Here is a 137,515-nt window from a genome sequence, read left to right on the forward strand (position 1 = left end):
CTGAGTTCAAATCCCACATTGGGCATGGATCTTACTTAAAAAATAAAAAGTCGGCAGGAAGTTGGTAGTTTAGACTGGGAGCTTATTCACAGCCATCCTGGCCTTCATTACTGTACTCTTTCTCCTGATTCCTACTTCAACTTCAGGATTCATTTTACTAACTGAACCAAACAGAAGGATTTCTGCAGTGTCTTTAAACTGGATCTCTAATAGTCTCATTGAAGTTTCTGTCATCATCACTGGCAAATTGTTAGCCTCTGCTCTACTAACGGCATTTTCCATTCATAGACCATCACAACCACTGTTCAGACATAGCATGAACATTGTGAACCCCATTTTGCAAATGAGCAGAGGGTTCTTGGAAGGAAGGATAGCCAGAGGATACCAAGGAAGTATTCTGGGCCCATCAAACTTTCTCAACCACAAGTTTGTGGTGAGTTGGTGAATTCTCACTGTGAGCTGGGAATGGTATTTGAACTATATACCGAATTTTTCCTTTAATTCTGTCCCCAAGGTGGGGCTCAAACTCAAAACCAAAAGATCAGGAGTCACATGTTCTACCAATTGAGCCAGTCAGGTACCCCCAAAATTGAGATCTTAACCCCTTTGAGAATATCAGTGCAAGCCTTTGAATGGTTCAGATGAAAACAAACCAGGGAGGCGCCTGGGTGGTTCAGTCGGTTAAGCATCTGTCTGCCTTCGGCTCAGGTCATGATCCCAGGGTCCTGGGATCTAGGCCCTGCATTGGGCTCTCTGCTCAGCAGGGAGTCTGCTTCTCCCTCTTCCTCTGCCCCTTCTCTCTCTTGCACACACTCTCTAACAAAATCTTAAAAAACATAACCAGAATTGGGGCGGGCGCCTGGGTGGCTCTGTCGGTTGGACATCCGACTCTTGGTTTTGGCTCAGATCATGATCTCATGGGTCATGGGATCAAGTCCTGAGTTGGGCTCCACACTCAGTGAGGAATCTGCTTGAAGATTCTCTTCCTCTGCCCTTACCCCCGCGCATGCGCATTGTCTCTAATAATTAATCTTAAAAAAAAAACCAGGATTTATCAAAGATCTATTTTTAATATTACCAATGTAATCAAGTAGATTACTAAATCATAAATTCTAATCTTTTCATGATTAGCTTCTAAGTGTCTGGGTCAACTAAAGATAATGTAAACTCTACCTAGTTTGATTTTATTTTCCTCCCTCGTCATGTTCATGCCTCTTCAAAGCCTCGGGCTGATAGTTTATCTTTCAGGTTCCTTGGATGAATCATACTTTGCAGACCTGTAAAACAGCACCATCTCTTTCCTCCCAAGAGCTGTTTGCTAAGCAAGCAACAAACCCAAACCCTGCCTCCCAGTTTAGGCTACAGATCTGAAAATGTGACCAAAGAGTTTCACCCAGGGGCTATGGCAGAACAACTGTTCTCACTTCTTTGGGCCTTTGGAAAACCGACCTAAAGCAGACTTTTTTTTTTTTTCTCCAGCAGACTTTCAATGAATGAAATGGACCTAAAGATGAGTAGTCCTCTTCAGGATTCCTTCCCATGGAGGGAACTTTTCTTTTCTTAGTTTTGGTAGATACTAAAAGCATGTTTGTTGTTTTAAGTAAGCTTTACACCCAATGTGGGGCTTGAACTCAAGACCCCAGGATCAAGAATTGCAAGCTTTACCCACTGACCCAACCAGGCACCCCTTATTTGCTTTTTAATGTTCAGAATTTACCAGAGTAAAAAGGTAAATCTCACTCCCTCATTTTCCTTCCCCAAAGGTAAGAAATTACTTTTTGTGTGTCTTCTTTCAAGTATAGTGTATATATTTTCAAACATCCAAAATTTTTTACACATATTATACACCGTACTTTGGTTAATTTTAGTAAAAAATATATATATTGAGGCTTGCCAATGATAACTGCAAGGATTAAAGTAATATATGGGGGGGGCCGTGCATTCAGGATCATGGACTAGGAAGCTCTTGGACCCTGAGGTCCCACCCTTCTATACTATCTCTGGACGGGATATTTCGTCCCTTACCGACAAAGAAGCTTCCATAGGCTGCGTGGGAACCAAATATTCATAATTTGTGACTGCGTGTGAAGGTCCAGCTTCAGAAAATGTGTATATGCCTGAACATGTCTGAGTGCAGGTAGTTGTATAAATCATATCCTTCTGTGAATTTGTCTTAGTTTACTGTTTCTCTATTATGTGTGTCAGGATCTCTGGATGTCACTGGGTGCGTGTCACTGTTAGTGTGACACTGTGTATCATGTATGGTGTGTGTGTGGGTGTGTGAATGCGCTGTCCTTATCCAGACGTTCCTGTTTGGTGTTAATGTGTTTTAGATAACCGCTGCGATCTGTATTCTTCAGCCCCCAGCTCCCCCACTCACTGCATGCCAACATTCTTGAAGGAAGGGTGGGTGTCGGGGCACAAGCTTGCCCAACTCCAGTCTACCAGAGAGAACGCAACAGGACTTCCCGTATACACCGCGTCCGCCAGGCACGCAGAAGAGGCCGTTTCGCACGCACACGCGTGCAGCCTGGGACACGAAAAAAATCTTGGGGTCGAGCATTCTCTCGCGCGCTCTCTAGTGGCCTCAGAGGGCAGCGCTGACAGAATGAGGGGGCGTGGCCGGCGGCGGCGGAAGTGAAGTCACTTCCGGGCTGGGGTGTTTGTTTGGACTGGAGAAGGGAGGCGGCGGGCGAAGCGCGCGTCGAGCGGGGGAGCGGCGCTGCCTGTGGAGATCCGCGGAGGCGACCGGATTCGTTGGCTGCCGTACCCGCTGCCGTGCACTGGGTGAGGGGTTCCCTCGGGCGGAGCGGCCAGAAGGGTGCGGCGACCCCGGCGGTCGAGGGACAGCACCTCGGCAACGGTTGAGGGGCCTGGAGGGTCCCTCGGGTTGTTGGCCGCCAAGTTTCGTATGGCTTCCTTTATTCCTTGCACCTTTAGTCGCGTCCGAGGGATGAGCTGGGACCGACTTAGACTCTTTCTTCTCTGAGAAATGGCCGTCGCTTTTTTTTCTCATTGTCATTATTATTTATGATTTGGATCTCGCAGCACTCTATCCGGGTCTTCGGTGGCGCGCGAGGGTTGCCGGGATAGCACTTTCTCGTGCCCCCCCCCCCACTTTCTTCACCTCCTCCCTGGCACCCTTTTCCCCTGCCCCCCACTGCCGCTTCGGCAACAAAGCTCATTGTTTCTCCTCAGTTTACGCCTGCGCGTCGCCACGCGCAGCTCCTACTTGCTGCGCGTGCGCGCTGCTCCAGAAGCTGGGGTGGGGGAAGAGAAAGGGGCGGAGGGACTGGCGGGCTGGCGTTCGTCCTAGGGGAGCCTTCTGCGACCGTTCACGGGCCAGTACTTTTCTGATTGGCTTTCTCCCGTTTCTTCCCCTTCACTTACTCCTTATTTTTAGTTATATTGTTTCCCCTGCTCAGGATAGGAGGGCTGGACTCCTACTCCAGGAGGGTTGTGAGCCGGAAGAACTTTAAGGGCCCATCCAGTTCATATTCTTGGATTCCGGTCCTCTTAATTTCTCTTCCACTACGTGCTTACTCCCCGCTACCACAAAAATTACGTGGCTTGTGGTGAAGTTTGTTTTTCAAAACATTTGTCGAAGCAGCCAGCAGTTTGATTTTCTGGTGACTCAAAAAGGGGCCTTTTCTGTTTCTTTTTGTTGTCTTTTCCCCCTGATTTTGCAGCCCCATCACTTCACCGAAACCTCAAACTCTGGAAAGAATTTGGCTTCTGATTTGCCGTGGGAAAAATTCTTAACAGCTGACAGCTTTTGACATTCATTTCAACAGAAGACAAATTCCCGTTTCCGTGTGCTGGCTAATACTGTAGTCTCGTGGCATGATTTTTCGCGAATTGCTGTTGAGCAGGTGTCGGTCTGCATTTTCTTCAAAATAGCTTTTGAAATTTCATCCGCTGCAGGTTATGTTTGGAAATAAGAAAAGGGTCTAAGGATTTTTAATGTGATTCCAGTGTTTGCTGGTTTGTGCTTCTGATTCCAGTTTGTGAAAGGATATTTGGGGCTAATTAGCCTTTTATGCTACTTGTTAATTGTGAATTTGTACAAAACTTAATCTTTTCTCACGAATAAGTGTCTGTGACAAATAAAGATAGGTGACTTTCCAAAAATGACAGCCTATTTATCTCTTTCTTTAAGGGATGGGTGTTAGGCAGTGGAAATTCCCTGTGATGGCTAAAGTCTTGGGACCTGGGAGGGTTTTACTATAATATATTGCATGTTGCTGTTAAGGAGCTCCAATTGAGGTAGATGATCCCTACCCTCTTTGGAACAGTGTAAGTTTATAGTGGCCTTTTCCTTCAGTAAGCACTGTACACCTTATTCAGATTTACCCCTTTATGACTTTAGAGAGTGATGCTCCAGTTTCAGTAGGAAATATAAACATTTATAAATATAAACATTTATAAAATGCTGTTAGCATAGCAATTTCATCGACATTGTGAGAGGTGAAAGAAGATAGAAAATAGAAAGATAGAAAATAAGGCCTCAGCCCCCTTCCTTTTGTGCTTTTTCGTATTGTAATTTACAAATTTACTCATTATAACCTGTGAAATAGAGCAAGTTTTATCTTGCCCATTTTGAAATTGAGGAAATAGAAGTTTGAAAGATTATTTTATTAGGCACATAATTTCTATAGCCAGACATTGTTATTAGGCACATAATTTCTATGCCAGACATTGTTCTAAGTGCTTTTACATGTATTTAATCTTCACCTTCTCTAGGTGGTAAGTACTACTGTAAAATAAAGATAACAAGTAATACATATGATTTAACTTGTCCACTGTTACACAGCTCGTAAGAACTAGAATTCAGACCCAAGTAGTCCATAGATTATACGCTCTTAACCATTTTACTGTGCTGCTTGTGGTTTAGTGACATATTCAGGATCCTCTAGGTGGTTTGTGGCATATCGGACACAGTCCAAGATTAAAGTTGGCCAAGTTCTCTCTTTGTGATCTGGACCACCATGTTGCATAGGTGCATTAGTAATTTGCATTTGATACAGCCTAAATTTCGATTATAGTAACAATCTTTTTTCCTTTTTTTTCTTCTAATTTCCTTGTTGTTTAGAGCAGTGTTGTCCAGTTAGAGAACCACTAAACGCAACATGTGTCTCTTGAACACTTGGAATGTGGCAAGTGCAGCTAATTAACTAAATTTTTATTTTATTGAATTCTAATTAATTTAGATTTAAATACCCATACGTAGCTACTGGTCACCATATTGGATAGTGTGGGTTTAGAGGTTTGAATTGCTTCTGCTTATTTTTTTTGACTTTGTGTTTTTTTGGGTTTGTTTGTTGTTGGTTTTTTTTTTTTTTTGGCATGTTTACATTTATTGATTCTTTGTATGTGTTTTGAGGGGTTTGTTTTGTTTTGGGTTTTTTGGTGTTTTTTTTTGTTGTTTTGTTTCTGTGTTTTTTTTTTTTTTTAAAGATTTTATTTATTTATTCGACAGAGATAGAGACAGCCAGCGAGAGAGGGAACACAAGCAGGGGGAGTGGGAGAGGAAGAAGCAGGCTCATAGCAGAGGAGCCTGATGTGGGGCTCGATCCCATAACGCTGGGATCACGCCCTGAGCCGAAGGCAGACGCTTAACCACTGTGCCACCCAGGTGCCCCTCTGTGTTTTGTTTTGTTTTGAGAGAGTGAGCCAGGGCTGGGAGGTGTGGGGGAGATGAGGGACAGAGGGAAAGGCAGAGAGAGGATCTTAAGCAGGCTCCACACCCAAGTGCAGAGCCCCACACAGGGCTGCGTCTCATGACCCTGAGATCATGACCTGAGCCAAAATTAAGAGTCAGATGCTTAGGGCACCTGGGTGGTTCATTCGGTTAGGCATATGCCTACGGCTTGGGTCATGGTCTTAGGGCCCTGGGATTGAGTCCCGCTTGAGCTCCCTATTCAGCGGGGAGTCTTCCTCCCTCTCCCACTCTCCCTCTCCCCCGCTTGTGCTCTTTCTCTGTCTAATAAATAAAATCTTTAAAAAAAACCAAAAGATGCTTAACCGACTTGAGCCACCCAGGTGCCCCATCTGCTTACTTTTTGTATCAGTTTTTATAAATAAGGATGATATTTCTGATGTGCTTTGAGCTTTTATCAGTAGTGATGATAGGCAGTGCTTGAGCCATCCTTACTCTCACCAGGTCACCTTTGTTACATCTAGTTGAGATTAGGGTTAAAGTCCTTATTCTTTGATGTTTCACTTCTACAGGTTTTTGAACATGTGATTTTTTTTTTACCTTATACCTTGCTCCAGCAACCTTTAATTGCTTTTAAGTGTTTAATAAGCACCAAAATAGTTAATAGTGTCATGTGCTAGGCTCTGTGGCTAGATACTATTATTATTATCCACTTAATAAATGGGGAATCTGAGATACAGAGGGGTTAAGACTTGCCCTTGGGTTCCAGAGCCCCTGCTTTTGATCATTAATGTATACTGCCAAACATTAAAATGAAAAATTCAGTACTGCTTTACAAACTTAAGTGGAAAACAAGCCTGAAGCAGAAATTTCTTTATGCTAACTGCTGGAGAGACAGCTAATTATGATAATAATGTGTGTATGCAAATGTTAAGGAATCACAGTAATTCAAAATAGAGTCCAATGGAATAAGAAAAGATGTCTGTTGAGTCAGCTTAAGGAAAAAGGAGAGAACTGTATTTGAATTTTTTTTTTAAGATTTTATTTGAGAGAGAATGAGCACGAGCAGGAGAAGCAGAGGGAGAAGGACAAGCAGACTCCCTGCTGAGGGTTGAGCCTGACACAGGGCTTGAACCCAGGACCCTGAGATCATGACCTGAGCTGAAACTAAGAGTAGGGCCCTTAACAGACTGAGCCACCCAGGCACCCTTCTATCTGAATTTTAATGAAAATTCTTAAGAGATGAAACTAGGGGAGAAAGTTTCTCAAACTGAGATGATATCCATATTGTAAAATTTTTTAGAAACCATTATGTGGAAGAGGCATTTTGGAAGGGAAGAAACAGCTGAATATGTGGGCTTGTGGGTTGAAAGCACCAGACAGGGGTGCCTGGGTGGCTCAGTCATTAAGCATCTGCCTTCAGCTCAGGGCGTGATCCTGGAGTCCAGGGATCAAGCCCCACATCAGGCTCCTCCGCTGGGAGCCTGCTTCTTCCTCTCCCACTCCCCCTGCCTGTGTTCCCTCTCTCTCTGGCTATCTCTCTCTCTGTCAAATAAATGAATAAAATCTTTAAAAAAAAAAAAAAAAGCAAGCAAGCACTCGACAGCATTAATAGGAAAAAAACTGCTCTCACCTAACCAAAATCTGGTGAAATTTCTGAATTTAAGTGTTAGGCTCTCATATTAGACACTCACCTGAATAGGACCTTTACCAAAGAAAGAATAAAACAGTGAAAGCTGGAATATTTACAGAAAATAGAAAGGACAAGTGTAAATTTGTCCCGTTTAATAGTATTACTCAAATACAAAAGCAAAAGATACTTTCAGACGTGCAGTGCTCAGAAATAAATATCTTTGGGTAAGCTATTGAAGAAATATTAGGCCAAAACTAAGATGTCAGGTTAGGGAAAGATGATGAATAAAAGAAACAATGATGAGCAATGACTCTTATAAAACATAAATAGACAATAATATGAATTTTAAGTGTTCGGTTCGGAAATTCTTCTAAAAGATCTATACCTGAGGGAAAACCAGATAGTATGAAACAAACACTGCTTAAATTATTTCCACAAAACTCAGGAGGTGGAGTGGGAGGAAGGAAATGGGGTAAGTGAAATCATTCTAAAGGTTCTTTTCTTGTCTGGGAGCAGGGATTGGGTTGGATACCCTGAAAAAGGAAAAGCATTCTTTTTTTTTAGATTTTATTTATCTATTTGACAGAGAGAGAGCACAAACGGGGAGCGGCAGAGGGAGAGGGAGAAGCAGGGAGCCCAATGTGGAGCTCGGTCCAGGACCCTGAGATCATGACCTGAGCTGAAGCAGATGCCTAACCGACTGAGCCACCCATGTGTCCCCAAAAATGATAAATTTCTATGAGCTGGGTCAAGTAATCTAACTCTTAGAGTAGAGAACTTGAATACACCACTTTCAGAATTTAACAGATGGAAGTAAAAAGGGATCTCGTGTGTGTGTACGCCTTAGAAATAGAAATCAGACATTTTTCTCTTTAGGTCCACGGGACATTTTGCAAAAACTATAGTTGTCTGCAAACAAAACTGTAATAAATCCCCAAAAGTGAAGGTTTTTCTGGCTGCGTTTTATAACATAATGAAATTAAACTAGAAATCAGGGTACCAAAGCATAACCAAAAGAACTTTAACCACTTGGAAATTTAAAAAATATTCTTCCACATAATATCTGGCTCGTTATAAATTAAATAGTTTGTAATTACCTCAGACTGCTAAGAACTAAATTCTGTATATATGGGAACTTTATAAACAATTTTTATTAAATGAAAGGTTGAAAATAAACATGTTTGTCAACTTGAAAAACAGTAACAAATTGACTGAAATTAAGTAGAGAGGAGGGGAGGGAAAATAAAGAAAAAACCAAAAAAAAAAGAAAAGAAAAAAATCAGTGAAATTAAAGTAGGGGTTTTGTTTATTGAAGTTGAATTTTTAGTAGGTAATCCATTCAAAACTCAAAAGATTAACAAAATATCTCTTCCCATCTAGTTATCCCTATAGGCAATGAGTGTTTTTTGTTTTTGTTTTTTAAAGATTTTATTTATTTATTTATTTGACAGAGACTTGAGCAAGAGAGGGAACACAAGCAGGGAGAGTGGGAGAGGGAGAAGCAGGCTTCCTGCTGAGCAGGGAGCCTGATGCAGGGCTCGATCCTGGGACACTGGGATCATGACCTGAGCCGAAGGCAGACACTCAATGACTGAGCCACCCAGGCGCCCCTGAATATTGTTTTTTAACAGCTCTTATTGAGCCTAGAACTCACTGGATTTAACTCATTTAAAGTACACAGCAGAGTGACTTTTAGGATAGTCAGAGTTGTATATCAATCACCACAATCAATTTTAGAAACCTTGTTACCCCTCAGCTTTCATATAATATATACTGCTTTTTGATGGGTTTCTTAGCATAATGTTTTCAGTATATACATGATATCAAGTATTTCATTTTTCATTTCATTTCTTTTTATTATCGAATAATATTCTGTTGTGTGGACATATCACATGGTATTGATGAGTTGGTGGACTACTGGGTTTTATTCACTTTCTGACTATTTTTATTTATTTATTTTATTTTATTTATTTATTTGACAGAGAGCACGGCAGGGGGAGCCGCAGGGAGAGGGAGAAGCAGGGAGCCCGAAGCGGGGCTTAATCCCCACTCAGCAAGGAGTCTGCTTCCCCTCTGCCTCTATCCATACTCAGGCTCTCTCTCTCTCTCTCTCTCTCTCTCTCTCTCTCTAATTTTTATATTAATCTAAAAAATAAAAATTAAGGTGGCTGGGTGGCTCAGTCGTTAAGCGTCTGAGTTCAGTTCCGGTCATGATTCCAGGTTCCTGGGATCAAGTCCCACATCAGGCTTCCTACTCAGCAGGAAGCCTGCTTCTCCTTGCCCTCTGCCCCTCCACCCAACTCGTGTTCTCTCTCGCTATCTTTCTCTTTCAAATAAATAAAATCTTTTTTTCTTGTTTTAAGATTTTATTTATTTGACAGAGAGAGATACAGCAAGAGAGGGAACACAAGCAGAGTGGGAGAGGAAGAAGCAGTCTTCCCACTGAGCAAGGAGCCCCATGCGGGGCTTGGTCCTAGAACGCAGAGATCACGCCCTGAGCCGAAGGCTCAACCACTGAGCCACCCAGGCACCCCAAATAAAAAAAATCTTTAAAAAATAAAAATAAAATCTTTATAAACAAAATAAAAAATTAAAATTAAAAAGAAGTGTTGGATGATATATTTTAAAAGAATCTTTTAAAAGCACTGAAGTCTTGGGGCACCTGGGTGGCTTAGTCGCTTAACCATCTGCCTTTGGCTTAGGTCAAGGTTCCAGGGTCCTGGGATTGAGTCCTGCATCAGGCCCCCTGCTCAGCGGGGAGCCTGCTTCTCCTTCTCCCTGTGTCGCTCCCCCTGCTTCTGCTCTCTTGCTCTCTGTCAAATAGATAAAATCTTTTTAAAAAATATATATTGTTTGCATGAGGGGCACCTGGCTGGCTCAGTTGGTAGAGATCTCATCTCAGGGTCCTGAGTTCAAGCCTTATGTTGGGTATGGAGCCTACTTAAAAAATAATAATAATAAAATAATTCTTTGCATGAGATTAAGGATGAAAATTTTTAAATTTTTTTGAAAATTATAATTTTGAATATTCTGATAATTTGAGGGTTTTATTGCATAATTATGCTTTGAAGCAAATAGTGAACTTTAATTGGGGAGAAATTACTGGCTTTCTCAGTTCATTTCTGCCAGTTTTGTTTTTAAGATTTTATTTATTTATTTTTTTTGAGAGAGAGTAAGAGTGCACTTGTGAGAGGAGGGTTAGAGGAGAGAATCTTCAAGCAGACTACCTGCTGAGCCTGGAGCTCCATACCACTTCTCATGAAACGATGACCTGAACTGAAACCAAGAGTCTGATGCTTAACTGACTGAGCCACCCAGGCACACCTGAGATTTTATGTTTAATCTCTGCACCCGACATGGGGCTTAAATTTATAACCCCAAGATTGAGAGTCTTGTACTCCATTGACTGAGCCAGCTGGGTGCCCCATTTCTGCCAGTTTTAAGTAGTCAGATTGAAGCGTGAACAAAGCCAGACAGCAACAGATTTCCCAGTTGTTTTTTTACTGTATTTGTCAAGTCAGTATCTACTTTGTGTCCTCAAACATCGCTTAAGCAAATTAGGTACTTCTCTTGTGTTTCCAGCATTTGTGTGTTTGGTTTGGAGAAAAGCTTTTTCTCGCTAGAAGAGCTTGGTGCTCCCTGACTTTGGAGTCTTGAAGCAGTTTGTTTATGGCTGCCTCCAGGTGGGGTGATGATATGTGACAGCTATGTACCCTTTACTGTATATTTTTTTTTTAAAGATTTTATTCATTTATTCGACAGAGATAGAGACAGCCAGCGAGAGAGGGAACACAAGCAGGGGGAGTGGGAGAGGAAGAAGCAGGCTCATAGCAGAGGAGCCTGATGTGGGGCTCGATCCCACAATGCCGGGACCATGCCCTGAGCTGAAGGCAGACGCTTAACCGCTGTGCCACCCAGGCGCCCCTACTGTATATTTTTAAAGTTATTTTCCTAGTAGTCACCTTAGTTTGTGACATCAAGCTTGAACTAATACCAACTTAGTTTCAAGAGTACACAAAAACTTTCCCTTAATAGCACTGTACTCCTCCTCCCCCTGCCTTGTTATTGTCACAAAATGCATCTTTATACATTCTGTGTCCATTAACATAGATACCTAATTATTGTTTTATGTATTTGTCTTTTAAATCACATTGAGAAAAAGGAGTTAAAAGCCAAAAGTATGTTATTACTAATTTCCGTATTTGTGTAGTTATCTTTATCTGTGTTTATTTCTTCAGATGGATTCAGGTTAATGTGTAGTGTCTTTGTTTCAGCCTGAAGGACTCATTTTAGCTTTTCTTGTAGGACAGGTCTACTGGTGATGTGCACTTGCACGCACTCTCTCTCTCTCTTTTTTTTAAGGTTATGTACTTAGAGAACAAGCATGAGCAGGTGGCAGAGGAGGGGTCAAAGGGAGAGGGAGAAGCAAATCCCTCCTGAGCAGGGAACCCACAGTACTAGATCCCAGGACCCTGACGTCATGACCTGAGCCAAAGGCAGACACTTAACCCACGGAGCCACCCCAGTGCCCCTCTCATTTTTTTATTTATCTGGGAATATCTTAATTTCTCCTTAATTTTTTTTTGAAGATTTTATTTATTTGTCAGAGAGCACAAGCAGGGGGAGTGTCAGGCAGAGGGAGAAGCAGATTCCCCACCAAGAAAAGAGCCCAAGTGGGGGCTCAATCCCAGGACCCTGGGATTGTGACCTAAGCTGAAGGCAGATGCTTAACAGACTGAGCCACCCAGGCGTCCCTCTCCTTAATTTTTGAAAAATAGTTTTGTTTTGTTTTTTTTTCTTTCAGCACTTTGAATATGTCTTCAGGCCTGTATGGTTTCTTTCTTCCTTTTTTTTTTTTTTTTTTTGGTTAAGATTTTATTTATTTGAGAGAAAGAAAGAGAGAAAGCATGAGCAGGGGGAGTGGCAGGCAAAGGGAGAAGCAGGCTCCCCAAGGAGCAAGGAGCCCTAGCAGAACTTGATCCTAGGACCCCGGGATCATGACGTAAACCGAAGGCAGACGCTTAACCAACTGAGCCACCCAGTGCCCCTGGCGTCTGGTTTCTGATGTGAAATCAACTCTTAATCTTTTTTTTTTTTAAGATTTTATTTATTTATTTGACAGAGATAGAGACAGCCAGCGAGAGAGGGAACACAAGCAGGGGGAGTGGGAGAGGAAGAAGCAGGCTCATAGCAGAGGAGCCTGATGTGGGGCTCGATCCCGTAACGCCAGGATCACGCCCTGAGCCGAAGGCAGACGCTTAACCGCTGTGCCACCCAGGCGCCCCAACTCTTAATCTTATTTTGAGGATCCCTTGTATGTAGGGTCACTTGTTTTGGAAATTCTCTCTCCTCTTTGTCTTTCAGTAATTTGATTGTAATGTGTCTTGATGTGGATCACTTTGAGTTTATCTTAGAGTTTGTTGAGCTTCTTGCATATGTAGAGTAACATATCTATTTCATCAGGTTTGAGGAGTTTGGGGCTTTTTTTTTTTTTTTTTAAGATTTTATTTATTTATTTGAGAGAGAAGAAGAGAGAATCTGAAGCTGACTCCCTGCTCATCGAGGAGCCCAATGCAGGGCTCCATCCCACAACCCTGAGGTCATGACCCAAGCTGAAACCAAGAGATGCTTAACTGATTGAGCCACCCAGGTGCCCCTAAGATTTTATTTTATTTATTTTTTTTTTAAAGATTTTATTTATTTATTTGACAGAGATAGAGACAGCCAGCGAGAGAGGGAACACAAGCAGGGGGGAGTGGGAGAGGAAGAAGCAGGCTCATAGCAGAGGAGCCTGATGTGGGGCTCGATCCCATAACGCCGGGATCACGCCCTGAGCCGAAGGCAGACGCTTGACCGCTGTGCCACCCAGGCGCCCCGCTAAGATTTTATTTTTAAGCAGTCTACACCCAGTGTGTGGCTTGAATCCACAATCCTGAGATCACCAACTGAGCCAACCAAGCGCCCCAAGGGGCCATTAATTCTTTTTTTTTTTTTTTTAAGATTTTATTTATTTATTTATTTATTTATTCGACAGAGATAGAGACAGCCAGCGAGAGAGGGAACTCAGGCAGGGGAGTGGGAGAGGAAGAAGCAGGCTCATAGCAGAGGAGCCTGATGTGGGGCTCGATCCCAGAATGCTGGGATCACGCCCTGAGCCGAAGGCAGATGTTTAACCGCTGTGCCACCCAGGCGCCCCGATTAATTCTTAAAATATTCTGTCTGGCCCCTTGTCTTCTTTTGAGATTCTCATTATGTATATGTTGGTACATTGGATGGTTTCCCAGAGGTCTCTAAGGTTCTGTTCATTTTTCTTCATTGTTTTTTTTTCTTTCCTGAGCTCAGTAATCTTAATTAACTTATCTTCAAGTTTGCTGATTTTTTTCTCCTTGATCAGATCTGTTGTAATCCATTTAGTAACTTTCCATTTCAGTTATTGTACTTTTCAACTCCACAAATTTTTTTTTTAAGATTGTATTTATTTGAGAGAGGGAGCACGAGTGGGGGGGGGCAAGGGAGAAGTAGGCTCCCCGCTGAGTAGGGAGCTCGACTTGGGTCTCAGTCCCAGGACCCTGAGATCGTGACCTGAGCCAAAGGCAGAGACACTCAACTGACTGAGCCACCCAGGTGCCCCTGATGATGAGACCTCATTCTTAAGGTTTCCTTTAGTTTTTTGTACCGATTTAAAGTCTAATAAGTCTAGTGTCTAGGTTTCCTTAGGGAAGTTTATGTATAAGTCAGATTTTCTTCTTTGCATGCCTAATATTTTTGTAAACTGGACATTTTGAGTATTATGATGTGGCATCTTTGGCAATTAGATTCTCTCCTTTCCCCAGCATTGTTTTTCTGCTTGATGTTTGGTGACTTTTCTAAACTAATTTTGTAAAAGTTTGAAGTGGGGGGGGGCATTGAAGTCTCTGTTCTATTAGCTTAGGAGTCAGGTAGTTATTTCAAAGAGATTTTCCAGGGGCACTTGGCTGGCTCAGTTGGTGGAGCGTGCAGCTCTTGATCTTGGGGTTGTGAGTTCAAGGCCCACATTGCATGTGGAGATTATTTAAAAATAAAATATTAGGGGCACCTGAGTGGCTCAGTCAGTTAAGTGTCTGCCTTCGGCTCAGGTCATGATCCTGGGATTGAGCCTGGCATCTGGCTCCCTGCTCAGCGGGGAACCTGCTTCTCCCTCTTACAACAGCCCCCTCTGCTCATGCTCTCTCTATCTATCTCTCAAATAAATAAAATCTTTAAAAAAAAAAATCTTTTTAAAAGATTTTATTTGAGAGAGCACGAGCGGGGTGAGGCGCAGAGGGAGAAGCAAACTCCCTTCTGAACTGAGCCACCCAGGCTCCCTAGAAGAGATTTTCTTTATACCTATAAGCAAAAAATAACTCTCCCGGTTTTTGCATCTGGGCTCTTGTTTATATTGAGGCATACCTTCAAAACTCAGGCAGTTTACAAGTCTTCCTTAGCCCTTACTATGTGTGAATAGCCTGAAGGTCAGTCAGAGGTGAAAAGTGTAGGGCATTCTCAGCTCTTTTCTGAGCATGCTCCTAGCACTGAACCTGCCCATGGCCTTCTAGATTCCCTAGAACATACAGGAGCTTTTCAAAGTCCTTATTCCCAAAGGATTTCCTTCACCAGTCCTTGCTCCCAGCCTTTTTTGCTTTGTCTTTTGTTTGCCACAACTGTTCTTTCTTGCCCTAGGTGGCTTTGGCTATTTCATTTGCCTTTAACTGTTTTTAACAGATGCCAGTCCAGCACTTTAAAATAATAAATTTTATGGTATTTGAACTATATACCCAATTTTTTTTTTAAAAATAAGCGTTACACCCCGCATGGGGTTTGAACTCACAACCCTGAGATTAAGAGTCACATGCTTGGGGTGCCTGGATGGTGTGGTTGGTTAAATGTCTGACTCTTGATTTTGGCTCAGGTTGTGATCTTGGGGTTGTGGGATTGAGCCCCATGTCGGACTTAGCAGGGAATTTGAGACACTCTCCTTCTCCCTCTGCCCCTCCCCACTGCACGTGTGCTGTCTTGCCCACACGCTCTTTCTTTCTCTCAAATAAATAAATCTTAAAAAAAAAAAAAAAAGTCACATGCTCCACGGACTGAGCCAACTAGGTGACCCTATACCCAATTTTTTTTAAATTTAATTTATTTATTTGACAGACAGCAAGAGAGGGAACACAAGCAGGGGGAGTGGGAGAGGGAGAATCAGGCTTCCCGCTGAGCAGGGAGCCCAATGCGGGGCCTAGATCCCAGGACCCCGGGATGGTGACCTGAGCCGAAGGCAGATGCTTAACAACTGAGCCACCCAGGGGCCCCCCATACCCAATTTTTAAAAACAGCAGAACGAACAGAGGATGAAGTATAAAGAGTGTGGTCCAAGAAGGTCAAGAACAAGTCGTAGAAGAAAATTTAAAATTTGATACATTGCCTTACATTAGGGCACCTTGTGTTCAATAATTGTAGGTCCATCGAAGTTCTGAAAATAAATGATCCTTGCCCCCCTCTGGCTTTCACTTGGCTGGCTGTAGCCGGAAATGTGGTCTGGTCAGCAGTTGTTCCTTCCCTCAGTTGTCTGAGGTATAAGATCTGTGTCCAGGTTTCAGTTCGTTCTTCTTGGTTTCAATCGTGATTTGTTTCCCAAATATTGCTTGATAAAGTAACCTTATGTACAGTCCTATATGGACTTTTTCACCGGGATCTATACCAAAGCCAGAGCTTGTTTGATGAGGTGATAATGAGCAAAAAGCTGACCCTAGAGCCTTGTCAAACACGGGGATTGGGCCCTTTTTTGCTAAACTCTGTTTAAATTTTATTTGTTACTGGTTGGCATCAAACAGAGGAAGGGGTGCCCCCTGGGATTCTCAAACTATAGAATTTGCTGAGGCAGATTTTTCATTGTTTACAGAAGCTTGTGCTTATATAGTGTATGGAAATTTTTTTTTCTTTAAAAGAAACATTGCATTTACATGTAGATGTACTTTCAGTTACTGAGGCTTATTTAAAAACAAGTTAGAAGTATTTCTAGATGGACACGTCACACACATATGGTTGCTACTTAACTACTCAATTCCATTTAAATATTGAATGTCTCATTGTGCTAAACTTTTTTTTAACTGAAGCTGTAACTCACTTGTTAATATTGTGGTCTTCTGAAAGGGACGATTTAATGGGTGTAAGTTGGGATAGGATACATGTTGGGAAAATAACAAAAGCTGTTATAAATTGCAGTGTCTTTGAACATAATGATCAGCTCATATGCAGAGTAAACAAAGTTACATCCAGTTGCAAAACAGGATTGACCGCTGCTTTTCATAATATTTGAGATTGATCTAAAATGTAATGCCTGACATATGAGAATGAGTACTTTTCTTCAGAGGAACTGATTGGTCTTTAGTCAGAAATTGTTATCCAAAAAAAGGGTTTTTTTTCCGCCCAAGATTAATAGTAAATAAAAAATGTCAAAGATATCCACCATCTGTTTTTTGTACTGTCTGCTTTTATAGTGCCTCTTTTTCCTAACCCAAATCATGTTTGGGTTACACACTCTAGCACATAAATCTCAGTCTGTCTCTGCCTCTTTCCTATGTATACAATAATAACTATGCAGAAGTTCTTAGTAATTTTTAGTTGAGGACCTCTTAACTAAAAATGTCACTACCATGATGGTATTGTAAGTAGTATTCAGTATTTCAGAATATACATATTATATGAACAGTATGAGTTTTTATTATACTTACATACTCTTGAGAATAACGCCATAAAATGAATCTAAAGGAGGGGCATCTGGCTGACTCAGTAGAGTATGCGACCCTTGATCTCAGGATCTCGGGATTGTGAGTTCGAACCCCACATTGAGCATGGAGCCTACTTTAAAAAAAAAAAAAAAAAAGAATCTAAAGGGCCAGCAGTACGCATAGAGTCAGTGCTCCCTGGCTCTTAAACCCAAGGAAAAAACTATTTGTAGTAGGAGGTTTTAGTTTTAGTGTTTTATTTGATTAAGATAACCTTGGAGTAAGAAGACCTGAAGTTTGTTTTGTTATTTGTTTTTGCTTTTGTTTTAGAGAGAGAGGGTGAGGGTGGGGGGGTGAGAGTGAGCAGAAGGGGGGAGGGAGAACCTTAAGCAGACTCCACTCCCAGCTCAGAGACTGACATGGGGCTTGATATTATGACCCTGAGATCATTCCCTGAGCCAAAATCAAGAGTCGAATGCTTAACTGACTGAGCCACACAGGTGCCCCAAACCTTAAGATTTTAAAACTCTATCGTCATATTAGGGATGCTGATTCCTCCCTTTGGCTCAAGTCACACTGCTGTTTGATTTTATGTGCAAGTGACTCTTGTTATATGTAAGCCCAATTTTAGCAATTTCATACTTAATGAATTAGAATATTGTAGAATCTGAACCTTATGCTTCAAACTTTTAGCCAGCAGTATATCCGCTGGGTTAGGTCATGTTAGTGCCTATTGAGCAATGTATAAGAAACCAGACCTACTGTATCAGATACTGCTCTGCTTTTACTCACATCAAAAGAGATTAGGTGCTTGAGCTAGTTAGAGTCTGGTAGTCTTTTGTGGCTGTGCCGGGGCGGGGGGGGCGAGGGGGTTGCTATTGCCTTGAAGACTGGTGAGCCTGTAGCCCAGGGTCGCAGAAGCTGACCCTGATCTGTAGCAGGTCGTTAGGTCTATTTGTGCAACAGATTTCAAGGCTGAGAGAGGAAGACTGCTTCTGATCCCTGGAGAAGAAGAAGCAGGAAAAAAAATCTCAACATGGAAGGTGTCCCCCAGGAAAGCAAAGTAGAAGAGCACGCTCCAGTGTAGAATGAAGAAGCAGCCCACCCTTTGGGAGGTGGTGAAGGCTGGAAGCCTGGAGGAAATACTAGAGTGGGTTGGGTCCCACCTGTCCATGATATTAGAGAGGATATGTCCAACAGGCCTATCAGTAACCTTGACATGATAGATGGAGATGCCGATGAGACGGAATGGTTCATGGAGGAGATGAGAGAGAGCTAAGGAGGAAAATTAGGGAGCTTCATTTGAGGTTTAGTTTTCACATTGTTAGAGGAGAATGCCCCTCACCACGACCATCGAAATGAGTTTTGTCTTACGCCTTGAATGCTGAGGTTAATAACTATAAACTGCTTTCCAAAGTTGCTTTTTTTTTTGACGTACCCTTTACTATGAACCTGTGATGCTCAGTCATTTTTCTTATTGGAAAATTCATTTTGACTTAGTCTGGAAGTTTTTCTGTCTGCAGGGGAGTTTCATCAACTTTCATGGAAAGATGTTTATTACATGCTATGAAGGTAATAAAACAGTTTAAAAAGTAGTCTGTGGGGAGAACCTGGATGGCTCAGTTAAGCGTCTGCCTTTGGTACAGGTCATGATCCCAGGGTCCTGGGATCGTGTCCTGCATCGGGCTCCCTGCTCAGTGGGAAGTCTGCTTCTCCCTCTACCCCTCCCCCCTGCTCAAGATCTCTCTCTCTCTCTCACTCAAAAAAAAATCTTTTTTTAAAAAAAAGCAGTCTGTAGATACTATCTCACTTAAAAGCATCCGTATTACATAGATTAGATGCTTGACACTCATTGTACAGTGGATAAATCCAGACATGGAGGAACTCAACATGGACCCAAAGATAAGGCAAATAGAAATATGCTATGAAGTCAAAAGATCCAGGATAATAAAAGGGTGGCTGAATTGGTTAAGCCTCCAACTCTTGGTTTCAGCTCAGGTCATGATCTCAGGGTTATGAGATCAAGCCCTGCATTGGATTCCACACTCAGCACAGATTCTGCTTGAGATTCATTCTCTCCCTCTACCCCCTCCCCTCACCTCTCTCCTTCTTTCTCTCTCCCTCCAATAAATAAATCTTTAAAAAAAAAAAATAAAAGATCCAGAGCACTCTGTATCTTGGAACTGAGGAACAAAGAGGTTATTAAAAGTCTGTTTCCATTTGCTGTCTCTGGGCTTTTTAATACCAGTTTTTAAGAGTAGAATTTGCTTTTCAAAGGGGCTCCTGGGTGGCACAGCGGTTAGGCATCTGCCTTCGGCTCAGGGCGTGATCCCGGCGTTATGGGATCGAGCCCCACGTCAGGCTCCTCCTGTGAGCCTGCTTCTTCCTCTCCCACTCCCCCTGCTTGTGTTCCCTCTCTCACTGGCTGTCTCTATCTCTGTCAAATAAATAAATAAAATCTTTAAAAAAAAAAAAAAAGAATTTGCTTTTCATAAAGTCACTTTATGACTGAGTCTTCCACACCATGCTTGTTTTATAAAGCAAGAGATAGCCAGTATTTCAAAAATCAGATGATTTGGGGGTTACATTCAAGCAGTTGATTACCATCATTGACTGTAAACATTAACATCATTTGTAAAAAAAAAAAAAAAAAGCGAAACTTCCCAATTGCTTGATTTATCATGTGCATTAATATATCATGTGCATCTGGTACCTAACCATTGATGCCTCATGGTAATAGATACTCATTAAGAACTGAAAGAATGACAAAATTAACTATTGTTCTTCTCTGAAGGTTAAAAACGACAACTAAGGCCAACCATGAAAGATCCAAGTCGCAGCAGTACTAGCCCAAGCATCATCAATGAAGATGTGATTATTAATGGTCATTCTCATGAAGATGACAATCCATTTGCAGAGTACATGTGGATGGAAAATGAAGAGGAATTCAACAGACAAGTTAGTTTTGTGTACAAACATGATCTTTCTCATAGCCCGTGATAGCCCTCAATATAATTTGTACTTGTCCCGGTAATGTGTTTTTTATCTGGTCCCTTATATGTGAAATATATGGGTGTATATGCCACCACTCCTATTTTATTTGGATACTGATTACTATGAGGTTTATCTGCTCGTTGAAATAACTTTGGGAGCTTTTTGCAGGGTCCCACCCCAGATACTCTCATTCAGCAGGACTAGGGTGGAGCCTGGAAAATTTGTATTTTAGAAGCTCCCAGATTGCTGGCACCTGCCTGGTTCAGTTGTATGCGACTCTTGATCTCAGGTTTGTTGAGTTCAAGTCCCATGTTGGGTGTAGAGGTTAATTAAAAATAAAACCATAAAAAAAAATCTTCCAGATGGTTCCATGTGCAGTTAGGTTTGGGAACTATTCCTTGCACCAGTCAGATTGCTCTTAAGAGAATATAAATCAGGAGCAGACAGGCATAGGTACTAGGGTACAGAATTGTGCTGTTTTTTCACCTGAGGTTCTTAATTGCTAAGCCTGAAAACCTGACACCACTGTTATCCTTAGAGAATGCTCATACATTGATGAATGTTGTCTTTTATTCCCACATTTCTGGCATCTCTTTCCATCTTGGGTCTAGTTCCTCCCTGATCATGGCTCTGGTAATCAGCAGCCAGCTTGATTTCACCATATCCAGTGATGGATATTCAAGAGTAAAACAGTGTAGTCTTAGTTCAGTGAAAATTATTTGGGCTGTTTTTGGTTTGTTTTTAATTACCCATGCCCCAACCCTACCCTCTACACAATTTTAGTCATTTTGGGATGGGTTTAGGGTTTGTGTAGTTTTAAAGTATCACAGGTAATTCTGACCAATTCCTCAGTGAAAACACTCCTTTATTTATTACTTCCCCACTACCCTCAGTGGGAAAAAGAATATTCTGCTAAGACAAATAAAGACAGCAAAACCCTAAACAAATCTTCACTAGTCTGTTTCTTTTTCTTGGCACAGGATCAGAGGAGAAGGTTACAATATTGTGGTTTTAAGTGCTTTAATTCAAGATATTTTAAGCCGTTCCTAGTGATGTCTTACCAAATGTGCTATAAATTATCCTTAATATATTATAAATCCAGATAGAAGAGGAGTTATGGGAAGAAGAATTTATTGAACGCTGCTTCCAAGAAATGCTGGAGGAAGAAGAAGAACATGAGTGGTTTATTCCAGCTCGAGATCTCCCACAAACTATGGACCAAATCCAAGACCAATTTAATGACCTTGTTATCAGTGATGGCTCTTCTCTGGAAGATCTTGTGGTAAAGTTATTTTTCATCTTTTTAAAAACTAGCTCATCTTTCCCGTAAGTGGAAAAGGCAACAGTCATCTGTTTAAGAAGGGTTCTACATTACTTGCCTTTTGGAAATTGTACTACTACTTACTGTGGAAGCAGGGGCTTCCTGGTCTCCTCATTTATGACATGGAGTGACTTCTGGCAGTACTCTGGGGCTAGTCTCAGACTACTAGCAGACTTGCCACTGCTTTTCGTTTTAATAACTGTGTTGCCCTAGGATATGTAAATGTCTTAAAGCATTAATCCAGAAGAACATACAGTCTGTATATTCTGTATAATCCAGAAGAGTATACAGTCTGTCCATGTGACTTGCCTATACAAAAGTAGCTTGATGAAGAGGTTTTGCTCTTTAATTTTGCCTTAAACTTTTGGCGAAATTTGCAAAATTTTATCTGAAAGGTGAAAATTTGGGTTTTTTTTTCTCTGACCCAAGATTTTCATTGAGTTACCCTAACTCCCGTTTGGAACTGAGATTTAATAGGAACTTTTACAAGCTCTTGGCAGAAAAGGAACACAAACCTATTTGCATTTTTAGCTATTCTCCATGTCTCATTGCTGGGGATGGTATATTTGCAGTAAAAGGTTTTTTAGGAATTATGATAAATGAGCATTAGTACTAGGGTAGAACCTGATGAGTTGTTTGCTGAAATTATGATATAATGATTTGAAGTCCTAATGTTGACCTTTCTGACCATATTGACAATCTCTAATTGCTTTTACAAGACCGTTCTCTGGAATTTACTCCTAGACTCTGAAATCAATTTTTTGCAGTTGTCTTCTTCTCACTGTGCAGTCATTTCCTACCCTGGCAATACATCATAATTACCTGTGAAGCATTAAAAAAAAAAAATAAGTCCCTCAGCTGCATCCCAGACTTGCAGAATCGGTTGTCTAGGCATGTTAATTTTTAAAAAGCACTGCTAAGGCATACTGCCAGCTTGCCCCATCAGGGGCATTCTTCTAAAGGGCTGTATGGAGAACATAGAAATTTACCTTGTAGTCTAGACTTGTTGCAGTAAATGACAGTAACCCAATTGAGATATGTGATATGAATAGTCTGTTGAGATATGCTTGCTTATGGCTACATTAGTCATTCCACAAATAATCCTGGTTGCTCTGATGAGTAAAGTCCTTTACTGGTCATAATGTATAGCTTTAATATGGACCTGGTATAATTGCCTAGAAACTGGTTTGTTTAACTCAACTTGGTCTATTTGAGATCATTGTTAATTCCCTCTCATTCTTTTGTAGCTGCCAAAAGATTGCATTCAAGAACACTGATTTTTTTTATTTAAACCTCACACTTTTAAAGTTTAGACATAATTCCCTTGAGAGAAGTGAGACTATATCCTGTCCAAGGAAATGGTTATATATAAATTATGAAACTAAAATTAAATTATTGCTCCAACATGGTATTTAATATGCTTTGGTCTTAAAGTAAGTGATATAGGAGGTTCAGATTCTATCTAAAAGCCTCTCAGCATTCCTACATTTCAGGGCCTGGAATACATCTTGATTTCTTTTCATCTTTTGTCACCTGTGGTGAAAGCAAATGTCTAGCTATTCTCAATATGCTGACATGTCTGCCTGGGAAAATAAAGATTTAGAGGTATAGAATAGTGGCTCTTAGAGACTTTGGCCCATTCTTCCCCTAACTTAGGCAGAAAAAGAGTCCCAGAGAAAGTGACTTATTCAGGCTTTCATAGGAAGTTCGTTAGGACCAGAGCCGAAATTCCATCTTAGGTCTTCTGATTCCCCATGTAGTTTTCTTTTCCTGTTACAAACCTTGCTTCCTGTGGGAATTAGAATACAGCAATTTTAGAAAGTTAACTCCATCTTTTCAGTGAGGATCATGAGCAAAATTAGTCCATAAACAATTCCCCAAACCACTTTAATCATCATTTCAACACTTGCTTAATATGTTTGCATAGTATGAAGCAGTTAAATATCATAGTCAAATGAACAGAATGGCTTATTCTGTGACACCTTTTTAGTTTGTGTGAAATTAGTGGGTTTCTGATTTTTTCACTTTAGCAAATTTAATTTCAGTTCCTACTCTCTCTTTAGAAGGTGTGATACGTTTTCATATAAATATGTAGTTTACATCTGGTTCCTCCTTTCCCTGCTATAGGTAGATTTTTGGGGCTAAGTTTCACCTTACAATCTGCGTTCTTTTGTTTTACATTTTTTGGAAGATATTTTTGCGTGTGGATCTGGGTTGAATGCTTCTGAGTACCTGAAGCCATCTGTTAATGAACTTGCTTTTTTATGTACTTATTTTCCAGGTCAAGAGCAATCTGAATCCAAATGCAAAGGAGTTTGTTCCTGGGGTGAAGTACTAAAATATTTGAGTAGACGGGGCCCTCTTTTGGTGGATGTAGCACAATTTCCACACTGTGAAGGCAGTATTAGAAGACTTAATTGTAAAAGCTCTCTTGTCACTGTGTTACACTTATGCATTGCCAAAGTTTTGTTAGTCTTGCATGCTTAATAAAAGTGCTGAGACTGTTATTAAGTAATAAGCTGTCAAACATTTACTGAAAATAGAATTGGCCCCATGGCTTGATGTGAAGACAGCGAGGAAAGAAGCACCAGTCAAGTTGTGACAAAGCACCAAATTAAAATGACCTCTAAATCTTAGTGAATTGTCTTTTTTGAGGCTAAACTAGTCCCTTAGGGTTAGCGAATGCTTGTTAATGTCTAAACTTTTTAAAAAATGAGTACATGTAAATTAAGTTCTAGTTGTTAGGCATATTTCTCAGTTCAGACTTAAATTTGCATTTATAGCTATCAAAAAGGATCTCCTTTTTCTGAAGAAGGCCTTGTTAATTTGAAATAATTCTTTATAGACAAGAATGTCTTGGTTACTGAGGTTATCAGGTAGTAATCAGATGAGAACTAGTCCTGGCTTCGATGGTATTTTATCACTTAAGAAATGGTGAATTCTTCTAATGTTACATCTGAGGAAGTATGTAATTTGAGAATTGCACTTTCTTCTAAGGAGTCACTGCATCATAGCTATGCCTATGCGAAGTGCAACATTTGACCCACCATAATCCAGCTGAACAAAGTAATGGTAACATGATTTGAGTGGTGCTTTTCCTTGCTTCGTTAACCATCACTACAATAGTCTACAGCACAACTTTTCTTTTAACAAAGCTAGAACAGTTTTGGCTTCTTAAACTTCATACTTGGGTAGGTTAAGCTGCCATACGTGTTCAGTGTGAATAGTGTTTAAGTTGAAAATATTGTAAAAAAATTATATTTTTTCAAAAATATTTAAAAAAATAAATAATAGTAGAACTGAGCTAATGGTTGTGTTTATTGGTGCTGGAATGCACTCTCCTGTGGTGATTGATACTCACTTTAGTGTGGGCTCAGTACTTCAGGACAACACTGCTGGCAAGATTTGCTAAGAGAGCAGGCTTTATTAGATTCCATAGTGTCAGGTATGTCATTATGCATGTATCTGTCCAAAATACAGCAGTAAAGTAAACCCCGTATCCCCTTCTGTAATTCACCTGTAGTTAGTGTCAGGGCAGTTGTGGATACCCATGTTAAGAAACTTGTTGGCTGACCAATATAAGGATAACCTTACTCTAGTATAATCGCCATTGGCCTCTGCCCTTCACAAGCCATTGCTGGTCTGATTGGACTCATTTGCTATTTTGATTCGCCTGGACCATCCCTCACAAGCTTATTTATAATATGTGTGTGACTAATCTTTATTTTGGGATAGGCTGTCAACCATCTAGCAGTTCTCTGGTTCTACATACAAATCTGCCTCATGGCCCTGCTCAGTTGTTGATAATGCCTCTGCGCTTTTCTTGAGTTTGTTGGGCTCAAAATTAAAAAGGCCATGTAGTCCGTTCTGCCTCACATTCTCCGGGGGCGGGGGGGAGTGTGTCCTTTGGTGTGCCCAGGTGCCCCAGTATTTCTTAATATCTCCCTTAAAAAAATGATAAACTGAACAGGTAGGTTTTTTGTTGTTTTTAGTAATCTTGGGGCGCCTGGCTGGCTCAGTCACTAGAGCATGGGACTCTTGATCCCCATGGGCTCGAACTGATGACCCTGAAATCAAGAGTCGCATGTTCTGACAGAGCCAGCTAGGCACCCCAAAATAGGTAGATTTTTAAGAAACTCTGAAGCAGACATAATCCTACTTGGCTCTCTTTCTTTTTGGAGCCATGATACAGCCAGTCCCCTCTGTCTTTAACAGCTAAGTACCACAAGTGGCACAGCAGGCTGCCAAGTGTATGAGGCTCACATATCCTCTCTCTCTCAGCTCAGATGGGGGCAAATGAGTTCATTTCTACATACTGCCAAATTACCATAGTGCAGTGTAATTGGAGATTATAAACTTGAATTAGAGAGGCATTGTAACCTAATGATTAAGAACAAAGAATAGCCAGACTTCCTGGATGTGAATCCAGTGATCATGGACAAGTCACTTAACCTTTATGTGCCTTAGTTTCCACCTGTTTAAAATGGTAGTATTGGGGCACCTGGGTGGCTCAGTCGTTAAGCGTCTGCCTTCGGCTCAGGGCGTGATTCTGGAGTTCTGGGATCGAGCCCCATGTCAGGCTCTTCCGTTGGGAGCCTGCTTCTTCCTCTCCCACTCCCCTGCGTGTGCTCCCTCTCTTGCTGGCTGTCTCTCTCTTTGCCAAATGAATAAATAAAATCTTTAAAAATAATTAAAGTAAAGTAAAAATAAAATAAAATAAAGAAATGAAATGAAATGAAATGGTAGTATTAACGGGCACCTGGCTGGCTCAGTCAGAAGACCAGGTGACTCTTGATCCTCAGGGTTATGAGTTCGAGTCCCATGTTAGGCTTAGAGATTATTAAAAATAAATAAAGTGGCACCTGGGTGGCTCAGTTGGTTAAGCGTCTGTCTTCGGCTCAGGTCTTAATCTCAGGGTCCTGGGATTGAGCCCTGCATCAGGCTCCCTGCCCAGTGGGGAGTCTGCTTCTCCCTCTGCCCCTCCCCCTGCTTGTACTCTCTCTCAAATAAAATCTTAAAAAACATTAAAAAATTATTTAAAAAAATACAAAAAAATTTTAAAAATAAAATGGCGTTTATAAGTGTCTATGTCAGGATTGTGTGATTAATTAATACACATCAAGCCCTTAAGAGAGTCCCTGGCACATAGAAAGTTTGGTTTAAGTGATTGTTTTTACTAGGAAAGGAGAGTTCTAGGCTTAGCTCTCATTTCGTTGGAACTTTTTTTTTCTTTTTTTAAAAGATTTTATTTTTTATTTATTTGACAGACAGCCAGTGAGAGAGGGAACACAAGCAGGGGGAGTGGGAGAGGCAGAAGCAGTCTCCCAGCAGAACAGGGAGGCCAATGTGGGGCTCTATCCCAGGACCCTGGGATCATGACCTGAGCCGAAGGCAGACACTTAACGACTGAGCCACCCAGGCACCGTGTTGGAACTTTTCTTGTCAGGGAAACTGCACATTAAAACTGCTTAGCTGTTTAACTGGAGAGTCAGGCATTTGCATTACAGGTAGAGATGGAAAGTTTCAGAGCATCAGCTATTCCATTTTGAAGCCCTTTGGACAGATCATCCCATCAGGCCTATGCAACATAGTTTTAGGGTATTTGAAGTCATCTGTTTTGATTTTAGGGATTTTTATGTTATTGCTACTGAAATAAGGCAGCATATATGAGAGGATTTTTCCTGTTCTTGTGCAGTGTATTTCTCAACCTATTTCATGTCATAAAGTGTTGTGGTTTTGGGGGGGAGGTTTGTTTGTTTGTTTTAGCACATTGGAGTGCAAGGATGGGGCTACCTGTGGCTAGAGTTTATGGCTCATGGGCTACAGTTGACCCATTTCCTGCCTAGATAGTGAGAAGGCTGAAGGGGTCAATATGTCAGCATACTTGTAACCCCTTAGTGACCCACACCAGTTGGGAAGTTCTCTCATTATGAAATAGCTAAGGAATTCTGCTCAGAATCCATATACTGACTTTTTACCCAGTCTACCGTTCCCTTGAAGACAGTCAAATAGGTCAACAAAAAATAGAAACTGAGTGGTTTTGTTTTTCTTCGGTTAAAGTATAAGAATATTGTTATTTTTCAACCCTCCTACAAAAGACAGTCTTAACACACATCCTACCTTTCCTAGGAGTAATTTTTCAGACTTTGGTGCATGCAGATCCAATTTGTATATTTTCTGGAGTGTCTTCTGGAACTGGAAGCTGGGTTTTTGACCTTGGTGAAAATCCTTTGAAGACGGGGCAGATAGGAATGTATTTCAGAAAGGCAGTCCTTTTTACCATGCTCATCCCTATGGGGAAGTCATAGCTCTTGAGGTTGGTAGACATCTCACTGTTGGCATGGGCCCCAGCTTTCCACTGTATCAGACCTCGTTCCTCTGGGCTCCCTGAAATAAGGTACTGAGGTTAGCAGGGTCAGCAGCCCTCCATTACCTTCCCTCCATACCTCCATAACCTAGTCCTGAAACAGATTTCTGGAATCCATTGTCTTCATTCTCAAATATTTTCTGGGACTGAAAGGTTACTGAATCCATGATTTCTCAGCTCTTAACTTGGCCAGAGCTCTAGGAAACCCTAAAAGATACTGGTTATAATTAGTATCTATAGTGTGCCAGGCTCTCTGCTAAGTGCCTTAATTTCATTATCTCATTTCTTCAAAACCTACCTCTGGAAGGTATATAGACACATTGTACACGTTTTTATGATGAAGAAACAGGCAGAAAGGTTAAGTAATTGTCAACTTACATCTTTAATATGGGGCTAGCATGTGCTAAGCTGATGAGGACCAATAGTGCCCAGTCGGCTTTGGGGGCAGGGAGGGCCATTTAGAAACACTATAATCAGTATTGATATTCAATATTAGGATTCCATATTTGGGAAATAAACTCGTTTTTATAATACAAAACTCAAAGTCAAGCCAAGTAAAATCTTTGTTGGTAGTATGTATACACAAAAGATAATTTACGTCTAGGGGAATGCTCCCTCAGGAGGTGGGGGAGGGGTGCATGATGTCTCAGGCTTTCACAAGAAGGCTGGGGTGAAAGAAGTGTGATGGAGTGTAAATATAGTGGAAAGAGGCTTCCACTAGCCCCGCTACCATTTGCTGAACTACTTTGCCCTTCTAAGTTTGGGGTGTAGATGGGGAAAGAGCAAATGCCAAGTGGCCCATCAGCAAAGTGCCCATCACACAGAAGAAAGTGTATGATTCCATGATTAAGCCCTGGCTTCTGATTTAGCCAGACCTGGGTGTGATCAGATTCCTCATCCAATGCACATTGAAGGACTACTGAAGATTATGTGGCATAACCTCTGTAATGATCCCTGGCAGAGATGGTTGCTGATAGGCAGTTGGGTTGAAGGATGGGGATGTGAGGAACTCAGGCAGTCTGAGGCTGTTCACATCTGGGTAGCTTAATCCAGCTATCCAGATCACAAAGAAGCTCCTCTGTTTACAGCTGTCCACCTGATGCCTTCCATCTCCCCAGATTCCCTGGGCATTGAGGCGGCCACTTCCTTGTGTCTGGTCCGCAGCCTGGCTTCCTCTCAATGGGGAGGGGCGCCATTAGCCCATGGGGTACCTGCTACCAGGAGTTCTCACATCATCTGGTGCTAAAATCTCTAAAAGGGCCAAGGCACCTAGGCCCTTCCTGCCCGTCCTCCAACCCTACAGCTGTGTTTAGGCTGGTAAGTGGTGGCGGATGGAGGACCGTCATCGTGGTACTCCATCCGTCTTCTTGGGCTGATGCAGTCTTTAACCTCTGCCTCCACAGAGCTTTCCCTGATCTTCTAATTCCCCTGAAACCCTCCAACAGAGGCAGTATGGTGCAGTCAGTGGCTGGGACACAAGCCATAGACTGCATCTGATGGACTTCGTTAAAATCTCAGATTTGCCGGGGCGCCAGGGTGGCACAGCGGTTAAGCGTCTGCCTTTGGCTCAGGGCGTGATCCCGGCGTTATGGGATCGAGCCCCACCAGGCTCCTCTGCTATGAGCCTGCTTCTTCCTCTCCCATTCCCCCTGCTTGTGTTCCCTCTCTCACTGGCTCTATCTCTGTCGAATAAATAAATAAAATCTTTAAAAAAAAAAATCTCAGATTTGCAGCCTTTTATTTTTTTTATTTTATTTTTTTTTAAAGATTTTATTTATTTATTCGACAGAGATAGAGACAGCAGCGAGAGAGAGAACACAAGCAGGGGGAGTAGGAGAGGAAGAAGCAGGCTCATAGCAGAGGAGCCTGATGTGGGGCTCGGATCCCATAATGCCGGGATCACGCCCTGAGCCGAAGGCAGACGCTTAACCGCTGTGCCACCCAGGCGCCCCTGCGGCCTTTTAAATCTGCAAATGTTGTGAACTTTGGTGAGTCACTTAACCTCCTTGATTCTGTTTCCTTGTAAAATGGTGTTTCCAGTCTCTGCATAACAACATAGTTTTTGAGAATGAAGCGAGACCTATAGTTTCATGCCTGACCCATAGTAAATATTTGGTAAATGTTAACTATGCTTATTACTCGTTAGAATATGGAAAACTCGTTACTCGTTATTACAACTGGAGGCATTTAGTTTTTATATTTTATAGGGCACCTAAACATGGGCCAGGAGTGTTCTCAGGGCCCACACCAAGTATCCTCCACAGTTGTTGGAAAAAGACCCAATACCAAAGAGAACATTTGGGGCTCTCCTAGTAGTCAAGCGTGACAGGCTGCTGGCAATAATTGGAGTGGGTTTTGCCACCCAAACTGATGCTTCATTTTTATTTGGCCTAATGGAAGAAGGCAAAGGCTCCCAAAGGCACCCTTCCACCTGATGGCTATCAAGAAATGGAGAGGAAATAACTCACAGGGCCTGGGAATGGCTCCCCTAGACCTACCCTCTTCAAGACCTGTAGGGCACGTCCGTGCCTCTCTCCAGCCAGGGGTCTCTCCCTCCAGCCAGTGGGCACTCCACCAGCCCAAGTGTCCCTGCTTTTCCTTTCAGGGCCTGCATTGCATGGGTCCTGGCCACACTTCAGGTTGAGGGGCCATCTGTTGGAGGGCAGATGAGCCCAGCCTAGTCCTGTGTGTCCCTCCCAGGGCTGACCCATACCTGGCACTGTGTTGTCCAGTATGAAAGCGAGGCACCCACCCACGAACATCTCTGTGGTCAGCAGCACAGTCAGAATCTGGTCCACTTCAGGAATGCCTGTGGAATAGGCCAAGGGCCAGTGGGTATGCCGGCCTCATCTGGAGACCGAGCTTAGGGACTTCGTTCCCACTTGGGCAGCTTCTTGACTTCTTTGAGCAGGCAAGGAGATGAAACGGTACAAATACCAGCTTTCACACCTATAATCCCAGTTTTGTTGTCTTGGGACAGATAATGTAACTTCTCTGAGCCTCACTTTCCTCCTCAGTCACGTGGAGAGGACAACAGTATCTGTCCTGTGGAGCTGTTGTGCATATTAAATGAGCGCGTGTAAAGCTCCATGCCTGTCCATACACAGCGTCTTAGTAAAGGACAGCTGCTGATTGGCTTCTCAGCCTCTGCTTCACATCCTGAGTTGGGCAGGAGTTGTGGCTCTGTCGTAGGGTGCCTTGGAGGGAGGGAGCTGTGCCCAGAGCCCACCACACGTCCCCCACGCCCGGACATTCTGACTAGCGTAGGTACCTGTGCTGATGGCGCCAGGGTTGGACTCCAGGTAATTGGGCAGCGTGAGCCCGAAGAACATGGAAAATCCGAGCACGAACAGGTTGCGGGAGGAGTTCATGTCCACGAACTGCAAGTTGGACAGCCCCACAGCCGTAATCATGCCTGAGGGTGCAGGATAACCGCTGGAGCTGCTGTGCGGGCAGGGTGGACTCCACCACTCCCAGACCGCGCGGAGACCCCCGGCCTGCACGCGGCACTCACCGAAAAGGGTGCAGAACATGCCCCCCAGTATGGGGTCAGGGAGCGAAGCAAAAAGGGCGGTGAATTTGCCAACCGTGCCCAGGACTAGCATGATGCCGGCACCATACTGCACCACGCGCCGGCTGCCTACCTGCGGGGGAGCCAGGGGGCGGGGTTAGGCTCTGGGGGCGGAGCCGGGCGGGCTGAGTTCCCCGAGGGAAGGCGGGCGGGGCCCGATACAAAAGCTAGCACAAAACGGCCCAGGCTCGTTGCGGGGTTGGACCGCTTGAAGACGGGGTGGGGCTTTGTGCGGCTCTGGCTTGTGGCACCTTGGTAATCCCCAGAACGCCGATGTTGGGGCTGGACGAGGTGGACCCGTTGCCTGTGCCCAACAGCCCTGCGATAATGCAGCAGATGCCCTCAGTGAAGATGCCCCTGTCAGGAAAGGGCGAGTTGAAGGCTTGGTCTAGCCTCCCCTGGCTTGTGTCCACTCCACCCCCACACCCTGGGCTGGCTGCTCGCCTTCTTGGGGACTGTGCAAGCTGCAACTATCTGTCCGTAGTACTCCCCACTCCAGGCCAGAGGTAGGTCTGGGAGCCAAGAGCCCACGTCCAAGCGCTAGTCCCAGCGCCCTGGAACTTACTCCCTTGGGTGACTCTGGGCTTCAATTTCCTCATCTGTAAAATGGGGGTAATAAGGGTACCTGTCTCACAGAGTTGTTAGTAGATTGCATAAGAGAATGCACATGGAGGGCCAGGCACGTTTAAGATTGTCAACGACCACAGTTTCCCTTAGGCTTCATTATCTCAGCTACTCGAAGCACTCAGACTGAATGATGAGAGCATCCCCATTTCATAAGTATGGAGAATGAGGTCTGGAAAGTATTAGCACTTCACCAAGTCCACACCTTTGGGACTCAGCCCTATCCCTACATTTGCTCTCTGGGTGGCCTCTGAGAGGATCAGCTACGGGAGACGGCTGGTGGCCATACCTGTTGATGGCATGTACTGGAGGGGGTGGGGCACCAGCCAGGCGGGCACAAGCATAGTAATCCCCGATGGACTCAATGATGCCCGCCAGTGTGGCACTGAACATTCCCAGAACAGCAGCTGCAGTCACTGTGGGCAGGCCCCACTGACCTGGATCAGGGGGAGATAGGAGGGTGGATGGAATGCCACTGGATGGACCAGGGAGGGGACTCAGCGGTACGTGGGGGGGGGGTGAGAGTGGGGGTTAAGGGACCTCAAGCTCGGGTGGGAGCTATACAGTCGTGGGAACTTATTTGGGATCACTTGGATTCATGAAGCTGGAGTGAGGCTTTGAGGAAAACACTCTGCCTGGCACACTATAAATGTACAGTTAATGCTAATTATATCGTCAGCAGGACTGGTATCATCAGGGGCCTCATGGATGGTCTCAGCTGGAGGCAGAGGGGGCCAGGTGTCGTGGCTCACAGGGGTAGGGGATGCGGATCCAGGGCGCAATAGCCATGATGTCCCCTCGTGCATCCGTCCGTGCCTGGAAGCCATAAGCTGTGGGGTCTGAGGGCAGCACGTTCATCAGGGTCAGGACATAGCAGAGCAGCCACACGGTCATGATGGCCAGCACAATCTGAAGTGGGGTGGGGTGAGGGGAGTGCTGAGGGCCCTGGAAGTCTCAGTCCAGGCTAACCAACCCTACCTCAGCCCCAGCCTCCACCACAACCCCAGCCCCAACCCCAGCCTTCACCCCTGCCCTAGCTCAAGCCTAGGCCCTGATACCTGCTCTAGCCCCTGGCTGGGACCTCATCTGTGCTCTGGCTCTAGCTCCTCTGCTGTCCCGGACCTGCCCCCCAACCTTTGCCCTGGACACAGGTCCAGCACCTGCCCCCGTTCCAGCCCTAGCCACCGCCTGTCAGCTCCTCACTGGAAACATCTTGAAGATCTGGATGCGGAAGAGAGTCAGGCCCTTGCCCCAGCGGTAGACAGGCAGCAGGAAGGTGAGGTTACGCAGGTACTGGGAGAAGAGGACGATCAGGAGAATAGAACTGGGGGCAGAGGCACAAAGGAAAGATGGCTGGTAGGCTGGGCTAAGGAGAGGACATGAAAGGGGTGAAAGGGCTGAGGTTGGGCAAGGATCAGGCCTGGTGCCCACTCACCAAGCTGAGATGCCCCAGTGGGAGCCAGCTCGGTCACCAGCAGCTTGGAAGACAGAGAGGCCAATGAGGGAGACAGTGGGGGTGACCGTGAGAGGTCCTATGTAGCTGAGCAGGGCCCCAGGCAGCCCCATCAGCCCGATCACCACCTCCACTGTGCTGGACACCATGATTGCACCCTGGACCTAGAAAAGCAAAGATCAGCTATAAGTCCCTATACAGAGGCTATGACCTCTACATTAAAAAAAAAAAAAAAAAAAAAAAAGCATCTGGACCACCTCCTTGAATCTCCCAACTCAGCAGTGGCCCTCAGTCCCATCTAGCCCCTCCTCAAGTCCAGGTCTTTTCTACCCCAAGTGCAAACCCACCTCTCGTATCCGTGGATGCCAGATATGAGAGGTGTTCAGGGGGAGACTCCAGTTACCGTAGATCTCCTCTGGGAGCAGAAACAAGGACACACACATGGCCAGGGAACAGAGACAGAGAGGAAGAGAAGATGCTGCCATGAATGTATCCAATTGTCTGGAGTTGGGACAGTTGTCCAGACTTCCGGGCTTCTGGGCCTCCCCTCTCCAGCACAGCCCCCAGAAGTGTGCCCACCTTCTGGGGGGCATTTCCATCTCTCCAGGGCCAGGATGGCTTTGGCTGGGACCAGAAATGCAAAGGCACTGGCCTGGAACAGAGGCAGCCTGGAAGGAGAGGCACAGAGTAACAGGGGTGGGGTCAGGGATGGGCAAGGACACAGAGACAGGAGAGATGGGGAGAGAGGAGCACCCGGAGAAGGAGACAGAATCACAGCCAGAGGCAGAGACACAGAGGGACAAGGGACAGTGCAGAGAGAAGTCACTGCGGCCCCAGCATGACTCTATTAATTTGGGGGGGCCAAGGAAGAAAACAATGGAGTCCCTGGCCCACAACGTTCCCCCTTTCCTTCTCAGCCCCAGCTTCTGCACTGTGAGGAACCACACGCAAGGAAGGAAACAGCTCAGCTCTTACCTCCAAGCTTCACTCACAACCTTCCTCCATCAACCCACCACACAACCGTCTTTTGGCCACCCAGGCCTTGAGCTGTGCACTTGGGGCAGGGGGCCCCCGGGGAGGATGGGCCGTTGAAGAGGCCCACATAGAACCTTAAAGCCAGGAGTGGGTGGTCCTGATTACCCAGAGTAGGCCTTAACTCTTGCCTTTGAGGAGCCTCAGGCGCCCAAGGTAGGATCCCAGCTGCCTGGCTCTAGGGCTGGCTTGGGAAATAGGAGTAGCAAGTGGGGGCAGATAGCAGCTCCCCCCACCCCCCACCAAAAGAGCCCTCAGAGAAACCACCTGCTCCTGCCATGTGGATCACAGTGTATGTTGGGGGCGGAGAGGCGGGGCCAGGGAGGCTCACCGGATTCCCACTGTGGTCTGGATGAGGGTGGTGATGCCCACACAGGTGAAAATCGTACCGATGAGCTGGCTGACCATGTGCTGGTCCCGGCCCACACACAGCGCCTCAGCCAGAAGGAAGGGCACAGCAATGGTGCCACTGAAGCATGTCAAGTAATGCTAGGGGAGGGGGGAGAGTGCATGAGGCAGGGCCCCCAGGGCTCACAGGGAAACAGGGGAGCGACCCTCATGCCTGCCTCAGGGGGTCTGAACCCATGCTGCCCCTGGCAGGGTGCTCGCCCAGGCCTGATACTCCTACAAGGGATTCCCAGAAAGCTACCATTCACCTCTCTCTTTGGGGTACTAATCTGCCCCCAAGTTACTTCTGTGGCTTCTGTGGAGTGGGTCCTCTCCCCTGTGACTGACATTCTGCCTGGCAGGAGACACATATTCCCAGGGATAATCTCCTCTCAGGCCCCATCAGAACCCCCCTCCCCATCCCAGCTTGGTAACAGTCACTGTTGTTGACCTTAGGTTTCTCTTCCTGTTACCCAAGATAAACTTGTTGGCCAGGAAGGGTGCTGGGATCCTGGGGAGCATGCAGAGTGGGGGTGGGGAAGCCCTGCAGGGAAACCCACCTGGAAGCCCAGCAGAATACACAGGTACCAGGGTGGCACATCCTCGATCTTGTACAACATGTCAAACTTGGGGTCTGTGGGCAGGGGGACCGTGGGATCCCTCGTGGAATTCCCTGCGGAGCCCAGAGACTCATGCTAGGGCAGCGGAGAGAAGTAACTCAGGGTGGAGTGATGGGGACCAGCAAAGTCCATTCTGCCCCAGAATCAATCAGGTGGCCTGAGTGGCATGTCAGATCCTCAGAATGGCTTCTGAGCCCCACCCTCCCTCTCCGTTCATCCGTGTCTGGCCTGGCTACCCCTGGCTCCCTCCTCACCTTCCTTTGTGTAGGGGTGAGTCCACTATGCGGACTCCTGGAGGCCTTGGGACTGGGGCGTTCAGGCCAAGGGGATGGGCCCCTAAGTCAGAAGGCCCCAAGGGGCAACAGGAGAGGGATCCAAGAGGGCTGAAGTCTGTGAACAGGTCCTCTTGGGCAAACTCTGCCCCCACCCTTGCCACTTGGAGGTCCTGGGGTTGCCCTGGGGGTGGGGGTAGGTGGTCCCCCCTCAAGCTGGAGTCAGCCAGTCCCAAAGCTGACAACTCCTGCACCCTCCCTGCCACCCACACCCCACCCCCCATTTGTTACTTTCAGCCTGGGATAGTCACTCTCAATCAAGTTCATCAGAACTTGTGTCTCTGCCTCCTCAGGGGGAAGGCATGAGCAAACCCTCTAGCTCCCACCCAACCCTGCCCTCACCCAGCTCCCACCCATTCCCCAGCACCTGTGTCCGGCCCTCCGGGTTCTCCTGGGCCCTCATCTTTGGGTCACAGTTGTGAGCAGTTCCTGAGGAAAAGAGGGGATGGCTTTACGAAGGCCAGGGAGGACTTTAGTCCACACATCAGACATTGTTCGAAGTAAATCTGTAACCAGATCTCCAGCTCTGATTGCAAAAGGCAAACCTGGGCAGAGGTAACGTATTAACTCCGGCCATAGTGGTAAAGGCCACCCAAGCCCCGGTCACATTTCCCTCCCGAGCTCGCGCCCTTCCCTGCCTGCACCTGTGCCTGGGCATGGGACCTGTTCTTGTTTCTAAGAGAGGGCCAGGGTGGAGGTGAGGAGTGGACAGTTCACCAAGCCCCGGGTGAATGGCAGTGGCCCTTAATAGGTAGCATTCTGAATGAGACTCTTCCCCACTTATTAATAACAAATTAATAATTATCGTTATCAGAGTCACTGTCCTTAATGAGGAACGACTGCATGTCAAGCAACTGCTATGCATTCCCGTGTCTAACCCCAGGTGTTAGGTGGTGTTAACCTCTTTTACTGCTGAGGAAACAGATCTAGGAGATGTGATCTGACTGAGGCCACACAGGTAACAAGATTTTAGAACATGATTCTATAAACTCAGGTAAACCTGAACTCCTGAGTTCATGCTATGAATCAGCCATTAAATTCAATAAAGGGCTGCCTTTCCCACATGGCCACATACCCCTCAGCGTCACAGAGGCACAAAACAGATGGGCCACTGGAGGACAAGCTGCCCAGGTTGGCCCAGCCTTGCCTGTTCCCTGTGTCAGGACAATGATTCCCTTCCCCTCCCAGTCAGGACTGGCTGCAGAATCTGCAAAATGAAAAGTTTGGGAACCCCCTTCCTAAAGTACTATGAATTTTTTTTTTTTTTTTTTTTTTAGTATTATGAATTTTGATACAGCAACAGCAGAGTATTAAACCAGATTAAACCATACCTTTCTAAGGACTGGGCCCCGCGGGAGTGCATGTCACACAGCTGCTGAAGCCTGCCCTGGACTCAGCCTGTCTTCTCCACCCGGCAGGCCCACCGGCCTGGCCATGCGGGTCAGAGTTGGCTGAAGGGGCCTGGGGAGGCTCCGAGGAACTGGGGCTCCTCAGCCGGTGAGGATCGAGCCTAAGGTTCCTGGTTCTGCTCCCCTCTGTGCTGCCCCAGGCCCAGCCCCCCAGGGCCCACCTACTTCTCGGTTGTTGGGCCCACGGCCAGGCCCCGCTCCAAGGGCCCGCAGTCAGCCGGGCTCTCCAGCTGGACAGCAGCTTCATGCTACGGCCGCAAATCCGTCTGCCTGTCCGGCCTCCAGCTGTCGCCCTGTCTGCCAATCTCCTGCTCTGCTTCCTTGGCTCCTGCTCCCAGGTGTCCAAAAGTTGTCTGACCAGTTCGAAGCTTCGAAACTGCTCTTTAGCACTTCCTCCCCGCCTCTCTCCACCCCAGTACTCCCCAGGGGGCTATGGAGGCAGAGCCCCACCCCTCACACTTATGTGCACAGTCCCAGGGACATTCAACTCAACCCCAATCACATGCCATCCACATAGAGACAAGGCAGCTAAGTCGCACATGGTTTCAGATACACAAACAGATGGACCCACAACACCCAGACCGTGCTGCAGAGTGTGTCTAAATCACGCCCTACAAACGCAGAGCCACACAGGTCCATGTCACAGGCTCCCATCTCCACACCCACTACTACTGACAGCTCAACTTGTTCCTTGGGCCCTGGCTGTCTTGCTGATGACCAGGGGTTCTCTCCTGGGCTGAAGGCCAGGGAGGAAGGGCCTCCGGCAGATAGGGAGCATGTAATGGAATCTAGGGGACCAGGCTGCAGTACAGCTCATGGAAGTTGAAGGGGTCAGGGCCTGCCTGGAGCACCCCTATTTCTCCAGCAATGACCTGCCCCACCCTCAGAATCTGAATCCCCTCCTGGCCCCTCCACTACTCACCCGGAGACTTGGCCTGAGCGCCTCTTTTCTTTCTTTCTTTCTTTCTTCTTTCTTTCTTTCTTTCTTTCTTTCTTTCTTTCTTTCTTTCTTTCTTCCTTTCTTTTTGAGAGAGAGAGAGCACACTCACTCGCAAAAGGTGGGGGGAGGCGCGAGGGAGAGGGAGAGAATTTTAAGCAGATTCCGCCCTCAGCATGGAGTCTGTGCTGGGGCTCGATCTCACAGCCCCGAGATCATGACCTGAACCGAGATCAAGAGTCAGATGCTTAGCTGTCTAAGCCACCCAGGCGCCCCCTCTTTTATTTTCTAAGCCTCGGTTTCAGTGTCTGTCATCTGGGGATTAGAGCGTCTCTTCTGTCCAGTGCCATGGTTTCAGCAGCTCAGGGAGATACCCACGAAGGAAACGACAAGTTACAGCGAAGCCTGCCCATAGGTTCCCATTCTCAGGTGGGGCCCAGGTGGGGCGCTTTCCTCCATTGCTAAAAAGGAGGGTCCCAGGTCAAGAGAATTTCTGGGGAGCGCCGGGCTGGGAGCCAAGATACTGAATCCAGCTCGTTCCAGGAACCCTGCCCTGCCCAGTCCCAGACAGACACCTAAGGCCCAACCCTGTCAGCTGGGGTCAGAGGTAGAGTCCAGAAATTGAGCGGCTGCTGGGAATAGACCCAGTTAGACTAGTGTTCCAGGAGGGGCCCAGATAGCATGCAGTGGCTGAGTGGGCGTGTCTACAAGGTAGCCTGGTCATGGAGTTTTCTTTGGTTTTTCTTTTCTCTCTTGATGGATTTGGGGTTTCACTATTCATGTAACTAGTCCCATATGCCTTTGACAGCTTGCTCACATTTCCAGCCATGACACATCTCACCTACCTCTGGGAGACTGGGAAGCAACTGTGTTTGGCCCTCTCTTGGTATAACATCAGCAGAAATACCAGTGTCTGTCCTCCCAGTCCCACAAGCACCTTTTTTTTTTTTTAAAGATTTTATTTATTTATTTGACAGAGATAGAGACAGCCAGCAAGGGAGGGAACACAGGCAGGGGGAGTGGGAGAGGAAGAAGCAGGCCCATAGCAGAGGAGCCTGATGTGGGGCTCGATCCCACAACGCTGGGATCACCCCCTGAGCCGAAGGCAGATGCTCAACCACTGTGCCACCCAGGCGCCCCCCACAAGCACCTTTTGCAGAGAGAAGGAATCAAGAAATCGAGGTCACTGGGTTTTATTTGAGTCCAGAGGGAAGGCCTTCCCCCCACCCCCACCCCCACCCCCACATGGCCCCAGTGTCCTGAAGCTGGAGGAGGGAGGGGGCGTGGCAGCACACAAAAGCATGGCATTCCTGCCCTCCAGACAGCCTGCAGGAAGGAGTGGGGCAGACCCAGAGGCCGCCCCAGCTCTCTTCTGTGGCTGACCAGGAAGAAGGAGCCGGACTAGAGCTCTGTCCTTGTGACGGTCCCCTCTTCCGAGCAGGCCCCTTGGGGTCCTCCACACAGCAATGTCTCCAGAGCCCCTCGGCCTTGTTGGTGGGCTTCGTAGATCTGGTCTTCTCCAAACTCCCCCAGGTAGTGCAAACATGTCCTGGAGAGCCTACGGGAGCCCAACAGGAGCCTCAGACCCTGCCTGCCCCTCAGGGGGCTGATCAAGGCTCCAAGGTCTCCATCCCAGCCCCACACTCCTGTCATCACCTGGTGGGCCAGGGGCCCCCTGTGATCATCACGCTGATGCTTGGCTCTGGCCCCTTGCTGAGCCCTGGGCCCGTGAGACGTTTCACCTGGTTCACTTCTCGGACCCCATAGCTGGAAGCAGCAGGAAGGAGACAGATATAGCATTAGTGGGAGCCCTGCCAGCGAGGGATACATCCCCACTGGGCATGCTGGGCATCTGCTTAATTCAGAGCCCAGATTCTGATCCTCCCTGACGGAAAACAGAACCAGAGAGGGAAAGCCCCTGGCCCAAGGTCACACAGCAACCTTGTCCCCTGGCCACGTAGCATTCTACTTGCCCCCAGCTCCGACTTCATCCCAGCCAGACCCCTACCTTAGACCAAAGCCCTAGTGGATTGTGTGTCTGGTGTGAGTGAGAAAGCAGGAACCTCTACCCATCAGCCCTACCCCTAGAGGAGGGTGGTAGGGGCCAGATTCTTGACTCACCCCTGCCAGGTGTGGGTGCAGCTCTGGTCCAGGACGTCTGTATACACCGACTCGCTCAGCTCCCGCCGCCGCCCCCCTGAGTCTGGGGTGTGAAGCTTGGCCTCTGCCTTTGCCAAATGTTGCCACATCTAGAACAAGGAGGGGCTGAGAGCCAGGGCTTCGGGACTGCTCAATGGCGGGGGAGGGTCAGACAGGAGCTTGGGTCTCTGGAGAGAGCGAGGTGGTGAGGGAGACTTTGGGGCAGGAAGCTCCTGTTCGGTAGCTTCATGGCCCTCCCCCAGGTTCTGAAAGTGGCACTGGGTCTGCTGAGGTGGGATGCACCTCCCTGGGCTGGGGTGGGTGGGTAGGAACCGCTGAGGTGGGAAGTTAGGACTGAGCACTAGGGCTCCTTCCCCAGGGCACACCTGCCCATCAGCCATGCTATTTTAAACCGTAAGAACAAGGAAAGGAAAAAACAAAAGATGAAAAAACAAAAACAGCCCAGTCTTCAAAGACACATGTACTCATAGGCTTCCCTCCCCCCACAGAGGTGCTCAGGCACGCTTGGCAGGTTTCTGTGTGAACTCAAGACACGCTCATACTCCTATATTCGTGCACTCAAGCCATGTGCACACATGCACATATACACCAGTGCTCCCCAGCCAGGGAAGGAGTCCAGACCTGAGGATAAGCCTGGAAAGGGAGGAGTCAGAGAGGACAAGCGGGTGACTCCCGAGGGTCTCGAAATACTATGGGGTGTCCCAGATTGTTTGCTCTCCGTTGGGCTGAGAGATGGATAAACTGAGGCATGGAGGTTTGGGTGAGGTGCAGATGGAATACCATGGAAAGCTGAGTCTAACTCAGGGCCCAAGGGTGCGAGTTTGGAAATTCAAGGCCAGTGGTAGAATCCGAGGTGGATGGAGGGGACTGGCTTCAGGAGGGACCTGGACAGGGGCAGGGGAATGCAGGGGGGAGGTACTCACCTGGTATACCACTGCCCTGCAGGCATCACAGCGCAGGTGAGCAGGCATATGAGCTGAGTACTTCTCCTCATCGTCCAGCTGTGGGGCTGTGGCTGTGAGTGGGGCCCTGTCCCCGAAGCCCCCTGGGATGGCCCAGACTCCCAGCAGCAGCAGTATCAGTGGCAGGGACAGCCTCATGGTCAGTGGAGCTGGCTCAGTGAGCATGGGCTGTGGTTGGGGCGCAGGTGTGCGTGTTCATGTGTGCAGTGGGGGCCACCCCGGAAAGCCCGACCCAGACCAATGGGGAACCAACACCTCACCCCTCCCACTCTCTTCCTTCCCCCAGGGCCCTAGAGATGCCACGTGGGCATCTCCTCTATTGCGCTCCCTGCTGCAGCCAACTCAGCTCCATTTCACAGATAGGGAATGATGACGTAAGGAGGGAGGCTGGGCCTGAGCAAGGACACATGGGGCTGACCCTCCCATGTCCTGGAATCTGGCCACTCTGTGGGTGCTGTACTGAGTACCTTGGGGGAAGAGGTGGTTAGTGAGTGTCATTTTTGTGAGCACATGAAGGCTCAGAGAGAAGTGATGAATCCAAGACCATACAGCTAGAAGGGCCATACTGAAGTTAGAACCCAAGCCTGATTAACGCCAAAGCCCAGTGACCACCCAGCCACCAGGGAGAATGAGGCCACAGGCGTGGTTGCCAGCCTAGGGCTCCCTCCCTGGGAGGCAAGTTTGCGGAGGCAAGGATGCCACAGCGCATGAAAGACACACATGGGCCCCTTCCCTGGAGCCCTCTCCACCCAGGCCATACGCAGGCATGGAAGAGCATTGTAGGGGTGTTAGAGGTCACAGCAGGAAATCAGAAAACTTGCACCAACTGTTCCAAGCATTGTGGCTCATTGGGTCAGTGATTTATTGCACACCAGGATGAGGTGAGGGAACCAAGAGGGGCCCCAGGCCCTTCATGTGACCAGAACCAGCCCCTCTGGCCATGAGAAGTTGTTCAGTTTCTTCTGACTCACAGTTCTCCCAGTCAGCTTCCAGCCTAAGGCAGGGAGGCAGGGACTTCAAGGGACTGGAACTTAAGTAAGACGTCAATCTCCATCACTAACGACCGCTTCTAATGGGATCTGTTCCTCCCCAAACTCATCACATAACAGTTAACAAGGCTCTGCCACTTCAAGGTCAGACCTACACACAGAACGCCTCCCGGAAGAGCACCTCCTACCCCATGCATCTCTCCCGGCCCTCCTCAGAGGCTCCGACAATCTCAAGGCAATTAGAACACAGGCCCTGGGTCCTGTTCCTTCCTTGCCTGACTAGCCTGCTGAGCCAGGCCCTCTCTGGGCATGGTTGCCACATCTGTTGCTGAGGAAGTGGAACCAGCTGAGGGCTCCAAGTCTCCCTGCCCTGCCCTTCACCCCCATGGCATCCCTTCTACTGCCAGCCCTAACCCACCCTCCACTACACCCAGACGGGTCATGAGGCTTAACCATCCTCCCTGCTTGTAAGACCTTCCTGATGATTCACTTCATCTGTCCCGCACCCCAGGTGGGAATGCCTTAAACCTCCACTCCTGGCCCCAGGAGGAGCCCGCTCAGCTCTGAGGGCTTTGAGAGGCCCAGTCAGATGCTGAGGTTGAGGGGAAGATGAGAAGTGGGGCTCCCGGCTGGAGACTACAGCTGCCTTCCCACCCAACCCCCGTCCCCAGGCTGACCCTCCATAGCCCCTTCCATGTTACGTCCCTGCTCCATCTCCACTTGCTGTCCCCGCAGCTCACTTTCTCAGATCCAGCCTGGCCTAGGGGCTGCACTGGCCACTTTCCCACACAGCCTCCCAGGCCGCTGCTCAGATCCTTTTCCAAATAATAACAGAGTTGCTAGTCAGAGTCCTCCCTCCATCCACCAATGCTCCCTAGCCTGCTCCTCCTCAGCGGGGTCCACCTTCCGGGTGGGGGGGTGACAGCTCACTGCCTCTGGGGGCAGCCCTGTCCTCTGCTGATTCTCTTTCTTATTGCCCCTAGTGGACTCCCAACATGCCCTCAAGTCAGCTCCTAGGAACAACTCCTGAAATGCCTCACTTTCACACACACACAAACACACCACACTCCGGGAACGCCTGGGAAAGGAGTATACACTTTTGTCGGGGGAGAAGTAGGCAGCCACTCTCTGAGTCCCAGCTCCATCAGTCCCAAAGTCTGGTACACTCTCTGAAGGTAACTTCCAGTGTGAAGACTGGACGGGATGGGTAAAAGAAGGGGTGATAGAAGGAAAGGAGGGCAGGGGACTGGATGCCAGAACCTCCAAGGCTATGAAACAGGTCCAAACACACCGTGGGGATCAGGCCTTGGGGCCTCACACTGGGAACAAGGACCCCTTGCCGGGCTGGGCTGAACCTGAACTGTTGGGGGGAGCACAGAGGAGCAGAGGAGGTGCGGGGCTGGGGGTTCCACTCACTGGCAGGTAGTACATCCCGTCCAGGGGCCCCGCCTCGGAGGCCCAGGGTACGTGGGGGCTGCTGAAGGCCGGTGGGCCCGGGGACGGCTGCATTGAGAGGCTCGGGATAGGCCCATAGGCGGGCGGGTAGAGGCCAGAGCCCAGGGCCAGCGGGGTGTAGACGCGGCGGGGTGGCCCCGGGGGCGAAGGCGGCAGCAGCACCTCTACGTATTGCCCACTTTCGGGGTCGAAGAGCAGCCGTAGCCGAGGCTGCCGCGGCGCCTCCACAAAGTAGTAGCGGCCGCTCTCGGGGTCCACCAGGACCTTCCCCGCGTACGCGGTCCCCGGTGGCCTGCGCGCCCCCTGGAAGGGGCCATCCGGGGACCGGTCCATCGGAGGCGCCGAGGCAGCACGGGGCTGGGGCGGGGCGGGTCTGCCAGTCGACGCCTGGGGCTCCCGCGGGAGAGAAGACTGGACCGCAGTCGCGGGCTCGGGGGCTGCAGGGGGCGTCTCCAATTTGGTTGCTATCCCAGGGCTCGAACTAGGGTGCGCCTGAGGGGAGCTCGGGCAGGGGGGTCGGGGTGGTTGGGGCCCGGCTGGCCCTATGGGAGACTGCTGGGGTGAGGTGCGAGCGCCGCCCAGAGGGCTGGTCCGCCCCTCTCCTCCGGGGACCAGGCGCTGGGCCTCAGCATCCCGGTTCTCCCTGCTCGCCCCTCGCACCAGAACTCCCCCGGTTCCCTCCGGCCGGCGGCCCAAGACCAGTGCACCAGGCAGGCGGATCTCAGTGCGCGCGAAGGGTTTTGCCGTGCTGTTCTCGGCTCTGCGCCGCAGGACGCCGTTGGGCTGCGAAGCGTCCCTGGGCGCTGTGTCAGGAGACGGCTCTGGGGGCTCGTAGGGGTGCGTCACGACCGGAAGAAAGTCCTTGAGATAAACAGAAGTGTAGTGAGCTGGGGCTGGGGACCCCAGCGCCTGGAACTCTTGTGTCTTGGATGTGCCGCCCTCCTCCCCGCGGGGTTCCGCAGGAGGCCCAGGCAGCCCCAAAGCTCGGGTTCCCGAGGGAAAGCTTGGCGCGTACGTGGTCTTCACCATCTTGCGCACGTCGCGGGGCCGCGGGATGGCCACGCGCGGCCGTCCCGAGGCGGCTTCTCCAGAGCCCAAGGCTTCCTGGCGCACATGGGCCTCCAGGGTGCCCACGAAGCGACTGAGGGGCAGCTCAGGTGCAGCCACTTCTGGCGATGGCTGACTGGCTCTGCAGGCAAGATCCCGCATCTCCGGGGCGGACGGACTTTGCGCCTCTGTGAGCTCGGGAATCCCGGGTGCCGACGGCCTAGGCAGCTCCAGCTCCTCCTGTCCTATCCCATTCAGAGCTTCCGACGGAGATACTATGGATGAGCCCCGCAGTGTGCGATCCCACGTCTCTTGGGGAGCTGGGTTCCACGTCCCATTAGTACGCTCTGGAGCCTTCCATGAGGACAGGGCCGGTGGGGATGGGTTCCTACAGCCCTCTGCGGTATTCCTCAATGCCGGTTGTGGAACCTCCGATAGGGAGGGAGCTTCGGGGGATGGGCTTCTTGTCCTGACAACACCCTGATTCCACTGGGAAAGCGTTGGTGGGGAAGGGCTTCTGCTGACAGTTTCCTCGTCAGAGGGATCCTGATTTCCCCATGCAGAGGATGCCTCAGGGAACGACGGGCTACTTACCCTCCGAATAGCCCGATTCCACGGGGGCAGATTCTGGGGGGACGGGCAGTGTGGACCCCGTACGATCCCATTTGGAGCCTGCCACAGCGGGGACGGGCTCCTTGGCCTCCCAGCCTTACTCGGAACTTCTTGGGGAGCCGTAGACTCGAAAGGCGGACTTTGTGCCCTCAGGATAGTTCGATCCAGAGTCTCTCGCGGGAACCGAGTCTTGAATTCCTGACTGTGCGCCTCCTGAGTCTTCTCCCCTGACTGCAGGAAGATGCTGGAACTAACTGGACCCAGCGGCTCGGTCCCTGGCGCGGGCTTGTCGCGCCGAATCGCGCGCTCTCGGAGGCTGGGCCACGGCCGTGGTGCCCTGGTGGGGGTCGAACTATTGTGCACGCGGGGCGGCCGAGACCTGGCCTCCTCCAGGACCTTTCGGGTAGTGCGGGCCGTTTCCCGGGGCGCACACTCTGGCCGCCCCGTGGGCCCGAAGGTGGAGCTGCTCGGGGCAGGGGCCGCAGGGCTGAGTTTTCTGGCCAGTGCTGTCTGCACCAGGCCCGCGGCTTCCTGCAGGCGGCCCAGCGACTCGTCCAGGGAGCCAGTGCGCAGAAGCAGTCGGGGGCGCGGTGCTCCCGCCTCCCGCGGGGGGCTCCGGGGCCGGGGGCGCAGCTCGATCTGACGCTTGGGCACCGTCCGGGTCCTGGCGTGCACGTCACGCTCCTCCAGCGCCACCTCCACACACTCGAACTGCGCTGGGGTCCCAGGACTCGGCCCGCGGGGCCGCAGCTCCAGGTAAGTGGCCCAGCGGGAGCCACCGTCGGGGGCCTGGGGCGTCGGCGTTGCGGGAGCCGGAGTCGCGGGCCCGGGCGGAGAGAGGCTGCGGAAAGCCCGCGCGGTGAGTTGTTGCACCTCGCTCTCCGCCGCGTCGGAGCGGCTGAACAGGGCCCCGGCGCCGAAGATGACTTCCATCTCCCCCGACGGCAGCATGCGCAGCTGGGGCTGGGGTGGCCGCGGGTCGGAGCCCGGGCCTCGCGGGAAACCCGAGCCGGGCCGGAGCGGCTGGCGGCTATTCTGGGCGCTGACGGACAGGCGAGGCTGCGCGCCCGCCCCCAGCGCAGGGGCCACCCCGGGCCAATTCGCCCGGCACTCTGCGTCCGGCCCAACGTCCGGGGGCTGTGGAGAACCCGGAGCCGTGTGGTAGGAGCCTGAAGAACCGGAGGAGTCCTGACGCCGGGCGGGGGCCGCAGGCAGCTGCCCTGGGAGCCCAGGCAGGGCCGGCCGGGCGAGCGCGGTCAGCATGGTGGGGCTGGCCGCCGCGCACTACCGCCCTCACGTTCGCCTCCTCCGGTGCCGCGGACGCCCGCACTGTCCCCGCCCCGCCCGCGGATGTCGTGGGGTCACCGCGCCTTAAAGCGGCCGCGTCTGCTCACGAATGGTGGCGTCGCCAGCAGGACAGCCTTGGGCCCTGGGCTCTACTTTCCTGTCCTCCTCCTCTGGTGCGGGCCAGAGGCCTAGGACGGCTCTGCAGCTTCGGGCTGACAGGAAGGTGAGGGAAGGGCGGGTGTCCAGTTTGGAGCCAGGAGCTAGGCCTAACTCCGCTCCTCACAGGCTAGGAAACAGGCTGAGCAGGGATCTATCTGAGGTCAAGCACCATGGCGTGCGGATCAGTATGTGAGCCAGGGGGACCAGGACCAGACGTTTGGTCAACTCGGGTCTTCTGAGCAATTTCATCTTCCCCTTATCCCCCAGTGTCTTCCCATCACCCCAGTGCAGCCCTTCTCCCTGGCCCTCTCGCGACTTGTCCCAGCTAGAGTTCATCGGTGTGCACTCACCACTTTCCTTGATCCATCACTCACAATCTTTGATGGAGGAGCATTGCTTGGAGGGCGCTCCCAAATCCAAAAGAAGTGCTAGGGCCTTGGGAGGGAAGGTGCTGTCCCTGGCTGGACCCACTGCATTTAGTGGGAACATACTGGAAGGGGCTGGAGTGGATAGCTCTAACTTTCACAGAGGGCCTCGGTACCTAGATGCTGATGTGAGGTCTCTTAGGAACCTTTGGGGTAGCTGTGGCCCCCTCTCTAAAGCCCCTCTGAGGCAGAAAGAGCTCTGTGCTCCCCCAGGCACTTGCAAGGCCCTCACTCCAGCCCCCACCACCTCAGGACTCACCCTGGGGACAGGCACTGGTGGGGAAGCAGCCACCACCTGTCACTGTCCTGGGATAATGACAATGGGCACCATTTGCCTTTAAACTTCTGGCTTCAAGTTCCTGCTATGATTCAGGCCCCAGCTGGCCCTAGAGCAAAAGCACCAACACATCCCATCCCCCATACACTCACCCTCACACTGATCCAGGTTAGGCTAGATTTGACAAATCTGACTCAGCCTCCAAGTGGGTTCCCTCCCTGGGTGTGTTCCCATGATCATCGAGCCATCAGTGATGCCTTGTGAAAGGATCAAACCTGCCTGTCATCTAGCCCTGCATATGGAACTTTGGCAAGTCATAGCCCCTTCAGAGACTGTTCTCCCACCTTAAAAATAGACATAGCATTGTCCTTTTCCCTTCTTTCCCCGTGAAGAGTCGAGCCTCTATTTGGGGGAAGTGTAAGAGGGTACAAGTGTGATTCACAGGTATGACATTCTTATTATAGGATGGAAACGGATTTACCCAATTCACTGTGGTCTTGGAACCCAATGTCTTTGATGTCTCTGGTCAGGGCTTTCCCTCTCTCTCTCAGCCCTTCCTGCTCTATAGCCAAGTTGAGAGAGTTAAATTTACCAGGGCTCTGGGAGTGGGGTGGGGTGTTTATAGGTAACCAGGGGTAACCAGAGCTGTTTACATAGGGAGGGATTAAATACCAAGAGTAGGAAGGACAGTGCCTATTAGACAACAAAGTAGTCCTCCCCTAGGCTACACCTCCACACCTCCCCTCCCCCTACTACCCAAGGGAGGGAGGGAAGTGGCAGGGGCTGGAGACCTGAGCAGCATCCTTTTCTGAGCTCAGGAGTGGCCTGGAAGGTGGTGGTCCAAGGCCTGTCCTCCACCCAGTTGATTATCCCTTCTGTCACCAAGGCCCTCCAGAAGGCAGGCAGGAAGGAAAAAAAAAGAGCACCTTCTGCTTCTTCCCCTGCCCCTTCCCTGGGAATCAGGCCACTTGGTGAGGTCTGTGGTGGCAGGGGCCGGGACCCACAGGGATAGGAAGGATAGGGATGGGGACCCCCACAGCAGAGAAGGCAGAGGTCGGGCATTACAGCCAGAGAACAAGAAGGCGACGACCATTTTATTTTTCCCTGGGACGCTGGTGGCTCCGGGCCTGACGCGTCCCCGAGGCTTTCTTATGCTTCTGGTCCAGCACTTGGGCCATGTAGTTCTCCTGCTGCTTCTGGATCCGGTAGTCAGACATGTGATTCCTGCAACGGAGCGGGCTGGGCATGGGCTGGGGGCAGTCTAGGGTAGGGGCCAGAGAGCTGGCTCCCCACTTCCATCAACAACCCCCAGCCTGGCCCAGACCCCTCACCTGAAGATCTGTTTCTGCTGGCTGATAACTTGCTGCAACTCCTTAATCTCATTCTCTTTGCCATTAAGTATATCTTCTTGCTTTATAATGTGAGACTCAATTTCTGTGGGGGAGAGAGGCAGGGAGGAGGGGTGGTTCCCATCCCACGGGCTCCTTCCTGAGATAAGGCATTCATTCCCTTATAGGTTTTTTAAGAACTTGGCTCCCCCCACCCAGGGGTTCTCCACAAGTAGCTGCTAACACCTTAGTAAGAATGAGTTTATTATGGAGTTTCGACAGGATGGTGGCTGAGGGGCGCAATGTCTGAGGAATGTGTCAGTGATTTCACAACTCTATTCTGGACCAGGTGACCCACATGAGGGTAGGCAAAGACCCTTGCAGAGAGGTGGACAGTGCTGTCCAAGGGCAGGAGGACGAATGGCTCCTGCCGATCTTTACAGGTATGACTTCCTTGGCAAGACCCTTTCCAGTCTAAAAGTACAACCCCTCTCAATAGTTCCTATCCCTTTTTCCTGCTTTCTTTTTCTTCTTAGCCCTTATAGGTAACATACCATATATTTTTCTCACTTGTGTTCTTCCCTACTGGGATTTATATCCACAAAATCCACAAGGATAAAGATTTTAAAAATTTACTGCTTTAACCCTAAGGTCTAAAATAGTACCTGGCACATAGAAGGGGCCCAATAAATGTATTTGTGTAATGAATGAACAAGATGTCCTCTGGGGGTTTAGGACTTAGAAATATCACTTAGTTCAGTCATCTCGATCCCAGCAAGACCTACTGAGGGCCAGCTGGATGCCCGGCCCTGTGCTAGGGCTTCAGGGGAGAAGACAGGGTCCCTATCCTCAAGGAGGCAGCTCCTGAAAGAGAGGTAAGACTCAGAAACTGATCAGAAAACAGAACAAGGTGATGTTTCAACAGTGTTAATACTGATGAGACAGTATTACCACTTTGGGCAAGTTGCCTCCTTTTCTAGACCCATTTCCTCATTTGTAATGGGGACAGGGACAGCCCCTGTTCCACAGGGGCGTGAGGAGCCCCCAGGGAGATAGTGGTGGCAAAGCTTACCCCCACATTAAGTGCTCATTAGATACAAGGATGATTTTTGTGTCTTGCCTCAAAATTGAAAGAGGTTGTAGGGATTTGGAGGGTGCTTCATTTATATGAACTGTCCCTTAGGCAGCCCTGGAAAATTCTGATCCTCACAGGAAGAAAATCCCATTGCCTTTAAAGACTGGACAAACATTGACTAGAACACAAACTCTAAAAATGCAGAAATGCTGAAGCATTTAAGGTTTCAGAAGAAATGATTTGGTAAAAAATTAAGGCACGGCATAGAAAAGAGGAGGCAGACAAAGGTACAGGGGAAGGAGGAGAATGAAAATGAGCTCCATGGATGAGAGAACCAGGACTGTGGAACCTTCTTACCAAGGTCACTCAGACTGATTGATTGTGAAGTTCTTTTGGGAAAAGGCATCAGAAATTTATGTGAATCTTTTAAAATAAATGAAAGATAAATTTAAAATAAATAACACCCAATGAGAGAATGGTTAGAAAATCCCTTTGAGAAAATAAGAAACTATGTAAGTATAAAAACCAAACTAAACCCACATAAAGGGAGGTTGGAGGGTGGGGAGGGCACAGGCCAGGGGAAGGCTCAGGTCATGAGATTTGCTCAGTTGAGGGCTTGTGTCCCATTACTGGGGTTTGGGACATTCTTCGGGGAGGCAGCCAGGTTCCATCCCCACAGCACACACACACGCACCTTGCACAAGCAGACGCAGAGCTCTATGGCCTTGACTGATCTCTAGGAAATGCCCTGGCACCACCAGGAAAGAACTCTAGGTTCCTTTTAGGGAAGTGGGAGGGATAGGTAGAGAGGGAGGAAGGACTGGGGTCTAGTGGCCTTGGGTATGGAGGCAGTGACTGCCTGTTGGGCCCCAGGAGGCCCCAAGGGGAGCCCTTGGTCAAACAGCCATGAGGCCTGTCAGCCCAGCTAGTCAGATCAAGACATCAGCCTGCTAGCATCTTACCAGTGAGAGTACTCACCAAGGGAGAGAGAGGGCTGGATTGATGGGTATGGGGTGCCCAAGATTCCAGGTGGCAGCCCATCAGAAGGGACCCTGAATCTCTTCTGGACTTGGGCTCTGGTCTCTGGCCTACTCAAAATCGGCTGCAATGCATGAAGCAGATGTTGCAAATGGAATTCATGTCTAGTTTTTAAACTACACAAAGGGAATTTAGTGTTCTGGGAAACTAAAAAGGGGTTCCTGAGATCTAGTGCCCTCAAACTCACAGCTCCAACTGAGCCACCAAGTGGCCGCAGGCATCTGCACAGAGCAGAGATGAAAATTAATGGCCTACAGACATATTTTACTTGGCCCAGACAATAGTTTTACAATTTCTAAATCAGTTGCCAACACTAAAAAGTCAGAAAAGTTTCCGTTAAAACCTGGCTTCCAGTTTCTTTTTTAAGGATCTGACAATACTGGGCCCCCATTCCCATGGCAGAGGCACAAGCTCTTGAGAGGTGGCATGGCTCTTCCCATCACCATGGTCCCCACTCCTCCCTGTTGGGTCCCCAATGCTGATACTAGGGGTTAGCTCCCAAATAGGACTGCGCTTGCCCTGTTGTTCCTCTTGCAGCAGTTATGAGTAAAGTACACTATTTCTAATACCCATCAAAAGTGGGAAAACAAAAGGTGGACTAAGAAGGTTGTATGTTTCAAGAAAAATGCCTTGAAAATTCTTTTATGGCCACGAAGAATATTGTACACCAACTGCTTCCCTCATTTCCGTGGCCTGCCTGGTCCCTGAAGGCCTTTGCGAAGGTGTGGCCCGCCTGGGCCTGCCTGTATCCTCAGCCGGGGGCAGAAGTTGGGGTGAAACCCTGCCCTGGACACGGGCACTGGGCTGTTAGGGAAGAGCCCATGCATGTAAGCGTGGGGGGGGGCACGGGCCTCCCGCCTACCATTGCACTTGGTGATGAGCTGGTCCTTCTTGCTGGATTCCTGCAGGGCTCTGCTCTTGACACTGGAGAGCCTGGGTGGAGAAGATAAGAAAGGGTGGGAGGGGCACCTGGGTGGCACAGCGGTTAAGCGTCTGCCTTCGGCTCAGGGCGTGATCCCGGAGTTATGGGATCGCCCCACATCAGGCTCCTCTGCTATGAGCCTGCTTCTTCCTCTCCCACTCCCCCTGCTTGTGTTCCCTCTCTCGCTGGCTGTCTCTATCTCTGTCGAATAAATAAATAAAATCTTTAAAAAAAAAAAAAAAGAAAGGGTGGGAAGGCTGACAGGCAGACTGGACCCCAAACCCTTCACCCCCCTACCAAGGCCCACTCACGCCTTTTCAAAAGCCAGCTTCTCTTGCTCCAGCTGCTTAGATAGCACCTCTACCTCTCCGAGGGCAAACTGCAACTTCTCCTCTTCCTTGGCCAGGAGGACCTTGGTCTTGGCATGGGCAGCTTTCTCTTCCTGCAGGGGCATCAACAGTGACCTCATTACCCCCAAGCCACCTTGGGTCTCCTAGGTTCCCTTAACCAGCTTCATTTCTCAGAGAGACACATGGAAGCCAGGACCCAGGAAGATTCTGTCCTCACTACTAGGGCTGGAGGCTCTCAGAGGCTGATACTCAATAACTGTGCCCATCCACAGGGATCCCAGGAAATGGGGGAAGATTAGGAGCCTGCAAAGGCCATTACTTACCACCAGCTTCTTCTCCACTGCCTGGAACTCTTCTTTACTGACAAAATTTTCATCCTGGAGAACCATCTGCAACAGAGCCTGGCTCAGGGAGGGCCTGGGGCTGGAGTGGGAGGGGTGCTCTCTAGGGACCAGGACCAAGGTTAGACAGTGAGATGATACCCAGGGCACCTAGGATGAGACTTGGGCTCTGAGAAGGGAGAATTTGGTTCCACAAGATTCGCAGAGGCTCAGTTCTAGGTCCTACCCTTGAGGAGCAACCAGTCTGATATAGGAGATAGCTCATGGCCAGCACTTCTAACATGGTGTGTGCTATGATGGAGAACCACAAAGGGCTGTGGTGCTCAGGGGAGGCCTGGGGAAAGGTCAGAATTGCTTCCAGAGAAGGATCATCAGACTTAACAGGGGTGGGCCAGAAGAGGAGGTGGAATAGAAAAGTGTTCTGGAAGGTGAGAACACACAGGCAAATGCCAGCTGCGAAGAAAAAGAGCTGGGTACCCTCAGGAAATTGCAGGTAATTCAGTGCCCAGAGCTGCACACATCCATTAGAGTGAGAAATAGATGTCAACTCAGTTTTGTTCCTGAGATGGAGATATCTCACACCCTTCTTATCAAGATAGAAAAAAAAAGAGAGAGAGAGAGAGAAACCATTAACTCCAGCTGGCCAGGATTTTACCATGCCTGTCCAGGTAATATGTGGCTCCAATGCTTTGAACTCACGGACAAGGGTTTGATTGAGAAGGCAGAAGCAAAGGGGCATAAAAGGTTGGAAGCCCTTAAGTTAACATGTGCAAGGGACTAAATCTGTGCTTACTGCACTCAGCATGGTGCTGCATTAGACACGGGGTAGGGGGTGTCCACAATAGAAAAGATGTTATAGTTTCAATGCCTGCGCCTGAGGGCCCTGGGAAGCCAATGAAGTCATCTCGAATTAGAAATGGGGAAGGTGAGGCTTAGTGAAGAGACTGGGACATAACTACCAGGCCTTACACAACCAGACAGAGAGTAGAAAACAACTTGATTTTGATTTAAATTCCCAGGTAAATATTCGTGAAGACCTTGCCCCATTTTGGCCCCACGCCTACGAGCTAGAACACATCTGGGCCCCGCCTCCTCCTGATGACCTCATTGGCAATGTGCTCTAAGCTCGCCACTACCTTCGGGACAGGGTCTGGCCCCGCCCCCTCCACTTAGGTGGCCACCCGGCCTCTCCCCCAGCTTTTCTGGCTGCGTACCACGTTCCTCAGCTGGTGGATCAGTTCCTCCTGAGATTCGATTACGTCCCGCAGTTGATCGAAGGCGAGACACACTGATCCTGACCCCCCCTGCGACCCCCCGACGGGCGTCGCCATCTTTCGCCCCCGCCAGCTCGTTGGAAATGGCTGTCTCTGGGCGCCTCACCCGCCGTTGCCCACCAATGAGAATGCGACGCCATAGAGCACCCTGGCAACCGGGGGCGGGGACTTCCTTTGTTAGCAGGGATAGGGCCCGCCTCTTAAAGGAGCCGCCCTCTGAAAGGCGCCTCCTGGGTAGGGGGGTAATCTCTAACAACCCTTAGGAATTTAAGGTCATAGTTTATTTGCACACCTGTTTTGTCTTGTTTTGTCACGCAAACTGAGGAACAGTCGGATCCCGGCTTATAGTTCCTTAAGGAAGTGAACAGGCCTTACTCAGACAAAGGCTCTCTCAGTCTTCTCCCAGGGCCTGTTAAACTGCTAGACCTGTGAAGCAAGAGCTGGCTAAGGCAACCCCTGCATCTTTAACTTAACAAGCTTCTTTCTGGAGCCCTAATCTCTAGATTTCCCCCAGAGTATGGGACTTCAGCCTCCTGTGATCTCTCTTCCACGTTATGAATACACTCAGTACTTAGGTGGCTTGAATCCAAGCAATGAAGGGAAGCCCAAGAACAGGAAAGGAAAGTGGCCTCAGCCTAGATAAGAGTCCTCGTACTCTGGTACCAGGATTTTGGCAGGCACACTGGACCCATGTGCTACCTAGTTAGGGTACTGGAGAGGGCCCTGAAGAGATCAGGAGAACTGAAGAGGGGCTGAAATTGACAGGGAACAGAGGTACAGAAGGATAAAGTGATCCTAAAGTGACCACACATCCTCACCAAATCCCCCTTGAGGGCCTTTTTTGAAACCCAAATAAGGTTAAATAAGCTTAGGAAAAATCGGGGCTAAAATTTACTATTTACTATTTTGTGGCACCATTATGCCTTTCTAGTACTATTTCATGTGTTCTTCACAATAATCTTGGGAAGTAGGTTATAATATTATTTTACAGACAGGGAAATGCAGGTTCTATGAGGATGAGTAACTTGCCAAGGTTACCCAAGTTCACCCAAGCTAAGAAGCTTTAGAACAGGGTTTTAAGATGGGAAGTTTGATTCCAGAGTCCATGTTCTTAACCATGATGCTGTGTTAGATTTCTGTTCAACATAATGGATACTAAAGTTGTGGAATTTGATACCCCCAAGCAGGAAATTACTAAATTGAGGTGTTCAGAAAAAGTATTATCAGTGACCAGGATAGGGGAGGTAAATTTTAGGGGAGCTAAAGGAAGGGGAGCTAAAAGTTTAGGTAGGCCACTCAGGCTGCTCCCCAAAGCTCACCAGGGCTTCTTTCAGGGTTGAAATTTGTGGCCTGATAAATGTGGTCATTTCTGTGGATCTCCCAGTAGTAGACCTTGTTTCATTTTCCCGTGTTTCTTATGTCTTTTCTCACATCCTTGATAGCAAGGCCATTTCTTTCTTCCCTCCCTCCCTTCCTCCCTCTCTCTCTTCCTTTTTTCCTTCCTTCCTTCCTTCCTTCCTTCCTTCCTTCCTTCCTTCCTTCCTTTATTTTCTTTGATCTATCCATCTATTTGAGAGAGAGACAGAGAGAGAGTGGGGGAGAGACAGAGAGCACAAGTATGGTGAGGGGCAGAGGGAGAGAGAAACTCCAGCAGACTCCATGATGAGTCCCAGGTGGGGTGTGGAGCCTACTGGAGCCTGGATCCCACAACCCAGAGATTACAACCCCAGCCAAAACCAAGAGTCAGACACTCAACCAACTGTGCCACCCAGGGCCCACGAGAGCAAGGCCGTTTCTGTTGACCAATCTTAAAGGGCCTAGAGCAGTGCAGTCCAATAAAACTTTCATGATGGAAATAGTCTACATCTGCACTGTCCAGGACTGCAGCCACCAGCCACATGTAGCTAGCTGTTCAGCACTTGAAACGTCACTCGTGTGACTTGAGGAATTGTTTTAATTAAAAAACTTTAATTAGTTAAAATTTAAATAGCCATAGTAGCTAGTGGTTACTGTGTTGGACAGCATGAGCCTAGAAGGGCAAAATTCTGGAGTGCAGTAGTTTCCACCAGCCAGTTCCTTGGAACTAGGAGATTATGAGCAAGAGAGAGCCCTGGATCCACTTCTGTACCCTGTACACCAGTACGGACATGAAGGATGGCAACCCTGGTGGGGGGCACCGCCACAGACTCCCACTCTATATGTCAACAAATACTACAGGCTCCTGGCCTCAGTCAGGTCTCAGTGAGGGTCGGGATGACATAACATCACAAACAGCTCTGTGATCCTGACCCAGGAAATGTTGCCTTTCTGCACAGGGTTGTCATTCTGGTTGATATTCCCGTTATCTAATGCTGTATAACAAACCATTCAAAATTTACAGCTTAAAAAAAATCATTTCTCTTAGAAAACTCCAATTTGGGCAGGGTTCAATAGTGAAAGCTCATCTCTCCTCCATGTTGAATCAGCTGGGATTTTTTGGAGGGAGTAGGGGAGGAGAGGGAGAGAGGCTAGAAATTCTATTTCTGAGATAGCTCACTTACGTAACTGGCAAGTGGGAGCTATCAGCTGAGAGCTCATTGGAGCTGAGGACCAAAGTTCTTGTTCCTCTCCGTGGGCTGTTTCAGCTTTCTTATAGCCTGGTGATTATGGTTTAAAAGAAAGCATCCGAAGTGATAGGAAATGGAAGATGGCCATTTTCTTAAGGCTTGGGCCTAAAAACTGGCACAGTGTAATTTCTGCTGTATTCTATTTGCCAGGGAGCCTCAGAGTTCAGATTCAAAGAGAGAGAACACATCCCACATATTGATAGGAGTAGTTTCGAAGAATTTGGGCTGTACTTCCAGTGGACATCCTGGCAGATGACAAGTCATTTCTCCAAGGTTCACCTCTGATAAAACTAGAATGAAACTTAGTCTAGTGGGGAAGACAAGCATCAAATAAACACCCACTTAAATCCCAAATTGAGTCATTATCCAAATAAATAACATTATAGTGATGACGGGTGTTAAGAAAGAGAGGAATGCGTTTTGTTTTGTTTTTTATGTAGTCTTCATGCCCAACATGGGGTTGAACCGATGACCCTGAGATTAAGAATCACATGCTCTACCCACTGAGCCAGCTAGTTGCCCTGGAATGAGGGTATTTTAAAGGGAGATTTTGCCCAGTCTGGGGTGTCAGGGAAGTTTCTGTGAGGAAGTGGGATGTTTGTGCTGAAACCTGTTAAGATTACCAGGAAGCACTTAACGAAACAGGTAGGGGCAGGTGAGTTGGAAGGGGTTCCAGCAAGAGGGAACAGTCTTCATAAGGTCCCTGGGGCAAAAGGAGTTGTCAGAGTATAGTAATTAAAAGGTTAGTATGGCAGAAAAGAAAAGGTTGTACAGGGGCAAGAAGGGTCAGTGGCCAGAAACTTGGTAGTACCTTGTTAAGCGTTAGGCCGTGTTAAGAACTTTGATGGTTTTTATTCTGGGGGCAAAAGAAAGCTACTCAAATACTGTGGGCAAGAGGGTGACATAATTTATGCTCTGAAAAGCTCTCTCTGGTTGCAGTGAGGCGTACAGATTGGAGGTGGCCCTGAGTAGATGCATAGAGACTACTTATACTTAGGAAGCTAGTACAGTTTTCAGAGCTGGCTCAGTCAGTAAGGCAAGCAGCTCTTGATCTCCGGGTTGTGAGTTTGAGCCTCATGCTGGTTGTAGAGATTGCTTGAATAAACTTAAAAAAAGAAGAAGAAACTATTGCATTTTTTAAAAGATTTATTTATTTGAGAGAGAGAGAGCAGGGTGGAGGGGCAAAGGGCGAGGGAGAGAGAAACACAGGCAGACTCAGGGCTGAGTGCAGAGCTGACACAGGGCTCACTCTCACAATCTGGAGATCAGACCTGAGCCGAAACCAAGAGTCCGATGCTCAACCAACTGTGCCCCCCAGGCGCCCCGAAGCTATTGCAGTTTTTAACAGAAAAAGTGGCTGGTACTCTTGGAGTCAGATGGTGTCAGAGGAGATGAAGAGAGTAGTTGGATTTCGGCTGTTCAGGAGGTCACCCTGATAGTACTTAAGGAAGGAGGGGATATGGGGAAAAGGGAGCAAAGTGTTCTTGTTGTCTACTGCTGCAAACAAACCACCACAAAATGTCAGGACTTAAAACAGTAACATTATTGTCATTTGCTCTCGATTCTGCAGTTCGAACAGGGCTTGGTGGGACAGCTCATTTCCGTCCTGCCCGTCGGCTTGGGTGGCCTGCACAGGTCGGCTTGGATTTTATGTCTGGGTTCTCAGTCCTTGCTGCCAGCCTGGGTGTTTGGTTCTCCTCCGCATGGCTTCTCCGTGTGGTTCGTTTAGTGCTCCGGGGTGGTGGGACTTACATGGCAGCTGGCGTTCCCTAAGTGCAAAAGTGGAAGCTGCTGATTCTGCCATATTCTATTGGTTAAAGATCAGAGGCCAGTCCAGGTTAGAAAGGGGGCCACACAAGGTCACAAATATTACGTGTGGTCCTTTGGGGATTACCCACTGAGGTCTCCCATGCAAAGTTTCCTAGCTTTCGACTTTCACACTTGGACGGATGGTGGTGCTATGTACTGAATTGGGAGCACTGAGTGTTGCTTTCCTCTTCTGTTAAAAAAAAATTTTTAACTGCATTCTGTAAGAAGGGTGATTATATTTCAAGTCTCTCTTCCTCAGAGTTGCTTTCATCGAAGCCTCATACTGGATTGAAGTCCTCTGTTACAGATCCCCAAGGTTTCCTTGGTTTCCCCTCTGACATTCATCCCGCTGGGGAGCACTGTCTAAAGTTAGCTTCCCCCTCAGAGGTGAACTCCAGGAGCCCGAGGTGCTGGGTCTCACTTGTTCCCCAACCTCATCCCCAAATCCAGCCCACCTGACACATAGTAAGTTCCTCATCTTTGATGAATTGAATCTCATCTCCATCTTTTTCCAAATGAAAGGTATTATTATGAACCACGTACTGTATTTTTAGTCTTTTATTTATTTATTTATTTTAGTTATCTCTCCACCCAACCTGGGGCTCGAGCTCATGGCCTTGAGATCAAAAGTCATATGTTCTTCTGGCTGAGTCAGCCAGGTGTCCCCCATGTACTGTATATTTAAACCAAGACATTCCTAAAGCTGGGTCATTGGGAACAAGGCCATTGAGGAACTGAGATAACACCTGATTTTCAGATGCTAAGTAGCTTAGCCCTGCGTAGGCTGTAATATTGCAGCTGCTGTTGTTACCTGATAGAAAAGAACTACAAATTGGTGATGCCACCAGTTTTCTTATGTTTTAAACACCAACAATTCCAGGGATGGATTCAGGAAGGCTGGAGCCGAGGAGAGACACTAGGCCTCCTCTAGTCCCAAGTGGTTCCAAGGGAGTGAGGCAGTATGCAGTGCTCAGGGGTGACATGACCAAGGGTAAAAGAACAAAGGAAAATTACAGACACATGCTTTTTATATAAAATCGTTTAATTTCTTTCTCTGTTAAAATACACTCAATCCAGATGCAATGGATCAGGTGACCAGAGTTTTCAGGATTCGTGTTCCCCCAGGAGCTGATTCCACCTGTGTCAAACCTGGCTCTGGTCACAGAACATTCACATCTTTAATTCCAAATACTGAGTGTGATGCAAATGATGTAATCAATCTCGAACACACGGATATATAGTTACTCGGTGGTCACTGCACGAGGTATCAACAACGCAGGCTCAAAAAATATGATGTAGAGTAACTTGGCCCTTTCCAAAAATAAATATATTAGATCACTAAGCTTATACCATAAATGAGTCCAAAATAAATACTAATTAAGAGCTAGCTTCTGTGAGGAACAGAGCATGCAGAGACAACGAACTAGCAAGTGTGGCCAGTTGCAACAGAAAACTTCTGGAATCCCAGCAGTGCCTCCTCACAAAGCCAGTCCTGAGCGTGAGGATGAAAATGAGAACAACAGAAGGCTTGGCCGGGCTGCTGGATCCCATGTTCCACTGGGGTTTGGAGTTCAGTGTGATTTCTAATAGTTTCCAACAGAAAGCACAGCAATGGCATTCTCTTACTGGTCCCTTGTCCCAAGCTGGGAGGCCTGGAGCTAATCAAGGAAGTTCAGTTTTTCTGGTTTGAACAGATGAACGCCTGGGTTGCTAGCGTGGGACATGGATTACCTGAAGCTGCAGTGTCCTCGGTGTGAGAAGGGTTTCCCCCCTCCCCTCCTCACTGCTGACTAGGCGGCACAGAGAGTGCTTTCACTCTGATGAATGGGAGCTTCCGCTTGAGCCGCTAGCCCTCCTTCTTAGCCCCACTCCCACGTCACACCTCTCCGCTCTGCATTAATGCTCACGGAAACGTAGAGAGTGACACGGCAAAACAGCAAGAATAAGCCTCACCTAAAGAGTTTGTACATAATCGGGAAACCTTCCAAAAGATGTAGGCAAGAGGAAGACGCTTATTTTACCACCATGCAGACAACCCATCTTAAATAGAACCCGGGACATTATAGCGTAGCCATATTCTGGACCATACCAAAAAGATTCAACTATTCTTCAACGAAGGCAGATGCCACTCTACTGAGAGGAAAGCCAGGTGTGTTGTAGTATCTTAGGCAATAAATACAACAGTACCATCAGTGCTACGAAGACAGACAAGAGACCTGAGGTTTAACGAAGTTAGGTTTCCCTCTATTTAATATCGTCACAGATTACTCATCTCCGCCATAAATCCACGTCAAGTCAATTTAATAATGGCCCATTTTTTTCTAGTAGAGATTGGAGTTGGGGAGAGGAGAGTTTTGATTTTTGTTGTGTATAGGGAATCTTTCCATAAGCCTATACGGCTCACAGGCATATTTTATAGTGTAAATCCCCTCAGTTACTCAGAAAGGATCAAGGAAGTCCCCCAAACCAGGAAGATAGACCTAGTTGAGCAGCAAAATCTGGCTATCCCCGGAGCTGCTACCCTCCCCACAGCTGAGCAGGTGTCCCTACCAGCCACCAAAGATCCACTCTTTACCTCTGACCCATCTCCTGACCCTGTGGAACGTCCATGTTGAACCATGCTAGACACGTCTGCCTAATTCCTGGCTATGCCTCTGAAAGGACAAACTCTACTTTGGAAATCAGTATTGATATAGGAACTTTCCTTCTCTCCTGAAGAAAACATGGAGTGTAGACCACGGGCACCTATTGACCTTCCAGGTTCTGATTCATGATGATCTAGGCAGCTTAATCCTGGCAGTTCACCTAGACAAGAGGGCCCAGAACCATGGGGCCTAGGCAGTAACTTACCTCTTCCTTGTCACCAGTGGGAATGGCTGCCTGCCTTTGAGGGACCTCTTGTTTTGTATACAGAATTGTTATAGAGAGGGTCTTGCTTCCTCAAGGCCAGGGAGGAAGGTATCCAGAATGAACTCAGGACTGCCATAAAAAAGGATACAGGATCAGGGCCGACCAGAGCATCCTGGGAAAGGTTATGCCTTACCAATCTGGCTAGAACCACCAGAGAAATGGGAATGACCTCACACTTTCTACTTGATAATCAGCCTACCACCTAGCTCTGTCATTACCAGTTGTATGACTGGATCAACAATTCAGCCTCTCTGGGCCAATGTTCTCTTTCATAAACCAAGGGGTACCATGTCTCCTTCACAGAGTTGTGTGGAGGCTAAAGTAAGAAAATATATGTGAGAGCTCCTGCTTCATACTAGGCACTCAAAAAATGTTGACTACGTGAAAAGGCATCTCATACCACAAACCATGGGGCACTGGGTTAAAGACAGGGACGGCTGGGACCAACACCGACCTCCAAAGCAATGGAAAGAGGGTCTCTCCCCTCCAGCTCTCGGCTTGAGCAACCTGGTTGGTTAGCAATGCCTGCTCTTGGGTCTGACCACTGTACTTCTGTGGGGTGTAGGGACTCCGGTCAAGTGTGAAGGAAATGGCAAAAAACCCACCCATATTCTCCAGGTTCTGTGATGGACTGGGGAACCGGCACCGAAAAGTTGAGACTCAGTCTTGCGTTTTACCTTCACCCCCGGATCCCTGCTCTATGCTGGTGGGCTTTCCGTGGAACTATTTCTTTCACCCAGTGGCTTTTACTTTCTGGACTCTCTACAAGAGAGAGTTAAGGACGTAAAAGAAACTCAAATCAGGCAGTTTGCTAATGCTAGTAACTCTGAACAGAGATAGGCAAATGGAAAACTGACTGTAATTGTTTACATTTTCCACATTTCCCTTAAAAAATGCAAAGTTAGGCGGGCACCTGTTCCAAGGGCTGAATGCTGGGGGCCACGATGACTCACAGGAAGGGAGAGGTATCGTTCTTGGTGTACGCTGTAAACAACTAGTAGGAAGCTGCTTTGGCTATGCCTACGAATGACTGCTATCGAGACTTAACTGAAGAAGGGAAGGAGGAAGAAAATCTGCTCTGGGATGCCTGAACTACAATCCTAGAGTCAGCGAGGCATGGAGCAGGGGGGCTGCATCAAATGCTTTGCCTTTAATTCAATTCAGACGAACTGTTCGTGGTCCCTGGAGCCAATCCCCGGGAAGGATTCTGTGATGACAAGTCTGGCTCCATGCTCAAGTGCCTTCAGCTCTGCCCACCAAAGTTAGCAAGTTGTAAAATGTCATTTCCTAATCTTGTATTATAAAATGGAATTAGGAACATAAATAGTAACAAGTAGCAAACCCCAACCCTGTGTAGGACTAACATCCTCTCAGCCACCTCTGCGCAGGCCAATAAGTTTGGAAAGTTTTTCACAGTTTTCAAGTTTCAGCGACTCTGCCTTCTGTTTCAGTCGTTCGTCTCTGTATAATCCTGCCAAATTTGTCAATTCCGACTCTGAAAGATAAAAGACATAACCAATTCATCAAGAGAGTTCAGCTCCTTTGTTTTGTTTCAGTATTTCTGGAATCAAGGCTCCTTTTACTTTCATGCTTTTCCTTTTAATTAAATTTAAGAAACGCTTACTCATTTATTCGAGGAACGCGAATCCGGCAGCTACGCTACACCAGGTGCCGAGGATTAAAGGCCACCTGTGGTCCCGGAGTCCTACAGTATCCGTGCTCTATTAGAAAAGCACTGGACTTAGTTCTTATCAATAGAACATTTGGCACCAGACTTAGGAAACGTGCACGTGTGCAGTAAGAGGAGACTCCGTTTCATGGCCTTCGTACGAATGGCATTCAGATGGCAGTTGGGAGAGAATGGAGTCCAGTCGCCTGTTCCTGTCATCTGAAACAAAGACAGCTGCTCCATTCTGTCCCCTGCGTTGCTGGATCATAACTCAGACATGCTAACTGACACAGAGCCTCCCTCCGGTGGATAGGCCTTCTATAGAAGGCCAGGCTGCTGGCAGCTTTCTTCGTTCCCTCACCACATGTGGGGTCCCTAACTCAAAGGCCAAATGCAGCTGGGCTCTTTTAAAAGTGAAATCATCTGGATCTGGTGACCTTTGTCTCCTTGACTAAATGAATTTCATTTTCTCTTCATGGTGGAGAAGGTCATTCTATTTTTAACCAGTATATAATCTCCGCCGTCTTTCCCGACTCAACAGTGGTTTGGCTGCTCTATTTTTCATTCTTTTATCAACTTTCAGAGACAGTCTTAGGAAGGAAAGCCTGAAAAGCACCCCCCCAGAGACGTGTTGTGTATTAACAGGATGGCACGCTTGGATGGGCTGTGTGGCTTCTGAAAGCCTCCGACAGCAGGCAGCTACTCAGTGTTTAAAGGACCATACTTGTGAAAATACTATTTTAATCTTTTTGAAATATGTCTATACGTTCTTAATCATCCTGACAACAGATTTTGTTTTTCTTGCTGGAACGAGAGGCACCTGTCTGATTAATCAGCAAACTGACTGGAAACAGGAATTAATACTTAGCCAGGGGGAACAATGGGCATTGGTTTCTGAATAAGTTTCTATCAACACAAAACACTGTCTGGCATTTCTGCTCACAATGATTCTATTTACACCAAGTAAGGCCCAAAGTGCAGATTAAGTGCAGGACTCCAGGGTGAGGGGTGGCCATGCATGAAAACCCTCCTTCCACAATGGCAGCGCGGAGCCCGGGCCCGAGCCCGGCAGTGACTTGGCAAGCAGCATGTCTCCTGGGCCCCACAGAACAATGTGCTGTCACTGGCTGTCGCGGGTGCCCGCAGTGCCTGCTGGCTGGGGCTTGCCTTGGCACCGTCCTCCTTGCAGGCGATGGGGCTTCCTGAGTACCTTGAGCCACGCCTGGATGACAGCCCTCCCCTCCCGGGGCCTGCCCACCGCACCAGCTCCATTTCTCCGGCTTCTCTGGCATGTGGGAAACCTGTTCAGGAGGCCTCTATGCCTTTGGTCCTCTGGAATCAATCACAGTTATGTCTGCATGTGGGCCAGATTCTGTGGCTTTGCTTTTCCTTGCAACGATTTCCTTAGGTTTTTTGTTTTCTGAGCTTATCTCAACGCCTCATAGTCTGACATCTCATTCTAGAAAAAATGAAGGGCTAGTGATTCTTACTATTTTCTACATTGAAGTCCACTCTAACAAGCTGATGAAGGATAAGTGCACTTAGATGGATGCTTTTCTCAACATATCACATAGCTTTTCATGAAGTTCGTTAAAACCAGGTTTCAATGCTCCAGAGGTTGAGGCCCCTGCTCCAGATCAATGACTTTGCAGCAATGTCAATGTTTCAAGGAACCACGCCCCAAATGCCCACCACCATACTTGGAGAAACTTCTCTCCAAACTGCCAGTGAATGCCTTTGCCCTTCCATGAGTAAAAGGTCAAACCAATTAATGTTATTTTTGACATATTTTGACTGTTAATACTCAGTGACTTCTAAGTAAAAAAAAAAAAATCCTTTCAAGGATTTTTTTTCTTTACAAAATGTTTCCCTTGCCCCGCATGCCTGTGTGATAGATGGACAGAGCATTCAGCCTTCCAGGTAAGCTGAACCAGGCAAACTGCCAAAGAAGCAAGTCCCAGAGGCCCTCCAAAGAGCCCTCTGCACTCTGGTGGTGTGGAAGACCACAGCGGATTCCAGCCGCCCTCAGGATCCAGCCCCATGAGACAGCACTGTATCCAGTCTAGCAAGACCACACAAGGCCTGGACTCCATATGTGCCAGACACCAGGCTAAGCCTTAGACCCACACCATCTTCTATAACCTGTACAGCATCTCTAGGAGGAAGTGTGTTTTATCCCCATTTCAAAGTCTGGGCTTCTACCCACGGTGCTACCCTGTTCCAGATCATGGAAAGAAGTGCTCCTTGACCAGGCGGGGCCAGGATCTCAGCTCAGCTCTGCCAGGCTGGGAGGCAGATCCTGCCTGTTACTTTTGTCCATCCCAGCCCGGTGGCATGGCCCCTTCGCCTGGCATTGGCTTGCTTATCTAGATGCAGCTGCGGGGGAATAAACAGGGCAATCAGTGTTCATAGTAGGGGGTTACTCGTGGAAGTTCACTCAGATTAATCATTCTAAGGGAAAACAGAGAAGAGAAATGAACAAAAGATTAAAAAAGACAATGGCTAACTTTGCTAAACACAGTTTCCATTCGGTATTTTGCCAAGAGTGAACTTTGTTCTCAAGTGGATTTATTTTTACAACCTCCAAGTGCTAAATTTAACCTCGTTGGCTGCACTTGCTGCTGGATCCGGAGGGCAGATGCTGCTCATTCTCAAATGGCATTTGGGTCGTGTGGAGAGTCTGGACAGCCACCATCCTTAAATGCCAGAAATAGACTTTTAAGAGGTGTGTGCTGATAACCCCTTCTTTGGAACTTGTGGGTACATGCATCATGCTTACTCATCGGATTTTTATTTATACCTAGAGAGTACCAAAGCCCTGAAACTAGGCCTCATGGAGATGGGGCGAAGAAGCCTAAAAGCCATTTTCAATGTAATCCTTACCGTGAGCTCTTTGCATAGTTCCAGCTGGGGAGTGTACGTGGGTGGGTGGGTGTTAGAAGAATGTGAAATGCAGATTTTCATCCAGTTCTTGCAGAAAGCAACAAATTCAAAACCTTCCCAGCGTGGAATACAATGGGGACTTTTAGGACACACACTGTGGCCTTCACCTGATTTAGATCCATGTATAAAATGCCTTTCTGTCAAAAGCCTTTTCTTGCTCCAAAATTCTTTCCTGATTTTTGAAACTTGCAACAACTAGTTTAACACGAGGTAGGGTACTCCCTGACCTCCTCAGTTTTTTTCAGTATTTATTTTTCAATAAATTTTAAAAAGCAACTTTCTCCTGCTTAATTTCCCCTTACGTCTCAGAATCATTGCCCATCAAGCTCCTGATGCTGAGAGCAGGAGTAGAGGGCAGAGACAAGGTCCCTAACGGCTAGAGTGAGGACGCTAACCCTGCCCTGTGATTCTTAATCCTCAAACATTTTCATTATTGTCCAGGCCTGAGAATCCTCTCTTCCAAGGACATTTGTCGAGCACCTGTTCTGAAGCAAGGACTGTGCCAGGCGCCTGGGACACAAGATTGGTAAGACATGGCTCTTATCGTCAGAGGGCCCACAGTCCAGCAGAGAGACCGACGCGTACCTACAGAGAGCCAACACTGAGAGCAGTACTGTGTCAGCAGCACGAACAAAGTGTTTTAAGAACACATAGGAAGGACAGATCAACTTGGGGGTGGGGTTGGGATGCATGATGGGTCAGCAAGGGCTTAGCAGCCCTGTGACTGAAGAGCTAATTTTATCAGGCACTGTTAGACATTTAATAATATCCAGTTATACCATTTAAAAAATGAGTAGTTTGCTTTTTAAAAATTAAAGCCACGTTTCATTAGATGCAGTTATTAAGGGTGTGGGGGGGCACACAGGTGTGCACCCATGTGTGTATGTGTGGAATTCGAGTGGGCTGAAAAATGAACCTGTTGGCTGAGAGGCCGGGCTACCCTTGCTACCAGCACTCCCCATTAATACTCAACTGGTAAGCCAACTGGCGGACACTGACACCCCCACTGTCTCCAGAGACGGGACAGAGTGGGAGGCTTGCTTCAACCCACCCTTACCAAAGGGGCAGACCCAGGGAGGGTCACTTTCAATCTAGGTGGCCCCAGCTGGCTACAGCTGACTTTTGGTCTGGCCCCCAAAATTAGGCTGGATGAGAGCTTCCTGTAGGGAATGCGGAATGAGGAAACTGGACCAGTCCAGCTAGCATTGACAACTTACAGAGGAAGCTTGTGATGTAGAAAGGGGACAATAACTAGTGGGATTGTGGAAGCCAGGAGAGTGACCAGGAGGGTAGCAACCAAAACCAACCAGGGCAAAACCAGGTTATGAAGGAGGAAAGCTTGAAGAAGCAAAGGAAGGCAGTTGGCAGAGAAGAGAGTGGGGCAGATGGGCAGAGAGAAGTAGACACTCAGAGACAGACAGACAGATAGGCAGCTAATGCTGCCTGCCTAAGTTCGTAGGGTTTCCAAATTCTGGCCACATGTATCCTGTCAATGAACTTCACTTTTTTTTTGTGGTGTCCCAAATGGGCCTCTGTCCTCTCTCTGATCACATAAACATGTGCCGCTCAAACAAGGAGAGAGGAAGGATTGGGAAGCTGGGGATGCCTCAGGTTGGAAGCACGACCACCAGTTAAAGACCCTTTCAGGACATCTTACTTTGTTGTTTCTCCTTCCAACAACTCGTCTGGACGTAATCAATGTAATCCTTCTCTATCGTCTTCTCCAGGTCGCGGAGAGATGCGCCTCTGTAGGCCTTCTCGAAGTTTTTATCCACAAAGTAAGGCACCTGCAGGTTCTGCGTTTCTCTAGAGATGGTGTAGCCCAAGGTCCTGAGACAAGGAGACAGAGGCTCAGGTAAGCTGGTTATATTTGGCAATCTCACTCTTAGCACTGGCTGCACAGACAGCATGACCATAATCCCCTCTTCATAGGGCAGAGGCAAGTACCACTGTCTAATACCCCTAACATTTATCATTACCCCAGCAAAGTAGTAACTGTAATGTCATCATTATGTGAGTGTATTCATATGGTGAATTCAGCCTCAGTATAGTTACTTTATTTTCTGCAAGGATTCACCTCTCTTATATTGCTTTCTGTGCTAAAAGTTGAGTGCCTGGGGCACCTGGGTGGCACAGTGGTTAAGCGTCTGCCTTCGGCTCAGGGCGTGATCCCGGTGTTATGGGATCGAGCCCCACATCAGGCTCCTCTGGTATGAGCCTGCTTCTTCCTCTCCCACTCCCCCTGCTTGTGTTCCCTCTCTCGCTGGCTGTCTCTGTCGAATAAATAAATAAAATCTTTAAAAAAAAATTAAATAAAAGTTGAGTGCTTAATGCTTAAAAAATGCTATACATTGTGTAGGACCTGGCATGGTACCTGGCACAGAGCAGGCTATTGGTAAATGTTGGGCGAATGACCGGATTGTTATGGTAAACTATTCACAAACAACCAGATGACTTACACCAACCTAGCATCCATTTTTAGGACAGGAAAGTACTTCACACACAGCTGCTAGGTGAGAACTGCAAAGACATCAGACAAAAGATCTCAGTGATGCTTCTGCACTAACTCTCTGCGGCTCTAATATATCCAGTGGTATGTGGTGCTCAGAAACGTCAGTAGGTCTGGGGTAACTAAATACACCATAAGGAAGTAGAGAAGGAAGCTCAAATTCAAGTTAAAACAAGATGATAGCAATGTGCAAAATCCAGGCTAGTTTTTTTTTTTTTTTTAAGATTTTATTTATTTATTCGACAGAGATAGAGACAGCCAGCGAGAGAGGGAACACAAGCAGGGGGAGTGGGAGAGGGAGAAGCAGGCTCATAGCGGGAAGAGCCTGATGTGGGGGCTCGATCCCACAACGCCGGGACCATGCCCTGAGCTGAAGGCAGACGCTTAACCGCTGTGCCACCCAGGCGCCCCAATCCAGGCTAGTTTTATTCAAATTAGACAAATTTCATCTTGACTGAGTTAATATTTTCCCAGCTTTCTCCTTTGATCTCTCCACTTAAACATCTTGCTGGATGTCTTAGGGTTCAGGCCATGACTGCTCCCACCTCCATCTGGGAAGGTGTTAGCAGGGAAAGTTCCTCTCTGCCCCACTGGCTGGGCAAGAAAGGAGGAAGAAGTAGCATATGGAGAAACATGGGGAGTTGGGAAATGGAGGGAATAAGGCCAGAGGGACCTGATAGTAATAGCCCCTCTCTGAGACTCAGCTTTCCTTTCCGTAAAATGAAGATACTGATCTAGAATATGGTCTTCAGTCTACAGTGATCTCTAGCAAAGACTCTTCCTGATATGTACTGACCCGTGGGTTCCACATTTTGTAAGGTCTTTAAATTTTTTTTAAAGATTTTATTTTTAAGTAACCTCTACACCCAATGTGGGGCTTGAACTCACAACCCCGAGATTAAGAGTTGTATGCTCTATCGACTGAGCCAGCCAGGTCCCCCCATGTTGTAAGGTTTTTGTCTGCTAAACTATAATGAGTAATGACTCATTTCTCATCTAATAATTAATGCAGTGAGGTGCCTGGGTGGTTCAGTCAGTTAAGCGTCTGACTCTGTATTTTTTTCTTTTCTTTTCTTTTTTAGCATCTGACTCTTGATTTCAGATCAGGTCTCGATCTCAGGGTGGTGAGTTCAAGCCCCATGTTGAGCTCCATGCTGGGTGTGGAAGATACTTAAAAAAAAAAAAAAATTAATCCAGTGATCCTCAGACTATGAACCGGAGTTATCTGGAAAGCTTATTAAAACTCAGATTGCTAGTTCTCATCCTCAGAGTTTCTGATTCAGTAGTATGGAGTGAGGCTTAAGAGTTTGCATTTCTAACATGTTGCCAATTAATGTTGATGATGTTGGTTTGGGGTCGAAACTTTGAAAACTGAATTACTTGAAATAATTAATTGAAGAAATAAAGAAATTCCTATAAGAGCTCATAATTTGCATGCAATGCAAACATTACAATGAATTTCTATATTTTTCAGCAAAAGCAAAGAAATGTGATACTACGGTTTGACTGTGTAGCCTCACCATGAATAAATGACCCATTCTTGCAACTACTTAAATTGAAAATAATCACTGGATCTCAGGTACTATGTTCCCGACCCAGAGGGGTCCAGTGATCCGATCACAAGCTCAACAGGGTACATTCTAAAGCTAATGTGATATGATAAGGATTTAATCTGAAACTGGAGTTAGTCTATTCATCCTTCAGAAACAAGTCGTTGCTGTTCTGCAGCTGATCAGATGGTGTCGCTGTAGAACAAAATAATCCAAGTCCCGAGCACACAGGAAACTGCCTACAGTAAGAGTCTCTGCATTATTACTATCTAGCTGTTCCTTTAAACAAAAAAAAAAAATCAGTGTTTTCTACAAAGATGAAATGAAATGTTAGCAGCACCAAAAAAATGTTAAAGTCTTTTACCCTCCAAATGGTTAAGAAAGAATTATAAATATTTGACTTACGATTTATAGAATAGACTATATGGGGGATTCGCAGCTAGCAGCTGAGTAATGACAGATATAATCACAATCACAAGAACTGGAAGTAACTGAATAAATGCAGAATACGTAGTCTGAAAAAAAAATTTGGCGTAAGTGTTCTTCATCAATATAAAGCTTACAGAAAATAGGATAGTTTTTCAAAAGAAAATACAAATTACTGCAATGTACTGCACAAAACCCAAAGCTATCCTGGGAAGGCTGTTCTCTCTGCAGAGAAGACTGAAGGAGACCTACCCACAACCTGTATTGACACCCAGTAATTCTCATGCAGCCCACTTTTCTAAGACCAATGAAGCAGGCGACTCTGGGTGAGTCTGCCCAGACTGTGACTCTCATGGGGCCATGTTAGTATTATGCAGCTCTGTTGGGAATGGACTGGGAGACAGCCAACCCTAGCAGGGAAAATCACTTCTCCCTCCCAGGAATTTGGAATTGAGACTCATGACTGTTCACTACTTGGCAGTCACCTGAAGAAAGGACACATACTCTCAGGCAGTGTGGATTGGCTATTGGTAAGAGAAAGCAGAGCAAGCGAGGCTGCTTAGAATAAAGCAGATGCAGAGAGGCAGGAAAGGTGGAGACAATCTGGCCGCAAAGGGTCATGGAAAGATAGCTGCATGGGTGCCTGACTGCACCTTGGTTTCTGGTTCCTGTCTGTCCCGAGGCCCACGTGTGCTTCCTGCCCTTGACCTTCATGAGACTCCCTAGATTCCTTACTTTAAACTCCCTTTAGTTCTGAATATTTTGAAGGGGGTTCCTATTTTGTGCAGGGAAGAAAACCCTGATCAAGACAGCCCCACAGGGGAACTGATTTCCTGAAACAGCCACCAAAGAACGGGAGGGGAAGGAGGCCATTTTGGCCTATTTGGGCCGATGATCCACCTCTTCCCACCACTGCCTCTGCTTTCCTAAAACACGTTTTAACAACATAACTCAAGTTGAACTTCCAAAACCTGATCATAGACACTGTACAAGTCAGCTCAGTACAAGTGTGAATGAGCAGCAGTTCGGCTGTCCCCCCTTGGTACCTGAGGCTTTTCTTCTTCTTCTTCCTTCCGTGTCTGCATCCGCTCATGTCGGTGCCGCCGGCGGTAATAGTGGCTATCATCTGTCACATTTGAAAACATATGAATGTTTCCTGGGAAAGAAAGAAGAACCTAGTATGAGATATGGCAAACACTCTTTCCTTGCTTTTTCCAAGGTCCTTGTTCCCAGCTAGGTTCTCTGACGACAGAGTATTGTCCCATTTGACTCAGTAGAAAAATAAAACAGTAGGTAAGCAAGTGAACCAGGTGTAGATGGAATGTGCTTAATTCTGCTTATTTTATTTAAATAGTCCTTTGTAACTAGTGGGTGAGAGAACCCCAAAAGGCTAGTAAAGAAAAAGCATTTGGGCCACGAATCCTGTCTGACATGCTCTTGTCTGCTTTCTTGCCCAGTATCAGATTATGTCACTAGCATCTTCCTTCCTTCCTCCCTCCTTCCCTCGTTCTTCCTTTCTCTCTTTCTTTCTTTCTTTGCTCCATACCCAACATGGAGTCCAACATGGGGCCCAAACTCAGAAACACTAGTATCTTTTTTTTTTTTTTTAAAGATTTTATTTATTTATTTGACAGAGAGAGAGACAGCCAGTGAGAGAGGGACCACAAGCAGGGGGAGTGGGAGAGGAAGAAGCAGGCTCCCAGCAGAGGAGCCTGATGTGGGGCTTGATCCCAGAATGCTGGGATCACGCCCTGAGCCAAAGGCAGACGCTTAACGACTGAGCCACCCAGGCGCCCCACCAACACTAGTATCTTTAACAGCAACTCATAAAATTCAGTTTACTTTCTGGGCATTTAATTATCCCAACATCCAACTCTCTGGGGGAGAGTTTTCTAACTTTTATCTTTATATAGTTGCTATTTTGCAATAATGATAATAGGCATCTTGCTACTTATTTATAAAGCACTTTAAAATATCTAATCCTCACAGCAGCCCTGTGAAGTAGATATTATCAGTCCCATTTCTCAGGTGAGGGAACAGGATCAGAGAGACCAAATGATTTGGTTAAAATCATGCATAGTTGGAGGCTGGACACTTGCCTCAAACCCTCGCTCATCTGATTCCAAATTCTTTTTTTTTTTTTTAAAGATTTTATTGGGGCGCCTGGGTGGCTCAGTTGGTTAAGCGTCTGCCTTTGGCTGAGGGTGTGATCCCAGAGTCCTGGGATCGAGCCCCACATCAGGCTCCTCCACTGGGAGCCTGCTTCCTCCTCTCCCACTCCCCCTCCCTGTTTTCCCTCTCTTGCGGCTGTCTCTTTCTCTGTCAAATAAATAAATAAAATCTTAAAAAAAAAAAAAGATTTTATTTATTTATTAGACAATGAGAGAGGTACAAGCAGGGGGAGTGGCAGGCAAGGGAGAGGGAGAAACAGGCTCCCCATTGAGCAGGGAGCCCGACATGGGGCACGATCTCAGGACCCCCGGATCATGACCCAAGCCAAAGGCAGATGCTTAACTGACTGAGCCACCCAGGCACCCTGATTCCAAATTCTTGCTGTTTCCCCCATACCATGGTCCCTCTATTAAGATCCTCAAAGAGGAGCTAGCTGAGATACAGAAATAGAGAGAGAGACAGAGATATATAAATTTTTCAGCTATCATTTTGAAATACTCACCTGTAGGAAAATGTCCTCCAAAGAAGACATTGAATAGATCTTCTGGAGTGATGTCAGCTTCGAAGTCCCTGTAATAATTATAAGGTCTGCCTCGAGGGGCCGTGAAAGTCACCTGTTCGTCTCCATATTCATCATAGCGGAGTCGCTTGTCAGGATTGCTCAGGACGGCAAAGGCATTTCCTATTGCTGCAACCAAAACCAAAAAGTACCTGAGTACACAGTCTTTGCTGGAGCTGAGGGTGATGCAGGAAGCAGCAAGGAAGAGCCCAGAGCTGGCAGCTGCTGGGTGACTTCACAGGGGCCTAAGGAAAGGTGCTCGGGCCTAGAAAGTTCACCAGAATTCTTGCCCTGGACATTTTCCATGATCTAGTTTGATAAGCCAGAAGCAATATTGGACTCAAGATAAACTAAGAGCTACTTTCATTCATCAAATATGTGTCCTTATTTCCCTTGAGAGCAATTAGTTTATGGCTGGAAACAGTTCATACATAAGCAGCGGTGTTCTAACTGGAAGTCCGAAACAATCTCTTCAATAAAATAATCAGTCAAATTGATTGCTTGGCTAAAAGCAAAGTCCTCACTAGTCACAGTCACGTTTCAGCTTACTTTAGAAAGTGGGCTTTAGAAATTAAGAAACCTATCTCCAGTGCCTCAATGACAGGTCAAAGACTGGGTAGATTACACATGCTTACCATTACCTCTTCTCCCTGTGCACAAAGGTGCAAATGTTGTCCAATTAAAATTCATTTAAACATGCAATCAGTGCCACTAATCAAAGAAACTTTGAAAAGAAATCTTTAAGGCATCCCTATCCCCTGCCTCTAATTCAGCCAACACTATGAGAAACACAGTCAGGAAGAGCATTTCTTTATGATTCTGCTAGCAAGGGAATTATATTGAATGTTTACAGCAATAAAACAGCTAAGTAGAAAAAACAAACAAAAAAGGCTAAATAGTTGCTTCAACATCACATCCCTTGAAATCTGGCCAATTTCTCATAGAAATGGCATCAGTCTGTGAGATACTTTATGTATAGGTAAAAAGTACAAAGGTATAAAGAGAATGTGGGTTATCTAGTTGTTTCCTTGTAGAAACTGGGGAGAACAAGATTCACAATGGCACATCAACAAAGGCAGATTGTCCTTTGAGATAAATGTTGACTTTTAAAATATTCTCAGAGCTACCATTTTTTTTACTTTTTCTTTAGAAAAATTCCAAATCTACAGAAAAAGTTGAAAAAAATAGCAAATAAACTCATATATACCCTCTGTTTGATTCATCAACTGTTAGTATTTTGCCACATTGCTCCCCTCAACTCTCCATACTTATATAAATATGTACATACACATAGTATGTGTATATTTCTTTTGCTGAACCATTTGAAAGTAGGCTGCAGATATGGCACGTCATCCCTAAATATTTCAGCCACTGTCTCCTAGAAGAGTCTCCTACATGATCACAATACCATTATCATAGCTAAGGAAATTAACATCAATCCATGCAATTCATGCAAGGTTCATGTATTGCATGTACTTTTATATCCCTTTAGTTTCTTTTCCTCTAGAACGGTCTCCCTGCCTTTTCTGCTTTTCATTATATTGACCTTTTTGAAGAGCAGGTCAGTGTTCTTTGTAGAATGTCCCATATTTTGATGGTCTTCTCATAATTAGATTCAGGTCGAACATTTTGGCAAGAATACCACACAGGTGCCATATAATGTGAGGTGGGTCCAGTATTGGTGACGATAAGTTAGATCCCTGGGTTAAAGTGGTGACAGCTAGATGTCTCCATTATAAAGCAAATTTTCCCCTTTGTAATCAGTAGGTATTCTGGGGGATGAGCCCTGACAATCACGTGAATATCCTATTCAACAAAAACCTATCACCTGGCACTTTTAGCATCCATTGATAATTCTTGCCTGAATCAACAGCTTCACTGGGGGTAAAGCTCTTAAGTAAGATTTTTATTTATGTCTCAGATCTAAGAAGGTGCCATTACAGAGAAATCAAAAACAATTTTTTTCCAAAAGAAATTGAGGTAAGTGAATGAAGACAGGAGGGAGCTATGCTGATAATCACTATTTAAGAGGTATGGCAGGAAAGAAAGGCCCTACTTGTGGCCTTAGAAAATGATTACGGGGGGGCGCCTGGGTGGCACAGCGGTTAAGCGTCTGCCTTCGGCTCAGGGCTTGATCCCGGCATTGTGGGATCGAGCCCCACATCAGGCTCCTCTGCTATGAGCCTGCTTCTTCCTCCCTCTCCCCCTGCTTGTGTTCCCTCTCTCGCTGGCTGTCTCTATCTCTGTCGAATAAATAAATAAAATCTTTAAAAAAAAAAAAACTGCTTGGCAGGATCTATTAAAAAAAAAAAAAAAAAGAAAATGATTACAGGGGAGGCTGAAAACAACTTGTGGCCAAACTTGATGAGAAGGGCAGAATGAAGCATTAATTCAGGATCAGACCTTTGAAAGCATCAGTTGCTCCAGGAGCACAATTCTTGTCAGGGTGAAATTTCAGGGCGAGTTTTCGGTAAGCTTTCTTAAGCTCTTCATCACTGGCATTTCGAGAAACTCCCAGAATTTCATAGTAATTTCTGCATTTCTTGATCCTAAAAACATACATCAGAAGCATGTATATCTACAAAGTCCCCTTTTGTACAACTAACTGTAAAATAGTATGTTTACATTTTACATTTACATCTGATGCTCCAATCTGTGAGCCCCAAAACAAACCTAAAGAAAATTGGTGAACACATTAACGAAACTTTCAAACTGATTAACAAGGTTGTCCTCCCACCAAGAGCTTAATGCCTTTCAAGTATTTTTACATTCAATATTTTATTCTTCCTGTATCCCTACAAGTGGGTAGAACACACATGCTGATCCTTACATCAAGGTGCAGACTAAGGCCCTGAGAGTTCAACTGAAGGACGGCAAAGTCAGAAGAAACACCTAATCACCCTAGTGATTTCTCTCTCTCTCATTTTCCTTATGGCTACCTTTCAAAATTTTGTTTTAAAAAGTTAAGATAGGGACTCCTGGTGGCTCAGTCAGTTAAGCGTCTGCTTTCAGCTCAGGTCATGATCTCAGGGTCCTGGGTTTAAGTCCCTCATCAGGCTCTCTGCTCAGCGGGGAGTCTCCTTCTCCCTCTCCTTCTGTGTGGTCTCTCACTCCCTCCCCCCCCCCAAATAAATAAGTAAACCTAAAAAAAAATTTTTTTAAGTTAATATATACACACATGGTAGAAGAAAAATATCCGACGATACTAAACTATATACAGCAAAAAAACTTCCTGCTTCCCTATTCCCTGTCCCCCAATCTCCCACCCTAAGGACAACCACTGTTAGAAGTTTTCTGTGAATCCTGCGTATATGTATAAACACCTCTCCATTTTTTTTTTACCTAAATAGGAGCATATTGTAATCATCGTTATATATCCCTTTAAAAAAAAACAAACCAGAAGTTTATCTTAGATATGGATCGATAACACAGAGATGAGTAGAGAATAATAGTTTAGACTAGAGTGGCAGTTCTGGACTTTTTGACCTCAGAAATTTCTTATACTCTTAAAAATTACTTAAGTCCCCAGAAGAGTTTTTGTTCATGTGAGTTATATCTATCAATATTTACCATACTAGAAATGAAAACAAGAAATTTTAAAACAGAGTGACGAGAGATACATATCAGGTAGCCTCTCAAAAATTCCACTGTACAATCATGAGAGAATGAGAGTGAAAAAGGCAAATAATGTGTTTGTATTATTATGAAAATTATTTAAAACTTGCAGACCCCCAAGGGTTTTGGGGTTCCCAAACTACACTCTGAGAAATGTTATCCTAGAGCATGAACTCTGGGGCCAAAATGCCTTGGTTAGGATCTTATCTTGCTGTGTACTTAACCTCTGTGCCTTAGTTATCTTCTGAAATGGGCTAGTAATTTCAACTACATTTCACAAGCTGTTACCATTTAAATGAGGAATTCATCAAAGTGCTTGATAGCATGTGACACTCCATAAATACTGGCTATTGTATATCTATGTCATTCTTTTCAAAAGCTGCATTGCTTTTATGGATTACATTTATTACATTTTATGGATTATATATATCCTCCACTGATAGGCACTTACAGAATATCTCCGGTCTTTTGCCACTGCACAATCCAGTTAGGCAGAGAGAGGCCCAGAGTCTTGCTCAAGAGTTCAAAGTAAGTCAGTAACACAGGCTGGACTGTAAAGCAGGGTCTTCAATGTCAGTCATGGTCCTTCCCCAAGAGCTGCCCATGGGGATCCTTTGGATCCCCAGCCCAATTTCCAATCCCTGCTTCCATAGCAGATACTCGTCTGCCTCTTTCTTTTGTATCAATTTGTTATTTGTTTAAGAACAGTTTTCTTGAGCTACAATTCATATATCACAAAGTTCACTCTTAAATGCACAATTCATTGATTTTTTAAAAAGTATATTCACAGAGTTGTGCACCCATCATCACTATTTAATTCCAGAACATCTTCATTACTCCAGAAAGAAACCCCATACTCATTGGCAGTCATTCCTCATTTTACTTCCCAACCCCTGGCAACCAATAAATGTACTTTCTGTCTCTATAAATTTGCCATCCTGGACATTTCATATAAAAGGAATTATACACTATGTGGACTTTTGTGTCTGGCTTCTTTGACTAGCATAATGTTCACGGTTCATTCATGTTGTAGCATGGATCAGTACTTCATTCCTTTTATTACCAAGAAGTATTCATTGTATGGATAGTCCCCATTTTGTTTATCCATTCCTCAGTTAACGGACATGCAGGTTGTTTCCATTTGGGGGTTATTATGGATAATTCTGTACGAACGTTCATGTACAAGATTTGTGTGGAGGGGCGCCTGGGTGGCACAGCGGTTAAGCGTCTGCCTTCGGCTCAGGGCGTGATCCCGGCGTTATGGGATCGAGCCCCACATCAGGCTCCTCCGCTATGAGCCTGATTCTTCCTCTCCCACTCCCCCTGCTTGTGTTCCCTCTCTCGCTGGCTGTCTCTATCTCTGTCGAATAAATAAATAAAATCTTAAAAAAAAAAAAAAAGATTTGTGTGGAAGTATGTTTTTATTTCTCTTGGTATATACCTGGGAGTGACTGCTACGTCATGTGCCATGTTTAGCCTTCTGAGGAACTGGCATTCTGTTTTCCAAACTGGCCACACTGTTTTCCATTCCTACGAGCAATATATAAGGTTCCCATTTCTCCACATTCTTATCAACACTTGCTATTGTCCATCTTTTTGATTATTGCCATCCTAGTGGGTGTGAGGTGGTGTGGTATCTCATTGCGGCTTTGGTTTGTATTTCCCTAATGACTCATGATACTGAACAACTTTTCATGTGCTTATTGGCCATCTGTAAATCTTTTTTTTTTTTTAAGAGGCATTTGTATATATTCTTTGGAGGTATGCCTATCAGATCCTTTGCCCATTTTTCAATTGGACTATTTGTCTTTTTACTGTTGAGTTGTAAGAGTACTTCATATGTTCTAGATATAAGTCCCTTATCAGATACTTAATTTGAAAACATTTTCTTCTGTACTGTGGATTGATTTTTCACTTTCTTGGTGGTATCTTTGGAATACAAAAGCTTTAAATTTTCATGAAATCCAATTTGCCTATTTTTTCTTTTGTCATTTGTGCTTTGGGTGTCATGACATGAAAATGTACATTTATGTTTTCTTCTGAGAGTTTTATAGTTGTAGCTCTTACTTACATTTAGGCCTTACGTTAGGTCTTTGAGTTAACTTTTGTCTTTGTGTGAAAAAGGAGTCTAAGTCCATTGTTTTGCATGCGGATATCCAGTTGTCTCAACAAATTTATTGAAGACAATTCTTTCCCCTATTAAATTGCCTTGGCACTTTTTTTTTTTTGTAAGCTCTACACCCAGCGTAGGGCTTGAACTCATGACCCCAAGATCAAGAGTCGCATGCTCCACAGACTAAGCCAGCTAGGCACCCCTGCCTTTGCACTGTTGTCAAAAAAATCAGTTGACTGGGGGTGTCTGGGTGACTCGGTTGGTGGATGTCTGACTCTTTTTTTTTTTTTTAAGATTTTATTTATTTGAGAGGGAGGGAGGGGCAGAGGGAGGGAGAGAGAGAGAGGAAGAGAAGCAGACTCCACACTGAGTGCGGAGCCCGAAGCTGGGCTCAATCTTAGGACCCTGAGATCAAGACCTGAGCGGAGATCAAGAGTCAGACACCCTGGAACATGTGGGTGTTCAGTGGGTGGCCCAGGTCTGACTCTTAGTTTTGGCTCAGGTCATGATCTCAGGATCATGAGTTCAAGCCCTGAGTTGGGCTCCATGCTGGGAGTGGAGCCTATGTTTAAAAAAATCAATTGAACATAAATATAAAGGCTTACTTCTGGACTCTCAAGTCTATTCTCTTGATCTACATGTCTATCCTATGCTAGTCCATACTGTCTTCATAACTGTTGCTTTATAATAAGTTTTCAAATTGGGAAATGTGAGTCCTCCAGCTTTGTTCTTTTTCAAGACTGCTCTGGCTATTCTGGGTCCCTTGTATTACCATATGAATTTTAGGATTGGCTTGTCAATTTCTGCAAAAAAGGCAGTGAGGAATTTGATAGGGATATGTCGAATCTATTGATCGATTTGAGTAGTATTACCATTATTTCCAATATTAAGCCTTAATAAAATAAGCCTTTCCAATATTTAGCTCCATGAACACAGGCAATCTTCCCATTTCTTTAGACCTTTAATTTGAAGTTTTGTAGTTTTCAATGTACATCTTACGCTTCTCTTGTTAAATTTACTCCCAAGCATTTTATACTTTTTTGATGGTGTTAGAAATGAAATTGTTTTTTTTCATTTTTGGGTTGTTCATTGCTAGGGTACAGAAAAATAATGATTTTCGTATACTGATCTTGTATTTTGCAACTTTGTTGAGCTCATTTATTAGTTCTTTTTTTTTTTAAAGATTTTATTTATTCATTTGAGAGAGAGAGAACAAGCACAAACAGGGGGAGGCAGAGGGAGAAGCAGACCCCCCACCAAGTAGGGAGCCTGACGTGACTCGGGGCTCGATTCCAGGACCGTGGGTTCATGACCTGAGCCGAAGGCAGACGTCCAACCAACTGAGCCACCCAGATGGCCCTCATTTCATCTAACAGTGTGTGTGTGTGTGTGTTCCTTAGGATTTTTTTAAATAAAGATTTTATATATTTATTTGAGAGAGCATGAGAGATAGAGGGCACAAGTCCAGGGGGAGCGGCAGGCAGAGGGAGAAACAGACTCCCCTCTGAGCAGGGAGCCTGTCCTAGGGCTCGATCCCAGGACCAAGGGATAACAACCCGAGCAGAAGGCAGACACTTAACTGATTGAGCCACCCAGGTGCCTCTATTCCTTAGGATTTTCTATATTATATCATATCATCTATGAATACAGTTTTACTTCTTTTCAATCTGGATGACTTCTTTTTTAAAATTTTTTCATTTTTTTAAAAGATTTACTTATTTTAGAGAGAGCACACACGCGTGCACATACACACAAAGCAAGGGAAGGGGCAGAGGGAGAGGGAGAGGGAGAGAATCTCAAGCAGACTCCCTGTTGTGTGTGGAGCCAGAACATGGAGCTTGATCTCGAGACCCTGAGATCATAACCTGAGCTGAAACAAAGAGTCTGAAGCTCAACTGACTGAGTCACCCAGGCACCCCCAATCTGGATGACTTCTATATTTCTTTTTCTTGCCTAAATGCCCTGGCTGGAGCTTTTAGTACAATGGTGAATAGAAGTGGCTAGAGTGAACATACTTGTCTTTTTCTTGCTCTTGGAAAGCATCCAGTTGTTCACCATTAAGTATGATGATGTTAGCTGTGGGATTTTTGTAGATGGCCTTTATCAGCTGAGGAGGTTCTCTTCTACTCCTATTATGTTGAGTATTGTTATCATGACAGTGTTCGATTTTGTCAAATGCTTTTTCTGCACCTATTAAAATGATCATGTGGCCAAGGTATATAATCTTTTTTTAAAAGATTTATTTTTTTTATTTGAGAGAGAGAAGGCACAGAATTGGGAGGAGTGGCAGAGAGAGAAGGAGAGGAGCAGACTCCCCGCTGAGCATGGAGTCGGATGCAGGGCTCGATCTCACAGACCCAAAATCATGACCTGAGCCAAAACCAAGAGTCAGATGCTTAACCAACTGAGCCATCCAGGTGCCCCAAGGTATATAATCCTTTTTATATGTTTTTATATGTTGCTAGAATCTATATCCCTAAGGGATATTGATTGACAGTTTAGTTTTCTTATGTCTTTGTCTGGTTTTAGTTATAGGATAATATTGGCCCCATAGAATGAGTTGGGAAGTGAAGCTCCCCTCTCTTGTATTTTCTGTAATAGTTTATGAAGGATTAGTTAATTCTTCAAACATTTGGTACAATTTACCAGTGAAGCCTTCTGGGCGTAGGTTTTCTTTGTGGGAAATTTAAAAAAAATTTTAATTTTATTTAAATTCAATTAATTAACATATAGTGTATCATTAGCTTCAGAGGTAGAGGTCAGTGATTTATCATTTGCATATCACACCCAGTGCTCATTACATCATGTACCCTCCTTAATGCCCATCTCCCGGTTACCCCATCCCCCCACCCCCCCTCCAGTAACCCTCAGTTTGTTTCCTATAGTTAAAAGTCTCTTATGGTTTGTCTCCCTCTCTGATTTTGTCTTATTTTATTTTCCCCTCCCTTTCCCTATGATCTTCTGTTGTTTCTTTTTTTTTTTCTTTAAGATTTTATTTTATTAATTTGACAGAGAGAGAGGCAGCAAGAGAGGGAACACAAGCAGAAGGAGTGGGAGAGGGAGAAGGAGGCTTCCCACTGAGCAGGGAGCCTGATGCGGGGCTCAATCCCAGAATGCTGGGATCACGACCCGAGCCGAAGGCAGATGCTTAACAGATGAGCCACCAGGAGCCCCTCTCTGTTTTGTTTCTTAATTCCACATATGAGTGAAATCATATGATAATTGTCTTTCTCTGACTGACTTATTTTGCTTAGCATAATACCCTCTAGTTCCATGCACGTCGTGGTAAATGACAAGATTTCATTTTTTGATGTCTGAGTAATATTCCACTGTGTGTATGTATATATATGTATAAAGAAGATATAGTGGTATATGTATGTACATACATATACATATATACATATACATATATATCAGCATTTGCATTCATCTGTCGATGGACATCTATGCTCTTTCGATAATTTGGCTATTGTGGACATTGCTGCTATAAACATTGGGGTGCAGGTGCCCCTCCGGATCACTACGTTTGTATCCTTTGGGTAAAAACCTAGTAGTGCAATTGCTGGGTCATAGGGTGAAATTTTTTTATCACTAATTCAATGTCTGTATTTGTGGTAGGTCCGTATTATTTCCTAGTTTGTACCTTTCTACAAATTTGTCTGTTTCATCTAGGTTATCTAATTTGTTGGTATACAATTGTTCATAGTATCCTTTTAAAATCTTTATTATCATTGTAAGATTGGTAGTGATGTCCCTCTTTTATTCCTGATTTTAGTTCAGTCTTCTCTCTTTTTCTTGGTTAGCCTAATTAAAGGTTTGTCAATTTTGTTATTTTCAAAAAACCAACTTTTGATTTTGTTGATTTTCTGTTGTTTTTCTAACCTCTATTTCATTTATTTCCACCGTATATTATTTCCTTCATTTTGCTGGCTTGGATTTAGTGTACTCTTTTTGCTCTTTTTCTAGTTTGTTAAGGTGGAAGATTAGGTTACTGCTCTGAGATTTTTAAATATATATTTACATATATAAACATTTACAGTTATAAATGTCCTTCTCAGTATTGCTTTAGCTGCCTCCTATACATTTTGGTATGTTGTGTTTTCATTTTCATTCATCTCCAAGTATTTTCTAATTTTTCTTATGATTTCTTCTGTGACCTATTTGTTATTTTAGGAATATATTGTTTAATTTCCATATATTTGTGAATTTCCTAAATTTGCTTCCTTTGTCGATATCAGAGAACATACACTGTATGATTTTAATCCTTTTAAATTTATTGACACTTGTATCGTGGCCTAACATCTGATCTATGCAGGAGAATGTTTCATGTGTATTTGAGAAGAATGTGTATATCTGCTGTTGTTGGCTAGACTGCCGCATAGATGTCTGTTTCGTCTAGTTGGTTTTCCCCGCCTCTCCTACACAGAAGGAGCAGAGTTACCTCAGATCACACCCTAACACTCCACTTCCACCTAGCCTTGCCTCTGAAGCCAAGAAGCCATTGTGCTTCCATAATAATAATAATAAAAGTACCAATCGCAGTCAATGCTTATGTGACACATTCTGCCAGGAACTCTACATTAAAATCACCCACTGAATCCCACCACAGACTCACCTTTGTACCCCAAGCAGCTGTTCCTCAGTGTAAGTGGCACTCCCCTCACCCTGTCGGGTTGGATTCCACTCATGCTCAGACTTCTTTTCCTTTTGCACTTTCATGCAGTTACAGCACCCGCAGGGGTCATGACTTTCAGGAGGTCTGTCTTCTGGGTATTTGTTTCTTCTAACTGCATCAATGTAAGCTGCAAAGCAATAGCCCCTCTGTTAGGCCTCAGTCTGATCTGCAGTCAGCTCTGCTACCTGCCCTCGCTATCCAGGAGGCTGCTTGAGGCCGTGAGTGTGAGGGCCAAACTACTGACATCGTACTGACTTTTAAGCATCCACATGAAACTGAACAAACACCTTCCTTGAGAAAACAATATAGTAAATACAGAGGCAACCATGAAAAACTTATAATACTAGAAACATGAAGCATAATAATGTCCACCATACCCAACAGTGGTCATTCAGCAAATAATTTTGAATCAGAGCCAGAAAAGGGGTTTAAGAGGCATCTGCTCAATACCTTGCCTTTCAAGAGGTGTCAACCTTTAGTGCAGTGCAGGGGGGAAGCCTATTTTTCTGTGGTCCCTGGTCAGAAGTGACATTGCTCATAAAATAATTTGTCGTTGTTGTTGCCATGCCTCCCATCACTAAGATTTAAGTAGGGGTGAGTTCAGTTCTTTTAAGCTAGCAGTTATAGAACAACACACTTGGCTAGATAGATCAAGGAAATGTACAGATAAGACCTTTTTCTGACCACAAAGAGGTTAGTTTAAATAGTTTAAAGGGAGAAGACTCAATTCATTGTAACACCTGGAGAATGTAAAGAAGAGCGTAGCAATCCAGTCAAAGAAGGCAGGGGACTCAGGTACTGTCTGGAGGATCCGGGAAAGGCTTTAAAAATGTCTTTCTCCTGCCTAAAATCCCTTAGTGACTACCCACTGCTCCTTGTCCAAATTTCTTATCATAGGCTCAGCACCCTCCTCCCTCACCACAAGCTCTTTTGCAGCTATGCCCTGGCCACACCAAACGCCTTTCAGATCAGCAAAGCATTCACTTTTCTCTGTGCCTTTGCACATGCTGTTTCCTCTGCTTGCACCATTCTTCCTTTAAGTCAGCCTGACTAACTCCAAGGCATCCTTCATGTCATCATATGTCACACTTTCTTCCTGAGGCCTCCTCTGACACCCAGGCCGTCAGTGTGCTTCCCAAACCTAAGACCTGCTGTGTAGCTCAGGACTTAGTGGCTCTCCCTCTCGTAATTGTCTGTTTACCTGTCGAACTCCCTCAATGCACTGAGAGTTTTTGTGACAGGGGCCCAAGTCTGTCAGACCCCTGCTGCACGATCAGCATAATGCAGGGTACATAATAGGTATTGAATCAATACTCTTTTCTTGATTGCAGGTTGGAAAAGCCCCGCCTATCGGTCCTGATGCGGGCTGCAGGAACAGGACCAAATGGAGACAGAGTCAGGCGGCCTAGTTGGGCGGAGCGAGGACAGGGGCCGGGAAAGCAAGCTGTGGGAATCCGCCTCACCCTGCTGACCTCCCAGCCACCCTGGCACAGGCGGGGCCTGACCACCGCGGGCCCTACGCTGGGCAGGGGCGGAGGCAGGGGTGGTGCTGGGGGCCGGAGGCAAAAAAGTCATCACGGGTGACTCTGAGCTCCTGGCCGGTTCCTTAGCTTAGGCAGCGCTCCTGATTTCCAGATCCCGGCCCCTGCCCGGGGGTGGGGGTGGGGTGGGTCCCCCACCTAATTCGGAACCCTACTCAGGCTCAGCATTTCTTCATAGGCCTCCATCCTTCACCTCAGGCCCAGGATCTCAGCCCTCAGGAATCTCAAGGGGCCCCATCCCTCTCCCAACTCTGCCCTGTCCCACCCTCCGGCAAGGACCTGGTACCTTCGGTCCAGCGTTCCCCGCTGCCCAGAGTCGCAGCCATATCCGTTCCCAATCAGCAGGTCTGCGGAGCCTCCCCGGCGCCCGAGGCTGAAAGGGACCGGGAAAGAGGTGCGGGGCATGCTGGTCATTGTAGTCCAACTCACAGGAGCCGCGGGACATTGGACTACAACTCCCTGTAGGCTCCGCGCGAGGGGCTGTGGGAGTTGTAGCGGCGTACGGGGTTCATCCAGTGGAAGCGAGGTCTGTGGATGTTTGTTGCTGCTGGTTGACTGCTGGGCGACTGCGGATCACACTTTTCCTCATCTGTAGAGTGGGGATAGTGGCTTCGGCCTCACCTAACACTGGGGGCATTCAGGGAGGCGCGATGAGAAAGATTTTGCAAACTAGTCTAGAGGGTCACAGTATTACTATTCATCTCAAGGATGCCCTTTTAAAATATATGCTAATGCCCGTTCTGTGCAAAGTGTGTGTTAGGTCCTGGAGATTGAGAGACGGGTTTTGGGGATGCGAACCCAATCCTGAGATTTTAAGAACCAAGAAAACAGAAAAGTGAGGTAGATTTATGTAGTTAGAGGGTAGTCTGGGTATGCCCCTCTTCGTGCATCTGCTCTGGCACAGCATCATTAGAGGGACCTCTAGAGTTCAGGGGTAGAGAAAGAAGAAAGGGGCAGGCGTTGGAGCCAGCATTAAAGTCCCTATCTTTGCTGTTCTTTATCCTTCCTCTATCCCATCCTACTCCACGGCACCTCTGAGACTTTTCTCTTCTGTTCTGCCCCAGTAGTTTCCGTGGCCCATTCCCCTGTTTTCTGAAGGCCCTACGAAATTAGTAAAAGAGAAGTAAAATATTCCTGCATTTTCCCACTCAGGTCTGCATGGAGCCTAGCAAAGAATAAAAGCAATTCTCATAGCATCCTTACTGATTCATGCCTGCGGGTGAATTGGGATGGCCAAAGATCAGGTTTCAAAAGTAAAAAATGATCAATTCATTGCAAAACAAAATATTACTTGGAATTCATTGAGATCTTACCCAGGAAGACCACTTCAGTATACCCACTATGATATCAAGCAGCAGCTACTTAGGCATTTGGGGTGGGACTGGGAGATGATCAGCAGGAGACATAAATTGGTGGGGTAAAATCCTCCAGTCATATGCAGTTCTATCCCTTCCCTGCAGTCAGTGGTGGCCCTAGGATATATGAGCATCAGTGTGCTCACAGAAGACTGGGTTCTAAAGAAGCCACTCGTGCTTTGCAGACAAGGAAACTGATCAGGGATACACATTAGGTGATTAAATATAAGAAGGAAGTTTATTTGGTTTTGGAAAACTAGACAGACTGCTCTAAAATATGGACAGGGGAAGGGGGATATGCCTTAGAGTCTAGGGGCACATGGCTAAGGTCTGGAAGTACTCAGAGATGTCAGAGTGCTATGAAGTGAGAGGTATCTGGTTGGGGGTTGCTACAGCACTGCAGGGAGTAATAGGATTGAGAAGAGGTACTGTGATTTATGGGGCTACTTAGGAGTAGGGTCCAGGCTCAAGAATGCTGAACAAGATTTGGGAAGCTGCAGCCTTTTGGAAATGTCTGGTACCTCAACAACCTTTTCCATCGTCCTCTGAAACCTCACTCCCCACTTTTTTTCTAGAAGACTCATTTACTCCTACATCAGTAAAAAATGGCTCAGCATGGCAACCTTGTCAGATATTGCAGGCAAATGTACCCTTTAGCTCATTTACACCTCAGTTAACACTACTAGATGAATGTTTCTATGAATGTAGCACTAGGACTAACTTAGAACTCCAAACCTCAACATTTAGAACACTTCTGTGCCAGTTTGGGCTTAAGCACACCAACCGCTCAACAAAATAATTCCCACTATCAAATTCAGTCTATTTGGTAAAAGAGGAAGCTGTGAGCTCAGAAGGTTCAGGATGGGGGTGCCGGGGAAAGTAACCAGCAGGAGGAGTGAGGAAGCAACTGGGAAAGAAATAAGGGAAGAAAACTTGGGATCTTTGAGGCGGTTCTCAAGGAGAAGGAGGTAGTCGTAGAAAGAAGTTCAAAGAGGTGATAAAGGACGTCCACAAATCCAGAGGGAGACCGCTGAGCAGAACCACACAATGTTTTCCAACGGATTCAAATAGAATTGATTAGTACTAGCCTGGCTTTAGAAAATTATGTGCATGTACTAGGCCAAGAGGCCTGCAGTGGTCCTTCATCTGCTAAACCATTTTACTGGGAGTCAGCCTCAGATTTCTATCAGTTTTCTCTACAATACTTGTTAAGGGGCGCCTGGGTGGCTCAGTGAGTTAAGCGTCTGCCTTCGGCTCGGGTCATGATCTCGGGGTTCTGGGATCAAGCCCCGCATTGGGCTCCCTGCTCAGCGGGGAGCCTGCTTCTCCCTCTCCCTCTGCCTGCCTCCTTGCCTACTTGTGACCTTTCTCTCTGTCAAACAAATAAACAAAATCATTAAAGAAAGAGAAATATTTGTTGAACTGTACTGAATTTTTGCTGGTGATACTGAGGTTTGCCTTGTGCCCTGTATGACTGAGATACTGCCCCATCTACCCCTGGAAGAAAGATACTGAGTAAATGTTCCTTCTGGCCAACTGGGCCTGTGTGCCTGAGCTGGTTTGTTGGTTGCCCTCCCATAAGATGGGGGAAGAAGCAAAAGAAGGACACTCTGTAGTAAGCACCCCACCCCACCCCCACCTGTCCCTGTGTTGGGGCCATGTAGTCCTGTGTTAGAATAGGGAGGAAGCTGTCTTGTAAATGGCCACCATCCTGTTGTCTAGACATCAAGGAAGAGCTACTGTCTCAGGCAAGTTGCAGGGGCTGCAGAAGGCTGCACTCGGATTTCCTATCAGAGGTGGGTTCTCGTATTTGCATAAATAGGATCTTTTAGCAGAACTCCTTCTAATGTAGCTTGCTAGAGAATTAAGTGAATTCATCCTTGCCCCCTTCTCAAAGGAGAGCTATTTAGCAACAGGAGCACCAACATGGTTAATGAAGAACTACAGTGTTGGTTTCTGGGTGAAAGCCATCCAATCTCTTGTTCATACCAGTTCACACCCTTTTCCTCACATATAAATACCTTATGACTAACGGCTCATATCTGCAGGACATTGTCCGGAGTCAGGGGGAAGTTCGTGGCCTTAGAATGGAGACACCAACTGAGTTACCTAGAGTGAACCTCATGCTCTTGACCTAATTAGTCCAGTATGATAAGCAGCTGGATGAAGTGACCACAGCAGCCAGAAGAGCAAGCATGATTCCAACAGAATCCAGGGCTTTTAGGCATTGTTATGTCACCTGGAGAGTTCTATCCCAATGATGGGTTTTTTGTGTGCTGGAACTGGTTAGGAAATCATGAGCTTTCTGCAGTGTGGCTTAAATAGATATATCTGAGTTATTTTTTAAAATGCTGTAGTATTTTGGGGGCGCCTGGGTGGCTTAGTCAGTTAAGCATCTGCCTTCGGCTCAGATCATGATTCCAGGGTCCTGGGATTGAGCCCCGCATCAGGCTCCTTGCTCATTGGAGAGCCTGTTCTTCCTCTCTCTCTGCCCTCCTCCCCACCAACTCATGCTCTCTCTCTCTCTCAAATAAATAAATTCTTTTAAAAATGCTGTAGTATTGCTTTCATAGGTTGGAAATAGACTCTGAGACTCTGAGATTTGCATTCTGAAGGTTTACTGATGAATGCCCCTGCGAACAAGAGCTGTGAGGAGTAAGGGAAGCAGGATAGGACAGAGGGGAAAATGGAAGCAAGAGGTCCAGGTGTTTATCCCACCCCCCATTATCAACCAGCTATGAGCCCTCAGCAGCTGATGCTTCCCCCCCCCCCAATTTTAGCAGCCAACACTCCTAACAGCTGGGGAAGCAGCACGTTGACCTTGAAGTGGGATCTGGGTGGTGATACTCCCCATTGTCTACTGAAATTGCCAACGAGTACTTTTTCTTCCCATGTGTCTCTGCATTTAGTATTCCATTTTGCCTACCCAGTAGCTACCAAGGGCCAGGTGGGGATCATTCTTCCCTTGAGACACAGGGAAACCTTAAGTCTAGAGAATGTAGAAGACTTGTTCAGACTCACCTAAGCCTTGTCTCTGGCTTCCACCCAGAGTGATCTCTACTCAAAAGATTGTGTTCATTTTTTCTTACACCTAGAGTTTATAGAACTGTAAAATAGAAGAACCAGAAAAGATAGTGAAGGCCAAGTAGTCCAGCCACCTTGCCTTAAAAGTAAGAAAACAGGCTCGGATCTAGGCAGTGATTTTGCCCAAGTCCGGCCATAAGTCTGCTGCACAGCTCAGCCTGTGACAGCATTCCCGCCCTGGAGGGCCAGTTTTTATGACCTTCGATGTGCTGGGCACCGTGTACCAAATAGGAGCTACAGATGTGATTAGATTTCAAGCCTTGTCCTAGAAGATTTTAGAATCCAATAGGTTTCTTCAGTCCGCTTGAATAGTTGCAAAGAAACAGAGAGAGTGAAGTTTTTTGTTCCAGGCTTTCTCTCTCATATCACCTCGCAGAGTCTAAATCCAGAAGCAAATAGCATATTGTTGCACATTGTTCAGAATGGATAAGCTCCTTGTAATCTGAACCGCCAACTAGCAGATATTTATAAAGTTAACCCCTCTCTGCAGACATACACAGGTGACTCTTCCCCTGAATTTTCCCCAACCAAGATTCATTTCCAAACCAGTGTCATGGTGGAGATTTCTAAGAAAATGAGTAACTGCTCTTCCTCCTTCCCTTTAAAAAGCTTTAGAGTGTTTGTCACCCTTTATTCTCTTTCTAGGACACAAAGGTTATAGCTGTATGGGGTATAGAGGGCGGGTGTTGGTGTATGAAGTCACAGACCTCCCTGTTCCAGACCTCCCCAGTGTTACTCCCAGAGCTAGGACCAAAGCGAGGCATGTCTACCCCAAGGCAGGCAGAGGACATTTGCCCTCATATTACTCAGCTCTCCCTGCTGGGCTTCCCTAGTCAGAATGCGTTGTGCCTTTCCTGTTCTCACTCTCCAGGTTCAAAACGTCTTTACTGGTGAAGACTGGTCACTGTTTACAGCTCCCTTTTCTCTCTCCTCTTTTGAAGTGATTAGCCCCTCAGGCCCCCATTCCTTCTTAATGATTCAGGGGAACTGAGGCAGACCCGACAAAGTGTTCAGTCTGCCTCACAGGTTGTTCAGAGAGCTCCCTACAGGGGCAGAAACGTAGATCCGTGCCTTGCCCAGGAAGGGGCCCCACAGCTGCTAGAGCACCGTTAACAAACACGCATGAGAGCACAGACCTTAAAAGAAACTAGACTGTCAGCTGGAAAATAACTTTAATGCAAAGTAGCAAGGGCCACTCCACTTTGTCATTTCCCTTGCTCTTGCTCTCCAAACTCCCCCTTCCTGCCACTGTGCACAGGTGGGAGGAGCAGGCTGTGTTTCTAGAGTGGCTGCCCATATGGGAAAGAGTCTCTCATACTGGCAGCCTGCTCCTAGATCTGGAGGAATGCTAGTGTCCTTTAGATCTTGGAGTGAGTGTGAAATAATAAAATAATTTATATGTGGTCCGTGCCTCTACCACTCCCATCGCCTTCCTCTTTACAGTCACAGGGCAGCTGCATCATCCTTGGACCCATGGGGACCCGACATTGCTTCTAAAGAACCTGCAAAATAAATACATCATGAAAAAGGGTGAGCTTCGCGGGAGTGGTGGGCTAGGGAGGGGGAGAGCAGAGCCTGCGTCTTTCAAAGTATCTCCTTTCTGGTTAAGGAACTAGAGCCTGAAGGTGAGAGAAGGAGAGAGAAGGGAAGAAGGAACCAGGAAAAATGTACCTTCTCTGCTGTGGGGCATCCTTTGCTGTTATTCATGTTGATATTCTTCATGGAGATCAGGGTGATGCTGTCTTTCTCTCCATTGGCTGCAGAGCAGCTAGGGGTAGGAAAGGAACATGGGTTGTAAAATGGAGGAGCAGTAGGGCAATGGGGTGGCAGGGAACTGTGGGGTCAAGTGTTGGAATGTCGATCTTTCTTTCTATAAACCTGTATTTGGTGATGGACCCTAATGAAATGGGAGTGTGCTTGGAAGCCTGAAAAACTTGTATCTAAAGTTTAGTTTTACTACTTGCTACGTGTGTGATCTTGACCAAGTGACAACCTCTCCAAGTCTCAATTTTTTCAAATGTACAGAATGCAGTATATCTGCCTTGAGGAATTGCCATAAGGATTTGAGATAATGTTATCTACCATAGTGCCTGGCACATACAAGATGTTCCTTAGATAAGTATTTTCTTATTTAAAGGGATGTATTAGAGGGGCGCCAGGGAGGCTCAGTTGGTTAAGTGTCTGACTCTTGGTTTAGGATCAGGTCATGATGTCAGGGTCATGAGATCGAGCCCCGTGTCAGGCTCTGTGCTCAGTGTGGAGTCTGCTTAAGTTTCTCTCTCCCTCTTCCTCTGCCCTTCTCCCCTCCTCTGTTTCTCTAAAATAAATCAGTAAAATCTTTTTGTAAAAGAGGGATATATTAGAATCTGAATGCCTACACTTTTCGTGAGGGAGTTATAAAGGCTTAGCCCTCAGGCTGAATAGTTCCAGTTCATCTCCTGTCTCCTGATTGTTTCGTTTTAGGGTCACCCCTGCCCTGCCCATCCCTAGCACTGGCCTCAGTGGTGGCCGTCAAGATTCCATGCATGCTTCCGCAAACGTATGTGTGGAAGGCAGGAAGTGTCAGTTCTTTTTTTTTTTTTTTAAGATTTTACCTATTTATGTTAGAGAGAGGGAGAGAGGGAGTGGGGGAGGGGCAGAGGGAGAGGGTGAGAATCTCAAGCCGACTCCACGCTGAATGCAGAGCCTGACGCAGGGATTGATCTCACGACCTTGAGATCATGACCTGAGCTGAAACCAACAGTTGGATGCCCAAGTGACTGAATCACCCAGGAAGTATCAGTTTTCTCTTGGAGTCGGGGACTGAGAGGTCAGATAGAGGATTCCTCCCTTACACCTCTGACAATCTTACCTTTCAGACAGCCCCGAACTGCCAGGTTTCTGGGGATCTGTAAAATATTCAAAGGCACAGATGGGGGGTCACATGCTATAACTCAGAAGGCCAACCTGTCCCTCAAAGCCCACCTACGTGGACCACCCTCCCATCTCATCAGTGGTGCTTATGTGCCATTCTTTTTCTACACTCCAGTCCCAAAATGTAGCTCTTGGTCTCTTAGCAAAGATGGGCAAAGGGGGGCCCTGAGTGGCAGGACATGTACCTTCAGACTCTTTGTTCTTCCGACATTTAAACCTTAGACTGACCACACTGACTAGGACGATCACCACAACCACCAGGATGACAATGAAGCTGATAACACCTGAACAGGGAAAAGGACAGGGTAAAGGAGAGGCAAAGGAGGGGTCAGAAGGGGGCAACAGAAGTCCAAATTCCCTTCCCAGTTAAGTGCTGTGTAGGTAGGCTCTGAGAGCAAAGTGAATTCCCCTTCTCTGCTGAATGAATGAGTTCTCAGCCTCCTGCCGCTGGCCAGAGTGAGATCCACAGCCCTGCCTCACCCTCCCGTAAGAACACAGAACCCAGCAGAGCCCAGAAGAGCTGACTGGAGGGCCAGTGGAACCTCCTTCCTACCAGGGCCTTCTTCATCAGCCAAGCCAAGGATTTAAACTTGTGTTTCCAGACCCAGAGTCCAAGTCAGCTCAGGGATGGGTTCTCCTGCCACTCTCCCCACCTTCGTCTGTCTCTTACCAAATGCAGCCACAGTGAGCACCGTCTCTGATGTGGGGCTGGGCAGGACGGACAAGTCTTCTCCTGTCCTCAGGTTCATGGTGGTTGATATGGGAGTAACATTTTGAGAAGTATCTGAAATGGAATGGGGATGGGTGCATCAGTGATGGGACGGGGATGGCCCGCCAGAGAGAGCTAGCTGCTTCCCCAGGTAAAGAACTGCAGAAGGCGCTCATGCCCTGCAAAAAAAAGACTTCCTCATTGCCACTCAGACCGGATCTCATGAGGATGGATGTTGGAACTGGGTAACGTGGGATCAGGTGAACTGCATTCCTGGTTGCTCATGTTACTAGCTCCAGGGGACTCCAAAAAGTTCAAGATGCCTCCCCTGTTATTCTCTTCCCACCATCTCCTTGGGGCCCATTGATGCTCCAGAGATAGGGAGCCAGACTGGGCAAGGTAGACCCACCTGTGTTTTGCCAAGGGTTGAAGTGAGAGGAAAAAGCACATGGGGTGTTTACCCCAGGCACTGATTTAAAAAGTCAGGCCACCGGTTAAGGGGCACGAGTTTCTCGCCCTCTTAAAAAGTAGTACGATCACCCATCTCTTCCCCTCTTCAGCTCTCTCTCTCTTTTTTTAAGCTTTTATTTTTAAGTAATCTCTACACGCAACATGGGGTTTGAACTTGTAACCCTGAGATCAAGAGTCGCAGCTCCAGTGACTGAGCCAGCCAGGCGCCCTCTCTTCCACTCATTGTACTGCAGGTCTGATTGCTGTCCGTTTCCTTATCCATACATGCACTGCCAAATAAGTCTGTGAGTATAAAAAAATCCTAGGGGCTCCTGGGTGGCACAGCGGTTAAGCGTCTGCCTTCGGCTCAGGGCGTGATCCCGGCGTTATGGGATCGAGCCCCACATCAGGCTCCTCTGCTATGAGCCTGCTTCTTCCTCTCCCACTCCCCCTGCTTGTGTTCCCCCTCTCACTGGCTGTCTCTATCTCTGTCAAATAAATAAATAAAATCTTTAAAAAAAAAAAAAAAATCCCAGAGCCAAGAGGTAGGATGAGAGAAGGGGTCAGCGTGCTCTTCATTGAGAGCGCAGACAGGACGTACCACTGCTGCCTGGGACAGCTGGGCCTGTGCCATGAAACAGCAGGGCCAAGATGGAGGTGTCCACTCCTCCCAGCTCTTCCCCATGCTGGCGCGGGAAGGTCAGCCTGCCCCGAAGAACGTGTAGCCCTGGCTGAATGTCTTTGGCGTCCCTTTCCATCATTTTGGGTTATACCTCTCCCATTCCCCTCCACGCCTTTGTCAGTTCCGAGTCCAGGCTCCTTTTGCCTTCATTGTGACCAGGCCCAAGGCTGTGTCTCTACTTCCCACCAAACTTCTCTCATCCCCAAACCGGGCTGCCACTGAAGTGGATCCTGGCCCTGAGAGGCCTCCTTGTGGGGCAGAACCTGGGCCTCCTGGAGAGGAGGAGAAGGACCCCAACCAGACCTGACCCAGTGCTCCTGACCCTCAGCCCCAGGTACTCACCAAGTCCTGCTGTGTACTTCCGTGTCTGGGACTGAGTCATGCCCAGTGGGGACTGCGAGTGACCATCCACAGTGCTGGTGCTCGGTGTCACGGGTTTACTGGCCACCTCGAGGACCTGTGAGGCCTTCTCCGGAGCTGCTGTCGATTAGGAAGCATGCGTGGGCCTGCTTAGGGCCTTAGGCAGCATGTGCAAGGGGGCCCTCTTTTTTCCAAAATCTTCCTTTTCTTTACTGCTTTCAATTCCAGAAGGAGCCATCCTCTCTTTTAACTTTGGGCCTTGACCTATACGGTTCCATCTGCCTGGAATATACCCTCCCATCCTCCACCCCACAGTCCTCATCTGGCTAACTCCCTCTTGGGCCTCAGCTTCCGAGGTCACTCATTCTAGCATGTCTTCCTGGGCCCCAAAGTAGGAAGCGGCCTACATCTGTGTCTGTCTGGGCCCTTGCAGAACTTTCTGCTTATGCTCGTCACAGCTCTTTCCCCCTGCCTTGTAGTTGGCAACATGAGGTCCTGTTCATTTGTCTGTTTCCCCACTAGTCTGTATTCTCCTGAAGGGCAGACACTGTGTCTGCTTCCTCACTGGGCCCTCCCCGGAGGGCATCTGGATCTGAGCAGCAGAGTACCTGGGGTCCCAGTGCTGGCCAGAGGGCTTGGGCTGCTGGACTCTGAGGAAGGGCTGTCTCCTGCGAGGACAGAGGCAGGGGGAGGTTGAAGGGGCAGGTTGGGTGACACCCCACTCCCTTGTCCATCTGAGAACCCTTGGGCTCCAAGCAGATTTGAAGGGCTTGGCGGGGGGCACTGGGCGGGGGGCAGGGACCAGCCCTCCACAGCCACACTTACTCACCTACGTTGGAAGAAAGTGGCTCTGTGGTCAGACTTTGACTCCTGAAGGCTCCTGAAACAAATCATCTGGGGCTGTTGCTCTGTCTCCCTCTCTTCTTCCCCAAAGCTGGAGTTTTCTAGCCTTTCTCCCTGCCCTCCCGCCCCCATCCCCACCCCTCTGCCATTCATCTCTCTTCTCTTTTGAGGCACATTAGCCTGGGTCAAGCTGAAATAGTCCCGAGATGAGCTCAGCCTTCGATGTCCTAAGAGCTCTGGCCCCAGCCGCAATCGCCTGAGGTCTGTTCTCCTCTTGCCCTTCCTAAGCTGCCAGGCCTAAATGCCAGAGTAGGCCCGGTGTGTTTGGTCTTACCCTGAGGGTGAGATGTCTGCATTGTCGTGGGCTGAGAGTGGTGGCCTGCAAGAGAGAGCAGAACACTTTGACTAGCTTGGTGGGTCTCTTGCCCAGCGCAGAGCCCACAGAAGAACCGAGGCTTTCCAAGCCTTCAGGCAGACACACTTGACAGAGGGCTGGAGGACATGGCTCTGGCTCACAGGGCTAGCTTCCTCTGAAACCCCAACTCAGTAGCACTGTCACCACCACCTCATGGTTCAGTGTCCCAGAGTCCTTTCCTGTCTCTTTAATCCCATGTGGGTTTTATGCCAACCTGATAGGAGGTCAGGAGAAGGTTATTTCCAACTAGTGATTTGTCCAAGGACAGAGGGCCAGTGACCTGTGACATATAGATAAGGACCTAGGACTCCAGGTTCTTGCTACCCTACCACTGAGCCATCCATTTCTCCCTGTGAATATTGTCATCTTGGTCCTGCCCCGCAGGGAAGGCTGAGGGTAGCCTAACCTAATAAAATGAGGTTAGGGACTGGGGTTGGTATCCGGGCTGTCTCTCTGGCCCCCGCCTCCCCCGAAGCTGGAAGGAGGATCACACAGGAAGTGAGTTCTGAGGTGTATGAAGGGGCCAGGGAAGCTCGAGAACACGTGGCCAGTTTTACTTTCATAGGCAGAGGCTACTTCAGAAACGGCCGTGTTGGCCAAACCCAGGGAGGAGCCAGTTACCAGGAGGCCCCAGTCAGAAGATCTCATTGGCTTTTTTGTATGTACACGTGTATGTACACGTGTATGCCTGTGGGCCTCTGGGCAGATGTGTACGTGTGCTTGTGTGCCCCTATGTGCGTCCCCTGTGTGTGTGGGACCTGAAAGGTCAGGTTGTGTTTGCTCATTTTCCACAATGAAATCATTCTTGAAACCTGTGAACAATGTGAAAGGAAAACAACGTGGGGAAGTGGAGCCGCCCAGCTGGGTTCCCGTCCCTCTGCCACCGCTGGGACCGCAGCCTCTGGCCTGGCCCTCGGGCTCCCAGGCCCCCATCCACCAGGAAGTCCCAAGCCTGGGCCAGCGTGAGCGGAGGCGGCTGCGGGCCAGTGCCCTCCCAGCCTGTGGCAGCCTGCCGGTCTGTTTATTTTCCTTAGCCGCTGCCTTCCTCCACGGGGCTATCACTTGGATGGTGTGGATTTAAGGGTTTCCAAGCCCAAGCCTGCCCAGACCCTGGCTTTGTTTTTCCAGGTCACCAGTCTCTGGTAGCCCCACCCCCGGCTTGGGTGGGGTGTCAGAGGGGGACAAACACTTGTCTGTGGTGCCCGAGGCTAGAGAGAACTGTGCCCAGCTGAAAAGGACCCTGGAAGAACACCTTTCAAGGCACAGCCTGAAAACACCCATCAGTCACTGATCAAGCGTGTCCTAGGTTCCCCTCTGAGCTCTCTCAGGTTGTCACGTTAGCTTTTAGTGGGTGGTCACAGTGCACTGCCTTCCCGCAGATGTGGAAACCAGACCAGGGTCTTGGAAGGAGTTCCAAAGTCACAGGCTCCAAGTTCCAGTACCCTGTTCTCTGTCTTCTGGACCTGTCCCCCTACCAGAACTTTCTGTCACCAGTGGATTCCTCTGTGAGTAGACGAAGGGCTTCAGGAGTATCTGTTTCTACAGGCCAGGCTGCCTCTGACCACGGGGCTTGCAGACAGCCCCAAAACCCCGGCCACAGAGATTTCTGACTTTCCTGTCTCTCCTCCCTAATCCCCACCTGCTTCATGACCTTCCAGCCTCTTGCTTCTCCCTCATCGCCAGCCCCGTCCCCTATTTTCCTCAGCAGCATCATTTAGTAGTTAAAAAATCCCAGCTTTTGGAGTCTGACAGGTGTGAGTTCAAGTCCGAACTCTACCAATTCCTTTCTGACCTGGGCTTCAGTTTTCTCTTCTTTGAGACACAAATGACTTTCATACTTCATAAGTGGTTGTGAGGATAAGAAAATTTATATAAAGCGCCTACCCCAGTGCCTGACAGACAGTCCATACTCAATAAATGCTAGACATTTTTATTTTTGCACCATTCTCTCCAATCCTCCAAGTCTCTGTGTATCCAAGTCAAGTCTCCTTGTGGGCCCGAATACTCTCAAAAAGGTTCCTCAAAAGGGATAGTAAGTGCGCTAAGATTTTGAGACGAGAGATGAGGAAACTCAAGAGGCAAGCATGGCTTATGTAGAGTTTACACAGGGCATTTCGAGCCCTGCCACTTGCCTGGGACAGTGCCTCTCCACGATTCTCACTTTTTAATCTCCTCTTCTGCCACTTCTGTGGTTTCTACAAGAGTCTAGGCCCCCAGCCCCAGATCAAATGTGTGACTCTGTCCTCTGGGTGTGGGGGTGGGGGAGCAATTAGAGTTTTACTCCCAGCCCATGGGCTTCTCCAGAAAAGTCTGACCTCTCCAGGGAGAGCGTACTGGAACTCAGGCTTCCCACCTCCCACCAGGGGAGAGTCATCCTCCTTCCTCGTCCAAGCATTTTGCACTCTTTTCTGCTGCTCTGAGAGCAGGCTCATAAGCCTCCAACAGAGGACTGCTGGAGAGTGAGATGGGGGTGGGGAAGGGATGACCAAAGGGAAGTTGCTGCCCTGTGAGTCAGAATCTCCTGGATTTCTCATGGTTCCCAGCAACTGCTCCTGAATTAGAGGACCACTACTGAGCTGCTTCACCCCTCATCAGCTAGCAGAGTCCAGTCTCAAAGGTGTTGTTTCCAGTCATCTCCTCTGGATGTCTTCTCACCCAGCCCCCCACCAGGCGAGGATGCCATGTGCATCCTCTCTGGTAAATAGTTCTTTGTATCTAACCTGAGTCCCTCTTGCTGTGATTTGAGCTTCCAGTCAACATTTGGAATTCCCAGGTTGTTACTCCTCATATGAAAGAAGAATAAGGATCACGTGTAAAGCCCAAGGTACAGACAATTTTGTGTGAGAACATCCTGGAAGGAGCGTTTTGGCCTCAGTTTCACACCAAGAGAGTCACTTCCCACATTTCAGGAGGCCAGCCTCTGTGGGGGCCCCAGTTCACCCCGGAAATTTTCCCACAGAAGGGTTTAACCACATCTCCACTTTACCTTGGCTCGGTAATGAGCACCCCCACCTCCAATTCAACTTGTTCCCTTCATGAGAAGGCTCTGGAATTTCCCTTGGGCGCGGGCCTGGATGGAAAGCATATGCCTCGTCCACGGTGAAGGATGGACAGGCACCCAGGACTGCCAGCTGCGGGAGAGGAACTGAAGCAGAGTGGCCAGTGCCTCTTACCTTGGAGTAGGAGGAAGCCAAGGATCGCCCAGCTCAGCTGCGTGGCTCCGGCGGTGCCCATGTCAGCTGGGTCTGTGGCAGGCAGGCAGCCGCTCCACGGTGGCTCTGTCCATAGTGGAGAAGAGAGAGGGAGTGCTGGGGCGGGGTGTGGGGTGGGGGCTGGCTCTCCAGGAGCTTCCTGTCAAAGAATAGAAGGAAACAGATTGGGACTGGCTCCAGGGGCCCTGCTCAGCCCGGCAGCCCAGATGAGGATGTAAGGCTCAAGCGGCAGTGACCGGGTCCGGGGCTGTGCCCGGCCTGGGCTAGAGCTATGGTGGTGTCTGTCTCCAGGGCCTTTCCACAAAGATCAGTGATGGCAACGAGACTCCATGCCCGCTCTTCCCCTCTGAGGGGTCCATCAGGTCCCTCCACACACCGTCTGGAGGCTTTTGGAGGTTTTCTTGGAGTCTAACTCCAATCCGTCCCCATACTGTTTCAGACCAGGTCCTCTTCTCCCATGACTGAGCCCTAAAGCTCGGCCCACCCACCACCCAAGCTCTGTAGACGCTGACGGCTTCACATTCCTCTCCCTCCCAATGCAGATGGGACTCCCAGCATCTTTCAGGGAGACCTTACAAACATTGTTTGTTTGTTTTTTTTTAAGTTTTATTTTTAGGTAATCTGTACAAGAACATGGGGCTCAAACTTAGAAGCCTGAGATCAAGAGTCACATGCTCTCCTGACTGAGCCAGCCAGGCACCCCTCTGGTTATTATTAACAATTCTTTTTTTTTTTTTAAGATTTTATTTATTTATTTGACAGAGATAGAGACAGCCAGCGAGAGAGGGAACACAAGCGGGGGAGTGGGAGAGGAAGAAGCAGGCTCATAGCGGAGGAGCCTGACGTGGGGCTCGATCCCACGATGCCGGGATCATGCCCTGAGCCAAAGGCAGGCGCCAACCGCTGTGCCACCCAGGCGCCCCTTCTTAACAATTCTTAATGTTGGCAGGGCTGCATTTGCTCCCAGGGCTCTAGGGGAGTATCTGTTCCTTGCCTCTTCCAGCTTCCAGTGGCTGTTAGACATTCTTTGGCTTGTGGCCACATCACTTCAGTCTCTGCCTCTGTCTTCACATCACCTTCTCCTCTGTGTGTCTCTTATAAGGACACTTGTAGTTGAATCTTGTGACCATCTGGATAATCCTGGATGACCTCCTCATCCCTAAATCCTTAACTTAGTTACATCTGCGAAGACTGTTTTTCCATGTAAGGTAATATTCACAGGTTCTGGGGACTAAGATACGGACAGATTTTTGTGGGGGCCACCATTCAGCCACTATGGCTAGCTTTCCCCACTTTAAAGTTACTCTTTTCACCTTTGTAACTAAGTACTTATTTGTAAATAAGTACTTTGAATTATGTGAATATTATTATTATTTATTATCACTTATTATTTTGATGCACAAATTATCCCCATTTTGGTCCCTGGGCATGCCTTCAAGCTGGCTTTTGTATCCTGTTAACATGGTTCCATCATTCTTTCAGCACTTTCTTACTTTCTGGAATAACAATATATTCCATGTTTATCCCGTGCCCGACCTCGGGATCGGCTGTTTCTCTAAGGAGCCCTAGTTCCTTTTAGTGGCAAATGGTATTTAGAAACAGATACAGCGGCACCTGGGTGGTTCATTCTGTTAAGTGTCTGCTCAGGTGATGATCCCAGGGTCCTGGGATGGAGCCCCACATGGGGGTCCCTGCTCGGGGGGGAACCTGCTTCTGCCTTTCCCTCTGCCGCTCCCCCTGCTTGTGCTATCTCTCTCACTCTCTCAAATAAATAAGTATAATCTTAAAAAAAGAAAGAAAAAAGAAGCTGAGATCCAGGCGGTGGGTGTGCTCATTGCTATCAGGGGATAGCTTATCCAAGGCCCCCCCTTTTCAAATTTTTTTAAGACTTTTAGAAGTCTTTTATTTATTTATTATGGGGGAGTGGGCAGAGGAGCAGAGGGAGAGAGACAAGCAGACTTTGTGCTGAGTGTAGGGCCCCATGCAGGGCTCGATCCCATGATCCTGAGATCATGACTTGAGACAAAACCAAGAGTCAGATGCTTAACCCAGGTACCCCTCCAAGGCCCTTCTCTTAATTCTGGCTCTCCTTATGCTTATTTGATCACTCTCCATATAACTAACCTCTCATCTCAGTGCCACCCACCCCTCATGGATACCTTCTTTTTCTTTTTCTTTTTCTTTTTTTTAAGATATAGTTCAAAGCTCTAAATGGGATTCTTTTTTTTTTTAAGATTTTATTTATTTATTTGACAGAGAGAGACAGCCAGTGAGAGAGGGATCACAAGCAGGGGGAGTGGGAGAGGAAGAAGCAAGCTCCTAGTGGAGGAGCCTGATGTGGGGCTCAATCCCAGAACTCTGGGATCACGCCCTGAGCAGAAGGCAGACGCTTAACGACTGAGCCACCCAGGTGCCCCTCATGGATACCTTCTATTCAGGCTCTGACCCTTCACCCTGGGCCCTTCCTCACTCCTCCTGGGCTCTGACACCCTTTTCTGTGACTCCCTCTCACCCCCATGGGCACATTGCCTAACTTGTTCTGCCTCACCTTTAGGAGTGAATTATTCCAGAAGTAAAGGGAAAAGAAGAGGAGGAATATTTTTCCCTTTATTTTCAAATCATAAGCATTTTCTATTGGCTTACAGTCTTCATCGTAGAAAACTTTTTTTTAGATTTTATTTATCTATTTATTTTAGAGAGAGAGCATGTGCATGGGGGGTGGAAGGAGGGAGGGAGAGGGACTGGCTGACTCCACACTGAGTGCAGAGCTCGATCCTATGACCCCAAGATCATGACCTGAGTGGAAACCAAGAGTCAGATGCTCAACCCACTGAGACACTCAGGCACCCTTCATTGTGATAATTTTTAATGGCAACGTATTTACTATTCTGTGGTCTGTTTAACCACTTCCCTGTTTTTAAACATTCAAGGGGCTTCCGGTTTTTCTTTTTATGACTGATACTGCTGTAGACAGCTATAGGCTTATCACATTGTTATCGTGGTCGTTTTAGCTGTTCTAATAGATATGTAGTTTTTTATTGTTTTTTTCTTTTCTTTTTTTACTATTTTTTTTAAGATTCTATTTATTTGAGAGAGACACAGAGAGAGAGAGAGAGTGAAGGGAGGAGCAGAGGGAGAGGGACAAGCAGACTCCACAATGATTGCGGAGCCTGACACGGGGCTGGATCCCAGGACCCTGAGATCATGACCTGACCTGAAACCAAGAGTCTGACCTTAACCAACTAAGCCACGCAGGCGCCCCTATTGTGGTTTTTCAAGAGCTTTATTGAGATATAATTCACAAAATGCTAAAGGCTGAAGGTTTGTGTCCCATCAAAATTCATATTAAAATCCTAACTCCCAAGGTGACGGTATTAGGAGATGGGGCCTTTGGGAGAGGATTAGGTCATAAGGGTGGAGCCCTCCTGAAAGCAATGAGCGCCCTTATAAAAGAGACTGCAGAGAGCTAGCTTGCCCCTCTGAGCCATGCAAGGACGCAGTGAGAAGGCACCATCCGAAACTCAGGAAATGGGCTCTTGCCAGCCGCTAAATCTGCTGTCATCTTGATCTTGAACTTCCCAGGCTCCAGAACTGTGGGAAATAAATTTCTGCTGTTTACAAGGCACCCAGTTTATGGTATTTTGGTACAGCAACCTGAACGCACTAAGACACATACTATACAATTTACCCATTTAAACCGTACAATACTGTGGCTTCTAGTATTATTCAGAGATTTGTGCAACCAGCACCACGATCAATTTTAAAACATTTTTGTCACCCCACAAAGAAATCCGACACCCCTTAGAGACCTATAGCTTTTAATATGAAGGCTGAAAATAGGATGCGGTTGAGATGGGTAGCCCTTGCTCCCAGCCTACTTCCAGTGATGCAGAACTTAAGATGAACCCCAAAAGACAGCCAGGTCCCAGATGTCCCCTATCCTGGCAACCTTCTGCTGGCCTGCTCAGAACGTCCACACAAGTCCCTCTCCTTCAGCTTCCTGGGCAGGCTCCTAACCATGGCTTCCTTCAGTGAGGACAGAAGGGGGGAGGAAGGGCTGCTTCTTGCTTTCTTTAGGCAACAGAGCCACTTCCACCTCCCCTGGGGGGGTTGGAAAAGAGAAATGACCCCAGTGTACAGAACTGAGGCAGGAGCCTCCAGGCCGGAGGGGTGACTGTGCCGAGAACCCCAGAGTCTTTTCATTTGTGGTTCCAGTGCTCAGACATTGAAAGCCAGGGTTTTTTTTCTCTGAGATAAGAGCAGATTCTTGATCATTTTAGAACCTGAACCCATCTAAGAGGTTCCATTACAACAAAAAGCCAAAAAGAGACAGAGGGATTAAGTCGCTGAACACCTGTCGTAGCTCAGAAGTGCCATCCCCACAGGTGAAGGGTGATGGCTTACAAACCTCTAGCACTCAGGACGGGATGCAGGTGGGGCGATGCTTCCAGTTTCCAGTTCTATTTGGCAACTTTTGTCCAGCACCTGCTGTGTAGTACCAGGCACTGTGACGGACTCTGGGACACAGACAGGAGTGTCCTGATGGGGTTCAGAGGCTAGGAAGAAAAATGAGCTCCCACACACCTGTATATCAGACAAAGTGTGGCAGATGTCAGAAGCGAAGGAAATAGCATACCGGTGTAGGGTTTAAGGAAAAGAAAGAAAGCTACCTCAGTAGAATGGGCTGAAGACTATGTTCCCGGCAGAGGTGACCCCTGAACTAAGCCATAAAAGATGGTTAAAGTTTAGATGGTGAGAATGGGGGAAGGGCAGCTCACAATAGTGAGCGCAGAGATGGACAAGTGAAGGAAGGCTGGAACAATCGTCTAGTCCCAAAAGTTCCACCCCCTTATCCTTTCTGAGGCCTTTTAGGAGGTAGATCCAAGACTGATGAGGGAGGAAAAAGGGAGATGAGCCCTCAGCAGGATCTGGAATTGGGCTTTTGGACTCAGGGACTGGAGCCCCAGTGGTGGTGCCTATGAGAGCAATGGGACATGTGTTTTGGGGAGGCAGGAACCAAAGAGCAGCAGCTGAAGCTCTGGACTGTGGCAGAGCCCGTATTCCGTCTGGCTGAAGTCTAAGTGAACCAACGTGGACGTCCAGAGCCTTGGATGGCACTGGTAGGCGGTCAGCCTCCTAGCTGGCTTCAAGGCCAGCCAGCGCTGGTCTCACTCAGTTGGCAGGTCAGGTCAGCAGCCCAGTGACCTGGGCTTCGGTGAGCTGGGAGATCCGAGTGAGGTCCCTGAGTGGCGGAGTGTGGAGCAGCTTGGCTGATGGACAAGGAATCAAGAGGCTACATCTTGCCTCCCGAGATCAAGCCACTGAGTGAGGGGCGTTCCCAGGGGTCTCCTAGTCTCCACACTGGAATGGAGGGTGGTACATGTGCAGCAAGGGACAGAATGAGGGGTGGCTGGTTTCCTGGAGTTAGTTGAGGCCAAAAATTATCCTTTACAAAACCAAACATTACCCTTAAAAAAAAAAGATTTTACTTATTTATTTGAGAGAGAGCACAGAGCGAGAGTGAGAGGGCACAGGCAGAGCTAGGGGCAGACGGAGAAGCAGACTCCCCACTGAGTGGGCTCGATCCCAGGGTCCTGGGACCACGACCCCAGGCCGAAGGCAGACACTCAACCACTGAACCACCCAGGCACCCCCAAACATTACCCTTTATGAACTCTCCAGATAGAGGACAAACTGGTGGGCACTTTTTTTTAAAGGTTTTATTTTTAAGTGATCTCTACCTCCAAAGTGGGCTACAACCCTGAGATCAAGAGCTGCATGCTCTATGGACAGAACGAGCCCTGTGCCCCTGGTGGGCACTTTTTGTGACTTTGTGACTTGGACACATTGAAGCACACACATTCTCAAAATGAAGTTACATTCAGACAAATGCAAAGAGACATGTAGAATTCATATTTGGAAAAACCAAAGAAGAAAAAATCCAAGAGACCAAAAACAAACAAACAAAACAAACAAACAGGAAAAAAAAACCATGCATGGGAATGATAAACATCAAATTCAACAAAATGGTTACCCATGGGGTAAGAAGGAGGGGAGAGGTCAAGAAGTGGGGCTTCTTTTTTATTTGTAATATTTTAGTTCTTAAAAATTTTTGGAATAAACGTGACAAACTATTAAGATGGACAGATCTGGTGGTTGGGCCAAAGAGATTTAGTATATTATAGTCTACACTTTACAGCGTGTCTGAGATACTGCATTAAAAAAAATTGAAGAAACGGTACCGTCAGGAAATCAGTTGGGGTGGGGAGTGGGCATGTCAGGGCGGGGAGCGGGGCAGGGTGGGGTGCTGACAAGGTGTCTGGGACCTGCTGGAGGAGGGGTAGGCAAGCGGACCCAAGCTGCTGAAGCTAGCAGGGAGCATGAAAGGAGGTGCCAAGATCAAGGTCCGATCACAGTTAAGGAAGGGCTGGGCCCAGGGGAGTCCCAGTATTCACGGAAGTGAAAGCGCGGGAGAGACGTTGAGAGTGTGTGCAGAGGGTGTGTGCGCCCCGTAAGCCCCATAGACGTGGCAGCTCCGGGTAGGGGCCAGGCTGGGGTGGCAGGCTCTCCTTCACAGGCTCTCCTTCACAGGGCTGGCCGCCAGTCCCCGGAGAGCCTTGCAGCAGGCGGACAATGCACCAGGTAGACTCTTGGCTCACCCCCTCCTGCTAGGCTGCCTGCCTCTCTGCAGGGACCCCAACCCTTTCACCAGCCTGAACTTCCCTTTTTCCCCTGTACATCCGGAGTTGCTCCCCCTCCCATCCCCCTAGTCCTGGGAGCTCTGTGGCCTGGGCCCCAGAGAGCCTTAGACTTTTAACTGGGGGTGGGTATTGGGCTTTCTACATGCAAAGGGACAGTGTGGGGATGGCAGTGTGACTGAAAGACTAAAGAGAGAGTGTTCTGGATAGCCTTCCCTGGACCCCAGTTGCCCTCTCTTGAGGAGGGCCAGGCTGATTGCTCAGGTTTAGGGGAGAGGCTCCACTCCCAAGGGTTGGCCCCTGATGGTCCAGCTGGGGAGGGGGAGGCTAAGGAGAGAAGGTTTCTAGAGCCTGTGGTGACTTCATCAGGCAGCTGGGCATTTATAGTTTGGAGGTTTACTACCTTCATGGTAATCCTTCCCACCCCTACTCAACAGTTAGTAGAGCGGAGACAGACATGACCCCCAGCTTCCGGCTGGGACCCTGAAAGAGGCAGAGGCTGGCATGGGTTCTCCTCAATCCAGCCAGGAACCCACACTGGGCACCCCCTCCCCTCCAGGTCCAGATCCTGGGACCCCTAAGAAGATCCTGTTATGGGGTGAGGTATCCGCTTTGCTTCACCCTAAACTTTGGGCATTCCTGCCTCGTTTTCCTTTTTCCCTCCCCCAGGGTACCACCCGTCCACCTTCTGTGTGAGTTGAGGGTGGTGGGAACCAAAGAGGCTTGACAAAATGACTCCCTTTTCCCAGGACTTGAAGAGCAGCTGCTCCCTGTCCACTGGCCAGGCCGTGGGACAGCAGCCCCTAGTGTGCTCAGATTCCTGACTCAGGACGTATTATCTATTGAGGACTTTTCCTGGAGGCCTGGGAAGACAGAGCAGTGACAGGGGACGGACTTGGGGGGCCAGAGTGTAAGGAAGCCCCTCTCCATCTCTTTCTGAATGACTTTGTCTGCCTATGTCTGTTTCTTGTTTCTCTGTCTCTATCTTTCTGTAACTATTTCATTCCTGGTTTTTTCTTTTTCTCTTTTTTTCTTTGTCTTCTTGGCTTCGTGTTTTTCTTTCTCTCTGTACCCCCCAACACACACCTGTCTTTTTCTTTTATTCTCTCTCTCCCTACGTGCGGGATTTTTTTGGGGGGGAGTTGTAGGGTTTTTTGCTACGCCTGTGTTTATTGATATGTTTCTGTCTCTCTATGTCTTCACCCTGTCTCTTTCTTTCTTTGTCTATGTTTCTTCTCCCTAAGTCTCTCTGTCTGTCTCTCTCAGTTCTCTTTGGGTGTCTGTCTCTCCATTTGGCTCTTTGCTGTGTGCACAAGCCCATGTCACCCTCTCTCTCTGCCACTCCCCTACCAGGCTGGTCACCATCCCTGGCCTTCTCCAGCTGTGAACGGCTCAGCAGGGCAGGAGCCCCAGAGGCAACTCCCAGAGGTGCTGGGTGGGGCCTGGGAAGCACCGAGAGGGGATGGGCTGCCTCTGCTCACTGTCATTGTTGCTGCCTTTGTCCTGCTGGCAGTCTGTATCGTGGTGGCAGTCCACTTTGGGCCAAGACTACATCAGGGCCGTGCCACTCTCCCCACAGAGCCACCAGCCCCAAAGCCAGAAGGCGGCATCCATCTCATCCACTGGCGAGTGTTGGGCCCCCAGGACAGTCATGAAGAAGCCCCACGGGAACCTCCTGTCCCTGGCTCCTGCCCTGTGCCAGAGTGGCCTAGGCTCAGCGTTGATGAAGTCACATGTCTGTAGGAGGGAGACTTTGAAAAGTTGGACTGACCTGGCTCAGAACAAGAAACCGGACGGAGAATTAGGGCAAAAGCAGATTGGAGCCTGGACATCAGAGCTTTGGAAACGCACACATGGACTCAGCTGGAGCTGTTCTCTCTGCAGAATATTTATAGAGAAAGTGCTGATGTGGACAGGAGAAATAAAAGAAGCTTGAGGGCTTTGCCTGGAAACATGCTCCTGTGAGCATTCCCAGGGCCCAAAGCTGCCCTTACAAAGCTACACCCTGCTTTTCAGGGACCATCGGATCCCTGACTCTCCTTTACCAAGTCCTTACCTCCTCCTCTCACCTCTAATCTCCTTTTCTTCTGGTGTCAACGTGAGTCCAGTTTGCAAGATTCCCCCACCCTCCCCATCCCAGTGTAGGGATCTCAGAGTCCCCCTGTAGAGGTCCTGCCCCCCGAAGCCCCCAGGTCCCGTGAGGGCTAGTCAGGGAGAGCCAAGGCAAAGAACCCAGGGGTCTGCCTTCTCTGGTATTCAGGAAGAGAAGGAAAATCTGTTGTCCTGCACCAATTGAAAGACATCCTTTTGGCTGTTGGGGCCTATGCCTCGTCAGCAACTTCCAAGGCCCTTGTAAAGCCCCACGCACCAATTACAGCTCCCCACGTTGCTTTTGAATGCCTCCTACTATGTTGGGGCAAGACTTTGTCTTGCCTTCCCAGGATGGGTTGGGGGGAATTTGGGGGTTCTCATTACCTCCCCTTTTTTTGTGTGTGTGGGCCGGTGGGACCCAGATGAGAACTTATTCCCAACATTTCCCAATTCAGAACCTTCCGGCTGGTGGGAAAACAAGAAAGGAAAAGGAATTCCGTGCAGCTTGTCTAAGGAAAAGGAGTGAGAAGAGGATTTGCAGGGCGGGTGGGCATGAAGGTAAGATGCAGGAAGGCAGAGCTGAGCCTCCGGCTGGCTCTCTGGAAAGGCAGCCTTTCTCTGACACCTCTGCACCTCACTGATGTGCAGTTGAGAACGTGCGGATAGGCATTTACGGCGGGACCTCTGGGTTCCTTACCCTGGGGAACACCTGAGGACAACAGACGCACCCTGGTACTGCCCTTGGTGAGACCCTGGCACAGTCAGGAAGGCGAGGATAACAGACAATGAAAAGGAACAGAAGTAGAGATTGTAATGTGTACAGAGGACTGGCCTGCCTCCTTTGGGACTGGTGAGAGGCAACTATAATGTCCATGGCTGCTCCCTCTTGTGGTCCAGCTCTAGGCCGGATCTGTGGACCTGTGGCTATTATACCATTCGCTCCTCATAACAACCTTGGGAGGAGGAGCCCCTGCTATCCCCATGTTACAGGGGAGGGTATGGAGATCCCCAGGTGGATGTGGGTGCTGAGTGGTGAAGTCAGGATTTGAACCTGAGCTGTCAGACTCTGCAGCCTAAGTGCCGAATCGAGGGCTAGATGCGGGGGGGGGGGTGTCATTTTGGGAAGGCCCTTGATTCTGCCCTGGCATCTAGGTACTCGAATGATGGATGTAATGTTGGAGGAGCCTCAGGCCTTGGGGGCAGAATGGTTGGGACAGCTGTGAAGAAGAGGGGATTGTGTCTCCCTTTAGTCCTTAGAATCTGGCATCCTTGGGAGCAGTTGGCTCCTCCTGGCAAATGTCTGTTGAGCCTTCCTCCGCAGTGATGCTGTACTCGTGTTGTGCATTTGTGACAAAAACAGAGGTGAGGGGCTGGCTGGCTCAGTCGATAGAGCATCCAACCCTTGATCTCGGGGTTGTGAGTTCAAGCCCCATGTTGAGTGTAGAGATGACTTTAAAAAATTCAAACCAAACCAAACCAAACCAGAGGTGGGAGGCAGGGAACAAGTGCTGGGTGGAACAGATGGAACTGGTAGAAATGGGCCTCCTGCCCTCCCAGGTAGGGGAGGTTTGCCACGGCAGTGTGGTTGTAATGGCTTGGTTCTAACAGTGACAGCTTAAGACACTGAGGGGCCTGGCTGTGTTGTCCAAGGTCTCCCAGAGTACATCCTGTCTCCTCACACGAACCCTCTTCTCACCCCCACCCCCCTTATCCTCTTATCCCTTATCTATCATCCGGGGACATTCATCCAGTGGCCGCTGCTCCTTTGAGTAGCCCCTTGCCCTAGATGCAGCTGTGTCCCCCTCATGGCATCGGCGTGCCTGCTCAGGCCGCTCCGTAGTCCCCAAGCCTCTCACTGGAGACAAGGGCCCTGAAAGAGCAGACAGACCATGGGGCACGCCACCCTCTATGCCCGCAGCCCTGGGCTCTATCCACAGTGAGACCATCCCCACCGCACTGCCCTGTCCTAGTATAAGGAGGGACCTAAGGAAGCATGTCTGTGCAAGTGGATTTGCACATTCCAGATAATAAATGCTAGTCACTTGTGTCAGTCAGAGTCCAGCCAGAGAAAAATGGCACACTCAAATAGGTCATCTGAGGAGTGTTGGAAAAGGGGGCTGTTTAGGGGCACCTGGGTGGCTCAGTCAGTCGAGCGTCTGACTCTTTTTTTTTTTTTAAAGATTTTATTGATTTATTTGCCAGAGAGAGAGGGGGAGAGAGCACAAGAAGGGGGAGTGGCAGGCAGAGGGAGCAGAAGGCTCCCCGCTGAGCAAGGAGCCCGATGTGGGGCTGGATCCCAGGACCCTGGGATCTTGACCTGAGCCAAAGGCAGATGCCCAACCGACTGAGCCACCCAGGCACCCGAGCGTCTGACTCTTGATTTCAGCTCAGGTCATGATTTCAGTGTCGTGAGATCGAGCCCTGCATCAGGTTCCATGCTGGGCATGGAGCCTGATCGAGATTCTTTCTCTCCTTCTTCCCTCTCCCTCTGCCCCTTCCCATCCACCCTCCCCCACATACAGCCATATATGCACTCTCTTAAAAAAATTTTCTTTAAAAAAAGAAAGGGGGCTGTTTAGAAAGGGCAGGTATAAGGAAACCACAAGTGAGAGTGAGTGCTCCAGGGGGGACATTCGCAGGAAACCGGGACCAGCGCTAGGTCTGAGCAGCACGGAGAAGGGGCACGTAGTGGAACCTGGGGAGAGACAGGGTTACCGAGAGCATGGCAGAACCATGACTTTAGGTCGGAGATACAGAAAGCCCACTGACCTTGGTACTGCAGGGAGGGATCTGGGGGAATAACTACCCCAACCTCACCGTCCTCTTTCCCTCTGTTCTCCTACTGGGGCTTCCCGTGAACTGAACATGACCAGAATTCAGAGAGCAAGGGAGCCTGTTGATGCCATCCCAGGGAAGAGGAGGCAGAGAGAGGTAGAGAGTCAGTCTGGAGGTCCAATGGAAGACACCCGACACATCCCTTAAGTTTCCTGGGCATTTACAGTTTACAAAAATGTTCCATACAATCATAGTCCTCACGACAACCCTGTGAGGTAGGTAGGACAGTGATTATAATCCCATTTCATAGGTGAGGACACTGAGGTTCAGGGAGGTAAAATGACTTGCCCAAGGTCATAGGATTCATCTTGAGAGGTTAAGTTCCGGGACCTTCTCTGAGAGGCTCCCTGTGGGAGGAAGTGGTTCTGCTGGGCATTCAGCTGCTGAAGAAAGCCCTTCTATCCACAGTCTTGAGGATCCAGAGTCTTGGGGAGCACTGGGGGTTCAGACCAGCTAACCCTGGGCCTCAGAAGACATCTGTGCGGAGTGGGAGAGGCTGTTCCAAGCCACTGATGAGGAGCTTGGGTTCCTGAGACAGCGTGGAGGAACTGGGTACAATCGAGGTGTCCGGGCTGCCCACAGTGACCTCCCTTTCCTCCTGCCGCAAGTGCCGGAGAATCTCCTGCGACAGGGAGAAGCTGCTTCCCTCTGCAGGTTCTGGAGCAAGGATGGGGAAGGTGGGGGAGGAGTGCGGTGAGGACCCCTTGTGTTCTCACTTGAACATGCCCTGAGACTTGCTGGGCAGATCCCCCCAACCCTCCCTCTCCCTCACCTCCCTGCATCCCTCCCCACCCCTAGCCTCTGGGGCTAGAGTTTCTGGGAATTCTAGAGCTAGAAGTGGTTTCAGAGGTAACAGAATTCCACCTTCTCAGTCTCAGAGATGGCTCTCAGAGACAGGCAGAGACCTGCCCCTGAGGCTGCAGCCCCATCTCTCTGTCCCAGGCCTGGGGCTCTTCTGTTCTTCCAGCATTCCCAGATGAAGTCAGGGGCTCCTGGAGCCCATCTCTTCACACTCCACCCACGACCCATAGCCAAATACCTCAGAAAGCAATTGCGTGCCCTGGGTGGAGAGGTAGGACCTCTCCCGGGAGAGGGAGAAGCTGGGCTTGAATGTCTTGACCACTTGGGAAGGCCCAGGGCATGGTGCTGCTCTATCTACTTCTAACCCCTCGGGACACCTGACTCTTCCTGCCCTGTAACCTGTCAACCCCTCACCCTGGTAGACAATGAGGCGGCAGTTGTTCTGCGACTCCGGGGCATCTGCAAGGATGTCTTCAAGTATCCGACAGAAAAGTTTGGCCTGCTCAAGCCGATCCTCCCGGCTAAAGCCAGCCCGGCCATCCTGTGACATGGCAAAAAGGGTCTGCAAGGGGGTGGCATACTCCAGGACACAGATGCCCACCTAGAAGAGATGAGAGGAAGACAAGACTCAACCAGGGCCCAGACAGACAGACTCTGGATGCTGGTGCCACTGTTGGGGCCCTGCTCCCTTGGCCTGTAGAGATGGCGTTCTGGGAGGTGGCTACCCTGATGGGATCTATGGTGTCTGGTGGCCGTTGCTCCTAAAATCAGGACCAGGACTGTGCTAGATTTATCCTCCACACATCCTCCTTCTCAGATCCCAGGGCAAGGCCCACTGAGTCACCTGATGTCAACTGCTCCAGCTGGAAATCAGTCTGGGGGCTGGGCTCTGGGGTTCAACCCTGGCCTGGATTTCCCCCAACCTATGTGAGACCTTTCAGACATTCTCACATCTTTGTCTAGGACAGCTTTACTGTCAAGCGTGTGGCTTGTCAGGTTGAAATCGTCCAATTTCCTGCTGGTTCTCTGAGTCTCGGTTTCTTTATCTGCAAAGTAGGGGTCATAACAGTCCTCACCCCACAGGCGATAGCGAGGGTTAGATGAGGTGGTCAGATGAATAGCATCTGGTATGCAGTAAGGGCTCCATTAGTGGTACTGATCATTATCAGCAACTCAAGCTGAATCATGCCCAGCCTTGGGACCAATTGGGGAAATTAAGGCTTAGAGAAGGCAATGAATTTTTATCAGTGGTTGGCCAGGGGTCAGAATTCTGGTGCTCGGGGCCTGACTCCTCCTTGGGAGCACCCTCCTCCCCACACACTCACCGGTTGCCCGTTTTCCAGAAGCTCATAGACACTGTTGGTGTAAATCCGGCCCTTGATGCCGGCACGGTCAGCACTTTGCTGGGGCAGCTCATACAGGAAGCGGATGTTGGGGTCGGCCACACTCAAGTCGTCAGGCACCCCACAGTCCAAAGGGAAGAGGATGTGCAGCCGATGGCTCCCTACGCCCCGTAGCATGTTGGTGCGCAGCCGATTGTACGTGCGTATCCGGTCTGGGAGCCCTGGGGTGGAGAGGCCCGAGAAGTCATTCCTACTAACCCTAACTCCCGCCCAGCCCAGGACGGAGATCCAGGTCATTGGTTCCCTCAGTGCGTGCAAGAGAACCAAGGGGCCAGTCCGCTTGCGTTGTGCAGGAGCCAGGAAGGGCAGAGCATTCCAGGACCCTCCCGCCCCTCCCTCTACTCCCACGACCTCTCTCTCTCTCCTCAGTTGTCCTTTGTCCAGATTTCTCTGCTCACCCCACTCCTTCCCACCACAGCTTTTAGGGCTCTGAAAGGCAGGAAGAGTCCTGGAAGGTAACATTCCCAGCACTCCCAGGTGCACGGGGTCTGGCCTCCAGCTCCAGACCTGTTTCCTAGCAGAAGCCCTGGTGACAAGGGCAGACAGCAATGACATATGAAGGGAACCACGGCCTCGGCCAGCAAGTCAGAAGAAATGAGACATGACATCACACACGGGCTCAGAGTAGAGTGGTCAAGGATCCAGGCTCCGGACAGACCTGGGTTCAAATCCCATCTCCGCCACAGCTCACTAAGCTGTGTGACTTTGGAGAAGTCACCTCGCCTCGTAGAACCACAATTTTCTTATCTCGAAAACAGGGATGATGATTATCCCTTGCCCACAGGGAATGAATTAAAAGCAAAAATACACACGAAGGACGCAGAACATGCAATCAATATTCATTGGAAGAATTAATGGTTAACCTGAGAGAAGTCACTTAATGGCTTTAAGGGGGAGAAGTGCATATTCCTCCCTGTAAACCAGGCACAATAACATCCTTCACGCCTACAGAATTGCTTTGGGCATCAAATGATTCGTTAGGAATAAAAATTCTTTGAAAAATACAACAGGTTCTAGAAACACAAGTTTTATGTCTTATTGTCTGTCTTAAAGATCTAGAAATAGGGGCAGAGAATGGCTCACCTGGCAAGATCAGCCGCAGGTACCCAATGTAATATGACCATGCCAGCCCATGGGCCACATTGAAGTTCCTTTTTTCACAGACCGCAGAGACCTCAGCTGGGGCTAGACTCTGTAGACAGCAGGGTGGGGGTGGGGAGCCTCCAGGAAGGATAACCAGAGCCCTCCTCCTCAAGATTTCCCGACCTGCTGCCAACTTGCTCACTTCTCTGTCATTGACTCCCTGTTGCAGGACATTATAGGCTCTGCTCTAAGGACCAACCTATAAACTCATCCCACTCCCAATACTGAGCTCAGAGTAGGCCATACTAGCTGCCACCTCCACTTGGCTACATCCTCCACCTCCCTCTGTGTCTTACCTGGAGCTCCAGGAGGATGTTCAGTGCCTGCGAGAGGCCCAGGAGGGCAAGCATCCAAGTGAACGGCAGGCCAGCTGTGTTTGGGAGGGAGCCATAGAAATAGCAGGACAGCAGCAGCAGAGCCCCGCAGCGAATGGGGCAGCCCAGGCAAGCCCGCGCAGCCCTCCAGTAGCTGCCCTGGTACCTGCAGGGAACAGTCAAGCTCCAGACTCCAGCCCAGCGCAGACGGAGAGATTCAAGGAGGGGTGGGGCTGGGGTCAAGAGAGTAAGACGTATGGGGTGCCCAGTCGCCGTGGGTAATGGAGTCACCTGGAGTGGAGGTGGCACAGCTCCTCAGTCAGATGGCAGACCCCCTTGAAGAGCAGTCCCAGCTGCAGAGAGGCCAGATGGAGCACCAGCCATCGGAGAATGTGTTCTGGTAGCTCCCCCAGCCCCCAAAGGGCTGCCAGGCAGAAGGCCAACAGGACCAAGGCTGCCTTCTGGGCCCTGGTCCCCCTGGGCCGCGGGATGGATGGGTGCAGGCTAGAGTGGGGCATCTGTAGGTACCAAGAAACCCATTGCTGTTATCCTCTCCCTCTCCTACCGCTTTGGGACAGTTCTCTTTCTTCCTGGTGGCCAGCCAGAGTCAGAGGCTGTTGCTGGAGATGCCTCTAGGGGACAGCATGGGCATATAGCATCCCAGCGCTCCTGTCCGGGAGAGATTTGTTGAAAAGGGAGTGGGGGGAGAAGTGCATGTGCCCACACGTATCCACCCTACCCCACCCCAGGAAGACCACAGGTGTAGTGAAGAAAGAAAGCAGTGACTGTCCCAGACCCAGACCGAAATTGTCCTGTGAGGTGCCACCCACCTAGGGACTGTTGGGAACCCGGGCTTCCCTCTCCCCCGAATCTACCCCAGGGAAGACCTTAGTCAGCAGAGGTGACACCACAGTCTGGGGGTGCAGGCAGGGAAGCCGGAAGGCTGCCACCCATCTCTGGGTCTCTGGGAGCCTCAGCCTGGGAGCCTATGCTCCACTGCGCCTGATCCTACCTACCTTCTACTCCTGAGACTGCAGGTTGTTCTGGAAGACGACTGGGAGAGGTCAGTGCGATGGCTCCCAGCGACCAAGGCCAGCCTCTCTGGGTACAGCCTGAAAATGAAACATTAGAAAACAATCAAATATTTTCCACAACACTCCAGCCCTGGCATCTCACCAAACCACAGCTTAGGAGAGGAGGGCATTTCCTGCTTCCCGGCAATGGAGGAGGGGCCCTGACACGCCATGCCCCAGTCTTGGTATGGGGAGGGAAGCTTGAGGAGGCCCTTGCTCCATTGCCCTTTGCTCCCCCTCACCGTCCCCTGGAGCCACAACCCTGAACCCCTTCAGCCCCCATGACCAAACATACTCTCCAACAACCAGGCAGGACTCCACAGGACCAACAAAGACGCTCCGATTTCTAGATGCAGATCCTCTTTTTCTGAAGACTGTGATATGGGGAAGGAGGAAGGGAGAATGAGAGTTATTTCCTGTCACAGCAGCCTTTTGGGTAAAGGGCTTTGTAGCAGCAGAGAGCCTTCAGGGGAGTGGGGCTTTGGCTCTCCACAGGACGTAGCCACCCCTGTGACTTCTCAGAGAGAACCCTGTGATTCTAGTCAAAAAAACAGTCACGGGGAACCTCACCATCAATCATCATTATAAAGAGTTTACCATGTTCCAGATATTGTGCTAAGTGTTACACGTACTATTTTACTTAATCCACTGAGCCACTCTGGAAGATAGGTATAATACTATCCCCCATTTTACAGGGGAATCATCTGAGGCTCGTTGTGGTCAATCATTTGCTCTGCGCCTTGATTGCACGGGCATGGGTAGAAGGTACCAGGTCCAAGTTTCATGCCTACAGGTTCCCCTGGGGTGGCCAGGAGCGTCTCTGGCTGCTGCCCTTCGGCAAACTGAGAAGCTGATTCGATTTGAGGTTGGGACAGGCCTAGAGAGTGGGGTTGGGGTGGCCCCCACAGAGCAGCAGCAGTTCATTCCAGCCCAGGTCAGAGTCTTCGCCTGGACCCTTCGCCGCATCACAACCAGAAACAAGGTGGATGGCACACGCATTCATAGATGACACTGGCCTCCCAGGAACAAGGAGGCTTCCTGAAAGCTCTTGTTTGTGAAAATCACTTCCTATAAATGGGGGATTCCCCTACACCTTCTCTTCCCTACAAGTGTCTCACAGAGGGGCCCCCTAAGGTCAGCAAGGGCTCCGCTGCTTCAAAACCAGAGAAAATCAAGGGTGCCCAAAAGAAGTACTGAGCAGAGACCTCCCAGAGCAGTCAGCTCCACACCTGCCCCAAGAGCCAGCTGTCCCAAGTAGCCGAGGGCCTCCAGGCTATGTAGTACCTACTCCCCCAGGGGGCACCACGGTTGCCTACTCTGCAGCTCTGCACTGGTCATTGCTTCCCCCAAACGTGTTCTCTCTCTCTCTCTTTTTTTTTTTAAGATTTTATTTATTCATGAGAATCAGAGAGGGAGGTAGAGGCAGAGGCAGAAGCAGGCTCCCCACTGAGCAGCAAGCCCAGTGAGGGCTCCATCCCAGGACCCTGGGATCATGACCTGAGCTGAAGGCATCCGCTTAACCAACTGAACCACCAGGCACCCCCCAAACGTGTTCTTCATCCCATCCCTTCTCCTGGAGGAAGTTCGTCTATTTTAAAGGCCGGGTGGGAACTATGCATTAGAAGCCTTAAAAAACACACGTGCCATTGCGGACCTAGCAATCCACTTCCAGGAATCCTTCGTCAAGAAATAATCAGACAAGGGCACAGAAATGCCCATTTTTCAGATGTTCGTAGCACTGTTGTTCACACCAGAGAAAAACTGAAAGTTATCTAAATGCCCAACAATGAGGACTTGTTAACCAAATTGTGATTCATCTTACAGTAGAAGGTTGCTTAGCCACCAAAAATGATGGTGTAATTTTGTATTTATTGACTCTTTTTTTTAAGAGTTGTTTATTTTAGGGGCACCTGGTGGCTCAGTCGTTGGGCATCTGACTTCAGCTCAGGTCATGATCTCAGCCCCGTATCGGGCTCCCTGCTCAGCGGGGAGCCTGCTTCTTCCTCTCCCACTCCGCCTGCTTGTGGTCCCTCTCTCGCTGTCTCTCTCTGTCAAACAAATAAATAAAATCTTAAAAAAAAAAAGGTTTGTTTATTTTAGAGGGGGGAGGAGGGGCAGAGGGAGAGACTCTCCAGCAGACTCCCTTCACAGCACAGAGCCCAACACCAGGCTCGATCCCACAACCCTGAGATCACAACCCAAGCCAAAACCAAGGGTCAGACGCCCAACCAATTGAGCCAACCAGGCACCCCTGTATTTATTGACTCTTAAACATGCTTATTATATATTTCTTACTAGAAAAAAGTGGCAAACAAGACAGTATAATCACATTTTAGAAAATATATCTTGCATGAAAAAAGGTCTGGAAGCACATATGTCAAAATGCCAACAACGATTACTCTATGCAGTGGGAATGTAGGTGATTTTTAGCATAATGAGCAAACGCTCATTATGTTTCCTTGGGTTTCTTTTCCCAAGATTGAACATGTATTATTTGTTTCATGCTCGGAGTATGCTGTGAAAAGAAAACATCCCAGTATTGCCTCAGGGCCGAGGGGATAGGATTGCTGGTGAACATGTCAGGCCAGGCCCTGTTGTCATGACACCCACAGCGGACACGGGCAGTGGGCATTACGCAATGGCACCAGGAATTAGCTACAGATGCGGCGAGGGCTTCGGAGAATGCACTTCTGTTGCTGCTCTGAGGGGAGCCGGGAATACCCAAGTCCAGACTTTCCTGAAGAAATGCCATTTAAGCTGAGTTTGGAAGGAGCTAGACAAGGGCGGTGGAGAGGAGGGCGGGTGTAGAACATTCTGATAGAGCGTCCTGTGTAAAAAGGGTGGGAAGGAGTTGGGTCGATGGAGGAACAGAGAAATGGGTGGAGTGGTGGGAGCATGTGGGCATGTCGGGGTTCTGTATTAGATTCTTAGGGCTGCTGTACCAAAGCCCTAGAAATGTGGTGGCTTAAAACAACAGAAATTTCTTTTCTTTTCTTTTTAAAAATTTTTATTTATTTATTTATCAGAGATAGAGACAGCCAGCGAGAGAGGGAACACAAGCAGGGGGAGTGGGAGAGGAAGAAGCAGACTCATAGCAGAGGAGGCTGATGTGGGGCTCGATCCCATAACGCCGGGATCACGCCCTGAGCTGAAGGCAGGCGCTTAACCGCTGTGCCACCCAGGTGCCCCAACAACAGAAATTTCTTAATCAGAAATTGACTCATAGTTCGTCTGCAGTCAAGGTATTGGGGGGGCCGTGCTTCCCCTGAAGTCTCTAAGGAAGGATCTTTCCTTGCCTCTTCCACCTTCTGGTACCCCCAGGTGACCCTTAGTTTGCAGCTGAGCACCTCTGCCTCTCTCACATGGTGTTCTTCAACTTTGCGACTCTATCTTCATATGGCTTTTCCTCTTCTTATGAGGACACCCATCATATTGGGTCGGGGCGCACCCTAATGACTTCATCTTTACTTGATTATACCTGCAAAGACACTATCTCCAAATAGGGTCACGTTCACAAGTGCTGGGAGCTTAAAACTTCAACATTTTTTTTTTAGAGGCCACAATCTAACCCCTAACAGGGTCTGTGTTGTCGGAAGGTGATGAGGGAGTGGGTCTGTGACCAGGGCCTCAGAGCCCAGGAAGCATCACAACAGCTGTGCTCCTGGGATCTTCCTCGACACTCAGACAGACCAGCTGGACTGACAGACAAGGAACTTGAAGCTCTTCCAGACCGACTGCCTTGGCATCCAAGGAGGAACCTAATGGCCACGGTGGGAGGTGAGGCCCAAGTTTTGACTGCCTGGCTCACAGGCTGCTGCCCGCAAGCCAGGGTTATGGAGTGCCAATCGCTCTGCTCCACGGGTTGGCTTGTTCCCTGAGCCTCCTCCTCACTTCCGGCAGTTGCTTGTTCCCTCCAGACACCCACTGAGTGCTTGTCTGGGCTGGCGCTACGCATTTCCTTTTCCAGCCCCCTTACAGCTCCCACAGGTCTCCCCTGAAACTCGTCATCAGTGTTCCTGGGAGAGAAATAAACCCCTAGACACTCATTCAGGGGACTTTGGGCCTGGGACAGAGTGTGAGTGGGGTTGGGAGGCCTCTGGCCTCTGAGGAGCGGCCCTTTTGCCCACGCATCCCCTTCCATGTTTCAAGGTCCCTTATATCCATGTGTAAAGGTCCCTGAATCCTGCTAGGACAGGGACTTTGGGGGGATTTTAATATCAGTTAACTATGGTATACCTGGGATCCAATCTGGCCTCTGCCTGTCCTAGCTATGTGACCTTGGCCCAGTTATTTAACTTCTTTGAGCTCAGTTACAATGAGGATGGTAATATCTTTAATCATATCAGACTGTCGTGTGGATAAAAAGAAACATTGCGCCTGTAGACATGACTTGCTCTAGATGCTCAGTAATTACTCATATTCTAACCGCTGCCAGCAAGAGCAGCGGCGGCGGCAGCGCTGACAGTCACACTCTCGGAGTCGCCAGCTTCGATCACCTGGGCCTCTCAAATGGGCTCAGGTCACCTCACCAGCACGCACAGGTTTGATGTCTCATCCATGGGTGACTCTGAGCCTGACCCCAGCCACTTCCTTCCACTGCCCTATCATGGAACCCACTAGTATGTCGTGGTCTTTCTTGGACAGGACAATATCCAAGTCGCTGTGATAGGGAGAGAGGGGCTGGAAGATGCATGGTGAGGGCTGGGGGAGAACAGGGAGTAAATAATGGACCCATGTCCTCTTCGAAGGAGGTATCCTGCAGGGCAAAGAGATCTAGTTGGTTTTTTATTTGTTAGTTTTTGCCAACAGCTTTGAGATATAATTTACATAACATACAACTCATATCTTCAAAATGCACAATTCCGGGGGCGCCTGGGTGCACAGTCGGTGGAGCCTCCCAATCTTCGTCTGGGCTCTGGTAGTGACCTCGGGGTCATGAGATCGGGCCGCGTTGGGCTCTGTGTCCAGTGAGGAGTGTGCTGCAGATTTTCTCTCCCTCCCCTCTGCCCCTCCTGCTCATGCTCTTTCTCTCTTTCACTCTAAAATAAATAAATCAATCTTTAAAAAAGCAAAATAGGGGCGCCAGGCTGGCTCAGTTGGTGAAGCGTCTGCCTTCGGCTCAGGTCATGATCCTGGAGTCTGGGGATGGAGCCCCACAATGTTGGGCTCCTTGCTCAGCGGGGAGTCTGCTTCTCTCTCCGGGCAATCACTAATTTACCTTCTGTCTCTACAAATGTGCCTATTCTGGACATTTCCTGTAAATGAAATCAAACAATATATTACTGTGTCTGCCTTCTTACATTGTAAAGGTTCATCCATATTGTCGCATACATCGTACTTCATTCCGTTTTATTGCCGAATGATATTCCATTGTGTAACTGTATCACATTTATTTACTCAATAATTGAGGACTTCTGAGTTGTTTCCGTTTTTCGGCTATTATGAATAATGCTGCTATGAACTTCACATGCGAGTGTTCTGTGGATATACATTCTCATTTCTCTTGGGTTTATACCTAGGAGTGTGGTTGCTGGGTCATCTGGTAACTCTATGTTTAATGTTTTGAAGAACCATCAGACAGTTTCCCAAAGTGGCTGCAGTATTTTACATTCCCACCAGCAATGTATGAGGTTCTAATTTCTCTACGTGCTAGCCTATACTTGTTTCTTATCTGTCTTTTTGATTGCACCCATCCTTGTAGGTGTGAAGTAGTATCTTATTATGGTTTTGATTTACATTTCCCTGATGGCAAAAGATGTTGAGCATCCCTTCATGTGCTTATTGCCGTCATAGATCTTTCGCAAAAAATGTCTATTCGTGGGGCACCTGGGAGGCACAGCGGTTAAGCGTCTGCCTTCAGCTCAGGGCGTGATCCCGGCGTTATGGGATCGAGCCCCACATCAGGCTCTTCCGCTATGAGCCTGCTTCTTCCTCTCCCACTCCCCCTGCTTGTGTTCCATCTCTGGCTGGCTGTCTCTATCTCTGTAGAATAAATAAATAAAATCTTTAAAAAAAAAAAAGAAATGTCTATTCGTATCCTATGCCCATTTTAAAAATTGGGTTATTTGTCTTTTCTTATTATAATAATAATTTATTATTGTAATTATCATAAGAGTTCTTTTTATATTCTAGATACAAGTCCCTTATCAGTTATGTGCTTTGCAAAAATTTCCCCCCTTTTTGTGGGTTGTCTTTTCACTTTCTTTGTGGTGTCCTTTAAAGCACCAAAGTTATTAACTTTGATGAAATCTAAATATCTTTTCTTTTGTCTCTTGTCCTTTTGGTTCTATATCTAAGAAGCTATTGCCTCATCAAGGTCACAAAGATTCAAACCTATGTTTCCCTCTAAGAATTTAAAAGTTTGGGCTCTTACATTTAGGTCTTTGGTCCATTTTGGGTTTTTTGTATGTGGTGTGACTTAGGGGTTCACATTCATTCTTTTGAGTGTAGACATCCAGTTGCCCCAGCATCATTTGTTGGAAAGATTATCTTTCTCTTTTGAATCATTTTAGCACCATTGTCAAAAATCAACCAACTGGGGGGTGCCTGGGTCATGGTATTGAGATGGAGCCCCAGGTTGGTCTCCACGCTTGGCGCAGAGTCTGCTTGGGATTCTCTCTCCCTCTCCTTCTGCCCCTCCTGCTCGTTTTCTCTCTCTCAAATAAAATAATCAATCTTTTTAAAAAAAAATAAATCAACTGGGAACATGAGATCTCAGTTCTTTTCCATTGATCTGTATGCCTATCTTTATGCCAGTCCCTACCATATTGATTACTATAGTTTTGTAGTTAAGTTTTGAAATTGGGAAGTGTGAGTCCTCCAACTTGGGTCTTCTTTTTCAAGATTGTTTTGCCTATTCTGGGTCCCATATATTACCATATGAATTTTGGGATCAGCTCATCAACTTCTGCAAGGATGCCAGCTGAAATTTTGACAGGGATTGCATTGAATCTATTAGAGTATCACCATCTTAACAGGGTTTTTGGTTTTGGTTTTTTAGATTTTATTTATTTATTTGACAGACAGGGCGGGGAGTGGCAGGCAGAGGGAGAGGGGAAAGCAGACTCCCCGCTGACCAAGGAGCCTGATGTGGGGCTCGATCCCAGGATACTGGGATCATGACCTGAGTCGAAGGCAGTTGCTTAACCAACTGAGCCACCCAGGTGCCCCACCATCTTGACAGTTGAAGTCCATAAACGTGAGGTGTCTTTCCATTTATTGAGATCTTCTTTATTTATTTTTAGCAATGTTTTATAGTGTATAAGAGTATAAATTTTACACTTCTTTTGTTAATTTATTCATAAGCATTTTTTGGATTTTTTATTGTGGTTAAATAAATATAACGTAAAAGTTGTCATTTTAACCATTTTAAATGTAAAATTCAATGACATTAATTACATTCACATTTTTGTACAATCACCACTGCTACATATTTCTAACATTTTCCATCATCTCAAATAAGCTCTCTACCCATTAAGCAATAACTCCCTCTTTTCACCACCCCTCAGACCCTGGTAACCTCTAATCTACTTTTTTGTCTCTATGAATTTGGCTATTTTAGGTATTTTATATAAGTGAAATCATATAATACTTGTCCCTTTGTGACTGCTTTATTTCACTTAGCGTAATGTTTTCAAGGTTCATCCATATAGAAGCATGTCTCAAACCTTGGTTCTTTTCTATGGATCAATAATATATTCACATATATACACACACTACATTTTGTTTATTCATTCATCTGTTGGTGGACGCTTGGCTTGTTTCCACCTTTTGACTACTATGAGTAATGCTGCTATGAACATTCTCATGCAAGTATCTGAGTCCCCGATTTCAATTCTTTGGGGCATATATATAGAAGTAGAAATGTCGGGTCATATACTAATTCTATGTTTAACATTTTGAGGAGAAAACACCAAACCGTTTTCTATGCTGTTCTTTTTAATGCTATTGTAAACAGAACTGTTTTCTTAATTTCACTAGATCTGTTGCTTTTTAACTGAGGAACATTTCATAGGCATATTTGTGGGGCAATAAACATAAAATCATCGTAATTTTCAGTGTATGCCCAGTATTCCATAGTATAGAATTATGAACCATGATTGAAGCAGTCACCTATTACTGGACATTTAGATTCTTTTTAGTTTTTCTCTACTATGAGAAACTTTGCAGTAAACATAAGGAGGTGCATCTTTGCACACTCACTTTTCTGATTATTAGGAGCGATTCTCAGAAGTGGGGTTGCTGGATCAAAAATTACGTGCATTTTTCAAGCTTCTGATGAGTAGCACCAAAAGGCTCACTAGATGTATGTTGTTTGCTTTAGAAGCAAAATAGAGAAAAATGAGAAAATAGGAAACAACCCAAACTTTCAACACCACAGGATCAGTTAAAATAATGACGGTGTGTCTATAGAGTGGCGGAGGGGCAGCAACACTTGCTGACACTGAGGGACACTTAGAGTATATTTTGAAGTCACAGAATTTGTTACAAATATGTATGTTAAGTAAACTCTGGCACCTCCGTTCAAGGAAATACTCTACAGCTCTTTAAGAATCAAGGCAGCTGGGGCGCCTGGGTGGCGCAGTCGTTAAGCGTCTGCCTTCGGCTCAGGGCTGATCCCGGCTTCTGGGATCTAGTCCCACATCAGGCTCCTCCGCTGGGAGCCTGCTTCTTCCTCTCCCACTCCCCCTGCTTGTGTTCCCTCTCTCGCTGGCTGTCTCTCTGTCACATAAATAAATAGAGTCTTAAAAAAAAAAAAGAATAACAACAACAAAAAAAGAATTGAAGCACCGTCCTATATACTGGTATGGAAATATCTGAGGGATGATATAGTGAGGTGCAAGAGCACGCTGTGGAACAGGGCGTGTGGAAACCGAAGGGTAGTTCTGCTGATATAATTTATAATATGCAGGGAGATGGTGACGGCGGTGAGCTTCAGGGAGGGCAACTGAGGGGCTGCGAGCAAGGGAGAGAGGGAGACTCACTTGCATGTGCAGCTGCGTATCATTTTGTGCTTTTGTACCTTTTAAATTTTATTTTGTGTGCATTATTACCTATTCCAACATTAAATAAAATAGCAGTAAACCACAGTATTTATATTATGATCCCATTTTTATTGTTTAAAGTAGACATGTATCTTTGTGTGAGAAAAATTCTGGTTATAAATACATTTTGTATTGATGTATAATGTACATAATACATGTATTTTGTGAAATACAAAATGTTCATAATGGTTATTTTGGAAGGAGATTTGGGGTATCTGGAGGTTTAAAAACATAACCGCAAACCCTCTTATGCTGCTGGTAGGAATGCAAGCTGGTGCAGCCACTCTGGAAAACAGTATGGAGGCTCCTCAAAAAGTTGAAAATAGAGCTACCCTATGACCCAGCAATTGCACTACTGGGTATTTACCCAAAGGATACAAACGTAGTGATCCAAAGGGGCACCTGCACCCCAATGTTTATAGCAAGCAATGTCCACAATAGCCAAATTATCGGAAGAGCCCAGATGTCCATCAACAGATGAATTGATGAATAGATATGAAAATGTGGTGTATATATATATACCACATTTTCATATCTATTCATTATATATATATATATATATATATATAATGGAATATTACTCAGCCATCAGAAAATGAGATCTTATCATTTGCAATGACGTGGATGGAACTAGAAGGTATTATGCTAAGTGAAATAAGTCAATCAGAGAAAGACAATTATCATTTGATTTCACTCATATGTGGAATTTAAGAAACAAAACAGAGGATCATAGGGGAAGGGAGGAAAAAATAAAATAAGACGAACTGAGGGTTGCTGGAGGGGAGGGGGTAGGGTGATGGGGTAACTGGGTGATGGACATTAAGGAGCACATGCGATGTAATGAGCACTGGGTGTTATATACAACTGATGAATCACTGAACTCTACCTCTGAAACTACTAATACACTATATGTTAATTAATTGAGTTTAAATAAAATAAAATTTAAAAAAAAACAGATCCACAAATCTTTGATTCTCCTCCCTTGAAAAGGCAGAGACTAATCCTTCCCAAGGATAGGACTAACTGGATCTGTCGTTCTGGGGACAGTCAGCTGCCACGTCATATGACACTCACGCAGCTATGGAGAGGTCTGAGTTGTGAGCTTCAAGTCCTCCTACCAACCACCAGCAACATCTTGCCAGGCGTACAAATTAGCAACCTTGGAAGTGAAACTGCCGGCCCTGGTCAAGCCTTCAAATCACTGCAGCTCTGGCTGACAGCCCGACTGCAATCTCATGAGAAATTCTGAGCCAGAACCACCCAACAAAGCAACACCAAAATTCCTGAATCTGCGAAACTGTGAGATAATTCATGTTTGTTGTTTGAAGCTACTAAGTGTTGGGGTAATTTGTTACACAGCAATAGATACACTAATACAAGGTAATTTTGGATTTTCATTTTGTTTATTGTATTTAAAAATGTTTATTAAAATGAATACATATTGTGGTAATAATCAAAATTGATGAGGAAATGAGTCAGAGAACAATGGAAAAACAGCTCAGTCTGAGGTTCATTAATTCAGCTGTGTGATCCCTAGATGGGGACGCGCTGGCTTTTTAGCAGTTTGAGTGACACATCCTTACCAGCTTTAGAGGACTTCAGGCGCACTTTGACTTGCCATCAAAAGGCCGCTGCCTTCCTGGGCTGTGTTCATGGGAAGGTAGCTCTGCATCATGGAAAGTGACCTTGTGGTTCCCCCACACCCCACATCAGACCAGATCTGGGCATTAGACACTGGTGTCTAGAAGCTGTTGAAGGTCCGGAAGTTGTCTCTTCCTTCTTTTTGGGGCCCCTTGTCTCATAGCTCCTTTCTCAGTTGTGCACTCCAACAAGACTGGGCCTTGTCAGCGTCCCAGCACTGCATGCTCTCTCTCAGTGCCTACATGGCTCTTCCTGTCCCCTTTGCTGTCCCCAACCCTTCCCCCTGGCACCTCATAACGCTGCATTTCCTGGTGAGCAGGTTAAGCTCAAGACATGAGCAAAACTTTCCCAATTTTTCTTTATTTTTTAAAAAGATTTATTTATTCAGGTACACCTGAGTGGCTCAGTCGGTTAAGTGTCTGCCTTCAGCTCAGGTCATGATCCTGGAGTCCTTGCTCAGCATGGAGCCTGCTTCTCCCTCTGCCTGCCGCTCCCCATGCTTGTGCTCTTTCTCTCTCTCTCTTTGACAAATACATAAATAAATTCTTAAAAAAAAAAGATTTATTTATTCATTTGAGGGAGAGAGAGAGAGCGTGCGCATGAGCCAGGGGAAGGGCAGAAAGAGAAAATCTCAAGCAGACTCCCCACTGAGCACGGAGCCTGACATGGGGCTCAATCCCATGACCCCCAGATCATGACCCAAGTCTAAATCAAGAGTCGGACATCCAACCAACTGAAGCATCCAGGCACCTGCCCTCATTTTCTTTAAAACTTTGGCATTTGAACACCCTTGTAGCTGCTCACCTGCCCGCGGGGAGATCTCCCCAGGAAGTCTTCCCAGACCTCATGCTGGGTAAGGGCCTTGCCTGCTGCTCTGTGTCAGTCCAAATCTTTCCTAATTGGCCTTGTGCATGCTTTATGGTTACTGCTGATTGGTTGCTGGTTTCTTGGACAGACTATAAGCCATGGAGGGTAGCATCAACCTTGCTTGTCCTCTGCTGTGGCCCCAAGACCTGGTACACAGTAAATGCTCTGTATAGAGTCATGAACAATAAACAAATAAACCCAGGAGACCTGAGCAATCTCTTCAAATGTCTGAAGGGCTGTAGAAGGGAGAAGAGCTTTCCTCTCTGTAACCACAGAAGGCAGAACTAAGACAAATCAAAGTGAGTGTCAAATTTTGGTTCTAAATCAGAAGAATCTTCTAATAATATAGGCTGCCGATGAGGTAGTGAACTGTGATCGCCAAAGGAGTACAAGAAGCCTGGTGGGCTCTCTGTGAGGGATGGGCTGCAGAATTTGTGAGTTCCCAAGATCCCAGGCAAGCTGGGTTTTTGAGGAAGTCATAGGGTGTCTTTTTGGTGGGGGAGGGGCAAGGAGGTAAATTTGTTTTTTCCACTTGAGGAACTTGCTTGTGATTCAGACTGACTGAGCACAGCTGGTCAAGTTCACCCACCCACACTTCCTCTTCCCAACCCATCTCTTCTCATACCCTCGAGAGGCTGTATGGTTGGCACTGGTGACACCTGGTGGCCATATGGACTAGGAGAGAAGCAGCCCTACCACCTACCGGTCCATCTGGTTCATGGCTCTATCCCAGGGCCTACTACTTGGTACACAGGAGGCCCTCACCTTTGAGGAATGAATGAATGAATGAATGAATGAATGAATGAATGAATGAATGAATGAATGAATGAGTGAGTGAATGAGTGAATGAGTGAATGAATGAATACAGACAGTAAAGAGAAGGAGGAAGAAGAGATACCGCCTCTATGGGCCTGGAGACCTAATTAAGAGGACCAACCAAAACTGCAGGAAAGGGATGGGCAATTCATCCACTCAGGGATACACAGACAGCAGGGCCTCTCCTCTCTGTCCTCCCCCCTCCTCTGTGTCTGTCCTGTGTCCTAGGGACACATGTGAAGTGGGGGAAAGGGCTATCTTAGGAAAACGCTAAAGTTAACTGAAAGTTTTTCCTGCACCTGAGCTTAATTGTGCTCTAGAGCTATGGGCTGGGTTAAAAGTGCCTGAGTAAGGCTCCTCTCAAGGAGAGGACTTTGAGGCCCAGAGAGGACAGAAACCTGCCTAAGGCCCCACAATCAAAGTGTAGCAGGGCCTGGACCCCCAGTTTTGGTTCTTTTTTTTTTTTTAAGATTTTATTTATTTATTCGACAGAGATAGAGACAGCCAGAGAGAGAGGGAACACAAGGGGGGAGTGGGAGAGGAAGAAGCAGGCTCATAGCAGAGGAGCCTGATGTGGGGCTCGATCCCATAACGCCGGGATCACGCCCTGAGCCGAAGGCAGACGCTTAACTGCTGTGCCACCCAGGCGCCCCCAGTTTTGGTTCTTTAGATCAAATCATAGCATTTGACCACCTAAGATAGAAACAGAAAGGAAAGGAGCCGTTGGTGTGGTGCCTAGAGGAACAAGTACAAGCACCTTAGCCTGGCAAGCAGGCCTCCCCAGCCACAGGTGACTCCCCCAGTACGCATCTTCCCTTCCAGCTGAAGAGCTGGGGCACTGTCTATACCCCAAACTGAATGTGTATTCCCTCCCAGCTCACTCAGAGACCACCTCTCAACCACTCTGCTTTATATCCATTGCTTCAACTGTACAGACAGGCTTCATCTCTGGCAGCCTCAGTTTCCTAATCTGCAAAGGATTGTTGAAGTTGTGAGACAGGCTGCATGTCAAATGCTTACAGCAATGTTCAGTGTGTGGTAAGCATTCGCTAAGAATCAAGGGAATGCTGAGAATTGGTTAAAGCCTCTGACTTTTGATTGCTGCTCAGGTTGTGATCTTGGGTTTGTGAGATCAAGCCCCGTGTCGGGTTCCTCCCTCAGCAGGGAATCTGCTTGTCCCTCTCCACCTGCTCCTCCCCCAATTCATGCATGCTCTCTCTCTCAGATAAATAAATAAATAAATAAATAAATAAATAAAATCTTTAAAAAAAAAAAAGAATCGGGGTGCCTGGGTGGCTCACTCGGTTGAGCATCCGACTCTTGATTTTGGCTCAGGTCATGGTCTCAGGGTCTTCATTCAGATGGGGCCCCAGGTCAGGCTCTGCACTGGGGGTGGAAACTGCTTGGGATTCTCTCTCTCCCTCTCCTTCTGCGCCTCCTCCCCTCCTACTTGCCCTCTCTTGCACCTGCTCTCTCTCTAAAAAAAAAAAAAAAAAAAAAAGAATCCCAGCAGCTATTACCATTGCTGTAAGCCCAATACAAGTCCTTCCCACAGCCTCCATCTAGATGGAGACATCATTGAGGGCAGCAGTATAAGGTTTTGTTGTTGTTTTTTATGATCTTATTTATTTATTTTTTGCAAGAGAGAGCACACATGGGGGTAGGGGCAGAGGGAGAAGCAGACTCCCCGCTGAGCAGGGAGCCCAATGCAGGACTCCATCCCAGGACCCTGGGATCATGACCTGAGCTGAAGGCAGGTGCTTAACCGACTGAGCCACCCAGGCCCCCAAGGGCAGCAGTTAGAGTGCCTTGACTCAGTATCCAGAGAAGACTCAGGACACAGCAGTGGTCTGTGTTGACTCTACAGGGCACCTGCTGGCTGGTGTTCCTTCGTGCCTTCCCTGCAGGTTGGACAGGAGCTGGCCCTGCTGTCTGAGGCTGGCTCTCTGGCTTTCCATTCCTTGAGGCTGTAATGAATCATTCGTATGTAGTGGGCTTGGGATCTCTCTGATAGGCCAAAACCCAAAGAGACAGGGTGCTGCCAGGAGTACAAAGATGCCATCCCCAGATGACCTGGATGGGAAAGGGGGACTCCAAACCCCCAGCAGAGGAGGAGGGATAGGTCCATGAGGCCACAGAGAAGAAAGCCGATATACAGGCACAGGTTCTCCTTGGCTTCCTTGGGAGAAGTGTGCCCCTGCACCAGACCCTTGTGGGTAGTAGTGTTAGGGGAACTGGAAGGGCCCACTACTGCCCAATCAGTCCCTCTCCTCCATCCTCGGGCTGGTTTATTCTGGGGCGCTCTTCTTTCTCATGCCATCATGCCAGGTCCTAGAGTTGCCCTGAGCTTGGAATATTCCCAGATATTCATTCAACAGTCAACAAGTATTTATTGACCCCCTTCTCTGTGCCAGGCACCTTGCCATCGGAGCTTATGTTGTTTTGTGGTTGGAGGGGCAAAGGAGGAAACAGACAAAACTCCATTTAATAAGTGCTGTTTTAGAAGAAAGCCCAGGGCTTGCAGAGGGCAGGAGATAGGTGGCCTTTAAACTTGATCTGGAGGGAATGGGCAAGGTATAGTCTCTAGGCAGGGGGAACCTGAGTTCACGCCAGGTGGAAAAGAGCCCTGGCATTTTTCCGGAGCTGCAAGAAGTGGGTCTTAACCACAGGAGACCTGTTAAACATGGGTGCCACTTCCAGGGCCTGGGGTGTGGACCCCGAATCAGCACAGTTAACAAGTCCCACTAGTGATTTCGATACAGGTGGGACTGTGGCTCAACATGTGAGACAGGCATTATGAAAGCTGGGCTGGAGGTCACAAGGGCCACCCCGTGAAAGGCTGGTAGGTCAGACGGAGTTTGGTCTCTATAACAAAGGAACAGGAAGGCCACTGAAGAGCGTTCATCCTGGGAACACCAGAATCTTTAGGAAGACCCCTCTGCAATGTGGAAAATGGGTCAAAGAGCGCTGTACTGCTGGCTGATGTGGCCTTCCAGCCTGGGGTGGATGTTGGCCTGAATCAAGAAAGAGGCAGTGGGGACAGAGAAGCAGCCAGATTTGGGTGAGGAGGTGAGGCTGGAGGATCCATGGGACCAGGTGAAGCGCTGGCTGGGAGACGAGAGAAGGAAAGCGGCCCGAAGGCAGGGGAACGAGTGAGAGAAACCGAAAACTGGTAAGGGAAGTTGGAGGAGTGTGTGAGGAAGGGAAGCAGGGATCCAACGGGGAATCCGAGGGGTCTGAGAGGGACAGGCCCCTGTGGCCATGCCTGCTCCCTGAAGACGCACAGGACACGGGTGGGGAAGGTACGGCACATCCGGGACCCGAATGGGAAGGCCCCACACTCGGGCGCGCGCTGAGCCCACAGGTGGACAGCAGACAGGCCCAGACTGCAGCTTGGTTCCAAACCCCTCCTCTGTCCCTTTGGTCCCCCACGCCGGCTTCGGCCATTCCCGGCATGCCTCGGGGCGGTGACCTCATGGGGCCCGGGTGCCAAGGCCCGCGCCTCCGCTAGATGGCACTGCTTCCGGCCGTCGTCGGACGCGCCAGGGGCGCTTGGCTCTTGGGGAGGACCGGGAGGACGCGCCCCGCCTCCCAGCAACCGCTCCGGCTCAAGCTCGGCTTGGGCGGCGGGTCCGGCCCTGTCCCGGCGGAGCGGTCAGCCTCGGAGCCAGGGCCACTGCCTGGCTGCCTCTGGCCCCGGCCCCCGCGCTTTGGCCTAGAGAGTCTGCGTTTTTGCACGCTTCTGGGGAGCGCAGGTCCGAAACCGGGGCACCATTCTGGAGAGCGCCGTCATCCTCAGCCATATCCAGGCAGCCATGGAGTCTGGTTGGCCTTTCTGCCCTCTCCAGAACCGTTCCCTGAACCCTGCCCTCTCTCTGATCTGCCCGTGTAGGTGAAGGAATAGACTCCAGAATCAACACCTAGCCCTGACCTTGAGGAAACAATCTTCTCTTCCTCCAGTTTCCCTTCGGATTAGATGGAAATGGTAATACCACTCCTAAGATTGTTGGGGGGACTAAATCATCTTTTTTATTCTAAAGCAAGTGGTCAATACATATCAGCTATTTGAACATTTCTCTTTGTGTTGCTGGAATATAGTCACTGACCCAGACTTTTCGATAGCTTTTGACTGCCCTCAGGATCCAGTACAAACCTTTAGCTTAGCTTGCAAGGACCTTTCAGTCTCGTTTCTTGTCATTTCCCATCTCTTCCTCCCCCACATCCTTTGTCGGTTTTATCATAGACTTCTCTGTGCCTTGACCTGAATGCCCTTTCCCATTTTCTCTCCTCACTTTTGAGTCCCATCTCAAAAGCTTACCGGTCAAACCCCCAGTGATCCCAAAGTTTTAAGATGCCCAGAACTGGCATTATCAGAAACAAAATGGGAAGACAAGGAGCAATATATCACAATTATGAATATGTTTGAGCACTCTTTGCTTAGTTAGAGGGACAGAAATAGCTGGGAAGATGATTGAGCTGGGATATTAAAAGACAGGAGGACCAGAGAGGGAGGAGCAAAGAAAAAGAGTTTCCCTCACCTATTAGCTCAACAGGTATCCAGGCCCTGAGGAGGCCACCCCCCTCCCCACACACACGTATCCAGGAGTCAGGTCAGGTCTCTGGTTTAGGTTTACAAGTTCTTGGATGCTATTGCTGCACACCTATTTAAGCAGCTTTTCCGGATGTGGGAATGGAGGCCACTGAGTCACCTGACCATTGGCATCTGGTCCCCTGAAAACCAGAGAGGCAAGCACATGTGAGGAGACCAACCAGATCTGGGACTATGCAAGCTTATGGAGGTCTGAATCGACAGTCTCTGCAGGTAATCTGGACCCCACAGACTCCTTAAATAACCTGAATCACCCATACTCATGCCTAATGTCCTTCAGCACTCTCCCACCAATCAGATCATCCCAAGCCTCAACTGAACTGGGCCAATCTTAGAGAGGTGAGGGACACAGAGTATTAAACCCCTTCCCAACCACCTGAGTCTTTCCCCAGTACTTACGAATATGTGTTCTAGACCTTGGGCTAGGCAATGCTCAATAGATGGGACAGGTAGAACAATGTCATTCTTGCCCTCTTGGGACTCACAGTCTAATGACAGAGATGAGTCAGCCATCAGGACAAGCTGTGGCAAGTGGTGTGAGAGGATTACGTGAACTAGGGACAGGCAATGTAGTGTGGTGCTCAGAGACCTAAACTGGCCTCAGATGGTGCAGTGAAAGTGCTTAGTGCTGAACATGACAGGCAGCAAGTAATCAAAAAGTACTTACTCAAGAGGCTGTTGAAGATGCAGGAATCTAGTGTCCAGCTTATCCTCTAAGCTTTCTGCAGTCTCCCCAACAAACATGAACTACCCCCATTAAATCTCTGTAGTCATCATTCACAGCACCCCTGAGTAGAGATGAGTATCCTCCCCGCCCCCTCACAGATAGCCTGGGTTCATCACCTGAACAGAGGACAATGGAGGGGGGACAATGATGGGAGATAGATTGAGGGTGGGGCTGCTCCTCTGGAGGAGGTAGTTCAGACCTTTAGGGTGCCAGTGAACACCAAAGGGATGGAAGACAGATCCTTGAAGACTTGTCTTGGTGGTCCATTTGCATCAGAATGAGAAAGCATCAATTATCCGAAACAAAAAAAGAGAAGTGCTCTCCTTGGCCCTGCCTGATGGTGTCCCCAACTCTCCAGATCAACAAACACACAAGTGCTGATGCCAGAGAGTATCAAAAAAAGGACCCCCGAAGTGCTTGGGACTTCTCTATTGTTACTGCTTTTCTTTTGACCCCAACTTGTAGATCTGCTGGGGTTTCTTATTCTGGAGTTCATTGGGCCACAGAGAGCTGGGAACCCTTCTGGCCCCTATTTCCAGGGGCTAAATTTAAGGCCAGTCCATCAACTCCCATCTCTACCCACGTTTTGCCGAATGTGAGCTTTCATTTCTCATTACAGGATAAATATATGCTCGTTTACAAATACATTGGAAAACAGATAAGCAACAAAAAGAAATATTTCATATAAATTTTATCATTTTCCTCAAAAATCTGAGAAGTTAAACAAAACATACTCTGAACATTTGCTCCTATCACTAAAACCTTCTGCTGCACAATTTGTAATGGCTATAGACCGTTGTGTTAGAGAGATAGATGTGTGTGTGTGTGTGTGGCCAATCACCTGTCATTAGGCACAGAGCTTATCTCCGCTTATAAATAACACGAGAGGACCATCCTTATAACAAAATCCTCGCAAGGTTCCTTAGTTATTACAAGGTACATTTCTAGCTGTGGATTTGCTGCATCAAAGGGAGTCCATTTTTAACTGTATTGCCAAAATACAGATGGGTCTATTTAGTGTCAGATTTTAGGAGTCAAGGGGCACTTGGGTGGCTCAGTCAGTTAAGCGTCTGCCTTTGGCTCAGGTCATGATCCCAGGCTCCTGGGATGGAACCCTGCATCAGGCTCCCTGCTCTGGGCTCAGCAGAGAGCCTGCTTCTCCCTCTCCCTGTGCTGTTCCCCCTGCTTGTGCGCTCTCTCTCTTTCTCTCTCTTTTTAAACAAAGACTTTAGGAGTCAAATTAGGAGATAAAGCTGGTGGTTGGTGGAGAGGGGTGGACAGGAGGAGAAGAAGACAGCCTGAGTTTGCAGCTATTCCTAGTGAACCCTGGGATGTGGAGCAAAAAAGTAATCATGGAACCAGGCAGCTTCCCTACTCCATCTTCCCTGTATGTTGTCCCAGTTCCCCACCAACCAGGGCCTCCCAAGAGATCTTTGGGAAGTGGGGGATTAGGGCCAGTGGTGCTAAACTGATGACCTAAACCATTCTACTTTTCCTCGGGATTTCATTTTAGACATTGTGCTAAATGATTTACAGATATTATATAATTCAGTTCTCACCAAAGCCTGAGGAGGTAGGTATTATCTTTATTCCCAATGTATGGATAAGGACACCGAGGCACAGAGGAGCCAAGTGATTTGATTAAGGCCATAGAACTAGTCCGTGGTAGAGCAAGAGCTCTGAAGATAAGAAGCTTCCCCCACCCTCAGCCCTGTTGAGCGGGCTGCCTGGAATGAATCCAGACTTGGCTACCCTGGGAAGGAGGAACTTGGCAAAAGAGGGTTTGAAGCTTTGGCCTAAGCGATCTCCCAACCTTCTCCAGGAGCTGACCCTGCGATGAGGGAGACTTACACAGAGTCCCATATGGCGCTGGTGACATTTGACCTTTAGGTGGATTGGCTAGCTCCAGGAAGGATGGAAGGATAGCTGGATTGGAAGGGATTGGGGAATTAATCCCTTTGTGTCCCTAGGAGGGTTTTGAATAATTGGAGAGACAATGATTGATGATGGGGGGTATTGAAAGTCCCAGTGGGTGGACCAGAGGTGAGAGAGGGGCCTGGGAAAAACTCCTGATACAAGGAGGCCAGGGGAATATGAACTACCAGCAGGAGGGGGAAGATGGACAGGTTTGGAAGTGCAGCTGGCTTGGTGGCAGAAAGCACTGGTTTCAGAGTCCCAGCTTGGGCTTTCAGTGCCAGCCCAGCCCTTTGGGTGCCTTGTCACTTTGAGAGGTTAAGGACCCTAAGCCTTTTTTTCCCTTGTCTGTAACAGTATCTTCTGCCCAAGATAGTTGTGAGGGGTTTGGTGCCTAATAAGCATGCGATAAAGGCTAGCTATTTTCATTACCAAGTGTTGAAGATTTGTGCGTGGTAAGGAACCATAGTTATGCATTACTCGGCCATCTCTGAAGGCCCAGCCTATATACTCCCTCAGTGTGGGATAGGAGATCAAAGGAGGCTTGAGGATCCTAAATGTGAAATCCCCTTAGGAGGCTCCAAACTCCTGTACCCTAGCCAGAAAGACCTTTATGATGACTATTAAACCCTAGGCAGAGGCCCAATTCCAAACTTAGCCCAATCACCCTACTGTCTCCTTCTCTGGAAGGGGTCAATAGTCCCCCTGGGGCCTTTGCAGGGGAAGTATAAAGATGTGGGTGGAAATAGGTGAGAAAACCACACTCCAAAGCTGGGCCAGGTGAGAATGCCCCCTGTGACCCCCACCTCCAGATGCCAACAGATAGCACCTGGGTCTCCAGAGATAGGTACAGGGTCAAAAAAGAGTGGCTGGTGCTCCCATTCCCCTTCCTTGGTGCCTTCTTTCCCCCACAGAGTTTGACAGACTGTGCCTAGAACCAGGTGGAAAAAGCAAAAGCTACAGAGGGCCTTAAGAAATGACATCCCCGGGACGCCTGGGTGGCTCAGTCAGTTAAGCGCTGCCTCTAGCTCAGGTCATGATCCCAGGGTCCTGGGATTGGGTCCCACATTGGGCTCCTTGCTAAACAGGGAGCCTGCTTCACCCTCTGCCTGCAGCTCCCCATGCTTCTGCTCTCTCTCTCTCTCTGAGACAAATAAATAAAATTAAAAAAAAAAATGACACCCCCTCACTATAGAACTCAAGTGAGTGAGGTGAACCGGCTGTAGAAATGGTTGAGATTAGACTGCAAGAGGGATTTTGTCATGACAGCCATGTTAAATGATACTGTTAGGGGAGGGTGTGACTCACCAAGGGGACCCCACACACATACACACTTGCTTGACTTCCTGTCTGGCTTTAGTGTCAGCAGCTGGCCACACCGATCTTGCTCTGGTCGTCCTGTGAGTATGACAGCCACCCATTCCCAGGAGCCTGGCAATATTTGGAGGGATCTGGTCCTCCCAAAGGGCAATCTGGTTGCAGGTTGTGGTCTACAAAATGATGGAAAGGTCTTTGGGAGAAGATGGGAAGAGCTGGCACAGAACAGATGCTTTCCCTGGGACTTTTGAACCAGGAAAGCTAGTGCTGCAGAAGAAGAGGCCACAGCTATTTCCCCCTGACTCACAGGCCTGTGTGTATGCTTTCCCTCCAGCTTTCCAGGCGGCCTCTCTTCACCCAGGCCAGGTTACCTCCTACCTCTAATTTGGGTTTCAAATGAGATGTCTTCCCTTCCAAGACTCCTCTGAAACCCTCAAGCTGGATTAGGACCCCTCCATTGTGCTGCATAGGTCCCTGTGCCTATCCCTACCAAAGCCTCAGTTTCTTCATCTGGAAACTGTTTACTCATCCATAAAATTAAAATAATATTCACTTCATAGGGTAGTCGGGAGGATTTAAATGAGACAAAGCTTAGAGTCAGGGTGCAGTAAAAACGATTGCCGTTTTGGCTGAAGCTATAGAGTTTATCCCACAGGATTATAATCTCTTATGTATTTGTCTCAGGATTATAATTTCCTATATATTATGGTCCCACTTAACCATGAGCATCTTTAGATCAGTCTTATTCATTCTATCCCAAGACCCAGGCACAACGCTTGGAATACAGGAGACGCCCATTTGTTCAAATACTCAATCATTTATTCATTCACAGAACAAGTATTTATTGACCCATCACCTGATATGTGCCAGGCATAGTTTGGGGTTCTTAAATGCTCGGGAACTATTTGTTGAAAGAATGACAGAAAACTGAGATACCCTTGAAAAAAAATCGTCCTCCATTTCAGTGTGGGGTGGTAGGATTCCGAATCTCCACTCTATTTCCTAATGTCAAATATTCACTGGCTGGATTTCCCAGCCTTTGCACTTCGGCCTTCCTTCTCAAGCACACCCGAAGCCAACAGAAAGCTGTGGCTACAAAACTTGCAGAAATGTAGCTCAGTGGGCAAAAGCACCTGTCTCTGGAGTCAGATAGACTCAGGTGCAATTCCAGCCACACAACTTCCTAGCTCTGTGGCCCTGGGCATGTTATTAGAACTCCCCCAGCTTCATTTCCTCATCTGTTACCTGAGGAACATAACAGTAGAGAGATAACGATCTGCATAAAGTGTCTGGCATGCTTGGTCAGTGTTCAATACATGAGATTA

General features: G+C 47.7%; 9 protein-coding genes and 1 pseudogene across 18 annotated transcripts; 3 read left to right on the top strand and 7 right to left on the bottom strand.

Annotated features, from left to right (window-relative positions):
- The first annotated feature begins 2,631 nt into the window (after positions 1–2,631).
- On the top strand, positions 2,632–24,647 carry PAIP2 (poly(A) binding protein interacting protein 2). The gene is made up of 4 exons (XM_002912579.4): positions 2,632–2,787; positions 19,824–19,987; positions 21,126–21,305; positions 23,626–24,647. The coding sequence occupies exons 2-4, from the start codon at positions 19,850–19,852 to the stop codon at positions 23,680–23,682; spliced, it is 375 nt and encodes a 124-aa protein (XP_002912625.1). The 5' UTR covers positions 2,632–2,787; positions 19,824–19,849; the 3' UTR covers positions 23,683–24,647.
- LOC117801473 lies at positions 15,516–19,777 on the top strand (annotated as a pseudogene).
- On the bottom strand, positions 22,603–37,651 carry SLC23A1 (solute carrier family 23 member 1). Of its 5 annotated transcripts, none has more exons than XM_019795843.2 (16): positions 37,305–37,645; positions 36,098–36,159; positions 35,339–35,473; positions 34,723–34,880; positions 33,939–34,027; positions 33,707–33,774; positions 33,342–33,523; positions 33,110–33,230; positions 32,659–32,815; positions 32,196–32,343; positions 31,534–31,639; positions 31,226–31,355; positions 30,983–31,126; positions 30,425–30,520; positions 27,465–27,731; positions 22,603–23,133 (listed from the first exon to the last, which is right to left on the bottom strand). In XM_019795843.2, the coding sequence occupies exons 1-15, from the start codon at positions 37,384–37,386 to the stop codon at positions 27,484–27,486; spliced, it is 1,926 nt and encodes a 641-aa protein (XP_019651402.2). In that variant the 5' UTR covers positions 37,387–37,645; the 3' UTR covers positions 22,603–23,133; positions 27,465–27,483. The 5 variants fall into 5 exon arrangements, with proteins under 5 accessions (XP_019651402.2, XP_034511990.1, XP_034511989.1 ...); XM_034656099.1 differs by having other exon boundaries at positions 35,339–35,451; positions 37,305–37,380; XM_034656098.1 differs by having other exon boundaries at positions 35,339–35,555; positions 37,305–37,362.
- Positions 37,652–39,296: 1,645 nt separating this feature from the next.
- Positions 39,297–41,404, bottom strand: MZB1 (marginal zone B and B1 cell specific protein). The gene is made up of 4 exons (XM_002912577.4): positions 41,160–41,404; positions 40,198–40,325; positions 39,733–39,843; positions 39,297–39,634 (listed from the first exon to the last, which is right to left on the bottom strand). Exons 1-4 carry the CDS (start codon positions 41,361–41,363, stop codon positions 39,478–39,480), a joined length of 600 nt encoding a protein of 199 aa, XP_002912623.2. The 5' UTR covers positions 41,364–41,404; the 3' UTR covers positions 39,297–39,477.
- Positions 41,405–41,548: 144 nt separating this feature from the next.
- PROB1 (proline rich basic protein 1) lies at positions 41,549–47,024 on the bottom strand. The gene has a single exon (XM_034656100.1). It carries the CDS (start codon positions 46,562–46,564, stop codon positions 43,502–43,504), a length of 3,063 nt encoding a protein of 1,020 aa, XP_034511991.1. The 5' UTR covers positions 46,565–47,024; the 3' UTR covers positions 41,549–43,501.
- Positions 47,025–48,510: 1,486 nt separating this feature from the next.
- SPATA24 (spermatogenesis associated 24) lies at positions 48,511–53,870 on the bottom strand. The gene is made up of 6 exons (XM_002912576.4): positions 53,718–53,870; positions 52,486–52,551; positions 52,124–52,254; positions 51,753–51,823; positions 48,781–48,883; positions 48,511–48,673 (listed from the first exon to the last, which is right to left on the bottom strand). The coding sequence occupies exons 1-6, from the start codon at positions 53,832–53,834 to the stop codon at positions 48,544–48,546; spliced, it is 618 nt and encodes a 205-aa protein (XP_002912622.1). The 5' UTR covers positions 53,835–53,870; the 3' UTR covers positions 48,511–48,543.
- A 5,346-nt stretch (positions 53,871–59,216) lies between these two features.
- DNAJC18 (DnaJ heat shock protein family (Hsp40) member C18) lies at positions 59,217–85,294 on the bottom strand. Its single transcript, XM_034656103.1, has 8 exons — positions 85,161–85,294; positions 83,274–83,460; positions 75,334–75,479; positions 72,874–73,059; positions 71,246–71,355; positions 70,179–70,288; positions 67,372–67,544; positions 59,217–62,597 (listed from the first exon to the last, which is right to left on the bottom strand). Exons 1-8 carry the CDS (start codon positions 85,198–85,200, stop codon positions 62,473–62,475), a joined length of 1,077 nt encoding a protein of 358 aa, XP_034511994.1. The 5' UTR covers positions 85,201–85,294; the 3' UTR covers positions 59,217–62,472.
- A 5,381-nt stretch (positions 85,295–90,675) lies between these two features.
- Positions 90,676–99,002, bottom strand: ECSCR (endothelial cell surface expressed chemotaxis and apoptosis regulator). 2 transcript variants are annotated; one of them, XM_019795832.2, is made up of 10 exons: positions 98,859–99,002; positions 95,605–95,649; positions 95,257–95,307; positions 95,036–95,095; positions 94,410–94,544; positions 92,897–93,010; positions 92,412–92,510; positions 92,165–92,201; positions 90,985–91,081; positions 90,676–90,815 (listed from the first exon to the last, which is right to left on the bottom strand). In XM_019795832.2, the coding sequence occupies exons 1-10, from the start codon at positions 98,917–98,919 to the stop codon at positions 90,807–90,809; spliced, it is 708 nt and encodes a 235-aa protein (XP_019651391.1). In that variant the 5' UTR covers positions 98,920–99,002; the 3' UTR covers positions 90,676–90,806. The 2 variants fall into 2 exon arrangements, with proteins under 2 accessions (XP_019651391.1, XP_011218641.1); XM_011220339.3 differs by having other exon boundaries at positions 94,410–94,547.
- Positions 90,713–109,912, top strand: SMIM33 (small integral membrane protein 33). Of its 3 annotated transcripts, none has more exons than XM_034656109.1 (4): positions 90,719–90,843; positions 105,489–105,539; positions 106,155–106,193; positions 107,175–109,912. In XM_034656109.1, exons 1-4 carry the CDS (start codon positions 90,834–90,836, stop codon positions 107,336–107,338), a joined length of 264 nt encoding a protein of 87 aa, XP_034512000.1. In that variant the 5' UTR covers positions 90,719–90,833; the 3' UTR covers positions 107,339–109,912. The 3 variants fall into 3 exon arrangements, with proteins under 3 accessions (XP_034511998.1, XP_034512000.1, XP_034511999.1); XM_034656108.1 differs by lacking the exon at positions 106,155–106,193 and adding an exon at positions 106,949–107,023; XM_034656107.1 differs by lacking the exon at positions 106,155–106,193 and having other exon boundaries at positions 90,713–90,843; positions 106,949–109,912.
- Positions 109,913–110,664: 752 nt separating this feature from the next.
- STING1 (stimulator of interferon response cGAMP interactor 1) lies at positions 110,665–115,650 on the bottom strand. Of its 3 annotated transcripts, none has more exons than XM_034656102.1 (8): positions 115,551–115,650; positions 115,199–115,294; positions 114,474–114,700; positions 114,165–114,348; positions 113,809–114,028; positions 112,648–112,886; positions 111,737–111,923; positions 110,665–111,178 (listed from the first exon to the last, which is right to left on the bottom strand). In XM_034656102.1, exons 3-8 carry the CDS (start codon positions 114,698–114,700, stop codon positions 110,988–110,990), a joined length of 1,248 nt encoding a protein of 415 aa, XP_034511993.1. In that variant the 5' UTR covers positions 115,199–115,294; positions 115,551–115,650; the 3' UTR covers positions 110,665–110,987. The 3 variants fall into 3 exon arrangements, with proteins under 3 accessions (XP_034511993.1, XP_011218604.1, XP_034511992.1); XM_011220302.3 differs by having other exon boundaries at positions 113,809–113,917; positions 114,474–114,851; XM_034656101.1 differs by having other exon boundaries at positions 114,474–114,851.
- Between the last annotated feature and the right edge of the window lie 21,865 nt (positions 115,651–137,515).

Source organism: Ailuropoda melanoleuca, chromosome 3 (assembly GCF_002007445.2).
Source record: "Ailuropoda melanoleuca isolate Jingjing chromosome 3, ASM200744v2, whole genome shotgun sequence".
NCBI lineage: Eukaryota > Metazoa > Chordata > Mammalia > Carnivora > Ursidae > Ailuropoda > Ailuropoda melanoleuca.

What these genes read in the sequence shown, in the direction of transcription:
- SPATA24 (XM_002912576.4), bottom strand. Translation starts at nt 53,834, where the DNA reads ATGGCGACGCCCGTCGGGGGGTCGCAGGGGGGGTCAGGATCAGTGTGT. An exon ending in TCCACCAGCTGAGGAACGTG is followed by an intron (nt 52,552 to 53,717) that starts GTACGCAGCCAG and finishes GCTCTGTTGCAG; the next exon opens with ATGGTTCTCCAGGATGAAAA. An exon ending in CAGCAGAAACAGATCTTCAG is followed by an intron (nt 48,674 to 48,780) that starts GTGAGGGGTCTG and finishes GCTCCGTTGCAG; the next exon opens with GAATCACATGTCTGACTACC.
- PROB1 (XM_034656100.1), bottom strand. Translation starts at nt 46,564, where the DNA reads ATGCTGACCGCGCTCGCCCGGCCGGCCCTGCCTGGGCTCCCAGGGCAG.
- DNAJC18 (XM_034656103.1), bottom strand. Translation starts at nt 85,200, where the DNA reads ATGGCTGCGACTCTGGGCAGCGGGGAACGCTGGACCGAAG. An exon ending in CGGGGAACGCTGGACCGAAG is followed by an intron (nt 83,461 to 85,160) that starts GTACCAGGTCCT and finishes ATTGCTTTGCAG; the next exon opens with CTTACATTGATGCAGTTAGA. An exon ending in TGGAGGACATTTTCCTACAG is followed by an intron (nt 71,356 to 72,873) that starts GTGAGTATTTCA and finishes TTTCTTTCCCAG; the next exon opens with GAAACATTCATATGTTTTCA.
- MZB1 (XM_002912577.4), bottom strand. Translation starts at nt 41,363, where the DNA reads ATGCTCACTGAGCCAGCTCCACTGACCATGAGGCTGTCCCTGCCACTG. An exon ending in GCAGGGCAGTGGTATACCAG is followed by an intron (nt 40,326 to 41,159) that starts GTGAGTACCTCC and finishes TCCTTGTTCTAG; the next exon opens with ATGTGGCAACATTTGGCAAA. An exon ending in TGCACCCACACCTGGCAGGG is followed by an intron (nt 39,844 to 40,197) that starts GTGAGTCAAGAA and finishes TGCTGCTTCCAG; the next exon opens with CTATGGGGTCCGAGAAGTGA.
- STING1 (XM_034656102.1), bottom strand. Translation starts at nt 114,700, where the DNA reads ATGCCCCACTCTAGCCTGCACCCATCCATCCCGCGGCCCAGGGGGACC. An exon ending in CCTGCGGCTGATCTTGCCAG is followed by an intron (nt 112,887 to 113,808) that starts GTGAGCCATTCT and finishes TCTCCACCCCAG; the next exon opens with GGCTCCCAGACCGGATACGC. An exon ending in TTCTGGAAAACGGGCAACCG is followed by an intron (nt 111,924 to 112,647) that starts GTGAGTGTGTGG and finishes CATCTCTTCTAG; the next exon opens with GTGGGCATCTGTGTCCTGGA.
- PAIP2 (XM_002912579.4), top strand. Translation starts at nt 19,850, where the DNA reads ATGAAAGATCCAAGTCGCAGCAGTACTAGCCCAAGCATCATCAATGAA. An exon ending in AAGAGGAATTCAACAGACAA is followed by an intron (nt 19,988 to 21,125) that starts GTTAGTTTTGTG and finishes TTATAAATCCAG; the next exon opens with ATAGAAGAGGAGTTATGGGA. An exon ending in CTTCTCTGGAAGATCTTGTG is followed by an intron (nt 21,306 to 23,625) that starts GTAAAGTTATTT and finishes CTTATTTTCCAG; the next exon opens with GTCAAGAGCAATCTGAATCC.
- SLC23A1 (XM_019795843.2), bottom strand. Translation starts at nt 37,386, where the DNA reads ATGAAGCTGCTGTCCAGCTGGAGAGCCCGGCTGACTGCGGGCCCTTGG. An exon ending in ACCCGGAGGGCCGGACACAG is followed by an intron (nt 35,474 to 36,097) that starts GTGCTGGGGAAT and finishes CCGCTGCCCTAG; the next exon opens with CATGAGTCTCTGGGCTCCGC. An exon ending in CCCTGGCGCCATCAGCACAG is followed by an intron (nt 30,521 to 30,982) that starts GTACCTACGCTA and finishes CCTATTCCACAG; the next exon opens with GCATTCCTGAAGTGGACCAG.
- ECSCR (XM_011220339.3), bottom strand. Translation starts at nt 98,919, where the DNA reads ATGGGCACCGCCGGAGCCACGCAGCTGAGCTGGGCGATCCTTGGCTTC. An exon ending in GGCCAGCACTGGGACCCCAG is followed by an intron (nt 94,548 to 95,035) that starts GTACTCTGCTGC and finishes CCTAATCGACAG; the next exon opens with CAGCTCCGGAGAAGGCCTCA. An exon ending in GCTCACTGTGGCTGCATTTG is followed by an intron (nt 92,511 to 92,896) that starts GTAAGAGACAGA and finishes TTCCCTGTTCAG; the next exon opens with GTGTTATCAGCTTCATTGTC.